This window comes from Anguilla anguilla, chromosome 11, assembly GCF_013347855.1.
Source record: "Anguilla anguilla isolate fAngAng1 chromosome 11, fAngAng1.pri, whole genome shotgun sequence".
NCBI classification, from domain to species: Eukaryota; Metazoa; Chordata; class Actinopteri; order Anguilliformes; family Anguillidae; genus Anguilla; species Anguilla anguilla.
This window is the reverse complement of record NC_049211.1, coordinates 34352635-34496497: the sequence shown is the minus strand read 5'-3', so window position 1 is coordinate 34496497 and position 143863 is coordinate 34352635. Positions and strand designations below refer to the sequence as shown.

The 143863-nt window shown below is 43.3% G+C and overlaps 5 protein-coding genes and 1 long non-coding RNA gene across 13 annotated transcripts in view; 5 read left to right on the top strand and 1 right to left on the bottom strand.

Moving 5' to 3' along the window:
• r3hdml (R3H domain containing-like) overlaps positions 1 to 801 on the top strand; it is a 5203-nt gene extending 4402 nt beyond the window's left edge. For both annotated transcript variants that reach the window (XM_035380996.1, XM_035380997.1), the window contains one exon: positions 413 to 801. In XM_035380996.1, the coding sequence (XP_035236887.1) occupies positions 413 to 548 (136 nt within the window). In that variant the 3' untranslated portion in view covers positions 549 to 801. The remainder of the gene's footprint in view (positions 1 to 412) is intronic.
• Positions 802 to 23903: 23102 nt separating this feature from the next.
• Positions 23904 to 36440, top strand: hnf4a (hepatocyte nuclear factor 4, alpha). Its single transcript, XM_035381006.1, has 10 exons — positions 23904 to 24068; positions 27034 to 27208; positions 28075 to 28169; positions 29376 to 29482; positions 30119 to 30274; positions 31541 to 31628; positions 32071 to 32223; positions 32608 to 32844; positions 34513 to 34635; positions 36044 to 36440. The coding sequence occupies exons 1-10, from the start codon at positions 23954 to 23956 to the stop codon at positions 36184 to 36186; spliced, it is 1392 nt and encodes a 463-aa protein (XP_035236897.1). The 5' UTR covers positions 23904 to 23953; the 3' UTR covers positions 36187 to 36440.
• A 2005-nt stretch (positions 36441 to 38445) lies between these two features.
• Positions 38446 to 53467, top strand: ttpal (tocopherol (alpha) transfer protein-like). 2 transcript variants are annotated; one of them, XM_035382783.1, is made up of 5 exons: positions 38446 to 38603; positions 45586 to 46044; positions 47886 to 48079; positions 49437 to 49547; positions 51468 to 53467. In XM_035382783.1, exons 2-5 carry the CDS (start codon positions 45603 to 45605, stop codon positions 51744 to 51746), a joined length of 1026 nt encoding a protein of 341 aa, XP_035238674.1. In that variant the 5' UTR covers positions 38446 to 38603; positions 45586 to 45602; the 3' UTR covers positions 51747 to 53467. The 2 variants fall into 2 exon arrangements, with proteins under 2 accessions (XP_035238674.1, XP_035238675.1); XM_035382784.1 differs by lacking the exon at positions 38446 to 38603 and adding an exon at positions 42320 to 42396.
• Positions 53468 to 57335: 3868 nt separating this feature from the next.
• On the top strand, positions 57336 to 96495 carry pkig (protein kinase (cAMP-dependent, catalytic) inhibitor gamma). 2 transcript variants are annotated; one of them, XM_035380563.1, is made up of 4 exons: positions 57336 to 57699; positions 83470 to 83636; positions 91804 to 91982; positions 95651 to 96495. In XM_035380563.1, exons 3-4 carry the CDS (start codon positions 91832 to 91834, stop codon positions 95734 to 95736), a joined length of 237 nt encoding a protein of 78 aa, XP_035236454.1. In that variant the 5' UTR covers positions 57336 to 57699; positions 83470 to 83636; positions 91804 to 91831; the 3' UTR covers positions 95737 to 96495. The 2 variants fall into 2 exon arrangements, with proteins under 2 accessions (XP_035236454.1, XP_035236453.1); XM_035380562.1 differs by lacking the exon at positions 83470 to 83636 and having other exon boundaries at positions 57348 to 57699.
• Positions 96496 to 105884: 9389 nt separating this feature from the next.
• On the bottom strand, positions 105885 to 141418 carry ada (adenosine deaminase). 3 transcript variants are annotated; one of them, XM_035380843.1, is made up of 11 exons: positions 141195 to 141415; positions 130940 to 131001; positions 129564 to 129686; positions 120630 to 120773; positions 120275 to 120390; positions 118837 to 118961; positions 110810 to 110881; positions 109615 to 109716; positions 108393 to 108460; positions 107498 to 107627; positions 105885 to 106937 (listed from the first exon to the last, which is right to left on the bottom strand). In XM_035380843.1, exons 1-11 carry the CDS (start codon positions 141243 to 141245, stop codon positions 106833 to 106835), a joined length of 1098 nt encoding a protein of 365 aa, XP_035236734.1. In that variant the 5' UTR covers positions 141246 to 141415; the 3' UTR covers positions 105885 to 106832. The 3 variants fall into 3 exon arrangements, 2 of the variants coding, with proteins under 2 accessions (XP_035236734.1, XP_035236735.1); XM_035380844.1 differs by lacking the exon at positions 141195 to 141415 and adding an exon at positions 131640 to 131698; XR_004761366.1 differs by lacking the exon at positions 105885 to 106937 and having other exon boundaries at positions 107551 to 107627; positions 108393 to 109024; positions 141195 to 141418.
• Positions 137349 to 142864, top strand: LOC118207357. 3 transcript variants are annotated; one of them, XR_004761369.1, is made up of 5 exons: positions 137510 to 138366; positions 139143 to 139175; positions 139940 to 140039; positions 140294 to 140386; positions 142832 to 142864. It is a non-coding gene; the product is annotated as an uncharacterized LOC118207357 (long non-coding RNA). The 3 variants fall into 3 exon arrangements; XR_004761368.1 differs by lacking the exons at positions 137510 to 138366; positions 142832 to 142864 and adding an exon at positions 137349 to 137413 and having other exon boundaries at positions 140294 to 140517; XR_004761367.1 differs by lacking the exon at positions 142832 to 142864 and having other exon boundaries at positions 140294 to 140517.
• Positions 142865 to 143863: the final 999 nt, after the last annotated feature.

Genomic DNA, 143863 nt, shown 5'->3' with positions numbered 1-143863 from the left:
ACGATCTGCATGCCTAAATGTGGGCTACTTTGTATCTCCTTTTCTGACTTTTCGTGTCTGCTACTTTTAAGTGGTGTTTTCCTGAACATCCAGATGTATTTGATGTGTTTTAAGCCTCATTGTTGACAGCCGTTTACTTACAGTAAGAGATGCCACCAAAAGTGAAAGTATTCTGTAATCCGATAGTTTTAATGCGTCAAAACTGCCAAAATTTCCGTATTATGGAGCATACATCTTATTTTCCAACATATATTGAATTTAGTCAGTGTAGTCTAAGTATTTTGTTTTTAGTAAACAACTTGTAAACGTTTTTATTTACGCACGACAAAAATCAGGAAGTCTTATTAGATATGTGAAATATTAGACAATTAAAAACGAACTTTTTTTAAACAACCTCTCTCTGGATTTCCAGGGGTAACTGGATAGGAGAGGCCCCTTACAGAACGGGACGTCCGTGCTCTGCCTGCCCCGCCAGCTATGGGGGCTCCTGTAGCAGAAACCTCTGCTCCTCTTCCGGCTCCAGGTCCAACAAAATAAACCGGTTCTAATCGCAGGGTCTGACTCGCGCCACAGTTCGTGGTGCTGACGTCAGATTTGAGGGGAGAGGGCGTCTGAAATAGACCATTTGAAAAAATTTGCTCCTGGCCTGTAATAATTGTCTCAGTTCAGTTCTATAATACCACTATTTGTATGACGACCATATAATGAGTATTAGCATTGTTTACAAGAATGATGAATAATTAATTAAAGTCTTTAATAGATATAATTATTAGTAATAATGAAGATTAGAATTCATGTTAATAGTGAGCGGAAGGTATTTTATTTTATATTTCTGTTGATCATTTATCTCAACTTTCAACAGAAACCATGCATACTTGGCATTATAATTTTAAACTTATGTTAATTTGTTTTCTATTTTTTTTATTTAATCCAATCCCCAGATGTTGCACTGTTTTTAAATCTGTGTTTTACCATTCTAAAATGCTTTTGACATTCAAAAAAGGAATGCACTTTTTGTAGAACAAATGTTATTTCTGATTTATGTATAGCATATACATTGCTTGTAGATTTAGATATGAGTACTATGTACTGTTGCAGCCCTATGGTAGATTATCCTATTTTTTTAGATTTTGTATTACAACATTTTTTCATGTCTTGTTGCTTGTGTGAATGTCGGTACATTTATAAAAAAATAAAATAAAGACATGATTGTTTTAGTAGTGGATGATGTATTTAATAACCAGTTTCAAATAATTGAGTCCATCTGGTTCACTGAGCTCATTGTACCAGTCCTTTCAGAAAGTAAAAACATTAGTGAATGTGTTCTTTATCAGAGCTTTCAAAAGAATGGTGGACATTCTGCCTGTCAATCATTTCTTTGCAGCAGGCTTGTTGGTTACCTTCAGTCAGATTCCAACCCCGCTTTTCATCAAATACTAAAAGAATATGCTCTTAATGTGGCAAGAAAACTGACATAAATGTGTCAATAAAAATGTGAATGGTAAAACACTATTTGCTTCATACAGCTCAATGAATTTTGGTTGTAGCTTTCCTGCCTTGTCAATATTATGCATGAGTGTTTTATTGATGAACACCACTGGCTACACATGAATTCAGCTAACTGAGGACATTCAGCACAGTGCTAACACAAACTGTCTCAAGTAAACATTCTCAGTAACATAATATATACTGTTTTTAGCTACCAGCAAAAAATACATTAAATGCAGATAGGGTCAGATATTTGTTGATTTATCAAGTTAGATGGTAAATGAGAAATGGTATCTTGGGGGTTAGCTAAGCACCAGTCTAAAAATGCTTGAGAGTAGGGTCCTCTGGTCAACAGAGGCCTGAACAACCTGAAAAGTCCTTCTGTTTAGTTCATGCGGTGTCGGTAATACAGTATTTGTGAGCAGAGCAGTTTGTATATGCGCAACAGGGGGTACGGAGTGGAAACAGTCCTGTTTTATTTATTTTTTGAATTTTCAGGTGCGGTGATCATATTTCAGAGAATGGGAGATTCTACAGGGAGTCTTGTTCAGATTCGGAGAGAGACGTGACCATACAGGTGTCCTTCTCTGAGTTGAACAGAAAACTGTTCCTCTGCAAAGATTTTTCCAGTAAGCATCTGTTGGTGTTTTGGGTTTTTTTTTTTTTGGAAATGATATAACTGCACTACTCTCTCTGGGAAATAAAATAAGAATATTTAATTAGTACCTAATAAGGTACTAATTAAAAAAACAAAAACAAGATACTGTCCAATTAGGAGGTAAGGTGCAGCAGGTATGTATGGCTTATTCGTCAAATCATCCATTTTGGCTCTTTTTATGTATTGTAAGGGCACTTTACTTTAAAGCCATGTTAATTTGATAGGAACAGTAAATAGAAGTGATGTTTATAAGCTATTCATTTAAAAAGAGTTTTGCGTTTTAACAAAAATGGTATTACTGCATGCAAAAAAAAAAAAAAAAACAGGAAACATGAAACAAACTCAGCTTGCTGCAACATCTTTAAAGGGGAACTATTGCACCATTTTTGTTTTAGATTTTTTGTTTTTCTTATTTAATTGAAAAAATAAAATGTAATCATGAATTAATGTTCAGATTAGTTTAATTGTTTATAACTTTTTTTTTTATAACATCGTGTTCCTGTCTGCCACTTTTAAGCGGTGTTTTCCTGAGCATCCAGCTGTATTTGATGTGTTTTAAGCCTCACTGTTGACAGCCGTTTACTTACAGTAAGAGATGCCACCAAAAGTGAAAGTAGTCTATAATCCGATCATTTTAATGCGTCAAAACTGCCAAAATTTCCGTATTATGGAGCATACATCTGATTTTCCAACATATATTGCATTTAGTCAGTGTAGTCTAAGTATAATTTTAAGTGGATTTATTGTGTGTTCAGTTGTATGTATTGTTCTATATTCAACATATGACTCAAGTTTTTTAAATAAACACACTAAAATGCCAGTGACAAAGATGGATTTCCTGATGCCAGAGAGCTCGATTACAAAGCTCATGCAACGCTTGCTTTGGAGCCAGTATCTTCTCAGGAGATAAAAGGGAAGAAAACACACCACAGCACAGACACCGTGTCCAGCTAAAAAAAAAAACAACAACCCCACGCCTCATTGTGCCAGGCGGGTGATTGATTCAGTATTCAGTTCAGGGAAGTTTACCTTTCTCACCTGTCTCAGGTAAGGCTTTTAGCGCCTGGATCAGCCGGCGGCTGACTAGCTCACATGTTCCGCACTCTCGGCTCCTGGGAATCTTTGACACTTTAACGCTCCGTCGGCAACTTTTCCGCTCTCACGGACGTTTTCTCCCAGAGCTCTCAGGAATATCGGTTCCACTGTCCGAGCGGTTGCACGCACCCCTCCTGAAATATTTATGAGGCTAAACTGGGAACGCTGTAGAGGCGTGGGAGGGATGTCAGTCAGCCGGAGACTCGTTGCGCACCGGTGACTCCCCTCTGCAGGTCCGAGCTCTCGAGCTAACACACGAAGTGTCTTCCATCCGACTCCTGTCTGTTTGCGCGCGACTAGTGAGCAGCGGGGTGATAATGAGAGGCAGCTGGCATCACGTTCATCAGATGGGAGCGCATGCTGGTCTGCAGTCTCCCAAAACTGATAGCGGAGACTGCAGCAGTGATCGCTGAGTTATAAGGCTGCAGTTGCCCCAACACCTCACACATCGCCGTCCAAGGTGACGAGCGGCTCACACTCTCACCATCACACGCCTCACAAGCACAGCAGAACACATTTCACTTTTTCGGGCAGCACGACTTCATACAGCCCAGTTTGATTGTTTTCGAATTTGACTACACATTTTTATTGTGTACTCATGCCGACCGCATTGATTGTAGGCTACTGATGTTTAGTGACCACTTTGCGATGCCATTTATACATCTCTCTTGTTACTCTCTTTTTCTACCTTTGTCTTTGTTTCTCTCTCTTTCCATTTCTACAATTTTCTTTTTTCCTCTTTTATTTAGTGTGGTGCATGCTCACCAAATAAAGGAAGTACCAAGCGTCAGAGTGCTATGGGAAATGAAGGAGAAAACATAACAGCTCTGTCTGTTTGAGTTCCTTCCATCTTGTTGTCAGGGTGAAAGCAGCCATATAGATTGTTCCATATAAGGGCCTGGTTACTGTTTAACCTCTGCCAAGATTAGGACAATAAATAAGATAAAAAGAGCCCAGGCCTTGCCTTACACTAACAACGCCTTCCTCAGAATAAGCCAAGCTGTACCAAACTTCTATATTTGATGTCTGAAGTATAAAGACTACGGTGAAAGAGGGAAAAAAGGTCGTTATTTCAGCAAAGCGTAGTTTAAAGGGACAGAAGAACGACATGGTCAATGTCAGCACGCCGGCCTTTATCGGTACAGATTTTCCATATGGTGAGTTTGCTCTTCTCCTGATTTCTCAGTTCTTTGGGAGCGCTGAGGCCAGCAGCCTTTGTGGGCTTCTGTTGTGACAGGCGCCATTACATTATTTTGCATTTTTTTGTGAGTCTCAATAGCGAAATCCTCACCACTGTTGCTGGGTTGGTTAATATCAGGACTATATGTTCAGCAGGTGTGACAAAGAAATTATGGTTAATAAACGATTCAGGCAGGACTTCCAGCTTCAATGCCATATCTGTGTGTGCTCTCTCAAACAATGCCTAAGAGAACAGATGGAGCGAACAGACTTTGAAGACGCCATTGATCTTAATGTTTTAAAGGCAGAGTGTTCTTTGTGATGGGGGGTTAAGCCCAACCTTTAAAGGTTGAGGACGGCTGTGTGGAAACAGTCAATTGTTATTACAAAGAAGCTAACTGATTCTGCTCTGGAGTTTCTGTGTGCCAGAGATGCAGGGCTCAAACTGAGCCACAGCATGAGCCAGGCTGAGAAAACTTTAGTGATGCTAATGCACTGCTAGCATGAGCCGGAATTAAAAAGAGTGCACTGATGCTAATGCACTGCTAGCATGCGGTGGGATCAGAAAGACTGGACTGATGCTAATCAACTGCTAGCATGTTCTGGAATCAGAAAGACTGCACTGATGCTAATGCACTGCTAGCATGTGCTGGAATCAAAAAGACTGCACTGATGCTAATGCACTGCTAGCATGTGCTGGAATCATAAAGACTGCACTGATGCTAATGCACTGCTAGCATGCAGTGGGATCAGAAAGACTGCACTGATGCTAATGCACTGCTAGCATGCGGTGGAATCAGAAAGACTACACTGATGCTAATGCACTGCTAGCATGTGCTGGAATCATAAAGACTGCACTGATGCTAATGCACTGCTAGCATGCGGTGGGATCAGAAAGACTGCACTGATGCTAATGCACTGCTAGCATGCAGTGGGATCAGAAAGACTGCACTGATGCTAATGCACTGCTAGCATGCGGTGGAATCAGAAAGACTGCACTGATGCTAATGCACTGCTAGCATGTGCTGGAATCATAAAGACTGCACTGATGCTAATGCACTGCTAGCATGCAGTGGGATCAGAAAGACTGCACTGATGCTAATGCACTGCTAGCATGCGGTGGAATCAGAAAGACTACACTGATGCTAATGCACTGCTAGCATGCGGTGGGATCATAAAGGCTGCAGCAATGCTAATGCATTGCTAGCATGCGATGGGATCAGAAAGACTGCACTGATGCTAATGCACTGCTAGGTGATGAGGCTAAAACAGGAAAAAGAGCACTACAAACCAAAATAGTAATGGAGTAAAATGGAGGTCTCAAATACTGTTGTAACAATTCTCACCATTCTATTTTTACTATCACTGTAAGCTTACAGTTTGTGGTGAATCGCACGACAGTACAGATTTCACTACAGACTGTTTTTTTCATGACTTTTTAAAAGATGTGCTTACTTGTAAGTTGCCCCGTATAAGAGAGTCTGAAGAATGTATTGATGTAAATACCAAAGCTAGTTTTATCATTTAAACCTCTACACCCTTATGTTGTGTATATAGTATGTGGTCATAACAGACAGACTTCTCTCAGATTGTTCACTCAAAGCTGTTGGTGCAATGTAATCCCAACACAAAAAGACCATTTATTAATCATTTGTGTATCTGAATAGCAGGACAAAGGCATTTCATTCGGCCCTGAGAAGTTTCTACACAATGGCTGCATTCGCTCTAAGAACCTGTTTACAGCTTCATGCTTAAAATGCTTCTCTGGCCAACAGTAAAAAGAAATTTATGTTGCAAATGCATTTCCTTGGCAACTGCTGCACCTAAGCCTCTTTCTGTCCCAGATCCCAGGAGGCTAACACACTTTAACACACTAATGTTTCTTTGTGAACACCAGGAACCCCATAAATCAGTGCTGAGGTCATTCATGGCTGGAAGTTCTGCTAGCAGCTGTTCCCCTCTGTGGCTTAAAAGGCAGGGCAGAATAGGGTGGCTGGGCAGCTCATCTTGTTAAGGCACTGTTCTCATGCATGGATGGGTCCCACAGAGTAGTATCTGTTAAGACACTATTCTAGTGCATGGATGGGCCCCACAGTCTGGTATCTGTTAAAGCACTGTTCTCATGCATGGATGGGCCCCACAGACTGGTATCTGTTAAAGCACTGTTCTCATGCATGGATGGGCCCCACATGGTCTGGTATGGAATGTGGGTCATGCCAGTGTTTACTGTGGCCAGCAGCCCTGCAGGCAGTGTTTGATTTGTCGTAGCGTTCGTTGCTTGGAGGGACATGCCTGTCTCATTACAAATAGTCAACCAAATCCAGTGACTGGCAGAAACCTGACTAACCAATCAGTACTTGCTTCAGATCAGTAAAATGTTGAAGGGAGACAGGGAAGAACAACATTTGGACAGCGACCATGAATCCTTTGAAGCCATTCCTCTGTGACCTTTGATCATACAAAGTTCTGCCAACCCGAGGCACATCTTCGCACTATCGAAGAACACAGAAGCCAATGATCTAATGTCACTAAATATGCATACGTTCAGGATGTACTTACCCCCTTAATTCCAGAAATGTTATATGTGTCAGAATTAAATTCATTAGCCTGCTCAATTTAAGCCTGTCAAATTTTGCCTGTCTGTTTTTTCCAGACATGCATTCCATGTACATTTTGTGAGTTCATAGCAATGTTAATGGATCAGTTAAACGCTGTATGCTCCTGTGATTGTGATGTGAACTGTGATTAAGATTTGACGTCAGACCATGCCAGACATACAAAGGCCTTTATTCAATCCACTGTTGTCCATAACTTTGATTTCATACAAGAAAGTTAATTACAACGTTTATTCACTGTGGCAGTCGGTCCGCCTGAGAGGCGGGTTGGTCTCGGCTGTGCCGGCTGGTGGACAGAGCACACGCACCTGGGCTGCGTTAGCTAATCAGCCCAGGTGCTTAAAGGTGTGCTGCTCTCCACAGTTCGGGGCCGAGACCGGGACTACACACCGAGAGCGCAATTATGAGTTTAATTTCGTTTTATTTTAAGCACGAAAGTCAAGAAGGAAGTAATCCTCAGCTGGGATGTTGGAGGAGCTGGACCTGGCCGGGAAGGCGGGTCAGCTACAGGCGGCGCACGGGAAAGTGGTTGCGCCGTTTTACTTTCTTTTGGCTTTGTCATTTTAGCTTGTTATTTTAGCTAATTGTTTTTGCCCGGAACCCGTGAGGGGGAAGGGTGAAGTGGTCCGTTAATTTGATTTCGTGTTTGCGTGTGTGCGCTCTCTCGCTCAATGTGGCAGAAACGGTGTTCCACGGTACTGTAGCGTCTCCCTGCCCGGAGTGTCACGCTTGGGTGTGACAGTCACAAACTCAGTTTGGCTAAAATTGGTGATCACTGAACTTGCCAAACTGTGCTTGGGCAGAAAACATTTAAATGTTTTGCTTGTAATCATTATTCAAAGTTAAGGATGAATGTTGACTGAATCCAGTCTAAAAACATTGCGTTGGGCTTGTGGTGAGAGCATTGCAAGTTCATAAACGAAATGGCTGTGCCTCAGTTCAGATGCCTGCATTGCTTTTACGAATATGCATACATAAATGAGATAGCCATGTTAGTCACCCTTGTCAATGCCACCTGCCCTGTGAAGAAGACAAAGAAGAAGAAGAAGCATATTTTCAGTGCCACACATATCACAATTAAAATAAGTTGTCAAAACGTTGGTTGCCAAAAGCAAACACCAGGAGGGCAATTGAACAGGCCTTGTGCGAGCAGCCCTGTTTGTCCAAAAAGCTTATATGGCTCTTCTGCAGAGGCCCAGTGCTTGAACCTGTCCAAATCACTGCTGCCTTTATGACACTGCTGACTTGAACAGCCACCAGTGTCAATAGGAGTGGCCACTCCCCTTGGCTAACACAAACACGCCCTCCCTCAGCCTGCCGCCTTCTTAAATGCAGAAACAGTAATGATGCTTATAGAGACCGTCCTCCAGTACTAGCAGTGTAGCAGTCTGCAGCATTAATATGGCAAGTATTCTACTACAAACTACATTTCCCACAAACCACATCAGTCTGCTCTGTAGTGAGGTCAATTCCCCTTGTTTTTGTGACAGTTTTGTCATTATTCTGACAAGTGGAAATTTTCAAAGCAGTTCTGTAACTTTTCCTGGTGTGAGCAAACTTAAATCCCAGTAAACAGAGCTTGATCACAGATTGTACCATCAGGTCCCAAACCTGGTTGCCAACCTACAGTTTGACTGAAATGGGAACTCTCTGAACACTTCTCGTAGCGTACATTATTTCATCTTGATATAATGTACAAGATGAAATAACATAGTGTGATAGGCTATGTGGTTGCACTTACTTGTGACCACATTAAGCTCAGAAAATACCAGTGCAAGGCCTTTTGAAAGTACCCCCCCTAACTTTGTCACCATGTTATGTTGCACCTAGAAATTTTAATGCTTTCAAATATTTTCCTCTTCACCAACACATTTATGACAAAAATATTTTTAGGGTCAATGCCTTATAGATAGGAATTGGCCAGAAGTTAAAGCTCTGAGTCTTCTCAGGTTTGTCTGTTTGACCAGTCATTATGGGATTATGGAATTTTAGCCCAATCCTCCATTCAAATTTGCTAATGAGCATCGGTTGTTAATACAAAGGGGAGAGTACTTGTCACTTTTCAGGTTTTTATTGTTAGTATAATTCAGAAGACATCGAAAATTCTAAATTTATTTCATTTTGACATTAGAGAGAGTTTCTTATATAGGAATAGAATATGAGAATCTTATGTAAGAATCCAATTTAAACATATTTTAATTTGACTTTGCAACACAGAAATGTGAGAAATAGTCAGTGAGGTGTGAACTTTCTGAAGATATGGTATATTTTGATTTTAACATTATTAATTCACAGTGCTCTGTGCTCTGAATAAGATATGATTGCAGTGACTGACATTTCTTTGTACCTATGATGTAATGCTGCAAGATGATTGCTCTGCTCTGGTGCTAAAGTTCTCAAGGCTTTCAATGAGTTAAAATGGTGAAAGAAATAATAATGGTCCCTTTTGATTGTCACTCGAAGCATAAGTGATTTGGATGTCATGTGTTTGTGAGCAGAGATTGAATAGAACAGCAAATCTCTGGCTCTATTACATGACTCACAGTGTTCATAGGAAAAACTGTTTTCAAATGTAAACAGCCAGTTTGTTCAAGTATTTCGTTTTACCCATCAGCCATTTGCCACATTTGTGAATGGGAACTAGTAGGAGACTGCATCTGCAGTCTCATTACAACCCAAATAACTCAGTTAATGCCCTGAACAACAGGAAATTGTGGTGTGGCAGCCAGATTTAGATTTAGACCCCAGACAAATCCTGTCTCACGTTATCAGTATTAGCTGCTTTAAGTATGTTTTGAAGCCACCTTTTTTTGCCATTTCCCCTCTCCCTTATAATGACTTAATACGCGCATATTTTATGCAAACACTCAAATAGCTTCCCGTTATCTGGCCGACTGGATGGGGATTTATACCCACTGTACACTTGACACTAGTTTATTAGACTATGCGCTCGACCCTCAAATCTCATTGTGACAGGAATTAAAGGATTATGCGCGGGCTGTGCAGGCCCTCGCGCTGAGACCTAGAGTTACTTTACGGAGCTACCGAAGCGGCCACAGCGTTGGGGAAACAGCAAACACGCGAGCGGTCGAGCAGACCGCTCGCGCTCTGGGCTGGATTTTTGGGAGGATGGTGCGTTCGCTTCTCCAGGTACAAAATACACAACCTTCACCACTCATAGGTAACTCACGAAAATTCTTCTGTTTGGGGTTGATGCTGTAGGCCCAATTCATTTTATTCTGATATTGATCGCAAAGTCTTAAAAAAAAAACATTTTATGTGTTATCTGTTTGTAAACCAATAACCCTCATGAACGTTGTGCCATTATGGCGTTATATGTATATGCTAATACAAATGTGGTGATCAACATTTATTTATTTTGGGAATGTTAGGCTACGTTTAATCTAAAACATAAACGTTTAATTATTGCATCGTCTGTTAAATATTAGGCTACCCATTTATAAAGGAAAGGGAATAACGTTAGTGTGATGTATGTTTACGTTTTTGCTGCTTATTACTTCGTTGGATCCTTTCCCATCAATAGAACTGCTACAAAAGGTGTTAACATCGAGCAACAAAGGCAAAATTTAAGAACATCAAACTGATATTGGACATTGAAGAAAGTTATTATGAAAAAGAAAAAAAGGTGAGACTGAAATAGTAAAAAGTATGTCATAGCAGGTTAATCACTCTAAATATTTATGTGCATAAGAAATAGTGTGCACATAATTGTGCTGGAGAAGTGGCAGATTTTAATACAAGAGTTTTTTTTTTTTTTTTTTTTTTTTGAGTGGAAAAGTTCCATCCTCTTGCATAACCAGGCGACAGGTCACAATTACTAGCAACCTGGTCCGAGGCAGTCTGTTGTTGTTGTAATTTAAAGGCCTTTTCTCCATTATGGGAAAAAAAATTTTAAAAACACGGATGCTTAATTTTTTGTCCTTTGCTTATTGTTTGTCCCTCAGATATGGCACTGTTTTACTCATTCAGTTTTAAAGTTGGTTTTCACACAAAAGACAGCATGATTCTTTGATGAATTGTTGTTGTTGTTGTTGTTCTTCTTCTTATTATTCTTCTTCTTCTTATGAATGAGAGTGATAATGATAACACAAGTACTATTTTAGACATCATCAGTATCAGCCGTTTAAATATTCATAGTATAATACAAATTATTATAGTAGGAGTATTAGAAGCATTTTTTTATCTGGCAAACATCCTTATTCGGTATCACTTACAGAGTGCAACGTGCTACTGTACTTTTCAACTGCTCCGAAAAAGAATTATATAGTTTAACCTCATTTTTGAAGCTTGGACTGCTTAAGGGCTTGAATCTTACATCTGCACATGCGGGTTTTACTGGCCTAAGTAATGGCATGCAGAGTGTATGGACATCATGAAACATGTAGATTTCTGAAGTACACTTGACTGCACGAATTCCTGGCAAGCATATGGGAAGTACAGATATCTGGCCATTTAGAATGATCCTTGTCTGCCTTTGGTCTAACAAGCTTCATCTCTCAGTAGGCCTACATGTCCCTTTCATCGGGTGCTATGTGCACTTTCTACATGAGGTGGCGCTGTTTGCCATTAGTTGGTTAAGTGCCTAATGTATGTATATAATATACTGAATTAAAGCAAGTGAAATAAATTGGTACAGCTGTCTGCACTCATATGAAAAGTTTTTCAGTCATTACTGAAGTACTTTCATTTGAATATTTTTTTTCCTACCTGGAAATTACATTTTAGCGTGCACACCTGTAATTTGGCATATGTGCCCTTTGTTTTCAATGGCACAACTTTTATTTAATTGTAAATTATTTCAAATGTGCAAACACTCAGATAAGCCATAATTATTTTCTGCCACCTTTCATTATCACAAAAATCTTGGTTTAATTGCTGTTCACAGGCACTATACACGGACAAGGCCAGTTTAGAAAGGTGACCCTTCACATGGACCGCATGAGACCACCTGATATTGGAGAGCAATAAATGTACAGACGATATAATGACGTTTCTGACGATACTTGGAACCACTGTGATGCTGTACAAAATTACGAAATGAGAGAGGCATCCCCGTTTCTTTCCTTCACGTTATAAACTGCATTCTGCAGTAGGCTACGTGGCGATTGTCCTAAATCTTCGGTACAAATCGAATTCCAGTACATCGTTTCCAGTTGCAGAATGTCTTGCTGACCTGTGGGCTATTTCACGCAGCAGGATTACGGAGTTAGCTGTTGAATAACTGCGCTGAGTAAAACCCGAAACAGATCTTTTTGCCTCAGTCCATGTTCCAGATTTGGGAGGGATCCAGGTCCGGTGATCCAGCTAACTCCTGCTTCGTGATACAGGGCACTTGTGCAGATACTTGCTCGAATGGAGCAACAGTCAGTTTATTTGCTGACGTGCAGGAGATTCGTGTGCAAAGGAGAGATAACTGGTCACGACAGTGCATGGAAGACGGATGCGATTGGTCCGTCGCCCAGAATGAATTCTCAGCAAAACAGCAGTTAATAATTGAAAGGGCGTTATCAGGCGCCGTGATTGATTTACGAAAAAACATTGGTCTAAATGTTTATTGATGCAATTGTTTACCTTTTAGCAAACAGTGTCCATGTTTTTTTTTAAATGGATCATGACAGAAAATAGAGATTGATGTAGAATTTTGAAGAAAGAAAAACTTCAGAACAAGTTTGTTGTAGAATATGGAAATACTACAGATGGATTTATTTTGATTATAATGCTTACATTTCTTACTTTGTATGCCACTCCTATGAGCGGTCAACAACGGAGACCTGTTGTGAACAGAAAATTGTGCTGATTGGTGTTTTGGCATACTATGGAAATATCCTCTCAGAAAACCTGCATTTTGTCAATGTGACTCAAACAGCACAAATTCAGAGTGACTTTATGAGCCATTACTAAAGTTTTAGGCACAAACGCCCAACAATGATATGTCTGTAATATTTCTGTGATTTCAGAAACAGCATTTTTAAAAACTGTGATGTGTGTCGGCTTTAAGAGGTGCTCAATCCAGAACACTCATAGCGGTTAATAGTTTGCACACACACACTGCCATGTGCCGCGAGAAAGCATCTACCTACTTATTACATAAAACGAATGTCTCACATGTACAACTATACATCACCACTTTTACACATTTTACAGGGCTTTTAAAAATGCAGGGAGTGAAGGGAGGGGGGAGAGAGAGGAGACGTGGAGGAATAGAGAGAGGGGAGAGAGGGAGAGAGAGTGAGTGACACAGAGAGAGAGAGAGAGAGAGAGAGAGAAAGAGAAAGAGATCTGTTTGCAAATGTGTTTATTGCCCAGTGATGTGGGGGGTGAGTTTAAAAGGAATACATTTTATAGAGGCTGTGCAATATTAGGCATGCATGGCTTATGATTACCCGCACCGCTAAATAGTTAGATGGGCGAGGGCAATTACACCTCGGCAGATAACCCGCTCGGTTAATCTTTAGAGAAAGGCATGTTTTTTTTATTTTATTTTGTGAGCTTCTTGAGAAAATGATGTCTTTTCTCACAGCCCTCTGACAGAATTTAAAAGATGTAAAATTGCGACAGATTCGCGGAGATCTCTCTGAACAGCCCGGAGAGGTCAGGGGTCCTGGGACCCAGGGGCTTCTCACCCAATCTTGTGATGAAATACTGTAGCACTTGGGCACACAGAATGGGTATTCAGAGCAGGTCTGACAGTTATGGAACACCTGAGTTATAATCTGGTGGAGAAAACAGTTACCGTATCTTTAAGTTGGTTGATGTACAACTCGCCCCGTGAGCTCAGTTGCAAACAAGTGGAAACGCAGTGTTGCAGATTTGGTTCTTCGGAAAAGTTTATGCTATGCTGCAGGCTTAAATGGAGCTGGAAATCTTATAACCGAAAATGTGCGTTCAGTGAACCGACTGTGGTTTACCGAAATTCACTGGTGCATTTACTATGGGAATCCACAACAGGCTCTCGCCACTACATTTGTGACACTCCATATTAAAAATGAAAAACAAGCAAAAGAACAATTACAAAACAGCACTTATGACACAGGGAAGGGATGATGGTAAAATTAAGCAGACGGAAAATATGAGACCCGAGATTAAACAAGCCCGATATTTCTCCACAGGTGTGGAGAGGGCGACGTTCCCGCAGCCAGCCAATGGTGCTCGGCCAGACTGTGCGGTCTGCAGATAGTTATCTGTTGACAAGGTCTTCGGCGTGACACTGTACTCACATATCTCCACCATCTCCACCATCTCTGCCCGCCAGAGTCCTTTTTTTTTTTTTTTTTTTTACTGGTCTCGAATATGCTGCTTCTTGCACATTGTCTCCCCGCTTTCACTGTTGTCGACATTTATACGCATCACAAAGCTTACTGTTCCCCTGCGGTCGAGATCTCATAAAAAGAAATAGGCAGTTCCCTTATATTCCACAATGTTCTGTTTTTTCTCATTGGCTTGGTGGCGGTGGTGCTTTTTCGTTTGCTTGCTTGGCTTTCCGGTTTATCCTCCCCCGTTATATTTTGGGGTTTTTTTGTGGCAGGGCTCCCTCTTCCCTCTGAGCGAACGCTCCTGGGAACTGAGTGGATTCCTTTTGTGAGAAGGCACAAATAGGTGATTCTTTGGAATGGAGTTTGGCCAGTGGTCGGAGATCCCTACTCAGAAGATAGGCAGGACTTTGTTCACAAACTGGAGTTTGAAGTTTGAAAGAGGGGAAAACAGCACCGGAGTCACATCTCTCCCCGGGCCGTGGCCCTTTGACTGTTGACTTTAGCCTCCGGGAGCAGCTCGGATGACTAATTGCACGACAGGTCTTGCTTTATGATGACCTCATGCCTTGCCTCTTGAAGAAATGTGATGCAGAGGGAGAGACTCTTGTTCAGTGTCACCAAAAAAAAGCCTCATTTGAAGTGCAGTTTTCTTGAGCTGATTATAAAGCACCCTGGCTGCAACTGGGCTGGAACTTTCTGGACGCTGTATAGTGAAATAGTATCAGGGGAACGTCAGTAGGTGTTTCAAAATGAGCGCAAGGGGAAGGTTTTTATTTTGAGGCATGGAGCGAAGGCCTAGTGAATGGTGACAGCAGGGCAGATTTGAAGCTGCTGAAGCTCTGCCTAAAGCATTCGTTCTCAGAGCGCTGGTCGGTCTGGTGCCCTCAGTCCCCTCCCATGAGGACTCTGCTGGCCGACTGTACAGTGGAGAGATTGGGTGCCATTTCAGGGGATGTGCTAGTCTCCTGGATCAACAGAGGATTGTTTATGGAAAGGGACAGCCCTCCTGCCCCCATCTCTGCCTGTTCTCTCTCCTCTGTGTATAATAAAGATCATACATGCCTTTCTAAAGCAGGGGTGGGTAATATAATTGCTTGAGGGCCGCTGTGTCTGCACATTTACACCAATTACCCTGTAACCTATTTAGGAGTGGGACTGCCAAAAATTAGGAGACAGCCTTCAGAACAGTCATCAGCACCAGCGAATGGAGCCAAAATGTCAGATCACATCAATTATTCTGAAATGAAATTTTGATGCATAACATTTTGTGAAATTCATAAAAAAAAGACAGCATTCCTTAGCCATCGCTGATCTACTCATATATATATATATTTTTTGTGACTATTTTTGTGGGAATAGTTGCAGTGTTTGTGCAGGCAGACTGCAGCGGTACTAGTAAATGGTAAATGGTCAGAGCTGCAGAGACGTTAGAGCTTCACGGTCACCTGCTGAGGACCGTGCCGACTGCGGGACACGGCTGAGTGGCGTCCGGCCCCGTCCCTCGCGCCGCGGCGATAATAATTACACGTCTGAGGCGGCTGGCTGTGGTTAACCCTGCGTGCCCCTCGCTGTCACGGTCACAGAGCGCGCCCCAGGTGCAGCGGTCAGTGCAGGTGAAGCGTTCCGAGGATCTCAGAGAGATGGAGCTGTGTCTGTGAGGCAAGAGGCCACGGGTCAGGCAGGAAGCAGGGAACCAGCACGGAGACCAGGAACTCCAGATTCCATTGAAACGCCATCGCCAGTTTAACATGACGGGGGGTAAAATGGCTCTCCTGTAGTACTGTGTGGCCTGCAGGTTGTAAATCAGTCACTGGCTCTCCTGTAGTACTATAAAGCCTCTAGGGTGCAAAATAGTCACTGGCTCTCCTGCAGTACTGTGTGGTCTGTAGAGTGAAAAATAGTCACCGACTCTCCTGTAGTACTGTGTGCCTTGTTGGGTGTAAAATAGTCAGTCGCCCTCCTGTAGTACTGATCAGGTTGTCAAGTGCAGGGCGCATACAGGTCCCCCAAGAGGCACAGCCAGTGATCCAAAATTTGGTAGAAGAGGAAAGAAATGGTGCTCCAAGGTTTCGGGGGCTGTACCTTAGTGGTTAAGGAGTCTGGCTCGGGATCTGTGAAGCTGGGTTGTTGGAGCGTGTCCTTAGACAAATCCTTTAACCTGCATGCCTTTAAATACACACCTGTATCAGTGAATAGTGTGTAATAATGTAAGCGAAATCGAAAGGTGTGTATACCTTCAAATCGGGAGTCTTGGTATTAAGGACAGAATGCATTTTGTAGTTAGATTGAATCAACCCCTAAATCACAGCCTGATGCGTCCATTCTGAGGTGGGTGTTTCTAAATAATTAAACATAGAAAGGGCGTAATAAATCCTAAATCCTAAAGCAAGACTGCAATGGAATATTACATGAGCCAAACACAGCATTGAGTCAACTCTCACAGAGCATATTTTATGCCCAGAGGATTCATATGAAAAGTTGAGCTGGACATTCTGCTGTGTGCAGATATGAACCAGCTCTGGACTCCAGCACCAAGCCCTGAAAGGCAAAGATTGTGAAAGACAGCGGCGGGCGGCTCTCTTTATCGGAACTAGGGGGACAGAACTTGTCGTGCGAGCGAGGCGGTTTAGGGGTGTTTTTTTCCCCCTCCCCGGACTGTCTGATAGCCGCTGTCCCCTGCCCTGCAGGCGGGAGCCGTGCGTGGAGGTGCGCTCCTGTCACGATGCGAAAGCAGTTATCAGCGGTCCGGGCCAGCTCCTGATAGCTCTGCCACGCTGTGCAAGGCGAGGAGGGCCTTAACCTTGGAGATTAGGGTTTATGGAGCTGTATAGCGGTGTTCTCAGGGACTTCACAGGAGAGGGAAGATGTGCGGCGCGATAAGGGGTTTAATGACCGGGCAGATAAGATATGGCCCCAGAGGGGATGACGCATTCCTGCCGTTCTTCGGGGTCCTCCGGGCCGCGGCGTGCTGCGCTCCAGGGTGAATGTGACGGCGTTTCCTGAGCGTTGAATTTTTATGAACTTTGCTCCACTGACTTACACATTCATAATTATTTAAGTCATTCATTCATTCATTCATTCATCCCGTGAAGGCCAGTAACTGGTTTGCCTATTGAAAACCCACCTAGAATTCAAGGTTAACTTTTGGAATGTGTGTGTGTGCATGCATTTATAAGTGCAAGTGCATGTATGTGTGTATGTGTGGTCTGCATCATACTGAATGGTGCTTTCGCTGGAAGGCCGCAGCATCTGCAGGTTTAACTCCAGTCCTGTAGGGCCACAGTGTCTGCAGGTTTAACTCCAGTCCTGGAGGGCCGCAGTGTCTGCAGGTTTAACTCCAGTCCTGGAGAGCTGCAGCATCTGCAGGTTTAACTCCAGTCCTGGAGGCCCTAGTGTCTGCAGGTTTAACTCCAGTCCTGGAGGCCCTAGTGTCTGCAGGTTTAACTCCAGTCCTGGGGGGCTGCAGTGTCTGCAGGTTTAACTCCAGTCCTGGACGGCAGCAGTGTCTGCAGATTTACCTCCACTACTGGAACGCTGCAGAACATGCTGGCTTTTCGTGTTACTCAAAATGTAATTGATTTGTTACACTGTGAAATCAGCTCACCTGGTTTCTTTGCTCTAAATTGGGTGGTGAATTTTATGGCTGAAACATAAATCAGCACATCTTGAGCCTCTAAAGGGCCTGGATAATCTTCCTCTTTTCTAAGCACACACTGTGATACAGAATCACTGCTTTTACAGTGATATTATGCATAATTATCCCAACATCATTGTGTCATTGTAAGGTAATAGTACTTCTATACAGCTGTGCGAGCGGAGCCGCTGCTTTTGACCAGGCATATCTTATTGGACATGTTGTCCATTTTGGATCTGCTTTACCACAGGAGTTCCTGTCAGTTGGTTTTCGCAATAGCAGTGACCTAACCAGTCTTTTTGGCCCCTATTCTACCTGGCATAAAATCAGCCACCAGCGGTTCTCTGTCGAAAGAGGACTGCGAAGCACCTGTTTAGATAAACCATTTAAACTCGCTGAGAGCCAGGACTGAGATTTCTCTCCCCGGCTTCCTTATTGGTGGTTATGGCAGGGGATAATGATTCCCCGCGCTGTCCGGGGCGTTTGCTGTTTAACCCGGTGACGGCGACGCCCGCAGAACCTCCTTTAGCGAGCGCGCGGTGAACCGGCCCTGCGCGGCCAGTCAGGCAGTTCACAGCTCTGCGGTCTGGCTGCTCCGAGGATCATTGACCTGCCGCATTGTACAGTCACTTTCTCTTCTTCAAATAAGACTGCTTTATTTGCTGTGCAAAATTTACTGACGCAGCAAGGCTAGGTACTTGCATAACTTTTTTTTTTGTTTAAAGAGCTAACGGGGAAACATTTTTAAAAAAGTTGTCCTCTGCTACCTTTAATTTCAGTTTCCGTTTCAGCAGACACTCTTAGACAGAAGGACTTGGTAAGTTTTAATTTCTACAGCTGTTTCTGCAGCTGGATATTGTACTGCAGATTCAGTTCCTTCTGTACAGCAGCAAGGAATCAAACCTCAGGAGGATCTCAGGAGGAACCCAACTATAGAGGGGGAACCCGGCTGGCCCGGTGTTAAGTAGAGGTAGAGTGGATGGTAACAGAGATAAAATAAGGGATCTATCATGGCAACTAATCAAATGGGATGATCAGGTTACAGTTGAGGTATCAAAGTAGGTAAAGTAGAAAGTCCATATGAAGGGATGTGTAATATGCAGTTCAGAAGGGCAGGGTGATGTATCTGGAGTGCCAAGTAGCGCCAAGGCGTGGGGGGGACAGGACTGGAACGGTTCACAAATTCAGGGCGAGGGAAGGGCAGAAGCTCCAGGGAAAAAGAAACAGAGAAGAAGAAGGTTAGGCAATATAGAAATGAGGAGAGTAACGGCTGCAAAATGGAGGCCAGAGTGAAACAGGGAAAGCCCCAGGGCCCTATGCTCTGACTGGGAGCATATCTAAAAGATGTGAAGAGAGGGGTGCATACAACCATGAGAGTGATGTTGTACTGACAGCACCCCGACAGAACAGCCAACCTGAGCATTTACCTGCAGTGGCAGGGAAACAGCCCTGTCAGCTCAGCTCACATAACAGCTCTATGGTCCCTCCCAGACATCTTTAACTATGAGATTGGCTAAAGAGGTGCAATTTGAGCCTACACTTAAAGACAGTGTGTGTCTGAAGCCTGAACATAGATAGGGAGATTGTTGCATAAGACAGGAGCTCTGTAAGAGAAGGCTCTCCCTCCCATTGTAATTTACATATACTTGGAATTTTCAAATAGCCAGCATCTTGTGAATGAAGTAATCTAGGAAGAGAGTAAAAAATAGGTAACTCACTAATATATTCTGGATAAAAGGGAAAAGGGCCCAAAACAGATCCCTGTGGTACTCCATAGTTTACCCTGGAATATTCAGAGGACTTTTCCATAACAAACTGGGATTTCTCAGAGAGATAAGATTTAAACCACGAGAACGTTCCCAGTGTTTTTTTTAGCCTTTGGTGGTGGTGGTCTCATATGGTGGTCTGTAGTATGAAAGGCATCACTTTGGTCAAATAGGACAAGACTAGAAATACAGCCACAATCCAGGTAGGGGAATAAATCATTCATTACTAACCAAGGGCTGCCTCAGTGCTAGGGTGCTTACTAAACCCAGACTGAAACGTCTCATACACATTGTTAGCCTGTAAAAAAAGAAGACGGTTGTTGAGCTACACATTTCTCAGAGATTTTTGATAAAAATGGGAGGCTTGAAATAGGTTTATAATTAGCCAAGTTGGTAGGATCCAAATTTGGTTTCTTGTGTTGTTGCTTAACATCTTAAAGGATGTAGAGACATAGACATTAAAACAATGGAGAATTAATCGTGTGAATAATCGGTTTGCCAAAAACAGACAATAGCTCCTTCAGTAGCTCTGTGGGTATGGGGTCTAGTAGACAGGTATGTGAACTAGGAGAAGAAAGGGAGTTTTGGAATAAAGAATTCAAGTCATTCTGTGTGTCTAGGAAGCAGGTCTATATTGTCAATGTGGTTGTCACTGACTGGTGTGGAGGCAAATATCTTTTCCCTAATTCCTATTATTCTACCACTAAAGACATTCAAGAAATCAGTACTGCTACAAGAAACTGGAATTTGAGGATTAGCTGCTGCATGATTATTAGTCAGTTCAACAACAGTTTTAAATAGAAACTGGGGATTATTCTTATTTTTTTGGATAAACTTTGAAAAATAGGGGGCCCTAGCATTGGGGCGAGAATGCCTGTAAACACCAAGAAACTCTTTCCAGGCCAAGTGAAATACTTGCAAAACATTATACTACACTGCCACCCAAGCAAAAACAGACCTCTTTGTCAAAAAAAGGCAATATATGCAGGCTTATCTTTATAAAGGAAGAGCAGTATTAGCAGCCTGAACAGCAGTACACTATCTTCTGGTACAGACATCTCACCTCTTCAGAAACTATCAGGAGGCCCTGAACCTAGACCTAGGCTCTTCTCACTCCAACCCCAAGATCAGATTATATTAGGTCAGATTTATTTATTGTCTGTTTTACACAGAGGTTTAAAAGATATGGAAAACACTGTGATAAGCAAGTGGAACTAGAAAGCCAACCACTGCTGTCTTGGTGAGAAGAAATTACAGTGGGTGAAGCACTGTACTCGTTGAACATGAAGGGCACTTTCAATTAGACAGTACAAATTCAAATACAGTGGCATGCAGTTTGGGTGTCCCTTGTCAAATTGAACATTTTGCTGATTTTCTGAATGAAAAACAGTTAACACAGCCTCTGCAGGGAAACAAAACTTGAACATTTCTAGACATTTTATTACTCTGTTTAGCAATTGCTTTTTATTTTATGAATTTAACAGATTGGTAAAAAATTTAATAGTAAATGTGGCATGTGCAAAAAGGTTGGGCACCCTGTCAGTCAGTACATAGTGATACCTTGTAATGTGGCCACTTTAAAGAATGTCTTGTAGACATCTAGCAGTCTTTATATTGTTGCTTTTTCTGCCTGGCAGAATCCTTCTATTTCAGAAATTTTGTTAAGTCTTTTGGAATCCACTGCCTGTGTTAGATCTCCCAACAGGTTTTCAATAACAGTCAAGTCTGGGGACTGTGATGGACATTCCAAACCTTAATCTTTCATTCCTTTATGTTGTTGATTTTTACATTGTTGACTTTTAGATATGTTTTAGATCATAGATGAGGTAATTGTCAACCTCTTCACTTTCTTCACTGACTGGAACATTAGCTTCTAGGGTTTGTTAATATTTAGCTGAATCCATTCTTCTTCCACCTGCACAATATTTCCTATGCCACTGACTGCCACACCACCCCAAAGCATATCAAATCCACACCCATACTTAATGGTGGGCAGGGTGTTCTTTTCTTCAACTGCTTCCCCTGTCCTTCTCCAAATGTATCTTTGGTGGTTGTGGCCAAAGAGTGCACTTTTTGTTTCATTAGATCACAGAACGTTGTTCCGAAATATCTCTGGTTTGAAGTGATGCGTTGTATACTTCAGACATTGACTTTTGTGATGAGATCGCATGAAAGGTTTCCTTCTGACAACTCTTCCCATGCTGGTCATTCTTGTGCTAGCATCGCTGCACAGTGGAGCAGTGCACTAATCTGGTGTCAGCTGAACCTTTCTGCAGGTCTTGTAAAGTGACGTGTTGATTTCACTTTCCATACCTGACCAGTTCCATCAGAGATTTTTTCTTGGTCTTCCAGATCTTGCCTTGAATTCAACAGTTCCCCTTAACTTCTTTTACTTAATGATGTTTTTGACTGTGGAAATTCCAAGCTGTAAACATTTAAATATCTTCATATAGCCCAGAGAGCTAATGCCAGAATCTAGACATCTAGAGGGATGGAAATTTAGGTTGAGAGACGTTTTGATATAAACAAACTTGGTTAAAGCGTATATAGCTCAGGTTTTACCTGGATATACTCTGGCTATGTCCGAGTCAGCTAGAAGACTTTCACTTTTCAACCAAATGTAGCCTGGTTTTCACCTGAATTTAGCATTAAAATTGAAAGAAATTTGACATGTTTAAGTTTGTAGCCTGCAGAGTTTGTGTTATCTTATTTTCTTTTAGAGATTTCAGAAAACATTTGACCAGGGGTGCCAAACCTTTTGCATACCCTTTTACATACATCATTAGGTTCAGTTAAAATATTCTGTGCAAAACGACGCAATTGCCTAATTTTGGTCAGCTATTTTAGTTGTCTGCTTATTCCGTGTACTGTAATGTATAAATTAATTTTATATTGGGGGAAATATGACCCAAGAGATATGCAAGCTCAGTTAGACCTTGGGTTCCCTGATTGCTGTCACGGCACTTTAACTTTTGGCTTCTGTTTCAGTCTGGCTGTATTTCTATTGCACACCTGTGCATTACCACATTTTATTATTGCATTGTTTTACAGGCTCACGCATTGATTGAGCAACAAGCAATATGTGTATCTATGCTCCTGCTCACGTAGCCTTGTTAAAATAACTTCCTCTAAGTCACTCTGCATGCATGAAAGTATCAGTATAAATGAACACTTGTAAATGTATTGGATTGGGACGCTAAGTAGCACGCTTGTGAAGAATTATATAGAACAGTGAGCTCTTTGACGTAAATCCATCATTTCCCCCTCCAGAGAGAGAGAGTTTGGAAAGCATTAACTCTTGTTGATTCCAGTTTGGAGGGGGCCAGAGTAAATTACTCCGGGTAATTAGGCAGGATTCCACATAAAGTCATATGAGAGATATGCTCACTCGAAGTTCGGTTTCTTCAAAATTGTTTGAAAATGCTCTGTTTTATGAGGGTCTGCTGTGCGTGCAGTTTTTGTGGGGAACTCCAGGCGTGAATCAGTCAGCCTTTCAGAATATCGTGAGAAACGGAGAACTGGCGGTGGATTTGCATGTGGATTTGCATGTCCGGCAGGGGCAGTCATAACCAGCGCAGGGATGCTGCTCCTGGTCTGAAATCAAACCCAGCCCGGTCCAGTACTGACTTGCAGGGCAGTGGAATCCATGGTTGGTTGTTTTTGAGTTTTGAAAGAGCAGTTTTAACATTGTGGAGGGGCTATTTCAGCACTTCAGAGAGCCTGTTTTAGCGCTTTGGAGGGGGAGATGAATGGAGGCGGGTCCCCTCATTATGATTGACAGCCGGTTGAAACGGCGGCGGTGCCTGATTCCGCCTGTAGATCTTGGCAGGCCATTAGGAGTTTTATGGCTCTCATTAGGGTCTTACTGATGAAGGGCCGGAGTAGAGAGACACCGTCTCTATCTGTGTGAAAAACAGCCCTGAATCACCGCCCAAGTGATCCAGTTAAAAATTAACTTTGCCCCGGTGTCTCTCCTCTCTCCGAAAACTCGGCAGAATGAGTGTCCTGTCAATCACTGTATGGCCCCACCTGGATGCATCACTCACAGGGGGTGGTCCCCTTCAGGTGGGCGGGGCATGGACAGGGGGAGGTTCCTGTGTGTTTGTGTCTGTGTGTCTGTGTGTATGTGTGTGTGTGTGTGTGTGTACATGGGGAGAAAGAGGGGGGTGGGGGGTTGGGGGGGGGGGTGGGGCAGACTGAGACTGCCAGACTAGTCGGTTCTCCCGAGCGTCAGATCTCTGAGAATGCGCTTGTCCAAATCCCTGGCTGACATGGAGATGGCAGACTACAGCGAGGCCCTGGACCCTGCGTACACCACGCTGGAGTTTGAGAACATGCAAGTGCTCGCCATGGGCACAGGTGAGCCTGTGAACTTTGAGACCTGCCACCTGTGGAGAGTGCGGTGCGGGGCTGGCAGTATGTGGGTGACACACGGGTCGCTTTGGGGTTGTGCATGCTACCGTTAGCTTGGGACTGATGTCAGAATGGAGTGACCTGAGTAGGAATTCATTTTAAAATGGAAGGACTCCTAGCGTACTGGGTCTGCTCAGGCGTGGGGGATGTATTGTCATGCTTTTTTGCAACATTATTTCCAATGTTTTCAAATATCTTTAAAATGCGTTAGTATAATAACTTCACATCTTTCTCGGAGTAGCCGATAGTACCTCAAAGCTCTTGTTGTCACGGACAAACACAGAAAAGTAGTTTTTCCTTGAGTTTTGGGACAGAGCAGTAAATCTGTATGTTGTGAAATTTGTGCTGTTTAATCTGCGATGTCCTTTGGTTGCTGGTGCCTGTTTTTCGTATTGCGTAATTGGTATTATTAGGGTAGTTATTCACGTAAAATTATAATGATATTTATAATATTATTATTATCCAGTTATTCATGTAAAATTATAATAATATTTATAATAATATCATTATTATCCCAAAGTCTGAACTAGAAATATTTTTTTCCTTATATTTATGTGACGTTTTTTTTAAGATTAATGATTACTGACTTAAGTCACACTCTCAATGTGGCCAAACAAGGGTCTTCTGTATCTGCTGATTCTATCAGGGGTAATCAGCCACTCAGCTCCTGATCAGATTTAATGCAATTAACTTTTTATTAAAGGAGTCGCCACTTTGACCCTGAAAACTTTTCACAAGATGGAGAAAAGCTTTGATTAACGATGTGTGAACTCAATGATAAGCCCTGTTATTCAAGCTTAACAATAAGATGCTTCCATTGGACAGCTGAGCTTACGTCTGTTCCACCGCTGATGCAAATAGCTTGATTTAAGTTCATAGTAACATTGCTGCGGTCATAGACATGGAATAATGAATCTCAATGGACTGTGCCTCACTGTACTTTATGGAATACGAAGTGGCCAATCACATTTCTTGGGTCTGGGAAATTCCCCAAGGAAAGTGTAATCAATCCTTGTGTGATGTTGGGGCAAAATCAGACATTTTCTGTCATGTAAGCCTGACAAGTGAAAGGCTTACAAGATGGATAGTGGGGATATGGTTTCTCTTTTGTTTTTACTTTCATCCTTTCATTTGACTTTTTTTTTGCTTTTTCAAGGTGTAGATCCACAAGTAAATAATATTTGAGTGGAAAAACTGGTCATGTTGACCTTAATAAAAATCAAACATTGTTCATTGATTTCAGCAACTGCAAACGGATAGTGTTGCTTGAGAACCTTTAAAAAAGGTAGCTACGTTGCCCACGTAGAAAATAAAGCCTGTTTGAACTATACTGGGTGCAGTCCTCATGATTCTTCTTGTACAAATAAGCTCTTTGTTTTTCCCAAGCGCTTATTTTGTTCAGTTGCGATGCGAGACGATGCTGAGGGATCGCAACTGTCACAAACACAGGGCTTTTTACCCCAGGACCTTTCGCCCATATCCACCCCTCCAGCTGCTTATCAGGAGACTGTCCTATCCATCAATACCTGCTGGGAAACAGGACAGCCAAAGCTTCTTATGGTTCAGCTGCCCAAAGAGGAAACCCATCAAGGAGATCATCAGAATTTAAATAATAATAATAATAATAATAATAATAAAGAAACAGCCTTTGTGAAAGTTATTGATTTTGGGGAGGTTAATGTTTTGTTTTTGAAAGGTAAAGAGAATCCAATAAATGACGTGGGTTATCCTACGGTGACTGTCGCGTGTCTGAGAATGTCGAAACAGGGTGGGTTGGGAAAATGTGAGGACATTTAATGATGTCACCAGGAGATATGCCTGTTTGTTTCTTAATTTTGGAGTAGACTTATTCCAGTGGAGGGCCAACGCAAGTCAAGAACTGCAAAACATTTCCAAATAAATGCGATATCGTAGGTTTTCTATGGATGGCTTGAGGAGTATGAGTATAACACACGATTGCTTGTTTCACTGTTCCAGAACACTATATGCTATCTGACAGCTTTTTATTGGCTTTTTATTACTATTCTGACTTAACATTTTGTTTAACAGGGATGTGTTACGTGCCTGTGGATGTCAACCTTTGGTTAATTTAGATACCGGGAGTCAATTTATTCATAAACTGTCATGAGCACATATTATTACTTATTTGAAATTTCATGAAGCTTACAGAGCATTGTAGGAAAATATATGTCTCTTGTGTCAGCTGTAAAACATGGTTCTCAATGTGAAAGCAGAGCTACTGATGTGATAAATTAGCCTAATGAATGTTGATGAATGATCTGAATGGAATCACAAAGTTGTATGTGGGGCTTAATATAGCAATGTGCGTAATATATCCTCATTATTCCACATCATTTTCTACATAAAGGTTGTTTTGTTAAAGTGCTGTGTCCGAAATGTCCTCTGTGCAGATGATCAGTATGAATTTTGCCTCCTTTTTCAGGGACTTAATTTAACTTTGTTCACTGAAAAAGTTTCAGTTGAAGAGGTGAAGGTGGTAGTTAGGTAATACCAGAAACTTCAGCACCCTCCATAGATACCAGGTTTCCATCCATTTGATACTAGCTAGAGTTCATTATTCCACTGGCCTTAATAATATCAGCAGCACCAGCACAGGCAGAAGCTCATAAGATAATGATCCACCACCTTATCCTGAACAAGTTAAGTCTTTAAGAGCTAACTTGGCAACTCTTATGAACTATGTTAACTTGGCTGGCAAATTGCATTGTGGGAAAACAGCAACATGGCAGGATGCTTTCCCATTGGTTCTTAAAAATGGGAGAGAGGCATCGCGGAAAGCATACCTTAATAGATAAACGGGCAGTCAGCAGCTTGTCGCCGCGGTGGGCGGAGTCTCCTCACGGCGGGGGCCTAGGTCTCACGCGCGGCTCCCCTCTGGCTCCGGTTTCAGACTCCTCGCCGGTTGAAAGCGCCAACATGAACACCGCTAACCACCTGGGGCCGGCGACGCTGTGCGCCATCTGCGGGGACCGGGCCACGGGGAAGCACTACGGCGCGTCCAGCTGCGACGGCTGCAAGGGCTTCTTCCGCCGCAGCGTCCGCAAAAACCACATGTACTCCTGCAGGTAAGGGCCCCTAAAACCACATGTACTCCTGCAGGTAAGGGCCCCTAAAACCACATGTACTCCTGCAGGTAAGGGCCCCTAAAACCACATGTACTCCTGCAGGTAAGGGCCCCTAAAACCACATGTACTCCTGCAGGTAAGGGCCCCTAAAACCACATGTACTCCTGCAGGTAAGGGCCCCTAAAACCACATGTACTCCTGCAGGTAAGGGCCCCTAAAACCACATGTACTCCTGCAGGCAAGGGCCCCTAAAACCACATGTACTCCTGCAGGCAAGGGCCCCTAAAACCACATGTACTCCTGCAGGTAAGGGCCCCTAAAACCACATGTACTCCTGCAGGTAAGGGCCCCTAAAACCACATGTACTCCTGCAGGTAAGGGCCCCTAAAACCACATGTACTCCTGCAGGTAAGGGCCCCTAAAACCACATGTACTCCTGCAGGTAAGGGCCCTTAAAACCACATGTACTCCTGCAGGTAAGGGCCCTTAAAACCACATGTACTCCTGCAGGTAAGGGCCCCTAAAACCACATGTACTCCTGCAGGTAAGGGCCCTTAAAACCACATGTACTCCTGCAGGTAAGAGCCCATCCTGTGTGTGAAGAAGCAGTATGATAATAATAAAATGTACGAGTCTAAAAGGCATCATTGTGCTCTGAAAAAGAAAAGCATGATAAAATGTTAAAAGACAGTGACCATTACAATTTTTTAAAGATCACTCATTTGAATGGATTTTTTTCTCAGTGGATCATTCTAGGTACCCATTTGAGAATGAAGAGTTTTACTCATCCACACTTGTTGTGCTTGAGCTGTCCATTGTTTATCATTTTGTTTCTTGACGCAGAATTTCACCGTGTCTCCTGACAGGTTCAACAGACAGTGCATAGTTGACAAAGACAAGCGGAATCAGTGTCGGTACTGCAGACTGAAGAAGTGCTTCCGAGCAGGCATGAAAAAAGAAGGTATTTGTTCATGTTCTCATAATAGTCTGTTAATCTGTCTCCAAATACATCATGAAATCAGCTCCTATTGACTGTTGGGGTTCATTATCTTGAAAGCCTAATTTTCCTATATTTTCTGACATTTATTATTGATTCATTCATATAATTTGAGGTTTCTGGAGATGACTGTACATTCTTAATAAATTAACTCTAAGGGAAGCGTTTATGCGTACAAACACCGAACACACAGTGGGTAAAGGCGAGGCCAACCAATCAGCTACCTTGAGCATACAGTATTCCATCTCAGATCCTCCTCACTGGGTTCAGTGCAGAGTCCTGAATGACTTCGATTCAGACAGACAGTGTCGTATGAGAGATCACGGGGAACACCCCCCATTATCAGTCAATCACGACCGGCGTGGGGGGATGGGCCAGAGGGTGGGGAAACGTGATTGGAGGAGCCCGATCAGGCTGTGTTGCAAGAAGCCAGGTAGCCCTTTGTTAATGTTCACTCCAGCGGGCATTAAAGTCTGCGGCCAGCTTCTGCTACACAAACAATCCTAAAGCATCGTAAGCCCATGTTGATAAATCCCACAGCCTTGAGAGGTCTTTGAGAGGGTCAATGCTAATGTCCCCCTTTCTCCACCATACAAATCTACAGGGATGTTTATCATCTGAAGGGGTTTAGTTTTCACCCTGTTTTTGGTAGAAAACAACATGAACTCTCTACAACCTCACTGGCTTACTTTCTGAGGTTTTTTTATGGGGCTGTATTTTAGTATTTTACAAAGCACATTAAAACTGAAAATCACAACTTCCCGTGCTCTAAAACAATAAAAGACTTTAGGCTTATGTCAGTTCCCTTAACCAATATTTTAATTTTTTGTTTTTGTTTAACCTTTATGAACTTCAACTCAGTTGCCTGTGTAGTGATGGCCTGGTGAATCATTGCAGGTTGGGAACACAACAGGTTGTGTAGCCTTTGAGTAGAGGTTGTGTAGCCATCAGATGGGATGATTAGGTGGCCCGATGAATAGGGGAATTCTCATAGGAATTTGACCAGGAATCAATTTAGACTAATTCTGTGGGTTTTATCACATTATATTACACCTATTTGGCACAGCTTGTCCTTAACACTAAGTTTTCCTTGACACTGACACATGGCCCTGTAGTGATTTACCCAAGATTTTGGGCAGGGGGGTTGATGATGCGTTTGGCTTCCCTTAGCCGTACAGAACGAGAGGGACAGAATCAGCACCAGGAGATCCAGTTATGAGGACAGCAGTTTACCCTCCATCAACGCACTCATCCAGGCAGACGTGCTGTCCAGACAAGTACGGCTCCTTCCTCCTTCTTCACAAAACCCTACGAGCCTCAGAAAGCTCCTCAGCTGCAGCTAACATCGGGCTGCGTCCCAGGGCTACGTTCCACCAGATCGCGTCGCACATTACACTTTGAAATAATAAATCTTGAGTGCTATTTTAATTTATGACTATTTTAAGTTTTCCTGTGCCCTGTACAGAGATTGCATTAGAACTCAGATTAGTCACATTTTCAGAGGTGGGTAACCCGGCTTCAAAGAGCAAAAAGACTGACCATGTATTTGCTCCACCACCATGCACTAAACCAGCTGATTCTAATTAGCATAACTCTTCAGCATGATAGGAGAACTAATTATTGTAATCAGGTGGTTTAGTGCATGTTGGTGGAGAAAATACATGGTCAGTCTTTTTACTCTTTGAAGCCGGGTTACCCACCTCACGCGGCTCTCATGTCAAATGGTTCAAACTATCTTGGCTTCTCACACAAACAGAACTAATAAGCCAGTGTATTACCAATAATTTCCTTGTGGTGATTCACACACGTGCAGTCATTACAGTGTGTACTTCCGCTGATGTGCGGAAGTTGTCGTAACCCAGTCTGGCCACTGGTTGTGACAGGTTGCTGTTGGGGTGTTTCTGGTGTTGCAGATTTCCTCCCCGCATCCCGTCCTGAACGGAGACATCAGGGCGAAGAAAATGGCCACCATTACGGATGTGTGCGAGTCCATGAAGCAGCAGCTGCTGGTGCTGGTGGAATGGGCCAAATACATCCCGGCCTTCTGTGACCTCGCCCTGGACGACCAGGTGAGACAGCCAGGCAGACAGGAAGTGGATCAGTCAGACAGGAAATGGATCAGTAAGACAGGGAGTGGATCAGGAAGACAGGAAATGGTTCCGTCGAATAGGGAATGGATCAGTAAGATAGGAAACGGGTTCGTCAAGGGGCTTTTGTTCTGAAGGTGCTCAGGGAGTGGGTATTAGGCTTTCACAGTAAATATTCTTAAAATACAATTCTGAGAGATGACTGTGAGAAAACAAAGCTTGGAGAACACTTCTGTTGAACAACCAAAGCAAAAACTGCACTTCAGTCCCGTCTCTTAACTCTCTGTCAGCTTGGTTCATCTAACAATGTACTCTTCCTCTGGGTCAGTTTCACATACCAGGTATTAAAAAGAATTATTTCAGAAAAGTAAAGTTCAAACTCATGTTACATTCAGATAAACACATTGCGATTATAGGAAGGGAAACCACTGGAGACATGCCCTTAAAAGGCATTCGTGCGGTGCTAATGAAAAGCTTGCTCGCACAGCTGTGGAGACGAGTCCCATCACAGAACTGCACACTCTCTCCTTTGAGTGCCGTCGTCAGCATCCGTCTGTCGCACGTCGACGGCAGGAAAGGCTCCTACCTGGTCTTTTGACGGTCCGATGGGCTCGAACCTTGTACAGTTAATGTGTTTTGATGTTCCTGGTTAGAATGTGATGAGCTGGTTGGTAAAAGTTACACCCTCTCGGAGTCATCCGGAATCATTAACGCCTTGATAAATGGGCTGGGTAACTGATTTGTGGGCCGCTGAATTAATGTGGAGGCACGTTACCTCACACTGGTCCGTCTCTCTGTGGGGGACCTTTAGAGTCTTCGCTCTAATCCCGTGGGGTGATTGGTTCATTCCTGTTATGGGACAGTGTGTGTCTCTGAATACTCACTTTACATACTGTAAATATCACAGTCTCTGTAGCATGTTGCCATTGTAGATCTCTGTATATCTGCCATTGGGGGACTTAGGCACTGACGGTGATCTGATAGGTGCTAGCATGCTGGATAAGAGCTACCATTGGGGGACTTGGCGATCAGAAGGCACTGACGGTGGTCTGATAGGTGCTAGCATGCCGGATAACAGCTACCATTGGGGCACCTGGCGATCAGAAGGCACTGACGGTGGTCTGATAGGTGCTAGCATGCCGGATAACAGCTACCATTGGGGCACCTGGCGATCAGAAGACACTGATGGCTGTCCAGTAGGTGCTAGCATGCTGGATACGACTTGTAAGCACATGCTCACTCTTACAGGTGGCTTTGCTGCGAGCTCACGCAGGCGAACACCTTCTTCTAGGAGCTGCCAAAAGGTCCATGCTGTACAAAGACCTGTTGCTGTTAGGTAAGCACTCCAGCCTTCACCACTGCAGCCTGTGTGTATGGGGATGGGTTCCCTAACCTTAGCATCCTGTGTGTATGGGGACGAGTTCCTCAATGACTCTTTCACCATCAGTCTCCCCTTACAAAAATGGAATATACTGCAATATATTGTTAGTATGTGGACTTCTTGGAAAATATATTGATGAATATATTTCACTGAAATGCATTGTTAAATGTATGTGTACATTGCAATATATTTTTTTAAGTGAAGCAATATCTTAATCTTGTATTATTTTTCAATATACTGAAGTTATATTCTGTTGTTGTATGAGTTTGTCTCCTAACTTTTCAGAGTCTTCTTGTCACGCTACTGTCCAATGAGATGCCTTGTTACTGACCTCATGTTTTGTCACCGATTGGCTGATGGATGTCACAGGCATGTCCTTTTTCTCTGTTTCCTCCAGGAAATGACTACGTTATTCCCCGTAACTGCCCTGAGCTGGAGGTGAGCCGGGTGGCGGTGAGGATCCTGGACGAGCTGGTGCTGCCCTTTCAGGACCTCCAGATAGATGACAATGAATATGCCTGCTTGAAGGCCATTGTGTTCTTTGACCCAGGTACCCACAGTCATATTAAAATGGTGAGCTGCCCCAGCCCTGTTCATAGAGAGCAGTAGGGCCTGCTGGGTGTCAAATATATTACAAATTACAAATCTAAAATTGTGAAGTACAGAACCAAATTAACAAAAAATTTGTCTTTGTCTCAGGAATTATGGAGAACACTGCATGTTAGCAAAAACTTTTATTATTTAGTGGTTAACAGACAAATGTGCAGTCTTTCAGTCTTTTATTACTAATTATCATATTTTTGTCATCTACACAACCTAGATATCATTACATTGTTCTTGTCAACAGCATGGTTGAATCTTTCTGCTGCGGCTAAACGTTAACACTTAGCCCTTAACGCTAACGGAGTACCCGCTCTGGCCCCGTTTTCTCCAGATGCCAAAGGCCTCAGTGACGCTGGGAAGATCAAGCGGATGCGCTACCAGGTGCAGGTGAGCCTGGAGGACTACATCAACGACCGGCAGTACGACTCGCGCGGTCGCTTCGGCGAGCTCCTCCTCCTGCTGCCCACGCTGCAGAGCATCACCTGGCAGATGATCGAGCAGATCCAGTTCGTCAAGCTCTTCGGCATGGCCAAGATCGACAACCTGCTGCAGGAGATGCTGCTGGGAGGTCAGCATCCCGCTCAGCCCTCTGTTTAACCTTTAACCTTTAACCTTTGACCTTACGCATTCAGTGTCACATTTAATAGTTTTTATTCGCAACTTGTATTTATCTTTAAGACAAACTTTAGGACAGCAGTAGATTGAATTGTGGCCAGTGTTCTTTTTCCTTGTTTCAACGACCCCTGTATGCTTAAATCTATATTGGTAATGGGAAAGGATATACAAGATAAATTTGGCACAAACAGTAAAGCTATGGCATTGAATTCCTGCCTAAACCTGCATGTTCTGGCTTGTAAAACTGAGAATTTCACAGATGCTAAAGGGATTATATTTAGTGCCTAACCCACGCTTTTCCTAAGTGATTAGAAGAGTGTGCAAATAGCAGAAATTTACATTTTCCTCATTTGGCAGGAACTCTTATCCAGGGTGCTTTGAGTTTCAGAACAGGATCATATTCAGCAAGTGAACTCTTGAGAAAAATAATTACTTTCCACACAATTTCTTTTTTTTTTTTGCAATTCGCAAATAATGATGCTAAGTCAACAGTGTCAGTGTCTTATAATGGTAAGTTCCACAGTAAGTCCAGGAGGGAGAGGGAGGCTGGTTTTTATATTAATAATAAAGCAAAAATAAATGTTCAGAGCTCAGAAGCAGTGTTAAAACAGGTGTGCTTTCGGTTTGCAGTGGAAGACAGGTGCTTGGCTGTCTTGTTGACAGTTGAAAATGTTTTAAGGTGGACACAATGTTGTAGTAAGCTCAGTAGAAAAATAATGAATCTCAGCAACAAAAAGTTAAGTTAAGCATTTGCAATTGTGCTGCGCGTTTCTGCAGACCTGTGGTTAATCTGTGTGGTGCAGTAAATCTTTACTAAAACACAACTGGGCCTCAGACAATCCTTGCTAAAAAGTGCTTTGGTACTTCCGGTGATTTTTAAGTCTCCCGTTACAGAAAATAGATGTTTTCCCACATACTGTCCGCATTAGCATACACTGAAATTTATGATAAATCCTTGCAGGCATGCTCTACTATGGTACTTCTTATCAGGCACTTGCAGCAACCGTATATTTAGATAGGTTTCATTCATACAGATATCAATAGGTTATGAGTATAGTTTGACCACAGAAAATCAACACTCCCTGGAAGGGGATAGAATATTTTGCAGAATTTTTGCTCATTCTATTTTTGTATTCCCTGCTGACTAAATCAAATGGTCTGGCTCTAGCTAACAACTCACTTCGCAGCAGATAACTGGAACAGATGGCACATTTTTCACATATGTGGCATTCAAAATTAGTTTTTTTATAGGGAGAGAATTGTAGAGTGAATTTGGATATGTAATCATTATGATAGTTTGTTTCTTGGTCTTCTGCTCTGAGATGTTCACTGTAGATGAGAAGTGGCCAGCCTGATCCTGGATGGATGCCGAGTTTCCTGGTTTTCTTTATTGTACAGCAATTAAAGGTCAATTAGAGTGGCTGATTACACAGTTATCCTTACTTCACCTTTGGTCTATATTGATTGCTGAAGAAAACAAAAGCAGAATCCAGTAAAAACCAGCTCTCTTTGGCCCCGGTCCAGCGTAGACCCAAGATTTTTACGGACATTTCCAAAGTCGGCTGGACAAAGACTTACGAATGCTGGTGTCCTGAAGTTTGGGCGCTTTGTGTTCCCGTAGGTTCTGCGAACGAGACGCCTCACGCACCCCACTCTCTGCACCCACACCTGGTCCAGGAGCACCTGAGCAACAACGTCATCGTGGCCAGCGGCATACCGGCTCCCATCCACAACGGCCAGATCTGTGAGTGCCGTGACCGCTCCGCGTTTTCCGCCTTACCGCCACGCGCGGTTACCCCAGCCGGCAGGAAGCACAGCGGCTCTGCTTCAGAGATCACACAGACTAATCCAGCTTATTTTGTGTGTGTGTGTGTGCGTGTGTGTGTACACACGTGTGTTTCTGTTTGTGTGTGTGTGCGTGTGTGTGTGTGTGCGTGTGTGTGTGTGTGTGTGTGCGTGTGCGTGTGTGTGTACACACGTGTGTTTCTGTTTGTGTGCGTGCGTGTGTGTGTGCGTGTGTGTGTGTGTGTGTGTGTGTGTGTGTGTGCGTGTGCGTGTGTGTGTACACACGTGTGTTTCTGTTTGTGTGCGTGTGTGTGTGTGCGTGTGTGTGTACAGTACACGCGCGTGTTTGTGTGCGTGTGTGTGTGTAGGTTTGTGTGTAAGTAGGTGTGTGTGCGTGTAGAGGAAAGCACCTGTTATTTTTTATTAATGTTAATAAAGCTTTTGGACATGTGACAGGGACTTGCTTTTACAGAACGTGGTCTGTGCCTTGGGGTTTGTCAGGAATGTTCTTGCTGAGTAATAGCTGGGTCTTAGCACTTCGACTGTGCATGTAATCGAACTGGGAGTGGGCAGGACCGGGTGCTCCCACAGGACTCTGGGATAGATGCAAATCCGTGGCTTATTTCAAAACAGGACTAATCCAGTACAAGCAAGTTAGACATTTAAAATTCTGAACATATTTATATAACGCATTTACCAGAAGAATTTGGCACCAAACACTTCATACTGTACTCTGGCCTAAACCCCTACAAAGCAAGCCAAAGGCAGCAGTGATAAGGAAAAACCCTTTTAATGGTTTTAGATTTTTTGATGGTTTTCCATTTGTCTATATCAGTTCAGGATTTGTTGTATGACAGAAACCTACACAACTTGTAGTGTTAGTTCTTGAGGTAACTGGTGGTATTGGATTAATAGGATTCTACAACCAGAATCATCATGCAAGGATGCTGGATGTTGGAATGAATCAAGCATCTGATCTTGTGAAGTCCCAAAATGGTTCCATGAGAGAAGGAAACCTAGGGCAAGGTTTGGTTGGAAATACAATACAAAGCATTTAACAAAGCAGTCATAGAAGAATCTATAGCTATGAGGGTGCCCTTTATACACTGACTTGAGCATTTAGCTCTAGGTTAATTTAAAAAAAAAATGTTTTAAATAAGATAGTTAGGGTTAGTTCACCTTTAAAATAGATATATATAATAAATATTATTATTATATTTGGATTATTACAATACAGTTATTATTATTTGAAAAACTGCCTTTAAGTGTGGTGAATGATCGAGGCTGTAGGATAGGTGTATTCCAATAGGCCTTTGACAACAGATGTGTGACAAAACATTGTGACGAAACTTCCTGTGTCTCTGCAGCTGCTCCTGACACCCCGATCCCATCACCGCCGGCAACCGCCAGCTCGGAACACTACAAGCTGGCCCAGGGTGTGATTGCCACGGTACCCAAACAGCCAAATGCCATCCCGCAACCTGCCATCACAAAGCAAGAAGCCATGTAACACCCTCCCATGATCCTAAGCCCCCATCCCCCCACACACACACAAAACAATTCTCCATAAAAAAATATCTCATGTCCTATGCCCCTCAATCCAGAATACCCCCCATACCTCACAAAACCACAACCCCAACAGAAACCACACCTGGTACCCTGCCTCCCCCACCACAGGGTTCAAATTACGGGGGGGATTGGCGGGGTCTGACCCCCCTAATTAAGACTTGGACCCCCCCCCCCAAAAGAGGTAAAAACAACAGGTTGGGTGTGTCCAAACATTTATATATCCTTCTTACCTGTAATCGTAAATATTACGATATATTTCCCATCAGTGGCGTCACTAGGGTTGGTGTCTAGTGATGCCACTGATGGGAAATATATTGTAATATTTATGATTACAGGTAAAAAGGGTATATAAATGTTTTGACACCCCAACCTGTTGATTTTACCTCTTCTGGGGGGTCCAAGTCTTAATTAGGGGGGTCAGACCCCCCCAATTCGAACCCTGCCCCACCCCTCGTCAACCGCAGAACACCCCCACTTTCCAAATAAACCCACAAGCCCATCGGAAACACCACTCGGCTTCTGAATTCATTACTTAACGTCCATCCTTTAGCTGAGGCAGGAAGTGTTGTGGTATGCAACTGTATACGCGTCAGAAATGCAGATCTTGTACAGGAAACAGATGGACAAGAGAGAAAGAGAGAAAAACTGAAATAGCTATATTTATAAGTTATCATTTAAATAGAATTTTTTCTTTAATGGTCCAATGTTGTTTAGGTTTTTTTGTCACAGGTCTATTTTAAAAATAAATTTTTTCTGGGTGACTGTAGAGTTCAAAGTTCGGCAGGGGCTGAGTTACTTGGCAGTGCTTATCTCTAAAATGTTGGCAGTCTAATTATCTCTCAGAGATGAGGAGGCAGCCATTAAAACTGTGTAAGCCATGTCTTCAGTGCTGGCTATCGCTCAGGAGAGCATGATATCAGACAGTAAATTCTACACGAGGTTATCAGTTTAAACACCTGACCTCATTTATGAGGAATGTGACACATTTCTTATTTTCCATTGGCATATACTGTATATTTCACTCCTTTGTTTGTGAAGACTTGCCGTCAAACTGTATCTTGCTTAATCACTTTCAAAATTGACTAGTGTTACAAGTAGAGAGAATCTTTTGTTTGAGTCCCTCTGTTTGTGTTATCGTACAGTGTTTTTGGCATTTAAATCTCCATCAAGGGTATGAAATCTTACTCATAGAATATGACAGTATTTTGTAGCCACTATAAAATATGTTGCTAAAACACACAGCATGCATTGCAAATGTCCTGTTATTTGTTCGTGCTGTTCTTAAATGACAATGATACATCTTGGTTGCCTTTTTTAAATGCACCCTAAACATTACTTTGTCCCAGAATTCATTTCTTCTCTTCTTGAGGTTTGACAAAGTGTTTTCATCCTATCCTCAAGTTTTTCTTTTTAAATCTGTGAATGTATTTACCTTAACCCACACACCATGAACATGTCAATGTAAAATGTTTTCTATCTGCAGTTATGTAATGCATTTAGTACCTAAATATAGTATGTGAAAGAAAGTTCTATATTACAAACAATAGTATATTCTGCATTGTATACTTGCAAGCAATCTTAGTGTTCTAAGAACCAACAACAGTTCAGTCAGTGAAAATTTGCTCTTCTGTGTCTCCAAACATGGGGCCTCATTCGCAAAACTTTTGTTAAATTATTCTTACTTTTGTTCTTAAAAATGTTCCTTCGAAAAACCAATATGGGATTCATGACACATATGCAGACCTTTGTTTTTATGCATTTGCCAGGTGTATGAGATGTTGAATGCTCACAATCCAGTTCAAATAAATAATCTTTTTGTTGTAAGAATAACACAATCTTACCTACAACTCATCTTAAACCAACAAAGAGTATAGCTTTAAGGTTTTTACATGTAAATGTGTTCGGGTAATGCAAAAGACAAAGTTTTTTGTTTTATTTTGTTTGTATGTAGAATATTATTGCCCATAGGTTATGACTGTTGGATGGCCTGAAAAACTGCCACACATGTTCAACACTGCCTTCACCGAAAAATTATGGATTGTTTGCAACTATCGACGTGAAACTGAATAAATATTCAGGTTTTATTTTTACATTGAATGGTGCTGTTTCTTATTTAAATAAAATAATGTGGAAAAGAACACAAGACCAAAGGCAGGTTTTTTTATTTTAGAAGAGCACCAGCCATGTTCTTCCAAAAGCAGTTTGAGCAACTGCTGTTTGCTGAGTAAATACAGGCATCCACCGAAGCCAGAGACATTTTAACTTCGATTTTAACTATGCAGAGGCTCAAAGAACAACGCTTCTGACCGGGCAGGACCATCGGTTTGGAGTTTTTGAAGGGAAGTCGAAGCACAGAAGGTAAGGGAAGTGTTGTCAGCCATAGCCTTCTACATGCTATCAACGATTAGATAATATAGGCCTTCAGAACTATAGCCCAAGTCCTAGGTCTGAAATGTCTACTCATTTGGCATGTTAGCATAAATCTTTTCAAGTTGAAGTACATATTAGCTCAGATACGCATTTTATTTTACGTATTGTAAGTCACCAAGGATGCTGAGAAGTCCTGAAAAGTGCGTCCATTTGCCAGAGGTCTGGCAACTGAAATGCACAGGATACATTTTTAAGCAAAGAAGTTTCTGCATTAATATTAATTATTTGTGGTCTTTTATGTGCTTTTTTATATCAGTGACTAATTGGTCTTTTTCAATAAGTTTGTGTGTTCTGTTAATTTCTACTGTGTTTACACTGTAATGGTAACTTCTGCAGCTTTCTGTCCACATCTACTGTCCATACAGTGATGTTTTCCTGCCTGACGGTGAAATTGCAACTTAGACTTTTTATTTAACTAACTAAAATACATTAAAACATTTTATAATGACAATAAAAATAGACAGTGAATAGAAATTTCACTGTCAGCCATTTCAATATAGTTTTAAGAGTATATGTTTTAAATAGTTTAAAATTAAAGATCAACTGTTTAATCAGCTGTCCGCATCTGGAAAAAAAGAAAAAGAAAAAAGATCATCATAAACATTTAGCGGCCTACGTGGAAGTGCACAGTCAGTTTTACTGCAACGTGGGTGTGCTTCAGTTTGATAAAAATGCCATATAACAATTGAGGGTTATGCTCAGTGAGATGAGGTCTGGGTGGCATTTTTTATGTAATTCCTGCAAAAAAAGGCAAGATATATACACTCACCGGCCACTTCATTAGGTGACAGGAGTGGCACCCGGTGTGGTCTTCTGCTGCTGTAGCCCATCTGCTTCAAGGTTTGACGTGGTGTGCATTCAGAGATGCTCTTCTGCATACCTCGGTTGTAACGAGTGGTTATTTGAGTTACTGTTGCCTTTCTATCAGCTCAAACCAGTCTGGCCATTCTCCTCTGACCTCTGCCATCAACAACGCATTTTCGCCCAGAGAACTGGCGCTCACTGGATATTTTCTCTTTTTCGGACCATTCTCTGTAAACCCTAGAGATGGTTGTGCGTGAAAATCCCAGTAGATCAGCAGTTTCTGAAATACTCAAACCAGCCCGTCTGGCACCAATGCAACCATGCTGCGTTCAAAGTCACTTAAATCACCTTTCTTCCCCATTCTGATGCTTGGTTTGAACTTCAGCAGATCGTCTTGACCATGCCTACATGCCTAAATGCATTGAGTTGCTGCCACGTGATTGGCTGATTAGATATTTGCATTAACAGGTGCAGTTTGCAGTTGAACAGGTGTACCTAATGAAGTGTCCGGTGAGTGTATATATATACCGTGAGCAAAATCAGTGCTTTCATAAGCAGAAACACAGAGTTATATTCCTGGGTTCCGGAAGGTTTTATGTTAGATGCAGTTAACCAATTAGTGAGCATGGCCTTTAAAATGTTTATAAACTACAATGTATCCTTTTCACACTGAAGCTAAGCAAGGCTGAGAGTGGATACTACTGTAATTGGATGAGAGATCACAGAGAAATTAACTTGCTCATTCTTAACCCATGTTCTCATTTTGGGTCAAATTGACCCGTTTCAGAGGAATTACACTTTTGAGAGCTATATTTCAAAACCAGGGACTAATCCAGTATAAGTTTGGTTCTTGTTTGGCTTTTCTATTTGTTGTTCATCATCCGTAATTGCTTCATTTCTTTTTGCCCATATGGTTTCTTTGAATATAATAAATAATAAGATTCATATGAGACTTAATAGAGAATGTCAGTTTAAAACAATACATATAATCTACTGCATGAAAACCTTGTTTCATTTTAATTTTTCACAGATAAACATGATTTATGTCCCATACCTTGTTATATTGGACTTTAAAAAATATAAATCACATCTTGATCACAACTGAATGATGCTTTCATTTTTAAATGTGATCTAGCAGAGGTATATGGCAACCATAAACCATACATTTTGTTTATATTGTTTTAAATTGAGATGGAGATGATATATATTTTTGCATAAATGTTATTTCTGTTGTTTTAAAATCTCAATAATGTACTGAATCTATTTCACTCAGGCTAACCGTTTCACAGGACAAACAGACAAACAGAAAACAGTAGATAAGTGTTCCTGGGTCAGTAGGGCCATATAAAGATCTAATGCCCCAGAGCAGAGATGAGGCACTGTGCCCCATAAGATGTGAGCTGAGGTTCTGATTCACCACCATTGAAGATCCTGTGGCACTGTTCAAATTAGTTAGGGGTGTAAACCCCAGTGTCCTGGTCAAATTTCCACAAAATAATCTGGAACAATCTGACCATTTTATTTACTATTTCCTTAATTCCTTTTATTGTCAAAACATTTGATTCGCCAGGTCATATTTAACCTATCCAGAGAAATAAAAGTGCGTACATAAAAAATTATTGGGCAAATACATGTGTGATTACTGGAAAAGCTGCCTGACTTCTTCAACAAGTTCATTGACTTTGACGCTCAAGAATTTGTCCACACAATATTAGTTGGGAGACAGCGACATCTACTGACATCGGATAAAAAAACGTGAGACTTCGGCTTGAAGATTGGTGAATCGTGACTTGCTTGACATTGCCGTTTTTTTAAGAACATTTCCATAACCATAGTGAAGTATTGATTCCAGGAGCGTGATGTTGAGAGACTGTTAAATTGTCCTGAATTTTCCCCTTTGTTAAAAGTTATCTAATTTGACCCACAACTGAAAAGGTGAAATTTTAGTGTCCAAGAGTGAGAAAAGTATTGTTATTACTTCAAATTCATGTACGTAAAATATGTAGGCTATTTATGTGCGGGTTTTCATGTGTAATATGGATTGCTTGCCTCTTTTGTTGTAGTTACACCTCCGTACAGTAGCCTACACCTCTGGGCCACCTGCAACCTATGTCTCCACCATTTTGAATGCAAGCTTCCATAGATGCATTTATTTTGGAGGTATTTTTGTAACAACAACATTTTTGTCTATTTGTACCCATACGTTAAAGTGGCATCATCTTCCCCCAACATAAAGGTGCATGCTTTTTACGCTCTGAGGTGGAGAGTGGTTATGACTTGGGCCTTGACTTTAAACGTGTCCGTTATTCGGGACTTGACTTGGACTTCAAATACAATAGTTGAGAATTACTTGTGGCTTGTAGAAGTGTAATTTGGTCCCATCTCTGTTAAACATCCGACCACCCATCGTTGTACTGAATGTTACATCGGAACACGCGTATTAATGTGCATAATAAAACCATTTTAATCCCAACATTACATGCATGTAAAGCCATTCCTTCATAATATTGACAAATAGAATCACAGATTGAATTAATAAGGTATTATAAAATTGTATGATTATTATTACAAAATGTATGCATCTCAAAATACATGAATGACAATGTATATTGACTATAATTTACAATTCACATTAAGTACGAAGGTAGAAAAGAGTATAGGAAGTAGCAGTTACGTCCATCTATTCACTACAAAAGTCTGCCAGTGTGTCACAAGTTGAAAGAAAAAAAAAACCCTAAATATGAAAATGTTAACAATAGTTCAGAAAAGAAACGGATAAACACAAACAGCATATGAGAATAAAATACGCGGACACACAAATAATAGCGCACGACGTGTGAAGTCACGTGCTACAGTGTAGCCATAGAGGGATTTTGGCGTCTACCGCGTACCCGGAACTGAGGACCAGCTGGGACAGGTCAGTGTATGATTGTGTTATTGAGCTTCGACAATGTTTTCTTGCAATTGTTTACCCTTTAGATGATAATTTATTGATTTGGTGTTGGCTATCGCTAATGCCACGTCAGTCTACACCCTGACAGACTGATCACAATCTCGTTTTAACCTGGCTAATAAACCAGCTTACTAGCCTGCTAACGTTAGCTACATGATAATACAAACAAGCACTGCAGTAATTTTAAAGCGCTTTGGTCCTGTGTAAATTAAATCTCAACAAAAAACGTTTTTAGCGGACAAAAATGCAAAGTTACTCGCGCATACAAAGCACTGTCTGTAAGTCATTAATTAAAACTAGCAACATCTAGGCCTGCCGTTAAAAATATTGATATCAGAACTCAGACCATACATTCATGGACTAGGCTGAACTACCTTCCTCCCTCTGTGCCATAGCCCAGGACAATGCCCTGGGCTGGGCTTATAGGCGAACGTCTTGACCTGCGGGCTTGAGACGCAATACAACTAGCATGCCTCTGAATTTAACTTCGTACACTCCATGATTTAATTTGACCATGTATCATTATATAGGACTTTAATAATTGCTAACTATAAGATTGACTAAAGAGGTAAGTTTTGAGGAGTGTGATGTTTACAATTTCTGTCCTACACTTGAAGACCGAAATCGTGTTTGAAGCCTGCACATGCATAGGGAGATCCATAAATCAGGAGCTCTATAAGATAATTGTAATTTTAGATATACTTGGAATTTTCACATAGCCAGCATCTTGAGAACAACGTAATCTTGGAGGAGAGTAAGGAATAAGTTACTCACTGAGATATTCTAGAGCTAGACCATTTAAAGCTTTATAAATTAGCAGCAGAATCATATAGTCAATTCTATATTTGACAGGCAGCCAGTGAAGAGATTTGAGTACTGGACTGATGTTACCATTTCTTAGTTCTAGTAATGACCCTATCAGCTGTGATAGTGCAACCTGTGTACATCTTATATTCAAATGTTTTTGGGATGGGTTAATTGTATTAAGTGTTATAAGAAATTGGTCAGACAGAATATGATTACGAAAGTGAATTATAGCATCACTAACTTCACCACCAAAATGTAAGACCAGGTATAAGGTATGACTGCAATAATGTGTGGGACAAAATTTTGATTAATTCTAAGATATTCATGAATGCAGAGATATTCATTTATTTTACATTGTAAAATAAATTATACTATTTTACTTATTTGGCTAAACTTTATCTGACCCACAAACATACAGTTCATTAATGGGTAACATGTCTGGTTAGGTTTGCAAGATTTATATTTAATGTGCCCAAATATTTGTCATTTTTATCCCCCTGTAATGTAAAAGATTTTTTTATTGGTATAATTGTCTCTTTGTAAATGTGAATGTTATATAATGATAGAAAAATATCTGCATGGGTATAATAAAGTATTCAATTTATCTATTTATCTATTTATCTATCTACAGCAGCGCCACACTAACTGTCTGTGGGTAGCGACCCCAGTTTCGGTCGCGGGGAGATATCTGTTGGGTCGTGAAATCATTATGAGTTACCCCAGATTTACACCAAACACGGCTTTCCTGTGGCGCTCTTGCCAGAAGCCGTTTGTTTTCAATGGAGAGGGAGGCGAACCACGCAATTCCGACTGCGCTCTGCCAAACTGCTTACAATAATTGTACTTGGTGCTCTTGCTTGGCTAGCAAGTTCTTGTTTAGGCCAGCGGTTCACAAAGTGTGTGTCGGTCAGCCAAACTTAGGTCACGGGGACATCTGTTTGGTCGTGGTATCGTGTAGCTTACAGTACAATTTCAATGCAATTAGCCCAATATGAAAAAGGTGTTAGCATTCATTAATGTTACTCTGTGTGTATACAAATAAATGCTGAATAGAAAAAATAAAACTAGTTAAAACGCATTTTTATTGTTTGCATTTGACAGTGTATTTCATTTGATCGTTTAAATGCCTGCTTTAATGTTGACGGGCAAGTCGCTACTGTACGCCAGGATATTCCACCTCATTTACTTCTTTATTGCTCGTACAATGTAAGATACCTAAATAATAGCATTAGAAACTTGTTTAATGTTCCCCTGGGAAATGGATAAGTGGCTGATACCTCCCATTAAAAAGAGACTCACTGAAGAGGGCGGTAACATTAATGAGAAGAAATGTTTTGTTTTATCCTATTTATTTCTGTTTGGCAGCTTTGAGCACTTTAATCATAATATGCTTCATTGAGAAAGCCTTAAATTTTGTTAATTTGACTGTGCTTTCTGTGATTAGTTGCCAGCTAATTTCAGTAACTTTGACCTTTCATTAACCTTTTAGGTATTAACAACATGGCTATTGTCAGCGGTTTAACAACCAATTAACAATTGATTGTTAATGATATCAGCATGGATTGATGTCTTTGGGTCTTTGCTAAAAATGTGTGCACCCCTGATCTACAGTACCTGTTTTACAATCAGTATCACAATATATTCAAAAACTTGTAATTTAGTAAAATTAACTTGACTTCAGAAGAGATGCGTCTTCAGACTGCGGCAGAAGATGGGTGATGACTGAGTGGGTTCGTATAACAGGGAGTGCAAGTCGCCCTGCTGCAGCAGAGCGGAGTGGTTGAGCTGGCATGCAGGATTGAATCATGCCCTGTCCAAGCTGGTGCTGCTTCTCAGCTATTTCACATTACCGTTTACAGACCCTAATGTTACAGGTTGCTGACTTGTATTTAGGTATGTCCACAGAAGAACTCTTTAGTGCGATTTCTGTTAGCAAAGCCCACTTGATCATGAACAGTAAGCAAAGCAGTTGGTAACTGGTAGTAAGGCTGCTAGCACAGTAAATGTAAAGAAGAACTTCATTGTAAATGGTAAATTGACTGCATTTATATAGCACTTTTATCCAAAGCACTTTACAATTGATGCCTCTCATTCACCCATTCACACACACACACACACACACCAACGGTGAAAGGCTGCCATGCAAGGTACCAATCAGCTCGTTGGGACACTTTGACACGCCCAGGGCGGGGGATCGAACCGGCAACCCTCCAACTGCCAGACAACCGCTCTTACCCTCCTGAGCCATGTCGCCCCATTGTCCGCCTGCACGAACGTCCTGAAATGTATGAAAACGCATTTGCTTTCGAGTGACACAGGATGTATCTTTTTTTTCCCCTCGACCAGCAACACACAGGCAGTCGATGGCCGATGAAAATGAGCTTCTTTGCGTCGGGCCCTCAGAGGAAGAAGCGGCGGGCGACGGGTTCCCCGCTCCCCCGCCGCCGAACTACGTATGCACGCTGACGCCGGAGCTGGTGGCCAAGGCGCGGGAGGAGCTCCAGGAGAAGCCGGAGTGGCGGCTCCGGGACGTCCAGGCGCTGCGGGACATGGTCCTGAAGGAGCAGCCCAACCTGAGGACCCGGCTGGATGACGCCTTCCTCCTGCGCTTCCTGCGCGCGCGCAAGTTCGACTACGACCGCGCCCTGCAGCTGCTGCTCAACTACCACGGCAGCCGGCGGGCGTGGCCCGAGGTCTTCAGCGACCTGCGGCCCTCCACCGTCAAGCACGTGCTGGACCTGGGCTTCCTGACGGTGCTGCCCCAGCCGGACCCCAACGGACGCTACATCCTGTGCCTGCGGCCTGGTCAGTACCACCACCCCCCCACCCCCCCCACCCCCCCCGTCGTCTCCACACGAACGCAGGCTCGCTCCGCACCCATCATTCCTGAACCTGGGCAGGCGTCAGTCTTCATTTTTTGCTGTATGCTATTCAGAAATTATATTGGTTTTCCAGTAAGGAGAAACCAGAAGTTGTAGTCTTCAGCATATAGACATATGTTACTCTTTTTTCCTTTTTATTCATTTTTAAATGATTGACTTTCCTTTAGCTTTCAGGGTCAGGATAATTTTTAGGAGTGTCCTTAAAAACTGAGGGACAACATATTTTTGTGAAAGATTAAAGCTATGAAGGGAGGTTTTTGTTATCTGAGCCCGCCCTCTGCAGGTAAGTAGTGGTATGACAACTATTTGAGGACATTTGACATGGTTGATATGATGCCCAAATGGGACTAGCACAGGGCTGCCCAACCCTTTTCCTGGAGATCTCCTGTCCTCTCGGTTTTCATTTCAACCCTAATTTGGCGCACACAACTCTACTAATTAGCAGCTCAGTGAGATCTCTAGCTGTTGAATGAGGTGTGCCGTGGCTATAGTGCAGCAAGAATGGCAGGCTGGTTCAGTCCACATCCACTGGCTGCCTTATGGTAAAGCCACACATTCTCCAATGAAATCATCTGGCATCACTCTTGACTCCCACAATCGGCTGCTTGTGGGCGTTTTCTATTTTTAAAAGTGTTTGTTGAATGTGTATTGACGTATATTCGTAAATCACCACGAAGCAATAATTAACTAGTTCTCCTTAACAGAACTATCCCTGCATTGCATTGTGGACGCAAAAAATTGGCTCCCATTGAAATGAATTATGGCAATTATGAAGTTGTTTTTGTTGGAGGATGTGTGGCTTCAGCCTTACTGTCTTTTCCGTCTCTTCTGTGCCATGCCCCCTAGTGGTGGAATGAGCTTGCCACTACTGTCAGGAGAGCTGATTTGCTGCCCACCTTCCACTGAAAACGCACCTGTTTATACTGCACCTTGGCTCACTAAATGCAGGCTGAACTCTTTAATAGCTCAACCTATTCTAAATCTAAAACGATCCCCTAACCCACAGGTGTCAATCTCCAGTTGTGGAGGGTCACAGTGTCTGCTGGTTTTCCGAGTGTTCATTCAAGTCATTGATTGGCTAAAGAATCTGCACGCGTTGTTCTCAAGGCCTGAATTGGCAGCTGAATGAAAGGAAACCCCAAAAACCTGCACAGACTGCGGCCCTCTGGGACTGTAGTTCGATACCCCTGCCCAAACTCATTTGCTTCCTAAGAGGACTACATTCTGTATTTCCCTTTTGTGCCTTCTATGGTATCAGATATTATATTGTAAGGTGCTGTACTGACTACGAGTGATTCCTCGAGCCGATATGCGGTCGCACTTGCGCAGCTGCTGTCCCCCATGCAGTCCCCCAAGGCTGTGACTGTGCAGCTCAGCTGGTGCTACGGTAGCGTGTGAATTGGTGCCAGTCTGTGCTCTGTTTCCCGGGGCGATGGAAGATGTTGCTCTTTCCTGTGTCATATAATAGGGCGTTCAGAGTCAGAGGTAAATTTAAACCCGGGATTCAAATTATTACGAAATGTGACAAGCTAAAAATAAATGAAGTGCTGTCAAGTTTCTTCATTTTACACTTGTTTACAATTTCACATTTAAGTTGGAAGTGTACAGTTGCAACCAGTTATTTTTTCCCACGTGCATTTTCATTTGCTGTTCCTGTATCTGTCCAGATACCGAGGGGTAAAACAGTCCATCCCAACTGAAAATGAATGTAGGTAATTACAGCATAATCGTTTCACTCCACTTCCCGGGTGTGTTTGCCTGTAGGAAAATGGAAGCCCAGCGATTACCCGTTCGTGGACAACATCCGGGCCATATACCTGACCCTGGAGAAGCTGATCCAGCCGGAGGAGACGCAGGTGAACGGGATCGTGATCCTGGCGGACTACAGCGGGGTGGGCCTGTCGCAGGCCTCCAGCCTGGGCCCCTTTCTCGCCAAGAAGGTCGTGGGCATCCTGCAGGTAAGGCACGTCCCGTACGCTCGCTTGCGTCCTCCAGGTAAGGCACGTCCGTTAACCCTGCTTGCATCCTCCAGGTAAGGCACGTCCGTTAACCCTGCTTGCATCCTCCAGGTAAGGCACGTCCGTTAAGCCTGCTTGCATCCTCCAGGTAAGGCACGTCCGTTAACCCTGCTTGCATCCTCCAGGTAAGGCACGTCCGTTAAGCCTGCTTGCATCCTCCAGGTAAGGCACGTCCGTTAACCCTGCTTGCATCCTCCAGGTAAGGCACGTCCGTTAACCCTGCTTGCATCCTCCAGGTAAGGCACGTCCGTTAACCCTGCTTGCATCCTCCAGGTAAGGCACGTCCGTTAACCCTGCTTGCATCCTCCAGGTAAGGCACGTCCGTTAACCCTGCTTGCATCCTCCAGGTAAGGCACGTCCGTTAACCCTGCTTGCATCCTCCAGGTAAGGCACGTCCGTTAACCCTGCTTGCATCCTCCAGGTAAGGCACGTCCGTTAACCCTGCTTGCATCCTCCAGGTAAGGCACGTCCGTTAACCCTGCTTGCATCCTCCAGGTAAGGCACGTCCGTTAACCCTGCTTGCATCCTCCAGGTAAGGCACGTCCGTTAACCCTGCTTGCATCCTCCAGGTAAGGCACGTCTGTTAAGCCTGCTTGCATCCTCCAGGTAAGGCACGTCCGTTAACCCTGCTTGCATCCTCCAGGTAAGGCACGTCTGTTAAGCCTGCTTGCATCCTCCAGGTAAGGCACGTCCGTTAAGCCTGCTTGCATCCTCCAGGTAAGGCACGTCCGTTAAGCCTGCTTGCATCCTCCAGGTAAGGCACGTCTGTTAAGCCTGCTTGCATCCTCCAGGTAAGGCACGTCCGTTAACCCTGCTTGCATCCTCCAGGTAAGGCACGTCCGTTAAGCCTGCTTGCATCCTCCAGGTAAGGCACGTCCGTTAAGCCTGCTTGCATCCTCCAGGTAAGGCACGTCTGTTAAGCCTGCTTGCATCCTCCAGGTAAGGCACGTCCGTTAAGCCTGCTTGCATCCTCCAGGTAAGGAATATCTGAAGAAAAATAAGAAAACACATTGTTTGGCCGCGTTTTTTCTTTCTTGTCACGATTTGGAAATGTGAATCATATTTGTATCTCTGTCTCTATGTCCTCCATGAATTTAGGAGGACAAATTTCAGGATTGCTTTTTCTTGTTTTGTATTTATGCATAGGCAATATCACACACATCCATAGCATCATGTTTTTGCATTCATACATGTGCTATTCTCTCGTTTATTACATTATTCTGTTTACTGGTTAAATGGTGCCCACGTGTCGGAGGGTTCCTGTTCATCTCAGTGAAGCTTTGCCTTTCTGTTTCAGGATGGGTTTCCCATTAGAATCAAGGCGGTCAACATTATAAACGAGCCTCGTATTTTCAAGGGCATATTTGCCATTATCAAGCCCTTCCTGAAGGAGAAGATGGCGGAGAGGGTGAGTGTCCTGCAGTCTCTGTCAGTTTCAGTTGACAGCTTCCTCTGCCTTGTAAAGACACAGCTGCGAAAAATGAAGTCCTTCAACTGTCAGACAGAATATTTGATTCTATCCCAGTGTTCAAGAGACATTACTCTCTTGAGTCAGATTTACTTTGTAGTTGAGGACATTACCAAGACACACTCCTTACTTGATACAAAGATGAATGCTCACATTAATGCAAACTGGCAGCCATTAGCAGTACTCTGGATACGGAGAAGAGTCACTTCCCCTTCAGAAGGGGAGACCTTCAAGCTTGAGGCAGCCAGCAGTCCCACAATGCATTGCTTCGTTGTGTTTTTGAACAAAACCCTCATCATTTAAAATGCAAATGACAAAAAAGTAAACAATTTTGAATGAGAGATATTCTAAATTTACCATCCTCTGCATTTTGAGTGGATGTTTTCCAGTTCACCTTTACATTTTTAAGTATTTTTTTAGTAATCTCAGCAAGTCACGTTGTGTTGGCAAAAGAATAAAAACAGTAACGAGCTTGATTTTTCTTGAAAAATTTGATGAAAACTATAACAAACTTGATTTGTGCCAAGGATCATGTTGGTATCAACTACACTTAATGAGTAGATTTTTAACTATTATTTTCAATATCAATAAGTGTAAAGGCTGAATTTTCAGGTCCTCTTAACAGATTTGTTTTTTCAGGTATTGACACCATTCTCGTTTTATCTTGTTTATGAAGTTGTGGCCCTTCATTCAGAATATGATTCAAGCCAATAGATCAAGTATGAGTTGTGCTACGTTCAAGACATCTCAGAACTTGGATATTTCAAATGGGGAATTGCCGACTTCTGACGTCACTGCTTTCAGGCTGTTTTACTCGGGAAAAACATGGATTCCCACAGGAAACACTGCTTTATTTTTTTTTGTTAAGGAATAGGCTATATTAAATGAGTTAATAGTGAAACCTTGAAGCAACAGGTCAGGAGGGCGGCACGGTGATGCATTGGGTAGTGGGTAGTGTAGTTTTTATATTTAAAATATGGTCAAAAAATGCAGAATATTGAACCACTTATGGCAGCCATATTTTATTCAGTTGTGTTTGAACTTTGCATACTTGTTACGGACCAGTAAAAACGGGCAAGGTACCGTTTTTCATGTCAATCGGCTTTACGGTTCATGAAAAGATTTTTAAGTATTTATTTTTTACATTTAAAATATTGAATTGCTCGGGGCGGCCATGATCCAATCATGTTCAAAATTAGTACACATCAATGTCAAACTGCATTTTGACCCACCAAGTCTGTGAACAATTGGCACAAGAATGATTGACATAGCCTCATTTGCATATTTTCTCATTTATGGTACTGATTAATTTGCAAGTAGCATGGTTTGATGTAGGAACTTTGCCTTTTGAAACTTGTTAGAGACTGGTACAAACATGCTTTATGCCAATTTTTCTGTATATTGGACTTTGGTGTTTTTCAAAAAAAAATTCATCATCTTTTATTGCTGTGAGGGTGTGGCTTTGAGTCCTCTACCTACCGGCCAACTCTCACAAAAAGCGACAATTATTTTAAAGACTTATGGCCATTCTTCTGCAAAAAGAAGGCTGAATAATAATAGAAATAACAATGAAAATAGGGCTCCAGCTCCCTTTGGGGACATGCACCCTAATAATAATAGTTACAACATTCATTCAAGTTAATACATTATTGTAATTGCAGTCATTCACATCGGCAATTGTGATATTAATAAAGTGGAGCTCCCTGTGTTTTCCCCTTTTAATACTAATTATTATCCCCATCATCATTATCATCCCAGCTTTCATAATCATAATAATGACACTTGACTATAATGATACTGATATTTGTTACCATAATTATAGTACCCGTAAAGTGAACCTCTGCCCTGTTTCCTGGGTAGTTTGTTCTTCACGGCTCGGACCTGAACTCCCTGCATCGCACCATCCCGCGCGCGGTGCTGCCGGAGGAGTACGGCGGGGTGCTGGGCTGCCTGGACGCGGCCGCCTGGTCCAAGACGCTGATGGACTCGGAGGTGGAGTTCGTGGTGGAGTTCTGCCAGCCCGACCCACTAGAGGGCGTCGTTCTCCCAGACTCCATGCTGTTCGAAGGGGAGCAGGGCGGCGCTCAGTGCGAGGATGTGTACAGGGGCCTGCGGTCGCAGCTCTACTACTGCTACTGACCCCGCCAGCTGCTGAACGCTGCCAGCAGGGAGGAGGGCCCGCCAACCGCTTCTTTCCAAACATCCGTTTTCTCGTCTCTCATTTTAAGCAGCTGGACAATTTTTGGTTTTCTTCGTTTTAAAAAGGGAAATTTAACTCTGTTTGTTGGCCGTCCTCGTCGCGCTGGGTGCTGGGTTAAAGTAGCCGAACCGTGGTAGCAGGAGAGGTCTTGCGTGGAGCAGCGTAGCTTAGCACAGTGCCGTTTCCGTGGTGGCTTCAGGGTCAATTGTGGAGAGGACTTCAATTTAACAGCACTGTGCTTTCGATTGTGGCTTAGTTTAGTTTTTCATGTTGAATGATTTCAAGCCAATTACATGCTAGATAGATGAGGTGGAGGAAGTACATTCCAAGGTGTGTGTGTGTGTGTGTTTGTGTGTGTGTGTGTGTGTTGGGGCAACCAATTCCAAAGTTGTTTTGCATTTTCAAATTGTGTGGTTTGTTTCATAGCTGTAATGCTTTTTTTATGTTAACCTTAAACATTTCTTTTGCCTTAAAAATTACAATAATGATAATCGGCCTCTCCCTCTGGCTCTACAGTATGCATGAGCTCATTTTATAGGATTTGGCGTTGAGGACATGGCAGAAGACTCAGAGGAAGATTGATGGTTGGTTACCATTACTATTAATGTTTCTGTTGAGAAATTATACGTACTTACTGCTTGGTACCATGATTGTATTAGCATTCACCCAGAACAGTGACTCTGAAGCAATATTTGTTCCTCAGGACACCATGTTCCAATGTTTTTATCTGAATTTGTTCCACGTTAAAATGCAGGGTGAAACGTTAAAAAAAATTGCCATCAGCTTGTTCATTCCATAAATATATGCTCAGATTACCCATAGTGCACCAGGTGGTGGAAATGGCCATGGTGGTTAAACTTTTCTGTTGTTTTCCTTTCATTATTGATGAAAATAATTGAAGCCCAGCCAGTCTCATGTTAAAGCTATAATCATGCTGCAAGGACTATATTGTAAAAGGGAATTGTTGTTTCTTTCTCCAGTTTTTACTTTTAAATGTGCAGAACTGTTATTATACTTGTACAGTAGCCAAAGGCCTTCCCTGAAGGAACTAGTCTTTAGATTAGCATGAGTCCACATTAAAAGAAATGATTTTCTTATATACTGGTGCCTGACTTATACCTGATACACCTTTACTGTACTACTGCAACAGACCAGCTGCTTGTATATGTATACATATGCACATTTTTAAAATGTGGGTATATGACATACACATAATGTCGTGGCATTATGATTCTAAGGGGAGATGTTATATCTGTTCTCTGACAGCTTTAGCATAAGGCTTTCCTTACGATGTTACTTAGTAGTCATGTATGGGAGTTTGAGTGTGGACATTATGATTTGATCTCGTACCACACTCTTTTTCTTGTGTCACACTTTGCCAAATATGTCTCAAAGCCATTTAGAGTTCAGATTTTGTTTTATCATATTGTGCAGATTGTGTTTATAAACGCTAAAGATTTATTTTCACTTATGTGATGGTAGATTTATTATTTCATGTTTTATTTTTTAAGACCTTAAAACATAATTTTTCAATAACATTACATATTGTATTTGTGATTGAGCCAATCGTGTATATTTTGATGATTTAGTTGTAGCTTTAAAATGGTCATAATGCAGAGGGTCTTGATCAAAAATAAAGCTTAAACCAGGTACAATTAAATATTTTGTTTATTTTTTTCTTTCAGAAGAGTGCAAACTTATTTTTTGATGAATTTCTAGAAAGCTTGGAGGGCTATTTTGGGTAATGCTTAGTTCCGTTCTCCAGTTGACCTAGAGCAGGCGGAAATCGTAGTATAGAAGTGTCTGGAGACTTCCCAAATAAAAGTATGAGCTGTTATCTTTTCCTATTCCAAGCAGCCATATTGAGTTATTGCCCTTGTTTCAAATTTGGAGAACAAATAGCAAAGGAACAGATGGCAGAAATGAATGGAACAGTTCTGAAGTACAGTATTGCCTTATTTGATGTTTGTCAATGTTACTTGCTGTGTCTGTAATTAGCACATATTCCAGAAATCTTATGAAACAGGTTTTGGTCATATATTGGCCGGACGCATTTACAGGTCAATTCAAAAACAGTCTTTAGCCAGTTTGTGACTTAAATGAATCAATTAGGTGATAAAACACACCAAAAACCAGCAGGCCCTGTGGCCCTCCATGACTGGAATCTGGCACCCCTTTTACGAATGTATAGAAATGTTAAAGCCACACATCTTCTGACGAGAAGCGACTTCACAATTGCCCCCATTTGTTTCAATGGGAGCCGATCTTTCATGCTTACAAGACATGCTGGGATAACTGGTGATGCGTGGCAAGCCGGTGACGTGGCTGGAGGGATGGGGAACATGGTGCAATAACCAATCAGATTAAAGTGAAAACTGTCTCCAGTTTCAAATGTAAATTTCCCCATTCCACACACACTATATGACCAAAAGTATGTGGACACCCCTTGGTCTGGGGCTGTTACTGGCAACTCACTACTGGCTGGTCTGCCAGCATCCGCCATCAGACCCCTGCAGCTCATCCAGAATGCTGCAGCACGTCTGGTCTACAACCTCCCCAGACATTCCCATGTCACCCCCCTGCTCACTGACCTCCACTGGCTGCCTGTTATGGCTCGCATCAAATTTAAGACCTTGGTGCTTGCATACCAGGCAGCTAAGGGGTCAGCACCAGGGTACATTCAGAGGATCATCAGACCCTACACACCAGCCAGACCTCTCCGTTCTGCCACCTCTGGACGCTTGGCACCTCCCCCTCTTCGCGTCTGTACTTCCCGCTCCCGTCTGCTGTCTGTCCTGGCCCCTCGCTGGTGGAATGACCTCCCCGTGACGGTCAGAACAGCAGAGAATCTCACCACCTTCAAACGCAGACTGAAGACTCATCTCTTCAGGCTGCACCTCTCCCCACCCCTCCCTAGCCTATAGTTTAGCTCACTGTACCTAGTTAGGATAATATGATTATGTTAGTGTATCTGGCAGGATTGTTTTTGTCTGATTAGGTGTGATTAGATGTGATTCCAGTGCTAGTTTGTACTTGGTAGGATTCTTGCTTGCTGAACAAGCTTACTCTACAGGGTTGGAGTCCTGATCGATGTGGTCACTTCTGGCACTACGATCCTTACTTCACTCTAGTGTTTCTTTTGCACCTCTACATCATGAACCAATGCACTTGTTGTACGTCGCTCTGGATAAGAGCATCTGCTAAATGCCTATAATGTAATGTAATGTAATGTTTTTCATGGTTTGGGCTAGTTCCCTTAGTTCCAGTGAAGGCAAATCTTAATGCATTAATATTCTGGATGATTCTGTGCTTCCAACTTCGTGGCAACTGGCTGATCTCATTGGAGGATGAGTGACTTCAGCCGAGTGAAATTTTAAAATGGCTAAGCGTTGGCCCTTCTCTGGATGCAGAGAAAGCAATACGTTTTTTCTTTTCCCAAAAATGAAGAGACTCGCAAGAAAGGGGATTTATTTCTGGAGCCCACAGGCACTGCAATACTGCAACAACCCTTACAGTTATTTTCAGTGCCCATTTTCGCCCGGAACTTGTCGCAGAACAGTGTGGTGGATCGGTAAGCCCTACCATTAGCTAGCGATAATTAAATAGCTTTCAAGCTTACACGTGGAATCAAAAGCGTTCTATAAACGGGTGTAATGTCCAGTTTCACACTGCTGTAGAGTCTAATGTTAGTGAACAACAGCTCAGTGTTACGATGTTATTACACTGTATGATGGTAAAGCCTCATTCATGTTGCTTTCTTTTGTCTTGTCTGGTAGTGTAATGTTACTGCATGGAAAAATCTGCTCTGGCCAGCTCTAGTCTAGCAACGAGAAATTGCTTAGATATGGTGTATCATACGGATAGGAATGTTAATGAGCACAGGATACATGCCCACACTGTCCTTGTCAGCTGAAGAGGTCACGATAATCTAAGTGTGTCTATTACAATTTAATGGTTATAACTAGGTTAAAAACTTGAAAAAAAGAAGAAGGCCATCTATTCTGGGGTATACAACCATAATTTGAATCCAGTTTCCTGGACCTTTGCATTTTCCCTTAAACATATTAACACAGTGCAGGTTTGGCATGTTGTCATTTGCTTCGTCTTTGAATTCTCCGTTATCTTCCAGGTGGTTAGTTTTGGTGATCAGGTGTCCACACTTTCACCAATTAGTAGCCTATTGATTCACCTCAGTCGTTATTTGATCAGTTAAAAATAATTAACCTCTTCATATGCAATTGTTTTCAATGTACCACAAGAAGCACAATTTGAGCATGGGAATTTATTCTTCATGACATTACTGACATAATGTGGTTTAAGAAGGTAAATAATCCCTCTAAGCATTAAAAGTACCTCATTAAGAAAAATTAACAGCTTTTTAAAATTTTGGGATTGCAATTGCGGTTGGAATGAAAACCAGCACCCACAGGGGACCCCAGGACTGAGTTTAAAAATCACTGCAATTGACCAGTGATGTTGAGTCTTACCCAAAAAGGGCCAATGTGGGTGCAGGTTTTTGTTTTAACCCAGCACTAGGACACCTGCTTCAACTAATCAACTAAGCATGGTCCTCAATCAAGACATTAATAAGTAGAAGCAGGGCCCTGTTAAACAAAGCAGGATTACTGAGTTCGCTGGATAACTCTACCGAGTAAAACCCAGAACCTTTCCAAATCTGGAACATGGACTGAAATAAAAAGAGCTGTTCCAGGTTTACTCAGAGCTATTATGCAGCTAACTCAGTAGGCTAATCCTGCTTTATGAAATACTCCCAGGTTTTAAAGTGCTGGCCTTTAAAAATGAATACACACAGGTTTATGTAAGATTTGAAACCTCTGGCATAGAGGTTAAATGTGATGTGTTAGGGCGGCCTATAGTTCTACCAAAGGTATGAAAATACGGAAACTTACCTGACGTCACGCCTAAAATAAAGTAGCTTAATTTATGTGAAGAAAACGATGTGTCTAAAATTGAGTGCCACTGAGTTTGATCTAATAAAAAATGTTTTGCAAAGACGAATATTTTAATGTTTAGATACCTTCATATTTCGACATTTCATATTTATATCTTAATATTTAGATTGTTTTTAGTGGTGTGTAGCAGCACAATTACACAATCTGACTGTCCACAATGATGTAGGCTAGTAGCCTATGTGCACTTCGCGTGTAGGTGTAACTGGGCGATCTGTAGGACATTGGATGCAGGCTACTGATCGTATCCTCGCGTAGACATAGTATATGTTACTGTAGGCGGTTACTACAGCCACCCCCGAAGTATGTCTGTAAAATTCCTAAACGCCTTCTTAATGGCTTTGAGTTTGTGCAAAGGGCTGGAAAACAAATTCGACTTACGTCACGCGGGCAGTTTAAGGAAAAATCTTATAGTTTGTCTTGGACCAGTAAAAATTAAAGCGCGACAGCAGTCCAATTGTACACTACACCAGAAATATCATCCCTGCGCGATAAATGTTCCACTTCAATGACTCAATATAGAATATCCGCATTCGGTCGTGCTTGCCTGCCTCAGATGATAGATCTCGCGTAGCCTAGATCCCGTGCAGAACTGATCTCCGTGAATTTCCTTTGAAGTCGTATAAGAGTCAGGAAAAGGGGTGCGACTGGCCGTGGAGTGGTGCTGGCTAACTCCATTTTGGAAACAGCTGTTCCGAGACCAACCCCCGCCGTCCCCTCCCCTTTATTGTTTATCGGGGTTGTCAGAGAAACACACTCCGCCTATGAAGGATGGTTTCCAATATCCAGTCTGAGTTGCGGTTGAAACGAAGCGGATCCCTCCCAGATGTTGCCAGGAAAACGGGCAACTTCTCGACCGTCGCTTCTCTGAGAAGCAGCTCTCGTTGAAACTAGTGGATATAAGAAACTCCTGCAAACCAAGGTCAGTCGGTTTTTACAAAAAACGATGTTTCGACTCAAGTTTTTGTGGAACTTGGAACAATGCATTACATATTTTCTAGCTTGACTGCTACTTGCAACAAAAGCAGCGTCCTCCATTTGAGGCGATGCGAGAAAGTAGCAAATTTCGGATAGTTAGAGCACTTAACATTGTTAGGAGAAGATACAACGTAAAATGTAGCCAATCGCCAATATAAGAAACCCTCGTCGTAACCAAATCAGTGTTTAAATAGCGAGTAGCTAAATGTAGCAACGTTCATGTCAAGTTCAATGCATTTTCTTATTGTGGTCTCTTCCCTGTTAAACAATTTTACATGCGAGCGATCACCGCCCGCGTACCGCCAACGCTTTGGATGACCTAGCTAGTTTTCTCCTTTTCTTAGAAGCAGTTAAGACATTTTGGTCCATTCGTGTCTGAATTTGGAAGGATGGCGTGAGGCGTAGAAGTACCCGATGTAGAGCCCTTTAGGGCTTCTATTTCATTTCGCAAGCAAGCCTCTCGTTTTTAAATAGCTATGATTTGCACGGGCTTTCCGTTAAATGCCATCCTTTAATGTCTGCTTTACACGAATGCCGTGGTTTTGGAAAAATGACCAAAACACACATGTGCAATGATGTGCGTTCCATAGAATCTAAAATATATTTTCGTCTCCTATGTTGCAAAGACTGTGCCTGGTGTCGTCGACACAAAAGACTAATAGTTTATATTTTGGGCAAACACTGTCAAATTTAATCGGCCAAACTATGACTGACGTTTATTGGGTTATGCAGACCTGTTTATAATACGGGTGCCTGTATATGGCTTCGTTGACTTTTAGTATGAATTTAATATTTCAGAGCAGCACCACGCACGCACGCTCGCACTCCCACAGGGTGAATTGCAAACTGTTCCTCTGCAGTTTTTGAAACGCAATCGAAGCTACAGTTAGCGTACTGTAAACCATATGCTACGTTTTTCGCTGTCAGTACGTTATGGGCGAATTGGAACGACCTTCATGGGGGGTTAAACCTCGAGTTAGGACATTTCGACCACTGCTCTCGATTACGATGGGACCGGCTGATCTCAACCTGTAAGATTTAAGAGACGTTCCAGTTCAGTACTCTCTTGGTCTGAATTCGAGGTTTTCCGCCCCCGCTAAGGTCATTGCATTTGGCCAAACATTATAAAGACCTAATGAGGACTATCATTTACGCTGAAATCTCCATGTCGTCCTCTGCGACTTTCATGTGGAGAAGCGCTACAGCGCAACGATGTGAAAGAAAGGGCTCACGTGAGCACGGGGCTACATCAGCGATGGAGTGATACGTGAGAGGGCGCTGGAGTACCCTTAGGCGAAAGAAATAACCATACAAGCTATATGGACGTGCATTTGAAATTCAATAATTGTGTGTTATGGCGGAAAATTGTAATCCTTCAGTTTTTCATACAATTCAATCTCACAACCAGTTGCAAATCCGGACACACCATTCTTGTTTATATGGTGAAATATTCGGCAATTTTTTCTCACCAGAGAAATGTAACTAACAAATTTCTGGTATGAGGGGGATGCTTAAATTAGCTAAAGTAAGTTAAGGACCAAATAATAAAAGGCCGGAAGCACCCAGTATTTCTGTAACTGATGGGAGGTTGAGGAATCGGCTCCATGTTGGATATTATCTGTGCTCAGTGCTCCAGGGAGTTAGTGTTTCAGTGCAGAGTGTGTCATAATAAGATCATGTCCACATTGCTTCCCTTGGCATGTGTATCAAGCCTTGGCTTCAGTATTGAAAATAACTGGTTAGAGACTGAGACTATTACCTTCATATAGCAATTGATGCTGAGAGTGCTGGAGATCTTATTGAAGTTGTAATGCTCACATAAAATGTGTCTCCCTTGGGGACTGGCTTGCAGGCTTTCACCCGATTGGCATGGAAAAATGATCAGAATGGACATTTTCTTTGTTTCAGTCATTTTTGAAGTGTGAAATTATTTTAAATGAATCTTTTTCCATAACCTCCCCCCGCCATCCTGTGAAGGTATTTTTGAATACTGGACCTTAAGGTGAAACTTCAGTATTCATGTGAACAACAGCGCAAAGGGGAATATTAACACTCTGGCCCATCATAGACTAAACGTCGGTGTGTTTTCACTGTTGTACGGTGTTCAGTAGACTGAGGCGGAGGAGCTTGGAGAAGCAGGTCAGGCCCTTCTGGTTGGTAGCTCATTTCCCTGCGCGTTTTCGCAGTGACCTCTCGCCCCGTTCCCGGCTATGTGTGTGTGTGCCAGACAGCGACTCGTCTGTTATTAGCTCCCTTATTCGCTAATGAGGACTTAGAGGCTGACACATGCTTATGGTCAGCTGTGCCACAGGAGCAGCGGGCAGAATTCAACAGAGCCGTCACAGCTCAGAGCCTGAGCAGGGGCTGCTGATCTGGGGTCAGTTCCCGTCTGTTCGTATGCTGACCTTAATCAATATCAGCTAGACGGCGAAACTGATCCCAGATGGGCACTCCTGAGGCATTGCAACTAGATTTGCAGAAATTACTCTCTAGTACTGTGAGGCAGAGTTGTCTGCCTCTCTGCTTTAACCTCAGGTTTGCTGACAGTCCTGTAAATGTTTTCTTTTTTAATGGTGACTTCGGAGTGTGCTTATGTTTCAGATGATGGCTGGTTTCTTCCTTGCAGTTTAGCACAGAGATCTTTCTCAGATGGTTTTTTCACGCCCATACAAAGCTGGCTTCGGTTGACCGATGAATTCTTTGCATACGAGACTCCCATGAGATAAGTGGCTGTTGAGAACCAAATATATTGCTCGCAGAACCATTGGCAGGCGTTCAGAGATTCAAACAAACCTGATCTAAAAAAGAAATTACTCGCACAAGTTATTTGGTCTTCGTCCACATGCTTTAGATGTGTGGGCCACAAAGTTATGTTATAGTTAATTATTTAATGTCATACTGTAGTTAATTATTTGGGCTTGGTAGTTATTCAGTGAGATGGACTATAGTATGCGTGTCTTAGTCTGCAGTTTTGTACATGGCTTTGACCCTTGACCTTTGACCTTAAACAGTCCAGTGAAACCCTGCCTTGTAAATGGGTAAAAGAGAAGTAATGACAAGATTTCAAAAGCCGATAGTAAGTAATAAACCACAGATTAAAAATTATGCATGCTGATTGAAATCTGAAAGAGTTGTGGAAGATTAATCCCCCTGCTGAGTTGATATAATGTGCACGGAAGTTCTTTGACATGTTATTGGTCAGTTGGTGTGTTTGGCATAAGGCTGTAACACCATATATGGAAACATATATTGGGCCCATGCTTAGGTAGTGAATGAATGTGTACGTGTGTGTTTGGTGTGTGTGTGCGCTATTGAGTTTTAGAATAGCGTGCAGGTGCTTCCCTTCCTTCTTGGGGTGAGGAATGGTGACAGTACATTTCTGGCTGCAGTTTTATGTTTCACATGGAAGCTCAAATGAGCCTTGAGCTGCCAGTCCAAGGCTCATTTTGCCTGATTTAGAATTGTGGAGATGGCTCCACACAATGTCCATTCAGCTGAATGAGTAGATTTTTTTTTTCCCAGTTGTTCCTGGTGGATCTTTTTTTTTTTTTTTACTATTGTCTGCTCAGTCTAGTGAATTCTAGAGTTATGGCAGTGCTGGAGTAGCTAGTGAGGTTGGCAGCTATGTAAATAAACCTAGAACGGGTGGCGGGGGCCGGAATTCGATTACTGGAGGGCGGTTGAGAGTGCAGGTTTTTGTTTACACCAGTTGCCGTGGCTTAATTAGCTGATGAAGTCTGCCCAACAATGGTGGTTCTAGTGTAATTTAGCCTCAACCATAGAGTACTATTTCTCAGGACAAAAGAAGCTGTCATTCTGGAATGTGTCAGGTAGCGTAGTTCATATTTCAGATCACATAAATGCTAATTAATGAAATAATATAGAGCGGGATGAAATCCAGAAACGGATACAGCCCTTCCTCACCCGCCCCATCCTGAGCGCTGGTTCTGGGTTTCATCCATCAACCTGATATTCAGTGCGGAGAGCCAAATGTCCTGGCACACCCCCAACTTACTCATTTCCAACTTTCTCATGGGGCTTACACCACTGGCCCGAAGTGACATTTCATGATACGAGCATGAAATTTCAGCGATCATTTTTTGCAGAGTAGTTTTCAATCAGGAAGAATGCGGAATCACTGTGGAGATGGGTAGAAAGAGGTTTGGGGGGGGATGGGGGGATGATCTTAGCATCTATATTGGTATTGGCTGATGTTACTCAAAAGTTTCATCATCAGTATAGGTCAGATGAAGTGGATGCAACTGATAATTATTGTTAATAAGTCATAAGTCATATTCATAAGTCTAGTCACTCATTCTTGCACAGGGCTGGAAATAACATAAGGCTACAACAACATAAAGAAAAAGGCCTACAGTTCAAATGCCATGGCCTGCAAAGAGACAAATTTACTATTAATTATATACTATTATTAGTATAATTAATGGTAATAACGACCATAAAACAATTTTTGGCCCGACTGTATGTAAGTACAGCATCAGTGCTTTCATTCAGAGATGCTTGGAAAAACGTAAATATTTATGCTGTTAATGGCTGATATCAATATTGAATAGCAGGGCTATTTAGCAAGTCAATAACCAAACAAATAAATAGGCCTTATTTAATCAAAACAAATAGGCCTATTTAGCAAAAACCAAACAAAGTAAATTACAAAGTTCTGAGAGCATTCTGCCTGCCAACATGGGCCTACAAATACTTAAACATTAACTTTTGAATAGGCTAACACAATCATAGCCATTGCACCTTTGAATGTTCAGGAGTTTTAACTGGAATCTAAATAAAATCTAGGTGATTTTAACTGAACGTATAAAACTAAAATTATTTACAAATATCCTAACCTATAAAAACAAATGGTGTTGATGCTTCAAAATGCTGGTTTTTCTCATTTAGTGTAAGCGACAAATTGCCTCATTAACAAACATAAAAACCAAAATATGCTGTTAATGTAGCCCAAGGCGTTTTAAACTCCTTCATTTGAAATTGTAGGCCATTAGCACAGCGCAGGCATGTTAATAAACAATTAGCATTTTATTTTAGCCCATGGCAATTTAAATTGAGTTAAATATAGCTGGATAGGTTAACATTAGCAATGCCTTATAGATTCAACCTATTGCTGTAGCGATCTGCTAATGGGACTGCCTAGCTCCTCTGCTAAGGGTAAATTCATCTATACACGGTGGTTAGCACGGCCGCCGCTCACCCTGGAGACGCGAGCTCGAGCCTCGCCAGATCCTTGCCTGTTACACTGGTGTCAGAGTGGGATTGTGGAGGCGGAGTCTCAGTGGACAGGGCGGTGCCTCATAGGGGCAGTAAAACTGCTCCTTCATGTTGTTTGGCTTAGTCTCAGTACGGTTTCTTGCAAGGTTTGTGTATTGGCCTGATCCAAATGTTGGGAGATGGATATTTTTCCCTTGTGATGTTTCGATGCCTCATTTACAGTATGGCCAACTCTAGATTGCGATATGAACATTTCTTACACAGACCAAATTAAGTGCCATAAATTTTGTGTAATTATCAGTGATTGGTTATGAGAGGGCAATGATTATCATTTGATGCGTATTGGCAATCGTATTATTAAAATTTTGCTATCTCTACATGCCTTATGTCAAACTTTCTGTGGATTAAAAAAAAAAGAAATTTTGTGATTATTAAAGGGAGCAGATTTCCCCTTTCCCATATTTTTTTCTCTCTTTGGACAACAGTTTAATAACATTTTCTGGGAAGTTTTCAGCAGGGAGAAATGATCAGCCATAATTTCAGTACGGTGCAGCATGTCACTCAGGGATGCACATGTGTGGGAGGTGGGGGGTGAGGAGTGCAGGGGGGGGGGAGGGGGGGTGACGTGCCGTGTGAGTGTGGTAATTTAAGCAAACATCTGCGATCCCCCCCCCCACACACACACACATTACTTCTGTTAAATACCGATGCCACAGCACTGGCATTAGCGGCTCTCACTGCTCCTAATCTACAATTACGGCTGAGTCCTGACCTGGCTCGTGTGGAGCCGTCCTCAGGCTGTGTTGTCACTGCGGAGATGAGCGAGCGCAGGGGCTGGAACGGCGTTCCCTCGTCCAATCGGCGCCCTCGGGAACTGGATTCGTTTCGCTTCCCACTCACGCCGTCTCTCACCCTCGCTCGCATCGTTTATGTTGCAGACGTACCGTTAAATGCAAAAGCACTGGGCCTTTTGCACGATTTCTGTTGTTCTAGCTCCGTGCTGCAGCACACTGGATTTGAAATAAAACGACGAATACGTCGAGGTTAAAGCGCGGAATTTAATTTGAGGGAATTTACATCCGTGTTGGGTGATCCGTGTGGGAATTTTCAGGGCTTTTCCTGGCTCAAAACGAGGATTAGGCGGTGACTTTGTGTGACGGCGACTGGGGGCGGTTCTGCTTCGCCGCCACCGTCGCCTGGACGTGTCGCCTCCCTGTATTTAGCTACATTCAGAATGCAGTTCTGGTCTTCAAGATATCACCATGATGCATTGAGATGTTGGCTATAAAAACTGTGGAAAAAAATACAAAAGTGGAACAATTTAAATATTGATTGAAGGGTTATACACTGTAAGTGCCAGAATTATGGGGGATTAAAAACATGTGCATGTGTTTATGTGTGTGTGTGTGTGTTTGTATGTATGTGTCTGTTGGTATGTGTTTATATGTGCGTGTGTTGGTATGTGTGTGTTTGTATGTACGTGTGTTTATATGTGCCTGGGTGTTTTTATATGTGTGTGCATGTGTGCGTGTGCTTGTGTGTGTTTATATGTGCGTGTGTGTGTTTGTGTTGGTGTGTGTGTGTGTTTGTTTATATGTGCGTGCGTGTGCGTATGTGTGTGCAGCTGCAGGATATGAATGCTATTCCCTGAGGCTCCAGCGGGTTGATGATGCTGTTTGCAGCTGTAGTGTGAGTCTTGACCCGCCCTTGGCCTGAGGAGTTGGACTGTTGACTCTGCCACGGGAGTTTGCTGACCTGGTCCCGTCAAGCGTTTAAAAAGGCTGGTCTGCCATAGGCTGGGTGGGGGTGTCCAAGGGAGTTTGTAGGAAAAAAAAAGAGTTAGGAGTAACATAAGGAGTTCAAAAACATTAAACACCCCCAAAGGACCAGGCGATTCTCTGTGCTCTTCACTGTTTTTTGATATGCTCGGTGCTTCCTGTGGGGTGGGTGGTGCTCGGCCCAGCCGGGGGGTGGGGGGTGGGGAGGGGTGGTGGTGGTGAAGTTCCCGCACGCCCACGTCCTCCTGGCTCTGCCCGGTGGAGGTGTGAACTGTGAAGCCATTCGGGGCCGAGCGGCGACCTGAGCGTGACTCGCGCTCTCCTGCCTGTGTGGGGCCGAGGAAGAGGAGGAGCAAGAGCGGTGCTGTACGAGTCCCTCTCTGTTTTTGGCACTGGGAATTGAGGTGCGGATCGAAGGCCCGACTCGCGCCTCAGTGTGTCTGTCTGTGCGTGGGCGCGTGCACGTATCAAAAACCAACACTCAAGCCATTCAAAATGGGTCATTAACAGTCTAACACCACTTCTTTTGTTAGATTTTTAAATTAATATCACTTTTATTTGCAGCCGGCATGACTAAATTTACATTTGCTTAGTGTGTGTATTATGTAATGTTAAATAAGGGTCATGATCCACATCCTGCAAAGAGTCAAACTATGCTGTTAAATCTTTCTCAGGGTTCTGACTGCTTTTTTTTTTTTGTAAATCGTTTATCGAGAGATAGTATTTGGACTTAGTAAGAAGGGCACAGTCATCAATTCCATTAAAACCGCAAGGTAGATATGGAGAGAGTGATATACTATAGGAGAAAGGTACGGGGAGAGTGATATACTGTCGGAGATAGATATAGTGATATACTGTAGCAGGAAAATTCGAAGCGAGTGATATACAGGAGGAAGAAGATAGGAGGAGAGTGATATGAATAACAATTCATTTGATTAGTACGTGGGATTCTGCATGTTAAAGAGCTTCATTGTTTCTTGTCTGTACGTATTTGGCTTCTTTCGACCTGGACTTTGTCCGGTGGGTCTTTCTCTGTCTGTCTGTTCTTTCTTTTACTCTTTAATCCGAATTGAGAAAATTCAAACATAATCTGATTAGGAAAAACACGGCTCCCTTCTTTAACAGTTGTTATTTTCAGTGAATACCTGAACGTTATTATAGACAATGTTATATAACCCTTTGAAAAACCCACTGGGCTGAAGATTTACTTGGAAAAACAGATTTTTTCACCTCCTTCTGTAGCTCTGAGGATCAAAGTTAAGTAGGACCTTCAAAGGAGAGGTTGGCGCAGATGGAATTCAAACTCGACGGAACGTTACGTAAACCTCTGGAAGCTGAGGCAGGTTCTGCCATTCTGCTGGCGTGCCCTATCGAGGCAATCAGCCGCCCGAATGCGTCTGACTCTTAGCCTAATTATCATGAATATTCTCCTCAGTTCTTAGCCTGTACTGGACTGATCTCAAACTCTCATCAGAGATTCTTTTCCCATGCTGAGGCTGATGCTAAGCCCATTCCAAGCTGAGAATTAGATCCTGGATCTTACGCACTGCCAAGCCTGAGGTGGTGGAATTTTGTCTGTCATTTCTTGCGTGTGAAAATGAACGGGCAAAAAAACGCTCTTTCGAGGATGCCATTGCGAAGCGGTGTTTTCGTGTTGCTCTCTGTTTGGGGCCCTGTCCGTCCTCTCCTGCTGGTGTGCTTTGTTGGTGATGCTGGGGAGAGGAATGTAAACATAGCTGGCAGCCGCTTCCTGTTGAGTTGTGACGCTGCTTCCTGTGGGAACGAAAACAGACTGGGGCGGGAGGTTGCTGTGGGCGGGAAAACCTCCTCAATACACATAAACACACACACACACATGTTCTCGCACACATTCTCTCACACGCAGGTGCACAAACACACACACACACACACACACACACACACTTCATTGTGTGTATAGTAGATTGGCTCCCCTCTCCAAATTATCTGCCATGTGTGTAGGAACCAACTTTCTGTGCTGGGCTAAACTTTGCTGTGCTGAGCACCATCTGGCTTCGATGCCCACCCCCCACATTCTCACAATGTGCAAATGGTCACCTTCTCCTTTTTAGGCCATTATAAGGAATCTTAAAGATTTCCATCTTAGTACTGGGAAGATATATCGCTCAGAAAAAGACTGTGGCACTAAATTATTATTTTAACTGGAGGCACGTCTTGCCATAACGGGTCATTTTTCAACTCGTGCAGTATTCAAGGGAGGGGAGCAACAGTGTTTTCAGTGATTGCCATTATGGGATTATTCTGAACGTGGGTGCCAGAAATGTAGGCAGGGCTATTTTGTACTAAACCCTGGGTTTTCAGCAGGGGGGGGATCTTCAAGGTACTGTTGGGGGTCCCTGGCCAAACGTGATATGCAGTGATGCCTTTGAGCTTATGGCTTTTCCCCTGAATCAGGAAAGCTTGAAAAACCCCTGCACTGCACTGTGTTATGTTTTATGATGTGCGCTGTAACAGTTTGGCCAAGGCTGGCTCATTGGGAAGAGGTTGTCTCAGGGGGACTCACCCCTGTATATAAAGGATAAGCGAACTGTCGCTAAATTACCGGCACAGAACCGATTCCAGTTGCAAACGAGGGCGGGGGCGGCCAGTCGGCCCTATCGGAGCAAAGCTAATTCCGGTCAAGCGCTCTCTGGTTATTTCAGGAAGCACTTCAGAGCAGGCGCCGCACCGATCGGCCTGTTGTTGATGATGGCCGCTGTGTTTCGTGAACAAGCAGCACTAATTAAAATGGCGAGAGAGTGCGGAGAGCCCGTCTCAAGAGCCTATTTTACAGGGTCCCGCCTCACATTTTAAAAAAACATTTTCAGAAATGCGTTGTGACCGACTGCTCGCCAGAGCTTAGCCGGGTCACATGGTCCGGTGTCGACCCCAGACCGTGCCGGCGTTGATTGTGTGTCCCCGCACGGCGACACGCTATTGGCTGTAGGGTTCGCCCAGGTGGGAGGGTTTCCATTGGCCGGAATGACGGCATCTTATTGTGCACCAGTGCGTGATGCATCTTCCTCCGACTCCCATCCGCGTGTCTGAACGAGCCGGACCTTTAAATCATAAGTTGTGATAACATTACATTACAGGCATTTAGCAGCTTGCTCTTATCCAGAGCGACTTACACATATTTTACATAGCATTTACATTGCATCCATTTATACAGCTGGATATATACTGAAGCAATGCAGGTTTAGTACCTTGCTCAAGGGTACAAGAGCAGTGTCCTACTCGGGAATTGAATCTGATAAGATAAGAAGCACAGCTCACATATTTGCACTCTCCTAAATCGACATCGGCGAGTGTGAGTGTGATTGGGCATTCCAAATTGGGGGGGAAAAGAGGTGAAAAAGCATCAAACTAAAAAGTTGTCATGAAGGGAATGCACTTTATCCTTTTGCTATACAGTGCACCAAGCACCTAAAATGACTTTTCAACCAGTTGCATTATATTATCTTCAGGCATTAAGCAGAAACTTTCATCCAGAGCAACTTGCATTTCTCACATTTTTAGATATAAACCATTTATACTGCTGGTTATGCGCTGAAGCACTGCTGCTTAAGTACCTCACTCAAGGGTTGATCAAAGACAGCGTCCCACCTTGGAATCGAACTCACAGTAAGACCTCTGATCTACTAGCCCGGTTCCCTATTTGATATGCTGTACTGCTAATGACTATATTAATTCTGCACATTACCATTACAGTGCAATGGGACTTGAACATTCTGAATCAGTGTTTCTCAGCCCTGATCGTGGGAATGCACTGCATATGCTGGTTTTTGTCGAAGCCAATCTCTTGATCAGTTAAAGTTGCTAAAAATGCGTTGTACCATAATAGTGCGGTCACACTTACTTGAACACAGTGGCGGTTTGGCTTGTTGCCATTTGCTCTCAGTAAACTCCAGTCATTTACACAGCTGATGTCTGGTTTCCACACTCTCAGCAAAAGGATGACAACTGATTTCTGTTCGCAATTCATTTGAAATGATTTGCCATGTGGTGCATGAAGCATAGTAAATTAAACCATAAGTTGGTCTGAACGATTTGAAATTCTTGGGATGTGAATTATAGGACTTTTAATTTTTAGGGCATATGTAGCTAGTTCTGGCATAATGGGGGTTTAAGATGGTAAATTGTCCTTCAATAGGCATAAAAAGTAATTCAGAACAAATAGTGTCTAATTAAGAACAATTAGCGGCTCATTACAATGCTGAGCTTTTCACTATGGTTGGAACTGAAAGCAGCATACACAGTGGGTCCCCAGGACTAGGTTTCAGAAATGCTGTTCTAAAGCTTGCTATGATACTTCATGCTGCTTGCATGCACAGTCTCTTTTTCATGGGTGCACTCTCATTGGCTTGGGAGGCACGTATGGGGTACCCCTGACCTTATTCTGAAGCCCTTGTGCTGGCTGTGAGCACTGTGATTGGCTGACAGGCAGACACACACACACAGAAAACTTCTCCGTATTCAAACTTGAATTAGATGTGGAATGACTAAACTGAAAGTTACCACTTCCAGAGAATAGGCCATTTAAAAATAGTCTGTGCCCTTTTTAAAAACATTTGTGTGGAATAAATGAATTGAAACTGTTGTCTATAGTCATTTACTGTTGACTCAGTCTTTCTAAAAGATTTCCTATTTTTTTCCCCCCATGTCTTTTGTTTTCAACTATTTAATCATGGAAAAATACAGTTCTGTGTCAATACAGACAGTGAAATGTTCCTGTAAGTAAGGGCGCAGTGTTTTGTTTTATATTTAATGACACGTGTGACTCACGTCTTTTGCCTCATGTTTTCCTGGTGGCCGCATTGTGAAGGAAACGTTGAGGTTCTGCTCATTTGGTTGACGCCCTTGTCAGGGAAGTCTCGGATGTGGGTTTAGCGTGCGATGTGGCCCGCTCGTGTGTCGCGCTCGCGAGGTTCCTGCTCACTGCGATGCGCAAACAGATTGATTTACCACCACGTTTACCGCCAGATTAAATTTACCACCTGCTCCGGTTTGCAGAGAGAGAGGTCTGTTTGTAGACAGTAAATAACCAACATGAAAACTATTTACATTTTTACCCAAAGTGTACCCAAGATGAAGTGAACATACACACACACACACAATTTTAGATTTGTAATCAAACAATTCACATGTGGTTAAAGTTCAGATTCTCAGCTTTTAAAGGGTATGTACCTTTTGATTTTACCATGTCAATATTTTTATAAATAGCCCCCATCCGTAACATTTGGGACATATTCATGTTATGTGAATAAAAGAAGTTGGGTTTAGTCACATATCCTTTGCATGCAGTGACTGCTTGAAGTTTGTGACCCATAGACATTAGCAGGTCCTGAGTATCTTCTCTGGTGATGCCCCACCAGGCCTGTACTGCAGCCGTCTTCAACTTCTTCATGTCTCAGGGGCTAGTTACCTGAAGTTTTCCCTTCAACATATGAAACGCGTGTTCACTTAGCTTCAGATAAGGTGAATGACTGAGCCAGTCAAGAATTTTCCAGTTTTTGGCTTTGGAAAAACTTGTTGGTTTCTTTGGCAGCAGAATGTTTGGGATCATTGTTTTGCTGTAGGATGATGCACCATCCAAATAGTTTGGAGGCATGTGCTTGAATGCAGCTAAAATGCTTCTGTACACTTCAGAATTCATTGTGCTGCTATCAGCAGCTACATCATCAATAATACCTGTGGCAGCCATACCTGCCCACACCATAACACCCCCACCACTCCCGTGTTTCACAGATGAGGTGGTATGCTTTGCATTTTGGGCACCTTTTGGCTTCCTCACATTGCTCTCGCCATCACTCTGCTAGAAGTGAATCTTGGTCTCATCTGTCCACTAGACCTTTTTCCAGTACACTGCAGCTCCCCAGTGCTCTCTTTCTTCCTAATGATGTTCCAAACAGCTGAAAGTTTGGTTAGCTGAAAGTTTGGCCTATGCCTCTGACTGTTTTTTTCTTCTTATTTCTCAGCCTCATAATGGCTTCCTTGACTTTCATTGGCACAACTCTGGTCCTCATGTTGACAAATGCAAATAACAGACTCCAAAGGCAATCAGAAGCCAAGAGTCAAGACTAGATACTGAAAACTCTCTTATACCTGGACTAAGGAAGCAATTGAACACATCTGAGTTATCGAAACACCTGTGAAGCTATTTGTCCCAAATATTAGGGTGCCCTGAAATAGGGGGACTATGTATAAAAGGTTCTGTAATTTCTACACGTCGAAAGCAAAATGTGTAAAAATACCGGTTCATGAAAGCTGAGAACTTTAACCACATGTGAATGGTTTGATTTTAAAATCTAAAATTGTGGAGTACAAAGCCAAATAAAAAAATAAAAAAAGTCTTTGTCCCAAACATTATGGAGGGCACTGTAAGTAAGGACATAATGTTCACATCATTTGTTGTATGCTGCTGCCAAAAACACCTCTGTGTGTACAGAGGTATCACACCTTTGCACACTGTATTTAAACCTCACTAACCAGCCTGACCCTCGGGGCGTCTGGCTGCCCCCCTCCCTGCCTGGTCACTTGTCGCTGTCATAATGACCGTCTGTACCCCCCCCCCCCCCACCCCTGTGGAATGAACTTCCCAGGGAGGTAAGAACCGCAGAATCAGAAGGGCCATTTTCTGATGCCGATTTAAGGGCAACAACTGTAGCCGGCATCCTTCTCCCTTCCTGTTCCCACGCAGAGAGCTTCTCTAATGGATTAGTGTAGGATTTATGCTTGTTAATGACATGCAATTGCATGCTGTTCTATAGGTGTCGGCTATATGAATCTCATTTATGATTCTAGGCTGGCATGAGTTAATTTGGATTTAGTGCTTTATTGATGTTGCACTTGCACTCGCTGGTCTGGGAATGGTATTAGGCAGGCACTTGTGCTATTTTTCATTGTAATTCAGTCTGGAAAAGAGTGTCTGCTAAATTAATGTAATTTAAGGTGTGTGATTTATGGCACCTTTGCCAGGGAGACCGGCATAATGTAGGCCACGGGGGTTCCCAAAATTATTCCAGTCTTACACTGGTCCCAGACATGCCGTGAGAGAGCGAATGCCCAACGATATCGCTGTGGAAAGTATCACAGTTACAAAATGGGAACCAATCATCTTGCAGAGTGGGTGTTCACTTCGTTTACACTCATTCCCCTGTCTTTCCCATCTTTTCCAGATGAAAATGAGTGACCTACATCATATTGCAGAAGTTATTAAGCTTAAAAATTATTATCATTGTCTGATCTGTTTTGATCAGACAATGACAATAGTCTGATATCATTTCTGAGAACAGTACCCATTTATTTGGTGACATGGACCAAACCATCTCCAGCCATGCAATTCCTTTTTATGCCTCTGCGACGGCACAGCCGTGGCCGGAGGCATTATGTTTTCGGATTGTCCGTCCGTCCATCTGTCCGTCCGTCAGTCCATCCGTCCGTCCCGATTCTCATGAACGCGATATCTCAGGAACGCCTTGAGCGAATCTTTCTTCAAATTTGGCGGAAACGTCCTCTTTGACTCAAGGATGAACTGATTAGATTTTGGTGGTCAAAGGTCAAGGTCACTGTGACCTCACGTCTGTCCCATTCTCTCGTGAACGCGATATATCAGGAACGGCTTGAGGGAATTTCTTCAAATTAGGCACAAACGCCCACTTGGACTCAAGGATGAACTGATTAGATTTTGGTGGAGGCATACAACCGCGAGGCGGTATTTCTAGTTTGTTTAGGTACTTATATAAAGTACTAGAGACGTCATAGAGGAGCAGATGATTCCCTATTCCACGTATTAGCCTCTGTTCGTCCATGTTCACGATGTCTTTGAATGAAATGCGGAAGTTAAAATGCAGTTCCACCAATAGCAACACTTTGGAGGCACGGCTGACCAGCGGAATGTCGTTGAAATCGATACAAAGCGAGCAATGAGACAGCTGAACACTGTATGTTCATTTGTGACAATGACGACAACGCAGTGGAAAGTTATGTTTTCTATTAACTTTTGCTCTGTTGCATCATGGTATATAAAGAATGGGTGTTAAGGCCCTTACAAAATGGCAGCCCTGTGACTGTGGACGCCACCTCATTTCAAATGCTAGAATGAAGGGGTTATTTGAAATCACGATTTTATTATGTTGCTGCTCAATATAGACATAGCTGTTTGGTGCCATATAAATATTTACAGTTATCCCACAGATGTGTCGATCAGACATGGTTGGCTTCACCTGAAAGACTAAAATAATGTAATTTATGACATCTGGGCATGTATATGCAAAAACCCCTGACTCCTTCATGGACCGCTGTTTGAAAACACTGGTTTATATTCAGAGCTTGTATCCATCTGCACAGTTGCACATTGCAGTGGACAAGTTTATGTTCAGCGCAATACTTAAAGGCAGCACAGCTGCTCTGCTTCTTCCAGGATTTGAACCTGTGACCTCCTGGTCACTAGCCCACAGGCTCAGTTTCTTAAGTGCACCAGACCATGATTTCCCAAACTAGGGTCCTGGGGACCAGGCTTTTCCCAGCAAGCTGCAAAAGATTTTGCTTTTCAGGATGTTGTGTTTGCATTTCCACAATTCATAAATTACTTTTGGTTTATTTCATCTGAGAGTCTAAATTGTCTTGTTTACTGAACATTGGTAATATTGTGATAATTTTAGATTTTAAGTGTTTCTATTTGACCAAATAACATATCTGAAATGGATTACATACTGACTTTGTGTAATCCGGGTCACCCGGGCCTAAGTCGGTGCGCTTTGGGGTCGGAGGAAACGGAGAGGGGCTGGTAACGGGTCACGTCGTTTAGAGCGCAGAACCTTCTGGACTGGAGCCCCGCCCCAGCGCTTCCTCAGTCCTCCATGTAATTATAGACACCACACGTCGTGTGCTGTCCCTTTAGTGAAGGATGCTCATCTGATTGTTTGAATATATTGATTGCGTTAGCTGATTATATTAAACTCTACGAGCGAATTTAGCGCTCATTGGATAAACTGCTACTGATTTTGCTCCTTTCTGTAGTATTATTGGTCATTTTAATGTGCTTTGTTTTTTTAAAGATACGGGTAAGAGCGTTGTTTAATGTGATGTAGTGCTTATACTTCTATAGTGGGATATTGTACGAGTGTAGTAGAGTCTAGCACACTTGCTGCCTTCACCGATAGCGCCATTCCACTGTTCCACTTCGCCGAAGCCAACTGCGACCGCGGCGTGCCAGCATTCTGCCGGACGGGTGGACTTTCCCAGCCTGGTCTCACAGCAGATGGCTTTCAGTGGGAATGGCACGTTGAGAGAATGCACTTCTAGCTTCTTTGTGGAGCGGCATTGGCCAGCGCGGGCGTATGCGTGCCAACACGGGATCCCTCTCTTCCATTTTCAAAAGCAGCCTTGACGAGAGCGGTGCTCCGGACGAAGGCGCTTCAGCTGGTGACGCTCAGCATTTTGTGTTTGTGGTTTTCGTTTTCCCACCATATTTTATTTATTTCCACATTCTTGTGATTTCTCAAAGATGTGCCTCTGCAAAAAATGTTGATGGGGGGAGGGGAGGGGTGTTCATGTTTGAGAAATGCGTATTGCACGGGGTGGCCAGAGATTTAGTGCAATACAGAGTTAAGGGGACTTCCCAGAACCTTGCCAGTTTGGATCCTGGGTGTGCTACAGCTGTTGTTTTTTTTAATAAAGCACTTGACTGGAATAGCTTCAATAAATATTTGCACGTACAAAGTGACTGTGCAAAACTAAAAGTTAGGATACTTTCATCACTAAAGAGAAGTGTCACTCCCTGGCAAAAGAAAAATAAGGCAGGGTGAGCATATAGGATGATATACTGCTATAGCAACGTTTTTTTTTTTTTTTTTTTTTTTACCTAATTAAGGTTGAGTGCATGAATTGCAGTTTTTGCTTAGAGTTTTCGTAGACATTTAAGCGTGTAGCTCTTGCGTACGTCATTCCAGCAGCACAGCAGCGCCGCTGACTGGCAGGGGCGTCCGGTCCGCCGTCGTTCTGGTCTTGGGCTGCCCCTGCCGCTCCAGAGCGGGTGTGACGGTCACGCTTCGCGGTCCCTCCGGGAAGCTGATGGGATTGCAGCTGTGTGGGGCTAAGCAGCCCCCCCCCTCCCCTCCCACTCCCCCTCCCCCGTCACCTCGATAAATAAAGCTCGGGAAAAGACAGCGGCGCTTTTTCGGGTCAGCAGAACGTCCGTCTTGGCAGGTGTTGCCGTTATGTGCAGGGGCCTGGCCTACGCGCGGTTTGGCGCGCACGCGCGTGAGAAATGGGGCGCTGACACCTAAACTGTGCCTTTGGGGGGGAGGGGGGGGGAGGGAAGAGGAAGGATACCAAGGGCACGGACTAACGAAGCTCTTCCACGGGCGCTTTGTTATTTACTTACGCAGGGCAAGGCCGGGGCACGGCTAACAATGCAGGTCGACCCCGGCGGGGGAAATCAAAAGGCCCGCTGTCGAAACGGCGCGACGGGCACCTGCTGAGGGGCCGCGATGGAACGGCGGCCCGCCGACCGACAGAAAAACCCCTGACAGGGGTCGCTTCTGATCCGTCCATTTTTTTTTTTAGTTTTTTTTTTAGAAGGCCTCCTTCGGGGCGACCGTACGTAAATCTGTCGTAGGGGTTTCGCCGCGTCCGTTTGCGCATGCCGAGCGCCGTGGCAACCGAACTCACGCGAGAAGCTTTTTTACGAACCGGTTTGTACTACGCACTGACTGACTCGTATCTTCCCTCTTCCCCGGGTTAACTAAGACCTGCTTCGTCAGTCGGATTCATTGTGATACGACAAGTTTGGAAAAGTTTTTTTGAGACTGCAAGGTCTGCACACAATTAGATTCGTCATGCCGTATGGAGTGAATTTGAAATTCGTTGAGTTTAAATTCGCCCTCTGGCCCAACACGACTGAAGTTTCCACTCTCCTATATGTTATATTATTTTATGGTCTTCGGTATGCAGGGATTGCACGTCAGTTTGGATAAGAGCTTCTGCCAAATAAATGCAATGTAATATCATTTAACTATGGAGGTGTAATTTTCTGCCCACCTCAAAGCCTTGTTTATTCCTGTAACTAAAATGATATATATTTTTTTGCCTCTGGTAGGTTTTTTTTTTTCAGTGTCCTGTTTCCATGGTACCTGCATTAAAAAAAATAAGATTTCTTGTGGTTTTGCTGCCTTGGTCCCAATTCGGCAGCTTTCTGTTAAGTTAACCCCTCACGTACCTCCAAATGAATTCACAATGCTTCCTAACTGTTTTTAGCTTTAACCATGGGTAAAGAAGTGAGCATCTATCGTCACTCTGTGTTTTTCCACGGAGTGGTCGAAGCATTAGGCATACTTCCTGCAAAAATCGTAAAAGATTACCGTACTCGTGCGCCTTGATCGAAGTTCAGGGCGAGGGGCCGGTACTCCTTCCGCGAGTTCCGAAGGAGTCAGGGTCGCTGTGTAAAGAGAGACGCCTCGGCTTCTACGCGGTTGTCATAACCGCGCAGTTCGAACGGTACGAACGCCGCGGCCGACCCCACCACCCCCTGCTTAAAGCAATAAAGAGCGCCGCCAGTGATGTCAGGCTTGCCTCTAATTGAGCGCTGAGTGGAGGACTGAGAGCGTAATTACTCGTTGCCAAGGGAGAGCTCTGGGAGTCGAGCACGCAGAAGTTCTCTCTCTCGCTTCTCTCTCTCTCTCCCGATGGGTGCGGCGTGCGGTGAAGTCAGGCATTGTGCTTCGGAGTCTGGCTGCGGGAGTTTTAATGGACTTTGAAGATGACATGGAAACCGTGCTTTGTCCTTGCTAGTGTAGATAATGTGTGTTTATTACACTTGGGAAGGGGCATAAAAAGCGTGGTGGGACCTAATTTAGCACCCCCACATCCCCTCCCCACCCCCCACCCCCCCCCCGCCCTCCCTGAGGGCACGTTCAAAAGAAATCTGTCGATTCATATTGCAGCCGTGATGTGGCTCATTTTTTTTCTGCCGCGCTGGTCCTGTTGCATTCCGCGTGGGAATGCACGCATTAAAATATAATCTGAACCCACTCACCATTTTGGCCTGTAATACAGTACATACGGCCCATTTCGTTCAAAAGCTAAAAGCTGTTAACAGCCCGGCACACAGTAAATATCTCCGTTCTTTGAATTTGGATTGTTGTCATTTTTTGAACAAAGATGAAAGAAAATCTTTTCTTGTCTTGACCGTGAGGAAATGGCATAATTACTCCTCTTGATCAGTGTAGAGACGAAGATGTCCTTCAGGTACGTGCCACCATTCCAGATGGCCTACTTTTCCATTCTTAGGAAAACTTTTGCAATTCCAACTAAAACTATTCTAGTTTTTTTTCTTTTTCTTCTTTGCCGTCGCTGTTTTTCCTTTGACATTCTCAGCTGGCACAGTAATGGCTGTAATGGTTTCATGGTGATTTCTGTCAGTGGAGAGCCTCAGTTCTTAGTCAAACGGTGGGCGGTGTTATGTGAAAATAAACATCTTTTTCTATGCTTGCTGAGGTTGTATTCAATTCCAGATTGGTTCCATTGGTTTTCCAGGAATCTCCTTTAGATTAGCTTCCAGCTAATACCTGGTAGTCTGTGAGCCCACAGTCTGTTGCCTCGGTAGTGTTGAAGCATGTCTAATTTTAACATGGCTTCTTGTTTTAAACATTAACAGATTATTAATGAAAAGCAAGAACACTGCATTCTTTCAGATTGTCTTACTCCTGTTTTCATGGAGGGCTGTGCTTTTCCTTTATGTGGCTCTGGGGAGTAGGGGGATGCATGCCAGTCATAGTACCGTGACTGGAGTTAATTGGTTATGTGGAATTATACACAGAAAAAGTCAGGAGGCCTCATGCCAAGGCCTGAAACTACGGAGACTTCAGCGTGGAGCTCAAGGAAAGGTTAACCCCAAATACCACCGGATAAGATCAGTTACAGCTTCAGGAATGTCTGGATAACTGCGGTTTAAGAGTTTCTGCCAAATTAGTATGTTACTCGCTCCCAGTCTACATCTGATTGGCTGGAGGAAAGTCGATATGCTGTCTTAATGGAGCTGGAACTGACTTGCTGACTTCCACAGTTTTTAAAACTCACAATTTATATTAATTCAAAGTGGAGACTTCGATTCAGACCTGGACCCCTGCTGACTCAACCGCAGATGTGGTATGTGGTAGTTCTTCACGGAAGGCGTCAATTCAGAAAATCAGATGTGTTGCATATTTGAATGAAGAGCTCAACCTTGTTGGCTTTGCGCTAGAGTGTTTCTATTTTACTGTGTGAGTGTGTCCATGCTGAAGGCCATGGTTAATGAGAGTCTGTATGGGCTGTTGCAACTGAATATTCTGACAGGCTGAAGAACTGCCCTTCAAGCCAGATTCTCCTGATGAGGGCTTCTGTAGAGAAACTGAAGGGAAATTTGGAAAACTGGGGCCTGCTTTGCGTCACAGGAGAGGGCTGCGTCTTTGTTTTGGTGTTTGTTGGTTACCGTGTAACTTTAACAGTGGTATCATTAACTTTGTATGCATTCATTTGCTTATGGCAGTGTGGTAAAATAATCATTAGCTGTCTGACTGACTGGGTCCGGTGGGAAACATTTGGCTTCATCTTCTAAAATAGTTGCTGGTTCTCCTGTAGTATTGTGTGTCTCCTGTAAGGTGTAAAATATTCACTGGTTCTCCTGTAGTACTGCGTGTTCTGGCAGGTGAAAAATAGTCACTGGTTCTCCTGTAGTACTGTGTGTCTCCTGTAAGGTGTAAAATGTTCATTGGTTCTCCTGTAGTACTGCGTGTTCTGGCAGGTGAAAAATAGTCGCTGGTTCTTCTGTAGTACTGTGTGTCTCCTGTAAGGTGTAAAATATTCACTGGTTCTCCTGTAGTACTGCGTGTTCTGACAGGTGAAAAATAGTCACTGGTTCTCCTGTAGTACTGTGTGTGGCCTGTAGGTTGTAAAATAGTCACTGGTTCTCCTGTAGTACTGTGTATGGCCTGCGGGGTGTAAAATAGTCTCTTGTTCTTCTGTAGTATTGTGGCAGTCACTGGCTAGGGCTGAGTGATATGGCTAAAAAAAATCTCTCTTCTTAAGCTATTTTGGCGATAACGATATGTATCTCTATAGTAATGCATTCTCTGAAATAGCATAACAGAGTGATTTTCAATCAGAATCATATACTCAATGTAAACAGCCTGTATTTAGTGCAGTCAGATGTGCACAACTTGGAGCTGACTCAATAAAACAATAATAGTGCTCAGACAATTCTGACAAAACTATGCTTGTGATAAATATTGTTCCAAATGGGAAAAAACCTGTGAGAAAAACAAGTCACATCAAATGCAACATAAAAACGAACGCATAACTATCAAATGAAGCAAAACAAAAATGCTCCCCTGTACACAATAGTTTTTGCAATAGATCCAAAATATTGAGTGGGGACTGTTGGATACACAGACAGAAATAGTGCACACTGAATGAGCACAAAACTCACACAAAACAAAACGTAAATGAACTGAAAAAATGGCTTCTTTAAGCACAATTTTTGTGCTTAAAGAAGCCATTAATGTTGGTGTGCATAGGTCCTGACTCTTGTGTAAGGCAAGCTTCTCAGCTACTCAGCTGCTCTTACAAGGTTTTGGCCAGGAACACAGGTCTATCTAGTTTCTGGCTTGAGTGATGCTTGGCGGCGTGACAGAATGTTGCCACTGGAACTAAATGGCTTCCGGGGCAGAATGACTTGCTGACAGGGTTCGTTCGAGTCAACCTTGAAACTTCATTTCTTCGACGGCGACAGCTATTGAAAAGCGGAGATTCAGAAAAAGAGTATAAAACACATATAAAACAGAACACGGAGGTGAGTTGGCGAGGTCGAGGACTGGCGCCACTTTGATTGTACACACAGGACCACAGCAAAACTGAAATTGCTGCAGTAAATAAAATATCCTCAAGAGAAATAGTTGTTTATAGCCTTGTAAGTCAGAGACTTAGAAAAAGCGCTTAACTGTTTCAAAAAGGCTAGCAGCACATGCTGTGTTAATATTACAAATTAACAAGACTTGAAAAATGGAACATTGTGATGTTAACCAAAGTTTCATTAAAACAATGTGGATGGATTGTTAAGCATGTTTCGAAAGGCAGTTTGTGTGCGCCCCGGAAGAATCCGCTGGTGGACTATGTGTAGAAGAGGACTTCTGGTGTTAACTGACATGCTGCACCTGGCACACTTTAGTACCGCTGCTTGTACGCTCCGGTTCTGGTAGAATTCCAGAAGGCTAGCTCATTGCTCCTCCATGTCTGGCAAACAGATAAATAGTCATTGGCTCTCCTGTAGTAGTAGTGTGTGGCCTGTAGGGTGTAAATAGTCATTGGCTCTCCTGTAGTAGTGTGTGGCCTGTAGGGTGTAAATAGTCATTGGCTCTCCTGCAGTACTGCATGGCCTGTAAGGTGTAAAATAGTCATTGGATCTCCTGTAGTACTTTGTGGCCTCTAGGGTGTAAAACAGTCATTGGCTCTCCTGTAGTACTGTGTGGCCTGCAGGGTGTAAAATAATAATTGATTCCTGTAGTATGATGTGTGGCCTGTAGGGTGTAAAATAGTCACTGGCTCTCCTGTAGTACTGTGTGGCCTGTAGGGTGTAAAATAGCCACTGGTTCTCCTGTAGTACTGTGTGGCCTCTAGGGTGTAAAATAGTCACTGGCTCTCCTGTAGTACTGTGTGGCCTCTAGGGTGTAAAATAGTCACTGGCTCTCCTGTAGTACTGTGTGGCCTCTAGGGTGTAAAATAGTCACTGGCTCTCCTGTAGTACTGTGTGGCCTGTAGGGTGTAAAATAGCCACTGGTTCTACTGCTTATTATCAGCTACAACATTGACTACCGTGCTTCTTGTGCAGTGAATGAAGTAAAATCTGTTTTCTTCTGGAAACGGCAGGTGACAAACAGGACGTTCAGGCCGAAGCGCGCGGCTCCTTTGAACGTCTCCCCATTGTTTATGGAACTTCTGGCCGTGAGGTGACCCTGGGATCAGAGCGCGGCGCAGAGCCGGCCGCTGGCATGAACGCCCCGTGCGGTTATTTAGGGCCGCAGTCACGCCCGGGTCACACGATACGAGTTTTTTTAGGTGCCCGTTGGGGCCGCGACAGCATTCTCGCTCCGGGCGGCCAAAACCCCAGGGCTGGCCTTGGCATGGCGCAATCGCGAGAGAGCCTATCTGCAGGCTCCATGTAAACAGAGTCTGTTTATGCTTCCCTTCAGAACCCTGTGGAAATTGGGGTTGATGAGCGAGGCGGTGATTTGACTTCCCTGCTTAGTCATCAGGCAGTAATTTAGTATGACTTATCTGATGTCATAACAATGAACATTATTGGGATATTACATAATAATCATAATACAGGATATGCAGTATTATCATTTAAATAATATTGACAGCATTTAATTGTTAACACTACTACTACTACAAATAATAATAATAACAATTATACTGATTATTGTTATTAATACTACTACTACTAATAATACTAATAATATTTGTTGTTATTGTTATTATTGCTGTGTTGATGATAAAAATGCAGGGTGCAGGAACGTTCTGTTATAACTTCACACGCAGGGTGTGTTGTTTTTCCTCTCTGATCTTTGCAGGTGTTCCCTATTGGATGGGAAACACCCCCCTGGGGGGGTGGTGCTTCCCATCCAATTGCTTGACATAAGCAACAGCAGACACTTAGCTTCCTCAAGGGAGCAAAAGCAGTGTCACACCCTAGGATTCATACCTGAAACATCGCCACTAATATTTTTACGCTGAATTTATTATTCCGTTTTGTGAAACTACATTCAAGCGAAAGTGACTGTTCTTATGTTACTGCCATCAACAGTCTGCACTTACTCAGGAATTAGTCTTTCTTTGGATCTAAAGTATTCACAGGCCTGGCTTCCATCTACATTAGCCGCTAAATATGACATAAAAATAAACCCAACTATGTTTTTCCTCAAATTGCCATTAATTTTGCTGACTGCTGTGCTCACCAAACTGTGCTTTGCTATGTTAAAACTAAAATATTAAATTGCCGTTAAAATGCAGGTCAAAGTTGAGGACAGATTCTGATGAAATCCAGGCTGTGGTCACACAAAGCAGTTTTGACTAAAGGGGTACAGACAGGCTGTGGGGTCCCTGCTACTTGTTGGCCCTGTACAGTGGCACAGTCCCCTGGCTGGCTGGCGCCTGCCTCTCGTGATCTCACTCCTTTTTGTTTGTTCCATTGTTGATCAGACTGGAGGAGAAGCCTAATTAATGTGTGAGATTTCACATTTAATAAGCACCTACAATGTGTTTACTGCAAGGAGAAAAACACAAGGGCACCTGGAGCACCACTTACAGGCTGCGGGCCCTTAAAGGGACAGCGCTCCTTTTTTCACTTATGGGTTTGGCCAAGATGGGAGCTCCAGTCAGGGGATTGAACATGCCAAGCGGAGAACTCAATCCATTTGCTTTGGCATCTTGGCCGGAACTCAAGAGTTGTAGATTTGAAAGTTTTTTTTTTTTTTAAGCCATATTTTTTTTTCTCTTTAATTTGTTCATTAAGCACAAAGGTCTGAATTCAGTCCACTCTTATGTATGACTGACAAATAAACATTCCTCCCACAAATGGCTCCACAAACCCATGAACATTGAGTACATTTAGGTGATTGCTAAACTAGAATTTGTAATTCAATGTTATCTCAAAGAATGTTTCTGAAAAACAAACACTGACACTTGCTTGTGAGTCGCCAAGGACAAATATTGATTAATCCTGGATAAAGTATTATTGATGAGATTGAATGTTTCTTAAAAATACACTGGTCAGAAGAACCTTGTACAATCTGTTCAAACCTTTTGATGGCAACGCCGGTTCTAGTGTGGTGATGGGATGGGGTGGGGGGTGGGGGGGGTTGGGGTAGCAACCGTGTGTGCCATACAGTTTACACTCCTTTTTCAGTTGTTTGTATGCTACAGTGTAGTCCATAAGTATTTTGACTATGACAGTTTTCGTTGTTTTAGCTCTGCACTCCAGCTCATTGGATTTGAAATGAAACCATGAATATGAGGTTAAAGTGACTTGATTGACGGTTTTTTTGGTGATCCATATTGGAATTACAGCCTTTTATTTTATACACATGCTCAGTTATGTTAATGTGGTCAGAAGTTTATTATCAGACTGTTATTGGTCTTTTTCTTTGTGATTTTCCCCACCTCCTCCTCTATTTGGTCATTATTGTTAAGGGTGCGTATACTGCACATCTTTAACTACATCATATCCAAATTATTTACTACTGTACAGCATGCAACTGCATACAGGGTTTCCTGCTAAACAAGGTATCACTTTGATTATCTGCTTATAACATAACAAATTTCTAGTAATTTTGTGCTCTCAGAACGATAAATCATAACATGAAACCATAGAACACAACTTCATATTACTGGTAAATAATAACAAAATTTGACAACTCCAAGTATGTTTGTGGCAGTTTCCCCGTTTGTCACAGTGAGAGCGTAGCAGCAGGAAGCAGCCCAAATAAGCTGGACACTCTCTTGTTGTTCAAAGTATAATAAAGTAACAGTATTTTTCTCTAATGCCATCCTCTACTCTCAAAAGAATAACTAGAATCATTGAACACACCTTCATATTAATAATAACACAATTTAATATTTACACGTATTTCTCCATATGTTCAAAGACTCTAAAGCATGGCCTGATGTATGCAAGATGGCGGCACAGTGGACTGGCCGTCCATAAAAGGGACTGGATATGCATCACTGTCAGTCATTGAAAGCTACTACACTACTACACTGAATCTCTCTACTGCTTTATCCATTAAAAGAAGAAAGCACTTTACAAACCAAGGTAATGCCTATGTTTTTTGTATGCATTTCCTTGTATCTGATTGTATCTTGTTAAATTATTCTATTCGCTATTTTGAACAGAGCACTTTGACTGGCTAAGCCTCCTGAGCAGAGAAAGAGTAAGAAATAAAGTGACCAATAAAAAAAAAAAACTTGAATAATTGTAGCATTTTTTCAAACGGTGGATCAAAATAATTGATTCTTTAAAGTGAATGGTTTGGGAGGGGGCAGAGCAAAAGTTTGGGAGGGTGGGCATTGCCCCCCTGCCCCCGCCTCCAAGCCTTGTTTGATAGTCTCAAGATTGCAAGTTCTTCTTATAAGGTCATTTAATGCCACTTATATTGAAATCACATTCTGATTCTTAGTGGTTTCTGCTGAGTGGTGTTTCCGGTCCATGCTTGGTTCTGCGAATGCCATCCTTGTGTTTCTGTGAAGAACTGTCCACTGCATTGCGCCATCTTGTCAGAATAAGGCAGGGGTCTCAAATTCCAGTCCTGTAGGCCCGTGGTGTCTGCTGGTTTTCCTTTCAACCAGTAGCCAATTTAGGCCTTGGAAACAAGGTGTGCAGACTCCTTAACTAATCAGTGACTTTGATTAAGCACTTAAGTGCAGGAACACATCAAAAACCAGCAGGTACAGCAGCCATCCAAGGATTTGAATGTTTGATTTGAAATGAGTGAGTTTTGTGACAAACTTACTTTTATGAATGCTACAGTATGTAATGTGTAGACATCAGGAATCCTGCTGGCTTGTTTCAAACTGTAATGCAGAATTATCTATGTATTACACTGTCATCTTTATCCATAACATTATATGTATTTACCTGTAATCCACCTCCACTGTTAAGTGTGATATATAATATATAATTAAATGTGAAAAGCAGAGCTGTAGATTATAAGTAGACGAGGAACAGGAATGATTAGGAGAATGGATACATATCCATGGCAAAATTAAAATACACATCGGCGATTGCATTTCATTTTCATTTGATGTACGCAAAAACCATGACATAATTCAAATGAAAATGCAAAAGCTTGCTTTGTGCTTTCATTTTCAAGTTCACGTATCTGACAATTAAATTTTTTTAATGCAAAGTCCATTTCATATGCAATTTATCTCGCCCTCTACGACACAACCCTGCCATTATGTGCCCTTACGTGCTTTTAAAAAGTAAGTTGCTAACAATTTACTACGTTGAAACAACAACAACTGAAGCACTCTGGCAACCCCTACAAGTTTCCATACTGTTCTGCCTGCACGCGACAATCCTTGTAGTTTCAATATAGCAACTTGTTATAAAATTACTTTTTTAAAGCACGTAACGGCTTCTAAATTCATGGTTGAGATATATACGGGCGTAATTTATCACCTAAAACAAAACACGATACTCCCTTTGGCTTACGTTAACCACAGACCTTATTTTCGGTAGAAAACGAAATCCCTGTGGGGGGAAAATGCATTGGAAATCTGCCGAGGGAACCCATGGCGGAAGAAACTTCAGTTGGCCTAGAAAAAGACATCATTACTGTAACACTTTATTATGTCTTGGGTTTTGTCAAGGTTAATTGCCGATTTGCATTTTAATTTTGGAGCGGACATGCTTTCATACAGGGGTAGGACTACACTTTGAAGGTTTCAAGGCTGAGACGAGACAAAAGTTCCCCCTCTGGTGCAGGCGGATTTATTCGGAACCACGGAAGGATAGCAAAGAACCATAAAAACAGACGCATTAAAAACGCGAATAAAATAAAACGGTTTGCGGTAAACATCTCTGAAACCACGAGAAGCAGCTCTGTAGCTGCAGTGCACGTGCGACGTCAATTAGAAATAAAAGCCCCTTCTCCGGTTCCAGCTCTCCTCGCACTTAAGTTTTCTGAAATAAATGCGCACCGCTAATGCACTACATTTACAAGCACTCAGTGTGCAAGAGGTGAGAAAAACACGCGAAAAAGAGAACAGCACTTCAGGAGCCGGGCGGAAGTTCCGACGTCTTTCCAGAAAAAAGATTTCCCATAACAGCGGCCTCCTGGAGTCCTGTCAGTTGGTTCTTCTCTTCAACACGTGACAGCTGACACATAACTGACTTGGGTCGAGAAGCCAACTGGCGCTTCCGCTGAGGACGAGGCCACAGTTTGTTTTATCGGTTATTCTACTATGACAGGACTACCCGATAAATAAAATCAGTTTTCAGATGTTTGTGCTTTTTCAATTCATGTAAAATGCAGGAACCTATGCAATATTATTTCCCCCATGACTTGTATTTAAAGATGGTCAAAGAGCACTGAATGAAATTAAACATGCAGTAGGCTATGGTTTAACTTTCACGGCTATTGGCACTGAGTCATTATTAACAGAGAAAGAGATTAGAGCTTGGTTTGTTTACCTGTAACGTTTTATGTTGGGGCGCTTAGAATATTCTAAGATCTGAAGGTCTGGAAATGCACACCCCAAGACACTGGCCCATTCTTCTTTTAATTAATGCCTTTATATTTCTTTATTTATTTGATCTGTGACGACAAGTTTGAAAACAAAACTCAAAAAGAGGAGGTGGACACCTTTGCCATTCAGATCACATACAAGAATATCTGCTTTTATCAAACATTGAGACCTTTAGATGTAATATACAGTGAAGGACAAATACAAATTTGGCAGTTCTACTAAGGTACATGGATAAAGTACCTAGAACTGGATGTAAGAATTTCCACCACCCTTGGAGAGACATTGAAGCAGAAAGGGTTTTTTGACAATGCACTTTTTTTTATTTTTTTTAGCACTTACATTTTTCTCCCAAGAGTGGGTGGAATTCTTATATCCACAGAAACGGAGGTGATAAGGAAGATGGTGGGGAGTGGGAGAGAGCGAGAGAGCGAGAGCGCCTCTTGGCAAAGCATTTTTTTGCTATCAACATTAGATCATAATTTATAGCGCCTTCCAGCTGAGATGGTGCTAATAGGGTAATAATGGTGCATTTCCTTTAGAGGCTGCCTAACGCATGCTACTTCAGCATGCTGCACTGCAGCAGTGTAGCTAGAAACGTTCCTATAGTTGGGCTGCATATAACTAGGTGCGCCAGAACTACCTAAGTGGGCATTCACTATTGGGTGAGGCGGTCCAGCCAAGATAAATGGGCGGGGCAGAATACTATTTAGATGGGCGTGGCCCGCTCAGGGCCCACCCGCCCCTGTGCAGCCATTGCCCTGAGGTAGAAAACATGGGCTGTATGCATATTGCGAAACCTCCTGTCTCTTGCTGCCTGGATCCTTGTTTATCACTTTACAAAACGATGCATTGCCATGCCAAACATTGGTTTGACTTGGCAATAGAGTTCTACATTAAAAACCATATATTTACGTCTTGCTGATGTTAATACCGCTTACCATTATGCACTCAGATTCCTGGTCTTACCACGGGAGTATTCACAGTGCCCATGTGGAGACATGGATATTGGAATTCTGTATAATGGCACAGATTGTTGTCTGGCAATATGGCTACTGCTGTTGCTTCATTTCAGTGAGTGGAAGGAGACGGTCCGACAATCATTTCCTCATGTCACGTTCACAAACAATTTCACCATTTCTATCAGGGGCAATTATTCTCCTAAAAGAATCGACACTGACAGTACCCATGTTTTGTTTTTGTTTCTTGCACAGTAGATTAAAACCATAATGTTTTTTTTTTTTTAAGAAAATCTAAGCAAGGGCTCTCGTTCAGTTTGCAAATCTGGAGCCTGCCTGGTCAAGCATGTATTCCCCCGTGACTTGTAACTTGACACTGGTAGCAAATATCTGTGCGGCTTTAGCTTTTGAACTCAAGCTGCGTTCCTGCCGACCTCTCTTTCTCTGCTGTTGTAAATCGATAAGCACCTTTCTCGAAAAACGCAACGCGCCCACGTGACTGCCAATGACCAAACGCACATCGCTCCCCGACATGCAATTCTCCAATCCGCCTCCACTGATGTGCTTCTTGCAGAACACTACTAGCCATTGCATTAGCGTGCACAGTGGTATTATCATTGTTTATTCATGAACTTTCTTTCTTGGTGTTGCTTCAGAGAATCGTTTTCCTCAAAAACCGACGAGCGTTGGCGCGCGCGCTCGTGCCGGCTGGCCCGTTTGTGCGATCGTCCCGGCCTCGGACACGTGACGAGTCGTCCCCGGGTTTGGTATTCAAATGTTTTTTTTTCTCATTTAAATGTCAAGCTCCGATTGAGATATCCAAAGTGAATGATAAATTGTGCGGTGAACTCCCGCGAAAGTGCTTCATTCTCAGCGCAAGCTTACATGGGTAGCTTTTAAATGTGATCGAGGGCCTCACACACCTGTGTCCTGTCAGTGCTGCAGCTGAGAGGAAATGATGACTCTGCTAAACCGCTGGGTTTTTTTTTTTTAACACGGGGGAAAAACTAAATTGTATACATTACATTTTTTCTGCACATTTGAACACCCGATCCTGTAGCCCTGTGTCATTGCCGATTTGGGAAAGGGGCCTGGTAGTGCCTGCGTCCTCTCAAACCCGTGTGGCCAGCTGTCTGCGTTTTTACCGTGCTGTAGTCCGCCAGTCCGCCGCCGCTGCTGCAGGTGCTCGATCGACCAGGTCGGTCGACGTTGGGTCACCTGGGACGGGCACAGGCCGTGTTGGGCACCAATGTTCAGCGCTTGGGGGCCTTTCTAAATATTTTCCCGGGGTACAGAAACCTCTCAAAGTTGGGGGTGTATTCTCACTGTGCCACACTGTACTGGACTGTTGGACTACATTGTTTTAGTCTGTCTTTGCACTCTCATCCAGAGCGACTTACACAGCTTTTGCATTTTTATTTACATAGTATTCATCCATACAAATCAGGTTAAAATGCCTTGATCAAGGGCACAATGGCACTGCCCTGCCTGTGGTCCGAACCTGCAGCCTTTATGTTATAAGCCTCTCTAACCACTATTCTACGCTGCCACGCTAGCATTTCCCCAGCAGCTTCGGCTTAGACCTCACCGTTACCCCAGCGATCCTTTCCATTTGTAATGGTCTTAATCAAAAGGAAATGGTCCAGGAAGGGTCACGCGATGTGAAGGGAATGTTAAAGGAGTGTGTCTGGGAACCGGCAGGTCTGTGTGTCGGTGGGAAAGGAAGGCTGCCAGTTCCTCTAAAAAAGAAAAAAAGAAGAACTTAGGCCTCAAGGAGCCGCACTTGGAAATTGGACTGAAATGAGCTCGCTTCGCTGATCGCCGGAGCTCTTATCCTCTGCGGGGAACCGCACCATCACTGTGCATTACGGATGCATTACGAGCATGGCTCCCAGCTGTGGGTCTGTTTGTGCCTGCGTTGCTTCTCCGTTTCATTCCCAAAGCCGTCGCCACAAACGAGAATCGGGTTGTCAGCTGAGCCACCAATCACAGCCGTTTTAACTGGTTAGAAATGGCTGCGTTTGCTGAGTTTCCGATCAAATGTAATTTGTTAAACAGTAAATGATAATCAGCATGCACAAGTACACCAGATAAAATGAAGCAGGGCAAATGATTCTTGGAAAAGTGACCATGGCTGTGTATTTACTATGGGTGGATATCAAGAATGGTCCTGCAAAGTATAAACTAATCACTCTCCCCATTCAAAAGCCCATTTATCACTGTCATGCTAATGCTCAGACAAAATGGCTATCTGAAACATTAATGTCCAAGATGTAAACAAAGGTTTGTGAGACGCTACCTGACATAATTTGCTTTCCAAACCGACGTACAGAATATTTCAAGAGACTCTTGTGGCCAGAATTCTTTAGAAAAAATAGACAACTCCAGTATTTAGAGGACTTCTGGAAAGGCCAGTGACAAACAGCTATTTCTGTGGTCTTGGTAGAGCTGACTTTGTCGTGCTGATGGGTAACGTAGGTGATCCAGATTGTGGTGCTGATGGGTAATGTAGGCAATCTGGATTGTGATACTCTCTGTACTACCTCACAACTGACTGCATTACCAGTGCGACGTCATCCCTTTTAGCAGCACAGCCGAGAGGGCGGACTTATTCAACTTTCTGTGCTAGGCCTTCTCTTCTCTTTTTCTTTTTTTCTTTTGCTGGAACCAGCAGCTGTGCTGATTGACATTGCTGGCAGGTTTTTGTGACCCATTTAAATGCTGGCTCTTCAGTGGAGGAGGAAAGGAGGGATGAATAAGAAATGTGGATGGGAGATTTCTTCCTGCGGTGTCTGTTTCTCCACCACTTGAAAATGTACGAGTAGTGTATTTGTTGTGAGTTTAAACATGTTGTTTAAAAGACTTAAAGACAGACAGGGCTGTTTTGTGAATAAATTGACAAATTGAGGCACTATCTATTTCACAAAATCGCACGTTTATAAGTTCACGGATATATAGTTTGAGATCTCTCCTCATGCATTGCTGTGACTTCTCTGAGGTAAAGAAAAATACCAAATTTGTGATCATAATATATATTTCCAACTTTCGAGACTGGACTGGAAGTAACAACGGATTTGTAAAACATTAAAACATCTTTAAAATGATGCATTTTGTAGTGTGGTCTTTCACTAGGTAAAAGCATTCCGCTATTAAAAACTATTCTGCTCTGTAAATGTGCAAGACTTACACTCTCTTGAGCTACAAGAATGAACACTGTCCTTCTGTCTGTAGGATGTACAATAGTTACTGGCACTTCTGTAATACTGTATAGACTGTAGGGTGTAAATTATCATTGGCTCTCCAGTAGCTCTGTGTGGACTGTAGGGTGTAAAATTGTCATTGGCTGTCTTGTAGCACTGTGTAGCCTGTTGGGTGCTTGGGAGAATGTGGTCTGTTGGGTGTTTGGGAGTATACAGTCTGTTGGGTGTTTGGGAGTATACAGTCTGTTGGGTGTTTGGGAGTATACAGTCTGTTGGGTGTTTGGGAGAGTAGTGGTCTGTTGGCTGTTTGGGAGTGTGTAGCCTGTTGGGTGTTTGGGAGAGTGTAGTCTGTTGGCTGTTTGGGAGAGTTTGGTCTGTTGGGTGTTTGGGAGTATACAGTCTGCTGGGTGTTTGGGAGAGTGTAGCCTGTTGGGTGTTTGGGAAGTGGTGCTCTTAGGCAGCTGAGTCTCTGTATGGGTTTGGGCAGCAAAGTTTAATGATTCCAAAAAAGGTAGAACAGGGGGATAAGATGGATAGGAGGATGGATGGATGAATAAGTAAATACATTAATGCTTTGTAAATCCTACAAAATTCCTTCCTGTACTCTCGCACAGAATGTTTCTGTGCCCTTACAAGGAGATGTTCTCTTGTACCTGTTAATCATGCTCTTATTTTTAGGATCTGGGCTCCATCTGCAGTGTCTGTTTAAATATATCTCGGGTCAAACATAATGAAATTGGAAAATGGGGGGTGGGCAAGGCGCTGAGAGTGGTCGGAGTCCCAGATTATTGCGCTCGTATTTTGACAGTGATTAGCCGGGCGGTCTTTTCCAGTGGAGTCGCAGGTGGCCGCTTCCCCCGCCGCCCCGTCCCTCTGGGTCCTCGGCGCCGTTCGCGGACGCGGCTCTGAAAATGGCGGTTCGCCGTGTGCGCGCCGCGGCGAGGAGAGAGCGGAGACGGGCGCGTGCGGAATGGAAACGTCTAATTTGCGCTCCCCTGCCCTCGCTGCTCCAGAGATCCTGGCAGCCTAATTGCAGTGCTTTGCTGTCGCATGCGCCCGACAATGCCTTAAAAAGCCTGTTAGAAATAAGGGCCGTGAGAGAGGCAGTGGACCCTCTTCTGGCAGAAATGGCCCAGAATTGACCTCAGAGTACAAAGGAATTCTGGGAGACTAATGAGGGAGATGGATAGATAGATTTCCTTGGAACTAAACGGAGCACAGGGCTGTTTCTAAACCCCAGTACCATATTTGGAAAGGCACAGGTAATGCACTGTGTATGGACATTTTTACCAAGGATATTCTGATGATATTCTGAAGACGAGAAAATAACAGAAAAACTGAGAATGTAATGGGGGGGGGCTTACATGCATTCTTGATATATTGACAGATTCATATGAAATAACAGCGCAAGATGATGTTAAACTCTAATGTGTCAGGTGTGATGTAAGCAACAGGGACTACCTACAGTATCTCACTCTCTTCCCCCCTCTCTCTCTCTCTCTCTCTCCCTCTCTCCCTCTCCCTCCCTCCCTCCCTCCCTCTCTGTCTCTCTCTCTCTCTCTCTCTCTCTCAGGTGTAATGAGCGTGCTGGGCATGGGCAGATGATGGATGTGGAGACGTCGTACTCTGAGTTCATCACCTGCGATCGCACAGGTCGCAGGAACGCCGTGCCGGACATTAAGGAGGAGGGGACAGTCGTGGGCACCAGTGAACTGACCAAAGACATGGCCCAGATGAACCTGGAGACTGCCGGTAAGCGCTGGCCGTCGGCACTGCAGGGGATGGGAGCGGTGCTCCTACTCCTGCTGAGCCGCTCCGGGTCTTACTGCAAGCAGGCTGTGTGCTGAGTGGAACTCTGCCAGTCACAGTGCTCACCTGCATCTAGTAAAACCTGGAATGGCTCCAAGTGCTATTCATTAGGTGTGCTATCTATATCCGTGCTGTGCATTGTGGGTAAGCTGATGTGATGCTTATAAATATATAAGACCGGGGAGGGCTCCTAATTGGCTTAGTCAGCGAAGGTGGTTGGTTGCAAGTTATTAAATGCTATGACTTGTCCGCAGCAGTCGGGTACGTTTGGCTTTCTCCTGTTACGGGCAAGGTGGGTTTACACGGCTAATGTGGTTCAGAAGCAAAAGCGAAAGAGAGTTATTTGTCCTGTTAGAAATAATCATAGTATGTTAAAAAACCAGAGTTATGTGTAAAGTGCCGGTATCTTGTAAGGCTAATTTAAAGTCCTCTAAGATGTGAGAGCCTTTTTCCAATTCCAAAAGGCTACTTGCTGCCAAGCTGACTTACGTCCAGCTCATATTTTTTGTCAGATTCGTGACGTGCTCCTGGACACTCGAGTGTGAAAGTTTTTGTTTATAATAGCCTTGTGTCGAGTTGAACAATCGGAGAACAATTGGTCCTTGTTAGCCCTTCCTCTTCTCGCGTGATTAATTTTTGTTTTGTTGAAGGGGGTCCCCCGGGGTCAAATGTGATTTCGGGTACTCCGTGTATGTTATCAGCTGGTCTGTTGGCTCCTGCTTCCTAAGAACTTTTCATTTGCATGGGAATGGCCCTGTCTGTTCCACAAGAGGAATCGCTTGAAGGAAAACTCCACATCTGCACACGACTAACCGTTCTTTTATTTAATATTTTTACAGGAAAGGTATTGTTTATGTGAGACTTTTATGGGAAAATATCCTATGATGTCATTTTTCCTATGATGTCATTTTTCTTCTGAGCTGGTTGGAAATGCAGACTGGCCTTTTGTTATGTAAATTCCCTGGAACTGAAAGGAATGTTTGTGATCTCTCCGCTCCGTAGAACTTTAAACAATAGGACCTTTTGCATCACGGAATCTGTGAAGCATTTTCCCACATTCCCTAGTTCACTGAACTATGACCACAAATGAGAATCTATAGAACTGCAGTTAACTGATTTCCAAAATTTTATAGCCCACGGCCGACTTTATAATAATAATAATGATAACAATAATAACATAACTTTGTTTATATAGCACCTTTCATACAAAAAATGTGGCCGAAAGTGCTTCATATTCAGGACTGAAAAGTTTGAGCAACTGCATTTTCTGTAACCTGCCTCTTAAACAGTAGCTTAACGTACATTCATGTATGAAATGCAAATGTTTTTAAAGGGGCAGTTCATCCAGAAATGAAAGTATGTTTCCACTTACCCCAGGGTACTATCTATCCATTCTGATTTTCGCTGAGATTCTGTTATTTTTGAGAGTTTTCTGGATGCAGTTCACCCTGATGCAGTGGACCTCTATTGACCCCTATTTTTACAGCTCTCAGTGCGCTGAAAATTTACATTTTAAAAACTCAACAGCGACTTTTCCATATATAATGCCATGGTGACTCACAAACATCCACAGAACTTAATTTGTGCAGTATCATCGAGAACTACTACTTCTATCGACGTATATCCACTGTGTTCTAGACTTTATATACTTACTTTATTAAAGCACTTAACTGCTTCGAAATTCATGGAGGAGGTATTAATGGGTGTAATTTTGGTCGTAGAATACAACATAAATTACACCTGTTAATATCTCAACCGTGAATTTCGAAGCCGGTGTGCTTTAATAAAGTTGCCTAAGTCGCTAACAAGTTGCTATATGGAAACCACAACAAACGAGACTTTTTTCGGATATACACAGTTGGCGTACTTCGGCAGAAGTCATTCTCGATGAAACCGTGCACGGATCGAGTTCCGTGGATGTTTGTGAGTGACCGTTATATTTTGGAAAGTTGTTGTTGTTGTTGAATTTTTAAAATGTTCATTTTCGGTGCATCGAGAGCCACAGAATCACGGGTCAGTAGAGGACTGTTGTGTCGAGGTGAACTGCACCTGCATCAATTTTTGGGTGAACTGCCTCTTAACGTGTGCCAGAAGAAATGCATGTAGTCTGTGACAGGTGCAGTGTGTGTAACTGTTGCGATACTGGACTGGTATGATCGTTTATGGAAAGTGTATGATACGATATTGCAACACATCCCCTCTCACCACCCGCACACAGTCCTGGAAATGCTGCTCGAATCACCGCGCTCACTGGCTCCCAAGTTCTCTCCATCTTTCAATATTTTTCTGTTGGATTTTCTTTGTATAGCGCTTTTTACAAAGGGGTCATCGCAAAGCAGGTTTACGGGGGTCCGGGGGTGAACCTTAAGGTTTGTCTCTGAGGTTTGTCGTTTTGGCTTGGAGGTTGCCGTTGGTGACGGTAGTTTCTGGTGCTGCGCTACAGAATAGAACATCTGTTGCCTCCATACCGAAGCTTGGTCACACCTCAGTAAATATTCAATCAATACAAATTCATGAAATTCTTCCGAACACTTGACACCTCCTCGTTTTGCAGAGAAAAGGCTGCGCTGTCGTGACACAGACTCAGTTGTGCGGTGATGCGATTTTGGTGTCGCGACACAATCCCAAGCATGTGGTAATGCAGTTTCCATATGAGAACACAAAATCAGGCGTGTGGTGACAAAGTTTTCCATGTCACGACACAATGTCAAGCGTGTGGTGACAACACAGACTCAACACCGTTTTCATATCGCGTGGTTTGTTAACCCCTTGAAATTCAGTGCAGTCTAATGTTTGCATTATATGCGTCTCTCGGAATCATTTGCATCTTACAATTTGTTTAGCTCTGCAGCCCTGGGTGGTTAAAATCACTGAGCTAAGCTAAGCTAAGCTAAGCTGGAGCCTAATATCTGAATCACGTATTAGCTGCCCCAAGGTGTGTCTTTTGCCAAGCAAGGCTTGAAAAACTATGAACCAAATTGTATGTTCAGATTTGTTGTGTTTTTCACCGGTAAAAAAAAGCATTCTTCTCTATTTCGTAATTTCTCAGAACACACTAAATACAGGAGACCTAATAACAGTGTAAAGCGTGGGTATTCATTTCACTCATTTCATTTCTCTGAATATCGGTAAGGCCAAGCCAGCTCGCTTGCCCACTTTGCTACAGTGAGTATGCTTGTTCCCTGCCTGTTCCCTGCTAATCAGGACATAGCTTATCTATTCATGTTGCTGCTCTGTTTCCTGAAATAGGTCTGAGAACCCATCATTACCATTACTCTTGTCACATGAGGATGCTCTCCAAAAAGGGGCAGAGGCTTTCTGTAAAACAAACTTGTACAAATGTACCGTGCATATAATTGGATTTTGCAATTCGCTGTCATTTCTCGGGGAAGATGAAGAGGGAGAAATCAGTGCGTCCTTGTGTACTGATTCCAAGGGAACATATGTACGGTATAACATGCAGTATAAGCTGCTTGAAAGCCAGTAGCTCTTAGCGGGCACATCCAACCGAGCACTTTCTCAGGGGTTCATTTACTTATCCTGGCTCCTTGGTGCCGTTTTTTAAAGGGTTGCGGTAGAGTCACCGAGCTCTGATTGGCTGTGTCTTTCAGAGGGGGAGGGATCCGCGGCGTCGCCGCCCCCGGAGGACGACGGGTCCGGGAGCCAGGAGGCCGAAGCAGGCGGGGGCCCCTCCTAAACCGCGCCCGCCCGCCCCGGGGAGGCCTGCCACGTCCCGAGTCATCCCCCAACACACCCCCTTCTCCCCCCCCCCCCCCTCCTCCTCCCCTCGACGCAGCCCGTCCAGATGGGCGTGGGGAGACGCAGTACCACACACACAGACTGGGGCCGGTGTGGCTGGATTATATTTTCTATTTCGGTAACCGCCAGGGGACGGTCCCCGGACAACACCGCAGAACTGAAAAAAAAAAAACAGACGAGGTTTGACAAAAAAGAGAAAGAGAAATGTCATAAACGCTCCGCGGCGAATCCTGTTTTTCCTTGTGGTTTTGGCGCCCTTGCCCGGGTGCTTTTTCTGTCTCCGCCACCTGCTGCTTAGCGTCAGTGTTTTCCCCCCACAGGACGGCGGCCATCTTGGATTCAGCACTCGCGGGGCCTTCCTCCACTCCGCACCGTTACAGAGGGCAGCCCTAATCTGATCACACGCAATCAAGCACAGGAATACCAAAACGAATGAAGACCAGATGAAGTCCTAATTTTGTATATACGCCATATATATATATACACATACACTTCTGTTTGTTTTTAGGTCCGATCTGGATGCAGTTTTTTTTTTTTTTTGGATCTGCTTTCTACTATCGGATACGTTTGGTTGGCATTTAAATGTGATGTATGGGATGGTATTTATTTTGTTTTTTTTCCCTCAGAGATGTTTGTATTAGGAATTTTGAATAAGTAATAAAAATACATATATGTGTGTCCAGAGAAATGTACAGTATTGGTTGGTGTCATTTTGTTTTATTTATTTTTTTTGCGTGAAGTCTTTTTCATCTTTGTGATTCTCACTAGTGAAAGCTTTCATGGCAGGTTCATGTGCATTCACGATATGGATGCCCTGGGAATTCATTCATCCATATTCCAAAGGGGCGTGGTTGAAGACAGCATATCCATGGCTTGCAATCCAAACAGAACTGCAACCTGATGATTGCAACCAAAAGTAGAGTGGATGAAAGGAGCACTAGAGCTGAATATCTGGTTAGTATTTGGGATACCTGTGGTGTTCCTGGGTAGTAATTCTGGGTTCAGATGACCTTCTGTGCTACCTGATTATTTTACGTTGCTGTGTATCATAACAGGATGGCAAAAATTGGCACTTCAGTCTTAAAAGTAGCATGCAGCAGATTGAACAGCTGACAAAATGGAATCCTACGTGTAGTGCGCGTAGATCTATTAGTAGAACATCTCTTGCGGCCAACTTTGGGCACACCGCAGGCCTTCCGGATTATTCCGTGAGTAACACAACCCTGTTGCGTGCTGCGGAAGTCCGATGAGGGACGGGGGAACAGCCTGTCGCAGGCTCTCCTCTGAAACCCACACCAGCGGCGTCACAGAAACCGCATTCTCCGGGAAACGTGTCGATTTTCATGGCTTGGAGCCGAGCAGATATGGAGCTCTCCTTTGACCAAGCCTCCGGTAACGCGGCCAGAAACGAGCGAGCGAAGCCGGGTCTGTCTCAGGTGGCCGAGCAGCGCGAGAGGAAACCTGAGCGGGTGTGGTCAAGGGGGGCGGGGCCGGTGTGAGCGTGAGTGCTCTGCACAGTGGTCCTGTCATTCCACAGGTGCGCTCAGGTAATACCACACCACCCCCTGCCCGTGATCTCAGGAAGTGTAAACACATTGTTTAACTCCTGTGACATAATGCACCAGGTGTCACATGATTGACTTCTATTTGAATTTGAATTTGAATGTGAATAGTCCACCACAGGCCATGTTTATGCTACCGCTAGGAGGCACTCTACTGTCCATCCTGGTCTCCCACCTGATGTTTGCCCACTGTCTTAACAAACTGTGGTTCACAAGGACTTTTATTTATTTTTTCTCCCCATAAAATAATTCACTTTTCTGAAGATTATTGTTATTTTTTATAGGTTATAGTTTAAATCAGTTAAATCTTCTTCTAAGCAGATGATCAACTGTGCAATTAACATTTTCATGCATCTTATGAATATTCATGAAGGAGAGTAACAACTGACACTTCCATATCAGGACCTGGCCATCTGGTTACTATAAAGAATTTGTGACTTTGGCCTCAGTGTTTGCGGCCTGCCATTTTGCAGGCAGTGGCCATCCACGATTGGTCGATAGTTGGCCTCTTGCATAAAGTCCACCCCTTCGTGCTCCTTGGCCACTCCTCCACAGTGGCAGGTGGCTTGTAGTGGTGGGGGAAATTTCACTTTTCTTCACAGGCGTAAAAATGCTTGCGACAGTTTTCAGGTAAAATGGAGGTGAAATGCAGTCTTATTTGCTCAAACCTTTTGTATGTAGGCTCCAGGGTATAAAATCTTTCTATTCCTCACTCCTCCTCCTCCCCCCTCCACTACTGCCCCCTCCCCATCCACCCATGTACAGTCTGTGGAAATGTCAAACTAAATGCTCTTCTTTTCTTTAAACGGACTGAAACAGAAACTGTTTTGCGTCTGAAGGGAGAACAATGGATTATTAGTGCCAGGCGAGATCTGAGATCAAACGCTCCTCTAAACTACAAATTACTTTCTAATTTAGTGGCTTTTGTGTTGATGCCGAACAAAGGACCGTTGATCTTGGTTAGACCTCAGCAAGAAAATGTCTGTACCTCCGATTTCATTTTGTTTACTGCTGTTAACAGCTAAGCATATAGAACCTTGAACAAAAGGAGGTTGATTCATATGGCATAGGTAGACAATTGCCTGTAGCCTTGTGGATCAAAGGGCCTTGGGAAATTATTATTCTTTTAAAAAAAATGTGGCTTTCTCTACCATTGTCAGTCGTGTTGTCCCCAAAACATATTGTTTCATACAGGACTGAAAAGAGGAGATTCCGAGCTCCCCCAACCTACAGAAACATTAAAAAGCGAACTGTAGTCACTTTTGCTTCCAGACATTCAGTTGCAAACATGGCATGAGAAATGTTGAATAACTTAAAGGGATATTTCACTTTGGTATAATACGAGTATTTTTGTGGAGCATAACCCATTGTATTTGCATGGCATGAATACATGACACAGCTCAGGAGGTAAGACCGATCGTCTGGCAGTCGGAGGGTTGCCGGTTCAAACCCCGCCCTGGGTGTGTCAAAGTGTCCTTGAGCAAGACACCTAACCCTTAAACTGCTCTGGCGAATGAGAGGCATCAATTGTAAAGCGCTTTGGATAAAAGCGCTATATGAATGCAGTCCATTTACATGCATACGCGCAACGTCAGCTGTCCCTGCTGACCATTGACAGCATTGCTGTTTCGCCCAGTTGTCCGGCTCCCAAATCGCTCTCATTCATTTTCAGGACCTTGCCGAAATGAATAGTTGTAAAGCGCAAACTAACGAAGGATGATTATTAATAGATTGAAAAAGGATCATACAAGTGTCAAAGGTTCTCTGTTTTTTGAAAAAAATATCAGATGTATTTTCAATGTTTTAGTGCCCTGTACAAAAACACATTATGCACATGGGCACGTGCATTTGAAAAAATCTAACTACGGCTTGCTCTATTTCCATGCAGTAGCCAATCTGAAAATTGTTCCTCCATTTATAGCACACCGAAACCAGAAAACATTTCGGCTAAAAAAAAAACAGAACTTTTGACATTAGTACGCTCTTTTAGTGATCTGTTATCCTCCATAGTTTGTGCTTTATTAATTTCGGCAAGGTCTCAAAAATAAAAAATAAATGGGAGTAAATTGGGAGCTGGACAACTGGGAGGAACTGTAAGGGTCAGCAGGGTCAGCTGATGTTGCTAGTATACAAGCTATGCTAAAACAATAGAGTAAGCTTCACAACATTACTGGCGTTACACAAAAGTACAAAATGTTCCTTTAATATTCAAGCTGGCATGTGTAGTCTATTGGGGCGGCAGGTATGCCATCCTGCCAAGTTACGGCTTGGTGGGTCGGCATGATCCATTCAGAGTTTGGCAGTTTTACAGGGTTTCCGACAGATATAACCACAATAATCGCAGACTCTTCTGTGCTTTCTGACCTCATGTCAACAGACAACTCACAAACAGCTTCACATGTTCACACATTAAAACTCCAAACTTAGAGGGAATTCTGCATTTTTTCCTTCTTCTATTTCCTGATGATTACATCATCACGAATGCTCCAGGCCCACAAAGAATACTACATTTCACTACATCAGCCAATAAAAAACATTGTATACACATGCAAATTTGACATATAGAGAAGTACACACGTTTAGAAAAATAAATAAATAAATCGCAGCCCCCACTGCTAGGTTGCTAGTAGCTCACTGGTAATGCGATTGCCTATAAGATCTTCAGACGAGCGAGAGGCACGGGTTCAAATCCCGCCTCGGACTCAGGTGACTCTCTTATCTGATGAAAAACACGTTTTCAGCGTACAAAAAAATGACAAGTTACTCACACATAAAGGACTGTCCATAAGTCATTCATTCAATCTGCAAAATCTAGGCATACCATTAAAAGTATTGATATCAAAACTTCACCAGATTACTGTATATGAAGCAATATTGGCTATCTTACCTCACACAAATTTAACAAGCTGTATTCCAAAGCAATGCTACCCAATGTTTCCTAAATTGTTTCAATTAACTTGGCCCTGTGTTTGTTAAAAGTAGTTATCAGTATAGGTATGGGGAATGCCACCCCACCAAGCCATAACTTGGCGGGATGGCATGCCTGCCATCCCAATTACTCGTTACACTGGCTTACTTGCTAACTAATAATTGCCTAAAATTTTTAACCATTGCCTTTGAAATCCATTCTCTGTCATTTTGACACTCTTTAAACCTACCGTCTTTAAAAGAACGAGCAAATGACAAAATTAAAGAACATCCAGTTTTTTTCGGTTTCGGCATTTTGACCGAGTTTAACATTAACTACCTTGGTAACGAGTTGACAGTGAGTGTATAACGTCAGTATACCCCCCCCCAACTCCCCCCCCCCACCCCCACACACAAGCACTTGTGGACTTTGGACTCCCCCCCACAGAGAATAGAGGAGTGTTTGGGATTGAAATAAATAACACTATAGTTACAAACTATTTCTTGCCTTGATTTCACTAGCCATGACTGTGTTAAGCAAAGTGAAAAAGGGCCTCACTTTTGTCTTTGCCCCTGGCTTGATTTGATAATATAATGTTGTGTAATATTACTAAGATATATTTTAAATGATCATTCTCTTAATTTTATATATAAATCTATGGCCTGTGTTAATGTGACTAGAAAGAAAAAGACAACGTTTTTTGAGAAGCAAAAGGGTTTTATATTAAAAGAATTAATCGAAGTACAGTACTCTCATTGTTCAGTGATTTTCAGTTTGGAGGCACTCCAAACTGTTTCCCAGACATCACATCATTAAAAAAATTTTTAAACTTTATTTAAAAAGACACAATTTCCAAATTAGTCAAAAGCAACACAATGAAAATCAAAACATCTGAATATAAAAGGTATTTTGTATATGGAATCTATTTCAAAGAATTCTTTAAGACCACATAAATTGGCATATGCATGTTATAAGCCCAGGTACGTTTTGTCACATGTCAAGTTGTGACATGTCAAGTGACAAGTTTGCCACCTAATGTGCACTTAAGGTAGTACAACAACAAGGATGATAACAGTTTTGGTGTAGTACAAGTTTTCCTGATATGTCATTTAAGTTTGACAAAAGTTTAAAAAAACAATGGCAGTCCCTTGGGATTTATAGATCTTGACCCATGATGCTGTTTCCTCACTGGCTGCAAACATGATTTTAGGACATTCACTGTATTCTATCAATACAACCCAAATAAGACCAAGAGTAGGATGAAGTCCAGTAATGACAATGGAGGATAATTCAAATCATAACATTGATCATATTCATAAAATCAAATATTATCAGATAGCTCCTTCATGATTCAAGAATTTAATACATTCTTATTTCAAAATTTCTCATTCTTTTGTTGTTCATTCCATGCTTTCACTAAAATCAACCACTCTTAATTAAAAAGAAGTAAACCCAACCCTGTTCTGTTTTTTTTTTTGTTTTTTTTTTGTGGTGCCTTTCAGCACTGAAGTGATTAATCTGTGTTGATTACACACACCTGCTTCCAAGGTGTAAACTGGCTGCCACAGCCCCCCAGGACTGGAACGAGCCTCAGATTTGTCATGTGGTTGCTGAAGTCAGTGATAATTCCCACGTGTCTAACTGCAAATCTAAACAAAACTGAGAAAATGACGAATTCATTGCTTAATTAGATTAGGACAATTTGTCTGTAGCTCTAGTGTAATATGGCATAAGGCAGGGGCCACCAGCTCTGGTCCTTGAGATCAGCAGAGTCTGTTGGTGTTTGTTTATATGAAGAAAGCAGATGAGATTTTGCTGAGTAATCGGTTGTTTTAATTCATTATGTGCTGAGAGACAAAGAGTCCAGCTGACCTTGTGGGAGCCATGGGGACATAAATGTGTCTGTGTGTGCGTGTGTGTGTGTGCGTGTGTGTGTGTGTGTGTGCGTGTGTGTGTGCGCGTGTGTGTGTGTGTGTGTGCGTGTGTGTGTGCGCGTGTGTGTGTGTGTGTCTGCATGTGTGTGTGTGTGCGCGTGTGTGTGTGTGTGTGTGCGTGTGTGTGTGTGCGTGTGTGTGTGCGCGTGTGTGCATGTGCGGTTCTGTGGACAGGAGCTCCTTCCTCAGTCCTTATAAAGTGAGGTTATGTGTTGTTCACAAAGCAGCGGTCCAGCCATTAAAAAGGAGGCAGGGCTTTAAAGGGATAAAGCAGCTCATTTTAGCCTAAAGTTATGGGAGCAGTGAGCTGGATTCATACACAGTAAAAAGCACCACTCTGGGTACTAGGGGTCGAGCTTGAGGTGGGGTCTAGATCTCTGAAACTCGAAATCAATTCACTACATCATGGACCTGTTACTACTGAACCTTCCAGACTTTCCCACCCCCCCCCCCCCCCCCCCCCCCGCCAAAATGAGCCCAGTTTTAACAGCTTTCAAAAGCTTTCTTATTAAAAAATATAACTCAGTCTGCTGGCACAGAGCCTGAGTCCTCCCAGTCATTCTTAAAAAAACAATTTTTCATAACCTAGATTACCAGGATACCATTTTCTTTTTGTCTTTTTTTTTCTTTTTAAAGGCTTTCTGGAAAATGTCCACTGTGAAGCACAATGTGACGCTGGCTGTAAATGTCACGGTACTAAATAAAGTTTGACTAGGAGGACTTTATCTGCACTGGAGAAGCTCAGCATTGTTGTTGTTAAGTCTTATTCATCGAGGGTAAATGCGTTGGAAGAAGCTGTTAACAAGTTAAGGTGAATAAGTGAATCGGCCTATAAGCATGTATATGTGCCTTAAAATAAGACAACATACTTTATAAGAACATGCACTATGGAAAGCAGAGCAATGGTAATATAAGAAAGGTTTTTGAAAAGGTGCATTCACACTTTATACAATGCGTTACTATGGCAACTACTCGCAATCGGTTTGAAGTACATCTTATACATGTTTAATGCCACTGTCATACAAAGAAATTTCACAGAAATTACTGGAAATGAATGCCTGGAGAATGAGAACTAACCTGACGAAATGTTTTGAGAGATTTTTAGGATTTTTAAAAATACATAAACAAATGGTGGACATATAAACTCATCAAATGAAAAAAATAACAAAATCCAATGATTCAATTAATTTGCACGAGAATGTACTACGTAATACTCATTTAGTTTAAATATCGTAACACCACTAATGCAGTGGTATTAATACAGGAATTAAATATGACAACAATTATTAGATAAAAATCAAAATGGAAGTTCTTGATATTTGCAATTTAATAATAATTTAATATGTTGTCATATTTAATTCCTGTATTAATACCACTGCATTAGTGGTGTTACGATATTTAAACTAAATGAGTATTACGTAGTACATTCTCGTGCAAATTAATTGAATCATTGGATTTTGTTATTTTTTTCATTTGATGAGTTTATATGTCCACCATTTGTTTATGTATTTTTAAAAATCCTAAAAATCTCTCAAAACATTTCGTCAGGTTAGTTCTCATTCTCCAGGCATTCATTTCCAGTAATTTCTGTGAAATTTGCCTTCAGGAAAAAAGTTTCAAATCAGAGCACAGGAAATGAAAAGAAGAGGGAAAGGGGGGGGGGGGGGGCTGACATTACAACAATGAGGAAGAGCAAAAGAATCAGGTGGAGTGCAGGACCCCATCTGGATTGAGAAGGGGTCTGGAAATTATGCAAACAAGGTGTGTGGAATGTATGGATGAACGGTAAACAAAGATGGCTGCCAATTAAAATGCAACTGCATGCTTGATTCAGTTAATTTGCACAAGGATGTACTGCTTCATGTCTGGAAAATGGTGGCATAACTCTATATTGACATTCATTATGAGCCCTGTATGAATTGTATCTCGACATGTTTTATTGTTATTGCTGTGGATATACTTGCATATATGCATATATGGATATATATTGTGGCAGACGGCAGGGAGAGGTGAGGGGAGTGGTAATAGAGGGCAGATACGTTGCAGACAGCCGGGGCGTAGGCATCTGACCCAGATTTACCATGTGAATTTGTTGAAAAAATGGAATGCACGTGAGGTACTCTACTCTATTCCCCCGAGGAAGGCTACTACAGAGACCAAGCCTGTGGAGGTGCCACTGGGGGAGCAGCTGAGCCAAGCACAGAAGCAGGAGCTGAGGGAGTTGGTCGGCCAGAACCAGGATGTGTTCTCCAGTGATCTGGTACAGCACTGCATCATCACTGAACCTGGGAAAAAGGTGAAATTGAGACCCTACCGCATACCAGAAGCGAGGAGAGACGCCATAAGAGACAAGGTAAAAATGATGTTGGAAGCAGGAATCATCGAAGAGTCGAATAGTGAGTGGTGCAGCCCCATAATGTTGGTGCCGAAACCAGACGGCACCATTCGCTTCTGTAATGATTTTAGAAAATTGAATGAAATTTCAAAGTTCGATGCCTACCCGATGCCCCGAATTGATGAACTAATTGAATGGCTGGGGACCGCCCGGTTTATCAGCACACTTGACCTGACAAAGGGTTATTGGCAGGTGTCCTTAGCTCCCGAGGCGCGGGAGAAAACTGCTTTTGCCACCCCTGACGGGCTGTTCCACTACAGGAAGCTGCCCTTTGGATTGCACGGGGCCCCACCCACCTTACAGAGGTTGATGGACCAGGTTCTCCGTCCCCATCGTGAGTATGCCGCGGCCTACCTTGACGATATTGTAATCCATGGGAACGAGTGGGAGATCCACCTAAACCAGGTGAATGCAGTTTTACAGGCCTTAAGGGGGGCGGGGCTAACAGCTAACCCAAAAAAATGTTGACTCGGCCTACGGGAGGCTGAGTACCTGGGGTACACGATCGGGAGGGGATGTGTAAAACCCCAGGTGAAGAAAGTGGAGGCGATCCGGGACTGACCACGCCCCCTCACCAAGAAGCAAGTATGCACGTTTGTGGGGTTGACGAGCTACTACCGAAGATTTGTTCCCAACTTTGCCTCCCGAGCCAGCCCCCTGACAGACCTGACCAGGAGCCATCTGCCCACCCAGGTGATATGGACCGAGGAGGCGGAGAAAGCCTTCCAGGACTTAAAGGGAGCACTGTGTTCTGGACCCGTGCTGGTGACCCCAAACTTCTCCAAACCACTGGTGGTGCAGACCGATGCGTCCGAAACAGGGGTGGGGGCCATCCTATCACAGCTACAAGAAGGTGAGGAACACTCTGTCGTATACATTAGCCGGAAGCTGTTACCGCGGGAGCAAAGATATTCCACGGTGGAGAAAGAATGTCTAGCGATCAAGTGGGCCCTGGAAACGCTGAAATATGACTTATTGGGACGGCACTTCACCCTCGTAACGGACCATGCACCACTGGTTTGGATGTCACGTAATAGGGACAGTAACGCCCGGGTCACCCGCTGGTTCCTATCCTTACAGCCCTTTGCGTTCTCTGTCATCCACAGATCAGGTGCAGCCCATGGAAATGCCGATGCCCTCTCCAGGAAGGATGCTCTAGGGAGCTGGACCGCCCCTCCCTCCCGGTCGGAGCTGAGGGGGGGGGGTGTGTGGCAGACGGCAGAGAGAGGTGAGGGGAGTGGTAATAGAGGGCAGATACGTTGCAGCCAGCTGGCTCCACCCCCGAGCCTTATATGGACTTCCTGCCCCAACGAGGCAATCCTGGACTTAATTAAGTCATTAAGTGCAGAGGGATAAAAGGGGAAGCGGAGTGCACAAACGGTGCAAAGTACCGTGAGGGAAACGCGTGTTGTGGAGAGTGAGTAAGAGCTAAAAATATCTGTGTGATTACCTGTTGTGACCCGGACTGTTTGACAAACCCCGCTGTGTACCGAACTGTTTCGGCTGAGGACCTGGTTTTTTTGGATATCCCTGGATTACGGAAAAGGACAACGAGAACGGATTGTGGACTTTGGATTGGTTGCTGAATTTCCCCTTCCCCTCCTTGTGTAACTTTTCCCTAAATAAATCCCCCTATTTCACTCCAGTCGTGTTTCGTGTGATTGTTTAGTTATCGAATTGGTGACGTGGAAACCCCACACCCGTGAGCCTGCCACAATATGCATATCCACAACAACAGATGACCATTGTAATAACTGTGTTTCAACTTTGGATTAGTTAATGGTTTGCAGTCCAGACTAATCAATGACTGATTCAATGGTTTACAACTAACTCTCATTGGCTTATACAATTCTTAAAAAAAAATTAAAATCAGTTAGGCCAGATTAAATGGAATTCTGTATAGTCCATTCAGATGCTTCTGTGTACAAGTCAAGCAGAATTTAACCAGAGATTTGTATTTGTATTTGCAGGAATGTTGGCAGTGGTTGGCACTGACCAACCATGTATGATGTATGTGTATGCTGACAGATTTGGTTGGTTGTAAATTTTTCCTTCACATCATTATGTATGAAGAAAACTTCTTGTGTCTCTCAGGCAGTCAGCCAGTAACGTTCTGTCTGGGAGGAGGGTGCGGAGGGCACAGTGGGATTCTGGGAAATGTAGTTTTCCACAAACAGGGGTTTGTTGCATATTCATTAAAAGTGTGGGGTATCTGTGCTGTTTTCAGCATCTCCTTCAGAATTTGGTATTCTCTAACATCCCGTAGGCCTCGTACAAAATGTTAAGAAGGTCCTTTTTCTCCTTCTCAGGCAAGAAGCTGGACCTTGCTGAATTTATGTTCTAAAAGAAAACAAAGCAACAGTCCCTTATCAATGCAAGATAATATAATTTCAGAATTACACTGTTACACTATACAGACTCACCAAGGAAATATACTAAATTAGGCATAAAAATGTGCAATACTGAAGCAGTTCTGGTTGACTAGCTTGCTCATGAGTAGAACAGCAAAGCTACAATTGGAAATAGATTCATCTTTCGAGCAAATGCAAATGGGTGCCAATCGGCCCACCCCCAGCCCCAGCTGTTGATCCGCCCACGTTTTAACAAATCAGCACTATATCGGTCCACGAGTGGCAAGGCTGCTCCCCAGCTAAGGTATTCTATGCATTCTATCACAGGCTGACAACTGAAGAACAGGTTTGCAACGAGCTGGAGGCCCGACGGTGGGCCGCTATGGGGCAGCGAGTGGCCGCCGCATTTCCTGGCTGGGTAGCCATGAGGTAATTTCCTGTAACCCTATGCTGCACTGATGCTCACATTTCAGATGGTGTTCAACACACGAGTTATAGCATGAGAGGAGATGGGAAAGGTGCATTGTGGGAAATTCTTTTTTTTTTTACCAGTCTTTTGAACTCCTCTTCAGTGAAGCCCATGTACTTCTTTGCTGTCCAGTAGTCCGTATGCAGTGTTGAGTTAAATATCATAGGGTCATCTGTGTTCAGGGAATAGTTGGCCTTATCCTCTCTAAACCTAGAAGAGCACAACACTTACTTTACTTCAGACATAATTATAATAATAGCCCTACTTTTATTTTATTTATATTATTTTTATTTATCCGTTATTTAACCAAGTTATTCTGACCAAACTTTAAAATCTCTTCTTTAAGAGTGACCTACGTAACTCAAACATAAAATGTATGAATTGACAAAAACATTGTTAAAGTTAAAAACCAAACAAAATGTTGTTTGTTAGGTTATCCTGATTTTTAATGGCCGTTTGTGCCTGCCTGGTGAAACCACACTGTGGTGCTCCTGAGAGATACGCTGATGTTCTCCACTTCTGTAAGTCACTTTGGATAAGAGCATCTGCTAAGTGACAGTTTTAATGTTACATAATGCAATGTAAAACACGAAATGGTTGAAATGTCAGTTTATTCACTGAGTATGGAAGTGCAGAACCTCGGGTGGTTACAGGTCATAAAGCAATCAAGAAGCACAAAGACAGTCCTGATGACAGGAACGATAATATACATTTTAAAAGGACCATAAGGGATGTGTTTTCCCTGCTTTGAGGTCGAAGTGCTAATGTTAACAGGTAGGGTCTGACTGAACATCTTCAAGGACAGTGAAATGGAGTTTATGAGCTGGGCTGGGAGTGTGTATGTGTGTGTGTGTGTGCGTGCGTGCGTGTGGGTGCATGTGTGTGCGCACGTGTGACAATGTGTGTGCGTACATATGGTTGCGGTTAAGTACTGTAATTAATGGTAGCTGAGTGCTGTCGAAGTTGAACACACACCTGATGAGAGGATGTTTAGTGAAATCTGGGTCGCATGCTCCTGTCAGTTTGCTAGAAATTGGACAAATCTGAAATCGCAAACACACTGTAAATGCACATAATACGCCACCTATCTCTTCGAGGCCTACCCAGGTGAAAATTAGCCTGTGACAAACCCTAGTGAATTATTGTGTATGAAACAAACATCTGTTATAAACTATAAATTGTCCCTATGGAATGCATGACTGACTGAGTGAAGGCAGTGATTAAATGAATTAAATTATACCTAAGGCAGAAAGCATAAAACCAAATCATTATCCCAACATAGTGGTTGTCATAAATGAGCTAAACAAGGAGGTTGCTGGTTTGAATCTGTTAGTTAAAATGTTTTCATTTTAACGTGAGAGACAAGACCTACTGCTGATAGTCTGGCTGCTATGTCCAGGGCTCCTGCAACTAACTGACAATGTTTCATTTATGTATTTATTTATTTATTAGAACAGAGAGCATTACATAGGTCTGGCCACCAGAGGGAGCTGTGCACCAGACTATCTCCCCCCCTTGTAATCAATATGGTGCACACGCCACATTAACAATCCAGGATCCAGTGCAGTTTCTTCACTGTAACTTGATGAGGCCTGTGCTGACGGCATCTACAGAACAGCGGGTGTCTCAGTTTTAGCGCAGGAGCCGTTATAGTTATGACACAGCGTATAAACATGCCTGGCTCTACGGCTGCTGGGGCGAAGGGCATTACCGCGCCTCCGCTGGTCACTGAGGTCAGGCCTCCTTCACAAACTGGTGACCTTTGACCCATGAGAAATTCCAGCCCTCCGTAAAAGATTCCTAGCAGAACTCTATCTGTCTTTTTTTTTTAACCCACAAACCCTCTGTGCACTGGAGCTTTCACAACTCAGTTTCTCGCTTTTCTAAAATATTAATGAAAAGAAATGCATATAAACTAGCCAGACCAGGGTCAAATACGCATTTGTTTTGGATTCAAATACTTTTCTACACTTTACTGATCTTGTCTGGTGTATTGGAACCAATGGAATACTCTCAAAAAGTGCAAACCCTGCCTTCTGGTCATATTGGCTGGCTCAATTACACCAGGCAAGATCAACAGAGCACAGAAAAGTATTTGAATCCAAAACGAACACGTATTTGACCCAGGTCTGCAACTAGCCACATTTTGTGTGAACAGAAGCAAAGAAGAACCATAGAGCGTTTCGTAAATACTTGCTTCAAAATGCATGTTGTCTTCAAGCAGCTGTTTGTAGAGTGCGTCATCCTCTATGGTGTGATAGCCGTGTCCGATCCTTTCCGCCTTTAGAACCTCCACTGCCTGGACACAAGCCACAGACGAGTCACATGTCTTTTCAGAGATACGACAAACGAATCCAGCTCACTGGGCAGTCAGTTTTTGTTGACTCGCATGTATGAGAGACATTCTTCATGTTATAATCATAAGCCACAGTAGCAGCTAAACCATAAAACGCAGAACTGCATTGCAGGAGACTGCAGGAGACTGCATTATTCACTGTGGAATAGATTATTTTCACAAGGATGCACTTTGAATGAGTTATTATATAATGACTATTTATATAATTGTAAATAGTCAATTGTCATGAGCCCAGGTCTTTCTTTATAAAGTGGTTGTGTTCCCCGGGGCTGCTGGTTGGCTCATTCGGTTAAGGCACCACACTGTAGTGTAGTGCCTGGTTGAGTCCAGTAGTCTAGGATCAAATCCGGTCTGTGCCAGTGCTGACTGTGGCCAGTAGCTCCAGAGGGAGATTTGCAGCTGGCAGTGGCAGTTGACAGTTAGTGACAGTTAGGGGTCCGCGTTTCATTGCTCTCTAGCGACTCCCACTGGTCCATCGGTCACATGCCAAAGTCACATATAAGACATGTGGCGGATGCCTACACTCTCCCAACAGCAGTGACGATCGTGCATGAACGAGGCTACAAATTGCCAAGTGGAAACTTCAAATGCGGGTGTGAATCGGACATGTTCAACCCCACACTTGAAGCCAGTTTTATTTAAACATGGTTGTGTTCCCAAGATTATAGCTACTTTTGTTGTGCTAACTCCACTAAATTTTATCCAAGGCAAAATATTAACATTTACAGTAATGACTCTAAAACTGAATGAGAAAAACTATGCTTACTCAAGGATCCCACACCTGCTTAGCTTGTTCAAGGGCTCTCCTTGTGATGTGGTATGAAAAGCCTATTGGCAAATTATTTGTAGTTGACACTTTTTTCTGTCTGTTCTGAGCAGCAATAAAGTGCGTTTGAACTCCTCAATATCAGTGTGAGTACTGTTGCCGTGCCACAGTGTGAGAAGCAGGAAGCTATCCAGCTCTCATTAAGACTGATTAGCTGATTAGTCCGTTGTTACCCGGGTAAAGGAAATCCTGTCAGAAGGAGCAGCTCACCTCTCTCACCACACAGGCCTGTCCCACCTCTCCAGCGTGCACAGTTCTGTGGATTCCACTTCTGACGGCTTCCTGTCAACGACATCACCCATCAAGCCAGCCAATCGGACAACAGGCTGTCGGTGCAATAACAACATCTGTGAAACGAGATGACTGGATTCCGGCATTACAAACTGCCGCCTAGTACCGCAAGCCTGTGTGTGTGAGTATGTGTGTGTGTATGTGACTATGTCTGCATGTGTGTGTTTGTGTGTGTGTGTGTGTGTGTGTGTGTGTGTTTGCGTTTGTGGTTTTGTGGACAGGAGCTCCTTCCTCAGTCCTTATAAAGTGAGGTTATGTGTTGTTCACAAAGCAGCGGTTCAGACATTAAAAAGGAGGCAAGGCTTTAAAGGGTTAAAGCAGCTAATTTATAGTATGTGTATGGGAGTACGTCTGCATGAGTGCATATGTGTGTATGTGTGCATGCATGCATATGTGTGTATATGAGTACGTCTGCATGCGTGCATATGTGTGTATGTGAGTATGTGTGCATGCATGCACATGTGTGTGTGAGTATGTGTACATGCGTTATTATTGTTACTTTTTTTGGTTCTCATGCAAAGTGTTTGTACACAAATTTTAGTATATATTTCTGTACTTTTTCTAATTTTACTTTCCATAAAACTATGCTTAGACCTTGTCATGTGATCGTTTGGGAGGAGTCGTGGAGGAGTCCATTCTACCTGCCATGTAAAATTGAGAGCATAATTGGCTGAATCTATCAGTTGTGAAATGGAACAGGCTATTGGCTGAATCTACCTCTCATGTGAAATTGTACAGACTTTTGGCTGCCTTGCCTTATTTTTGGAACACTATGATCCTCCGTCCGAATGCAGCAATAGCCAACTTGTGGATCTGCCAGCTATGCAGGGGATGTTGCTGCATGTTCAGAATTAGTTTGGTTTGTAACTTAAACGCTCACATCTTTATTGACAACAACTGAAAACAGATGTTCTAATCAGATGCAAAAAATACAGCTCATTCTTGGTAAGTTTGTGTACTTGTCAGTGTTCCTAGATGTTTTCTACTAAGAGAGATTTTGAGTCTCTCTTGAAGGTTCCACACCAATGTAGTGTAATACTCAAAAAGGAGAACTCAGAGAACAAAGAAGCGACGCAACACATTAACTGTGTGTTCCCACGTATGGAATACGTCAGTATATGGGTTTTTTTCTCACCTAAAATATTATTTTTTTGAGTGGATTCAGGTGGGCATAGAAACATAATGGTGCCACAGTCGCAGTGCTGGATAAATCCTCGTTCAAATTTGATGAAATTAACCCCCAAAATGAGTATTCGGCATTGTTTCATCAAAGCTACGTCTAGGCAGGTTTCAAATGTTATTATGGGTCTTTAGAGGTGTTCAAATATGATATATTGAGTAGTATATGCTTGTGGAAGAAAACAGTCTCCCTCCCCCTTCCCTCCCTCTCTACATCCTCTCCTTGCTCTCCCCTTGCCACTTCTGGCAGTAGCAGGTCGAAAAGATTGTAGGAAAAATTGTACAGTTTACTAATTCATTGATTGAAGTCCATTGATTGAATTTTAGTGAAATACTCCACCCCCTCCTCCAAAATATTCACTCAGACAACTTTTTTTCTTCCAAGGCATCCAAATGCTGAATCTTCTGGTTAGGTAATCCAAAATAAATTATTGTTGTAAAACAATTCAGTTCAGTATAAAGTCTCAAGAACTTTTTTCTGGTGTGTAACATACCCAGAGTTATGATTCGTTTACACAGATGAAACAATGCCTGTCCTTTTATGCAAGCCTAACAAGCTAGGCACCATTAGAAACTGGCTATTGGCTAAAATGCTTCTGAGTCATCACTATAACCACTTGCCACTGGCTGGCTATGTAATGGGGAGAATTTATGCTGCCCATGTCGAGTCATTACTTGCGCCTGGTGGGTCCCATTGACTATACTGAGGGACTGCTTGGCCAGTACTGTTCAGCAAACCTTGTAGGTGGGCTCATCTTGTTGCAGAAAGTCTAGCTGTACTCAGCTGGACCGTTTGTCCTAGGAGTATTGTTTGCGTTAGGCTACTTCCTTTTTTATTTTTCTTTCGTTTTGCGTCTGCGGTTCCAGGAGATTTCCCATGGGACCTTTCTGTTGAGTTTGCTCTCCATGCCTCAGTCTTCCTAGACCTTGTGGCCAGCTCACCTGTGTGAGTAGCTTTTAGTTCCCTATTCGGTCGCATCTGGTTCTCCGATATCCCGCGCCCTCACAATTAGAAAGAAACATTACATTACATTACATTACAGGCATTTGGCAGACGCTCTTATCCAGAGCGACGTACAACAAAGTGTATAACCATAACCAGGAACAAGTATGACGAAAACCCTAGAGAGAAGTACCGGTCCAAGTACAGGGAACAACCGCATAGTTCAACTTGGACCCTGATGGTTAAACTGATTAACACTAACAATGAGAACGGCAACAACGCAATCTATGGAAAAATAAAAATAAATAAAAATACAGGTAGTCGTTAAGACAGGCGCATCAGCTAAGTCACCTATGAAACAGCTGCCTAGTTACAACCCTAAGTTTAGTCATTTACAGGGGGGAAGGGAGGGATGGGGAGAGGTGCAGCCTGAAGAGGTGGGTCTTCAGTCGTCGTTTGAAATGGGTCACAGTCTCAGCTGTTCTGACCTCCACAGGGAGGTCATTTCACCATCGTGGGGCCAGAACAGACAGGAGACGTGTTCTGGAAGTGCAGGTGCGAAGAGGGGGAGGTGCTAGGCGTCCTGAGGTAGCAGAACGGAGGGATCTGGCTGGCATGTAGGGTTTGAATATCTTGTGGAGGTATGCTGGGGCTGATCCCTTGACTGCCTGGTATGCTAGGACCAATGTTTTAAATTTGATGCGAGCTATAACAGGCAGCCAGTGGAGGGTAGTGAGCAGTGGAGTTACGTGGGAGTGTCTGGGGAGGTTGAAGACCAGACGAGCCGCAGCATTCTGAATGAGCTGCAGGGGTCTGGTGGCAGATGCCGGTAGTCCAGCCAGAAGAGAGTTGCAGTAGTCCAGGCGGGATAGAACCATTGCTTGGACCAGGAGCTGGGTTGAGTAGGTGGTGAGAAAGGGGCGGATTCTGCGGATGTTGTATAGGAAAAATCTGCATGCCCGGGTTACTGCTGCAATGTTGTTGGAGAGGGACAGCCTGTTGTCCATCATCACTCCGAGATTCTTGGCGCAGGGTGATGATGTCACTATGGTGTCCCCTAAGGAAATGGAAAAGTCGAGGAGGGGAGAGGTTAGAGCAGGAATAAAGATTAGCTCCGTCTTTCCCGGGTTGAGCTTCAGGTGGTGATTGTCCATCCAGCTCTGTATGTCCCTCAGGCAAGCGGAGATGCGGGCAGGGACCTGTGTGTCCGATGGGGAGAAGGAGAGAAAGAGTTGCGTGTCGTCGGCATAGGAATGATAGGACAAGCCATGGGCAGATATTACAGGGCCAAGGGATCTGGTGTACATGGAGAAGAGAAGGGGACCAAGGACTGAGCCCTGGGGAACTCCGGTGGTGAGGGGACGGGGTGGTGATACCTTACCCGCCCAGGCAACCTGGAAGGAGCGGTCAGAGAGGTAGGACTCAATCCAGTCAAGGACTGTGCCGCGGATCCCTGTTGCTACCAGGGAGGACAGGAGGGTAGAGTGGTCCACAGTGTCAAATGCAGCGGAGAGGTCTAGAAGAATCAGGACAAAGGAGAGGGAGGCTGCTCGTGCGGCATGGAGTGACTCACTGACCGAGAGGAGTCCAGTCTCAGTCGAGTGGCCAGGCCTGAAGCCAGACTGGTGGGGATCAAGCAGGTTGTTCTCAGAGAAGAAAGCAGAGAGCTGGTTAGATGCAGCACGTTCAAGTGTTTTGGATAGGAAAGGGAGGAGAGATACCAGGCGTAGTTCTGAATGACTGAAGGATCTAGTGTGGGTTTCTTCAGCAGCGGGGTGATGTGGGCCTTCTTGAAGGATGAGGGGAAACATCCAGAAGATAGGGATGAGTTCACAAGGGTTTTACATTTATTGGTTTGGCTGATACCCAGGGAACCGATGGACCCTACGTTCTTACGCATTAACCACTTAAGCTAGATAATTACCGAAACATTCCTTAGAGAGCACAAACAGAGCAACCAGCATATCGCCTGCACCTGCAATCTGCAGCCACCCGGTTACCCGGAAGCATACACTCCACTTCATAGTGCTATCTCAACAAGAACCATACACTCCACTTCATAGTGCTATCTCAACAAGAACCATACACTCCACTTCATAGTGCTATCTCGACCAGAACCATACACTCCACTTCATAGTGCTATCTCTGCAAGAACCAAGCACACCACTCCGCAATGCTAAGTCTGCAAGAACCACACGCACCCCTCCATACTACTAACTCTGAAAGAACCACACACACCACTCCACAGTGCTAACTCTGAAAGAATCACACACACCACTCCACACTGCTAACTCTGAAAGAACCACACACACCACTCCACAGTGCTAACTCTGAAAGTACCACGCACACCACTCCACACTGCTAACTCTGCAAGAACCACACACACCACTCCACACTACTAATTCTGCAAGAACCACACACACCAGTCCACAGTGCTAACTCCTCAAGAACCCTACAGACCACTCAACACTGGTAACCCCTCATCGAGAAGATGAAAACAAGAAAAGAACTAATCTTTTCCTGGTGGTGAAATGTCAAAAGGGCTGCTGTACTGCTCAGTCCTATACCTGACATTCCAGGCTAGTTTTGCAATAATGCTAAATGCTAATAAAGATTATCTCAGCTTTATCTGGAGACATAGTAGAGCAAAGGGAAGTCCCCTCCCCCCTACATGTATCTGCAATTGAACGGGGTCAGTGGAACTGGGGGGATGGGGAGTATCTGCTCATCATGCTCTGATATGTGTAGAGAATTGCATTAGCAAACAGTCTGATTTACTCTATGCAGAAAATTTACAGTATTCCATTTTATTGCCACTAATCTAATTTCATAAATAGTTAGCACATTTTTTGAGTTATCTTTGGAAAGAAGAAAATCAATATATGGCAGTTCAGGCTTGGATACAGCCCTAAAGACAATAACAAGCCTACATCTAAACCAACATAAACAGTTTGAATAAAGTTCACACAGACAAACACACTATGCTATTGCAAGAAATGGTATTTCACATTTTTCTAGGAATTGTTTCTTCATCTCCATGTACTTGTTGTCTTTTTTGTTTTTATTTTTGTTTTATATTAGCAAAGTAGTCAGTTGTATTGATAATTTCATGACTCACCCTGTGCCGAAGAAGGAGGAGAGCTTCTGGTTGGGGCATGTCAGTCAACATTGGGCAGCGCATTGCAATTTTAGTGCAGCTCACTGCAATTTTTGTCTGTCTAGTTTGGGACTGGCACCTTCGTGCCCCCTTGCTCAGACCAGGTCTATGTTGCAAATCGCAGCATGGCGTATGGCAGAACGCTAATTTTAGGACTTTCCCAAATTGATCATAGCCCACTCAACAGCCAATCACTGGTTTTAGTGGATCATATGCTGTCATATTTTACTTTGACATAATTCTCAAAAGCAGTAAAAATGTATTTACTTTATTGTTCATTGTCTTTTTAAAATCATATTTGAAATTCCCATATTTATTAGTATTTTTAATTGTTCCTGGCTGTTCTTACACTGCATTATGGTCCTTGGGGTTGTCACGGTACGGGTGCTGGGACCCAGGCGCAGAGTGGGAAAAAAACACGAAACTCAAAAAGGGGAAAATTAACAAAGACTTTACTAACAACAGGCAAACAAACAGGGAACAAACAAGGCCACAATGGGCAAAAACACAAAATCGAAATAAAACAGAAAACAAGAGGAACTCCCAAACACGGGCAGGGCAGAACACGGACAGGGCAGAACACGGGAGGGCAGAGAACAAGGAAAGGTCAAACAAAACACAGGCAGGTAGATATGGTAGAAACAAACAGATGTTGGGAACACACACAAGCAGGCAGGTACATGTTAGTCAGGAAACAAACACAAGCAGGTAGGTACATGTAAGTCAGGAAACAAACACAAGCAGGCAGGTACATGTAAGTCAGGAAACAAACACAAGGAACCAGCACCCGAGTCAAGGGGACAAAGAACTTAAATAGACAAGGGGTAACAAGACACAGGTGAACTCAAAAAACAATCAAACCAGAAGGAGGGGATAACAAGACAATTGAAAACAATCATACAATTAACAGGGGGGGAGCAGGACACAAAACAGAAGTGCCGCCATCTGGCGGCCCAACAGGGAAAACGCAGACAGGAACACCGGAACATGACAGGGGTAGTGTATTTAATTATTTGTCTTACACTGGTATGTAATGAGAAGAATGACAATAAACGCAATGATCTTTTAATTTTAATTGGCTGTAGTTTGAATGATAGCTACAGTACTGGTACGAATTACGGACGGACTCCATTTATAAACAGCATTGGCGATTAATGCAATATAAGCAATACACGTCAAAACCTGTGTTGATTTGGAACCAGGAAATAAATTATCAGAATAAGTGTAATTAAAACATGATGAAACAGAAACTCATCCAATCCCATTCAGCTCAGTTAAGCCATGCCATTGTTGTGAATTAATGATGGGCTCGTGTCTTATAATTTTTTTCTTTCATTTGAGCGATACCAAGCCATTTTACTGTAATGAATGGGATCACTGGCAGTGTATATTCCTCCCTGGTTTAACAAAACTTCACGATACTATTGTCATTATTTCTTACTTATAGCATAGCAGGTTTAAGCTATTTAGCTACAGGTTTAAGGGGAAATTAAAACTGGCCCATACTAAACATTTAGGCCATGTTCTATTTTATTTCTGACAGAAGAAAATTCAAACAAATTGAACAAATTTATTTTATTTTGATATTCGTTCGAACTCAAAAGAACGTCTTGTGAGAAACATCCTATTAGTATATCCTTATCCTCTTCTTCCATTGCAGCTGTAGACTACAGAAATGGGAATTGAGCCCTGTGCACCTGCACGGCTCTTAAGGGGGATGAAAACAAAGGATTGTGTAGGGTTGTTAATAAACAATCCTACACAACTTAATCGATTTGGCTCAATTTTCAAAAGGTTCCTGGGCTGGTTGAACAGGGAAAAGAGAGACCATTACAGCACAGTGTGGTGTTGGTGGGCCAGTATATGGTGCTCCTTCCTCTGGTCCAAGCGGAAAAACTCCTGCACCTCCACTGTGTGGAGTGATACTGTGCTGTAGGAAGTGGCATCTTTCAGCCAACAGGTCAAACCATGGTGCTGACATACCACGTTCCTTTAGAATCCCATCGTCCTTACAGCAGAGTGCTGTTAAAATGTGGTCTTTATAACCAGGTCATCTCACCATTTCCCCAGTCACACTGGCTAAACATACCCTCCCTCTCAGATCTAGGGCATGTGTGGTGACAGTCACAGACATCCAATCTCCGCCCCCTCTTCCCCACACGACACGTGGCAATGCCTGCCCAAGCACAGCCATGCCAGGCCACACCCTCGCCCTTCCACATGTCTGAACACACTCCCTGGACAGAGACTTCATCCACGCTGTGGTCAGAGTTTGGAACCGTCACCTGGAGCATGTTGCTGATAATATTATTGACACCGGGCCTTCAGGCCTTCAAATGCCAAGTGCATGGGCACCACCTGACCTCTCTACTCTACTGAGCAGAGCCACGTGGGCCATAGTCTACCCTGAGCTACATTGAGCCATATGATTGGCAAGTTGGATTTGATATTGTTCACAACCGTACTCAATCTAAAATGGCGCAAAATGGCTGCCATACATCCCCCAGATGTGAGACATATTGACAGTAGCTGAGGCGAGCAGTAAAGCCCTCGAACACTACTAAGTGCTTTGAGCCCCTTAAAAGTGTGAAAGGAGCTATAGAAATCGGTTTAGATATAACTATTGTTGGCTGTTCCCAGGTCAGTAGTCGAGCGAGTGGCTCTTACCTCGTAGGCCTTCTTGTGCCCGGAGTCAGCTTTGCAGTTGAGCGACTCGTCCCCCGCCAGGTCGATTGCGACCACCCCGTCGTCACGGTACTTCTTGCACAGGTCCACGATATCCATGGACCAGGCTGCAAACAAGACCGCAAACGAGGCCATCAGGTGAACCGGGGAACGGTCAAACATTCGGTTCCGAAGTCCCAGTCTGTTTTCAGAATTCTGATAAGTGTGTTTGAGCGCACAGAGACCCATATTTCTATAACAGAGCTGTAGTATTTTCCATTTTTTCAGAAGTACTCAATTTGTCTTAAAAAATTAAACCAAGGTAAGATTTTTGGTTGTTCCAAGAACACACACTTATGTTCATATATAGCCATTCACACACCCACACTAACACGTATGGAGCTAACTAAACTGACCTGGGCTTGAAGTATTTTTGAAAACAAAACTGATCGAGGAAACCCAAGTGTAATGCAAAATCTGTGTGAGAACTCATTTTGCCTCATTGAAAGCTAATGCTTTTTGTCAATAAAAACATGTCATATTTCACACCAAAACAAACTGTTTTTCCAGATGAGCTTGGAGTTCCCCCCCATTTTCATTTCCCACCAATCTTTGGACAAGGGTGCACAACAATCTGGAAACAATCTCTGGCTGACAGAACATATTTCATTCTCTAGGTCCTTCCCAGGAAATGTTGATTTTAGTGGGTAAATGCCAATGCTCTATGAGAGCTAACGCCCTTAGAGATTTTGAGTATGTGGAGCTAAAGTTCAGAAGGCTAGCTAAATTTATGGATTATAGCTGTGTGAACAGTGTGTGTGTGTGTCTCTGTGTGTGTGCATGTGTGTGTGTGTACATGAGTGTGAGTGTGTGTGTATGTGTGTGTGCATGTGTGTGTGAGTGCTTGTGTGAGTAGGTGAGTGTGTCTGTGTGTGTGAGTGCTTGTGTGAGTAGGTGAGTGTGTGTGTGTGTGTGAGTGCTTGTGTGAGTAGGTGAGTGTGTCTGTGTGTGTGAGTGCTTGTGTGAGTAGGTGAGTGTGTCTGTGTGTGTGAGTGCTTGTGTGAGTAGGTGAGTGTGTCTGTGTGTGTGAGTGCTTGTGTGAGTAGGTGAGTGTGTGTGTGTGTGAGTGCTTGTGTGAGTAGGTGAGTGTGTCTGTGTGTGTGAGTGCTTGTGTGAGTAGGTGAGTGTGTCTGTGTGTGTGAGTGCTTGTGTGAGTAGGTGAGTGTGTGTGTGTGAGTGCTTGTGTGAGTAGGTGAGTGTGTGTGTGTGTGTGTGTGTGAGTGCTTGTGTGAGTAGGTGAGTGTGAGTGTGTGTGTGTGTGTGTGAGTGCTTGTGTGAGTAGGTGAGTGTGTGTGTGTGTGTGTGTGTGTGTGTGAGTGCTTGTGTGAGTAGGTGAGTGTGTGTGTGTGTGTGCGTGTGTACGAAGGGAACAGTGCATTACTTGGCATGTGACGCATGCAGCAGAGAATGGACCTGGCTTTGATGTTGAAGTCTCTCTCCCCGTCCTTCAGGCCCTCGTTGACCAGGCTGACCACATCATCGGGGGTAAGGTCACCCCTGGAGCACCACAGTCCCCGTTCATATCCCCTCATATAGTCATAACATTCCGCTTCCTCGTAAAACAGACAAACTGCTACTCTAACATGTGCATCCCATTAGTATAGCAAGTACGCAGAAAATCATGTTACCGCCCCCAGGTCCATAAAAACAAGGCCATAAAAGGCCATAAAAAACAAGCATGCCTGCACTTTGCGTTTGGAAGTCTGCTGAAAAAAGATGACGTTATAAATACTCACTTTTTTTGGTTCCAGGGGATGGGGTCGACGCTGCAGTTAGCTAGAAAGTGTGGGCTATACCTCACTTCCACATAGACCACCCCTTCTTTGGATTTGGTCTCCACAAACTCGTAGGCGATCCTTTTAATGGCATCCCGGTCGCCCCTGCAGGAGTGAGAGAAGGATGAGGAGATTTTGACTGAGTCTGACACACTGCAAACTGGGCAAACCGATCCCGGCCTGTTTGGTGGAGGCCTTAAGACTCAACTCAGAGTTTAAAAAAACTAGAACTAGAACTAGAAAACCGGTACTTGTCCTCAACGGGTGGTGTAATTCGACTTTATCTCCAAAGAGTGTGTATGGAACCATTTTTGTAGTTCTCCTGCCTCAAGCTCACATTGAAGTCTATGAGATGATGGTGAAATGCATGGTGGTAAATGTATTAAAATGTCAAATTGGAGGACCAGTTTTTCTGAGCCCACCAGGGTGATTTGGTGATTTGATTTTAAGCGTATACATACTAAAAAGTAATGAAGCCACATTTGGTTTCAACAATCATAGGTAACAACACACATTACACAACTGTGGTGATTTCTTTCTTTAAAGTTTTAAAGGAATTGTCACAGGAACTATTGACAAGCAATGCTAAGCTTAGTTTTTCACATGAGTAAGGACAGCTATCCCCTTAAAACTATGCAGACTAGCCATAGTATACAAAACATGTGCACTGAGCAGAACCGGGAAGCGGTTTGACAGGAAGCGGTTTATTTTTGGTTAGAGCAAACAAAAAAATATGATGCATGCACATTTACCGATTTCTGTACATCTAATATGCAATGTACAGTATAGATCATGTAATAGACTCTCATGTATCCAGATTTGTGTACATTTGTAATGAATGTTGGATGAATGATGGAACTGAATATAGACCTTTTTTAATGAATTGTCTACACGAGGGGCCTCATTCACAGAGCATGTGTACAATCACATTTGATCGTAAACTGTGTGTAAGAATGTTTCCACGAACAATTTGGCATTCATCATTTTTCTCTTATCTGTATGTGTTCATGGCTGTTTCCTTATGCTAATCACATGAACAGGATTGTGCATAAAATTTACACAGTCAGCGTTCATCATCTCGTACACCTGGGATATGCACAAAAACAAAGGTCTGCACATGTGTCATGAATCCCATATTGGTTTCTCGTTTGAACATTTTTAAGAAAGAAAACTTTTGTGAGATCAAAGAAGACGATCTGATAGCAGCAGTGGGGAAGAGGAAGAGAGAGGAAGGAAAGGAACCTCAGACAGAATGCGGTTACGGTCAGCATAAAAGTACTCAGCCTTTGAATTTGAGGATGTTACCAGCACATGATGCATGCGTGTTATTGGTCATGTGTCGCTTACCAGCCCCCCCCCCTCCCCCCTTCCCCCAAACACACCCTGCCCCTTCAATCTAGTACTGTATCAGACTTTCAGCCCGTTCCTAGCCTGTCAGCTCTTAGTAAAACCACAAGCACGCTTTCGTAAGCCTCTAGGGGGGGGGGGGGGGAGGGGAGAAAAGAAAACGGCGCATGCCGACAGGAAGCACTCTGGCTCTGACAAGCTGGTACATTGTTATTCATTCGGTGTCGTCTTGGCCAACAGTCAAAGACTTTTACTGAATGGTTGGGTAATCTGACAAAGATATTCAGCGCAGTTACAGCCACAGTGCTGCAGAGTGCTCCTGTTGACCTGCTCTTGGCATGAATCAGGCATTACACGGCACTGCAGTCACTTAGCGGACACTCTTAAGTGACCAACAGTAATGGACAAATGCCCTCCACTGCTGTTGGTCGCATAAGAGCGTCTGCTAAGTGTGACTCTCAGAAATACAAATGTGTGGCATTACCGATAATGCATGGAGGCCCATTTATAATCACCAAGTATAATATTCACCTTTTTATTTCTTTTTCTTTTTTTTTTTTTTTAGCAGACCCTCAGAACCATGGTAGGCAAGACGCCACGGCTCAGCTCTACTTTGGACCCCAACGAAATTCCTATCAGACTGAAGATCAGAGCCAGCCCTTGAGTTTTAGTGGCCCTAAACAATGTGGTTTTGGCCCCTCAGCATATAATAAAAAAACAACTGATTACGCAGCAAACATATCAGCTTTTTATACAGTTTATATACATATATATATATATATATATATATATATATATACAGCTAAATGCAGAATTATTGCAATAGTGACACAATCTGTGCTGTTCTGGCTCTGTACAGCACTCTCCAGCACATTGGATTTGAAATGAAACAATGAATATGAGGTTCAAGTGCAGACTGAACTTCAAGAAGGTACTGGGTTCGAATCTCGGCTTGGGGCCTTTCTCAATGGAGTTTGCATGTTCTCTCCGTATCCGCGTGGGTTTCCTCCGGCTACTCCGGTTTCCTCCCACAGTCCAAAGACATGCAGGTAGGCAAATTGGAGACTCTACATTGTTCATAGGTATGAGTGTGTGAGTGAATGGTATGTGTGCCCTGCGATAGATAAGCGAGTATAGATAATGGATGGAGGGATGAATTAAAGTCATTATATTTAGTTCTTGGCTGCAAATCCTTTGCATTTGATGGCTTCATGAAGTCTGCGAACATGTACATCGCCAGATGCTGGGAAAGTGGACTTCCGCGGTCGTTTGCTATTGCTGAGCTCACCAATGTGTGCTTGCCTCTTAACAATGTATCAAACAGTTCATTTTACACATCCAATGTGTTGGTTATGTCTCTGATCAGTTTATTCAGATTTTTCAGCCTTGTGACAGCCAGTTTTACTGAGATTTACATTTATTTGGTCCTCATGTTGAGAAACAGCAGCAACAGACTCATTACAAATACAAATCCCTCACCTAGAATCAACTCTAGGCCTTTGTTAGCTTTCTTTTCATGCACTAATGATTCAAAGACACACAGCCAGCCAAGAAACAGCCGAGTAGCCAGTTGTCCCTTTACTTTTTCTTCCCTAAAATGTAGGGCTGCAATTCCTACACAGATCACCCAATATGGATTTAAATACCCTCAAATTGAAACTGACAGTCTGCACGTAAAGCTCATATTCATTGTTTTATTTCAAAGCAACTGAGCTGGAGTGCAGAGCCAACATGAACAGTGTCACTGCTCTAGTAATTTTGCATTTAACCATATATATAACTGTATAAAAAAGCAGATGAGAGTTTGCTGAGTAATCGGTTGTTTTAATTCATTATGTGCAGAGAAACAAAAAGTCCAGCAGACCCTGTGGCTCTCCCGGACCAGGGTGGGAGACCCCCAGGCATAAAGGTGTGTGTGTGTGTGTGTGTGTGTGTGCGCGTGCCAGTGCGTGTGTATTTGGGTGAGCGTGTGTGTTTGTGCGTGCGTGTAAAAGGATTTACCACACTCAAAAATGTTTTCTTACTGCAGGCTCCCTAAGTCGACCTTGATTTAAGGGCCCTTGCCACCATAATGTGTGTTCCAGGGAGCAGCGGTGTCCAGGGACCTTGCCAGTTCTATTCCGTGTATGAGAAGGCAACGGCAGCATTTCCAGTTCTGCCTTTTCGCCCACATGTCAGCGTCAGTGCTGCGCAGGAGGTTTTTCGTTCTGTTATTTTGTTTTCCTTTTGCTGCCTCTGACCTCAAAAAGGCAGTTATTTCCGAGTCTTTCATTTTGGCGGCGCTGAAAGGAAACCTTGCGGCGTGCAGAAATGAATGGGTGCAGTGGGGCTGCCGGGCTCACCGCGGCTAGCAGTTTCCCCGCGGTGTGGTGGGGGGAGGCGGCTCTGTATAACAGGGGCTTTCAATGGCCTCCATAAAGAACCGTTCATTCAGCAGTACTGTAGCCCTGCCGCCACATAATTGTTTCATTATTGTTGTTATTGTTCCCGTGAAGGGGGAGGGGAATACACCACAAAAAAAAAACATGTTTTGGAGGGGGGCTGGTAGTGCAGCCTTTTCAGATTTTTCAGAAGCGAAACTCGCGCTTCCTCAGTCAGTACAAAAATACCAAAAAAAAAGACCCATTTCGAAACTTTAAAAAGCCATAGCGACCTGCTACAACTTCGTTGCCACGGTGACACTGTTACTGAATGCGAAACTGTTGCGTCGTCATCTTTTTTTCTTGCGCACGCCAGCGTCCAACACCCGAATTCAAAAATGGTAAGAGCGAATCCGTGCCAAAGGCTGTTAAGGCTGCACTCAAAAGCAGCACCCCGCGGACGAGAGTGCATTGTCCTGACTCGAAACGGTGAATAGTGGCTCTACTGTTAGCCCACTGTGTCTTGGGCTGAAAAGAAGATGACACCGATTTGAGACGGAGTAGGACGGAGTGTGGCACAGTGGGTAAGGAACTGCGCTTGTAACCGAAAGGTCGCAGGTTCGATTCCCGGGTAAGGACACTGCCGTTGTACCCTTGAGCAAGGTACTTAACCTGCATTGCTTCAGTATATATATCCAGCTGTATAAATGGATACAATGTAAAGTGCTATGTAAAAACTTGTGTAAGTCGCTCTGGATAAGAGCGTCTGCTAAATGCCTGTAATGTAATGTAATGAGACTAACAGTGTTCCGCCACGGAACTGCCAGAGACGGAAAAGCCTCGTAAAATGATGAAATGCTATCTCTTGCGAAGTTATGTGCAATTTCTGTATTCTGAAACTATGCCAGTGGTGACCTCCATGGTGTCAAAATGCAGACATGCATATTTAATGAGACGGGGCAGCATGCCCTCAGCCAAATTGAGCCATGAAGCCCCAGAAGTAAGCTTATACTGTGCATTTTAAACTGAAAACATTGAAGACACTGGGGAGTATCAGACTTCTATCCATCCATTATCTATACCTGCTTATTCCCGGTCAGGGTCACGGAGGGTTCTGGAGCCTATCCCAGCTTGCATTGGGCAAGAGGCAGAAATACACACTGGGCAGGCCCCCGGTCATAGCAGGGCCCACACACACCATTCACTCACACATTCATACATTACATTACATTACATTACATTCATTTAGCAGACGCTTTTATCCAAAGCGACGTACAAAAAGTGCATTTTCATGATCGTAGACAACTGCTGAACACGGGTTCAGTAAGGTACAATTACTTATTTTGTAAAGCTATTTCTAGCCGAGAACAAAGAACACTATCCTGGTCTAACATCTGCAAAGCCAAACTAGGCAGAAGAATAAGCTACAGTATTAGGACGAATACAATTTACCAAGAAGTGCAGGGAAGGGGCAACATGTAACAAGTGATAGGAAAAAGGGTTTTTTTTATTTTTATATATAATATATACAGCGTGGTGGTGGTTATTGTAGGTATAGTCTGAAGAGATGAGTCTTCAGGCTACGGCGGAAGATGGATAGTGAGGGGGAGGTTCGGAGAGGGACGGGGAGTTCGTTCCACCACTGGGGAGCTAGGGTGGAGAAGCTCTGTGATCCCTTTGGGCGGGTGGTAGGGGTTGCAAGACGCCCTGCTGCCGCAGAGCGGAGTGGTCGAGCAGGCACATAGAATTGAGTCATGTCCTGCAAGTAGATGGGGGCTGTCCTGTTGGCGGCAGTGTAGGCAAGGGTCAGGGCTTTGAATCGGATCCTGGCAGCAACCGGTAGCCAGTGAAGTGATCGCAGCAGAGGAGTGACATGGGAGAATTTGGGGAGGTTGTAGATGAGTCGGGCAGCGGCATTCTGAATCATCTGTAGTGGCTGTATGGCACAAGCTGGCAGGTTTGCAAGGAGAGAGTTGCAGTAATCAAGGCGAGAGGTCACCGTAGCCTGGACGAGCAGCTGGGTGGAGTGCGTCGTCAGGTATGGTCGAATCCTCCTGATGTTGTATAGGAGGAATCTGCAGGACCGTGATGTTGCCTTGATGTGCTCCTTGAGGTCCAGCTGGTCATCCAGGACCACCCCCAGGCTCTTTGCAGAGTGAGAGGCAGTCACTGTGGTGCCATCAACCGTGATTGAGAGTTCACGAAGCAAGGAGGTCTTGTACGGGAAGAAGAGCAGCTCAGTTTTGTTGAGGTTGAGCTTCAGATGGTGGCTGGCCATCCAAGTGGAGATGTCAGCCAGGCAGGAAGAGATCTTATCATTGATCTGTGTGGCCGAGGGGGGGAAAGAAAAGAAGAGTTGTGTGTCATCTGCATAACAATGATAGGAAAAACCATGTGAATGAATGACTGAACCAAGAGATCTGGTGTATAAGGAGAACAGCAGAGGACCCAGTACAGATCCCTGCGGCACTCCCGTAACAAGTGGATGAGAGGCAGAGGCAGACCCCTTCCAGGTGACCTGGTAGGTCCTATCTGCAAGATAGGAAGAGAACCAAGACAGGGCAGTCCCGGCAATTCCCATCCCAGCCAAGGTGGAGAGGAGTATTTTATGGTTGACCGTGTCAAAAGCTGCAGACAGGTCAAGAAGGATCAGGACAGAGGAAAGGCGTGAGGCTCTTGCAGTGGCAAGTGCCTCCGTCACAGCTAGTAGTGCAGTCTCTGTTGAGTGCCCGGATCGGAAGCCAGACTGGTGAGGGTCTAGCAGGTTGTTCTGATGGAGAAAAGAGGTTAATTGTTAAAGAACTGCTCGTTCAAGGGTTTTGGACAGAAAGGGTAGAAGGGATACGGGTCGATAATTTGCTACATCGGAGGGGTCTAAGGTGGGTTTTTTGAGTAGTGGGGTAACACGAGCCATCTTAAAAACAGAGGGAACATGACCAGAGGAGAGAGAGGAATTAACAATGGAAGACAGATAGGGAAGGAGCTCGCTGGAGATAGATTGGAGAACATACCTAGGGGAAATTTAGACTCTCCAGTTAACCTAACCTGCATATCTTTGGACTGTGGGAGGAAACCCACGCAGACATGGAGGTGAACTCCACACAGAAAGGCCCCTTCGAACCAAGAACCTTCTTGCTGTGAGGCAACAGTGCTACCCACTGCACCACCGTGCCGCCCCAACTGAAGGCAAAACAAAACTTTTCCGATGGCATTTTGAAAAAGACTATAAAGGTAATTTGGCTTCAGATTGGCTTCAGACTACATTGTATGGGGTTACTATGGCATGTATTAAGCATCAACGGCAGTACAAGAAATCAGTTGCATTGCAATACCAAATTATATCAGTCTAAACATTTCCATCAGTTGCTATGTGTGGATTGAATGGGTGGAGTTCAATATATTACCGAGCTCTGAGCTATTGGGTCCTCCATGACATCATGAAGGACCTGACATAATGGCCAATAAATGTTTTAGTCTCACTGTATGTCTCCTCCCATAGTTTGAGGCAAATAAAAGTATTATCTCCCGCTAAAACAGCCTCTCCTGAGCGAAACACTCCTGAAACATTCCTTTGCCATATAGAATCGTTGTCCACGTTATCAATCTATAGATAAAGTACTGCTCTCATCACAGGTTAATTTGTATGAATTAGCAGATAACCCCAACCCCAATAAAGTTCCTGGGCTTGTAAAATGAAGTTCAGGTACTTTACTGGCAAAATACTTTCTAGTGAAACTGCACAGAAATAACAGGAATAAAGTTTTTTACGAACTTGCATTGTTTGTTTATTTATTCGTATATCTACGCTTACAACAATATATATTGGAATTAGCATATTATTACTAGCATTCATGAAGACTAACAAGAGATTGTAAGAATGATACATCTTCTAATTCCTCTACATTAATACGCATTAAACAACGGATAATTATTTTGTTAAATTTAACAATCAACTTATTAATCATACTACTAACTGCCATATATCTCTCAATGAAGAAAGAAAAGCAGAGACATCAACATCAATCGTCTTCAATCATCTTAAAAATGAAACTATTTAATGGTCTGATCACCAGTCTTGGCAACAATGAAACTATGTAATGTTATCATCAAGCATCTTTCGTAACTTTAGGCTATAGACTAAAACAGCCTATATACTAATGTTAACTACAAGAGGGGGCCAGCTGTCTATGAATAGTGCAGAACATTCACCCTGAAGGTTTATTTGTGCCAAAGCACACGCTGGAAAATATTGTCTAATATTGAGAAGTATATTATATGATATGATATGATATGATAATCATTTTCCTCTATGAGGTAGGCTACAGTAGGCTATATGTGTGGGCTCATATTTTCCGTTTTGCAGAAATCGCAGACAGAATCACAGAATATGGGTTAAAAGGTGGAATTTACATATAAACTGGAATGCCACAGAATTGTGAGATCTTCGAGTAAATTTTGGTGCATTTGCATTTGGTGCTGTGGAGCATTGGGGATGTTATGCCTGATTTGAACCAAGTGTTACTGCAGTTACTGACATTACTTTGAATAGATATTTGGTCGATCTGTAGTAGACACATCCCTCTGCGTTAACAATAGTCTTTCAACTATTTTCAACCACAATCACTTTAAACTCGATGAACGATTGTTACATTTCATATTGAAAGCAGAATGTGAAAATATTGTAATGTAATTCTGCAGGCAAATGTACAGTAAATCTTATCAGACAAATTCTGGACCGAAGCGACCATTGTTTCACAAACTGCTTCACATAATGAAATTTATGATATAAAAAATGGACGCTTGAGGTTTTCTTTGGTTGTTAAATCACCTTGGTTTTGTATATTGAATTCAATGGGCAGCCAGCTCTTTTGCCCTCAGGCATGCACAGTAGAGGCCGTTTCCTATTACTTCCTAGACTTCACCGTCTAGCCCCTCCTACCCTCTCCAGTTACTATGTATGCTCTATGGCTCATTAATGTTCATATGGTAGAACTGAGAACGCTGAAAATAGTAATAACCTTATCTGTCTTTCTGCCGACAAATATTTATGGATAGAAAAATGAACAGTCGATAGACAAGAAGGTATTTCAATGGAAAGGGGCTTGTAAAATGGTGGGATGGCAGTAAGATATGTAGGTGGCTGGAGCCTGTGTTGGAAGCAGGGCCTGAGAGAGAGAGATGGACTCACGCAATGACGTGCATGTACTGCTCAAACTTGCAGAGGAACTCGGTCAGGGTGGCGGGCTTCTCCACAGTGCACAGTGACTTCATTTCCTGTACCGTCTGCGCCGGCAGCTGGATCCCGCGCTTCCTGCAACGCAGAGCACCGAGAGGAGCGCGTTACATCAGCCTCCGTTACCTCCACCAACTTTTGCCTTTTTTTTTCTTTAAGTGTCCCCAAGTGTTTAAGTGTTCTTTCCCCCCCGTTTGGAACCCAGTCACGTTTCCGTTGCTTTGCTGCAACGCCGCCCCCCGTCAGGCCGCAAGGGAGCTCGCGCTCGTCCCCGAAGCACACGCTCGCTTCCAGAAACGCACGCAGCTGGCGGCTAGCTGACCTTCGGAGGCCGAGGAGTACCGAGGGATGAGCCAAAGATCCCTTGGAACGAGGCAGACAGCCCCGCAGGCCAAAACCGTCCTTCCCTGGGAGGTTTCGAGCTGAGCACGGTCCTCACAAAACCTCAAGGCTAAAATAACACCGTGTTGCCCTGCAATTATCTGTCGTACTGCACACACCACGAGTCCCTCCTGCATAATTAACCCCCAAGGGTGTGGCTGTGTTGATCGGCATGGCTGCGCTCTTCTTTGCTAGAAGGAATTTTCTGCCTGATTTATTAAACCAGCCTTTTCTGACAAATCCAAGGACAGAACTTTTTTGAATGTTTGGATTAGTTATAAGGAGATTCTTTAGAAAAGTCACTTAGTTTAATTTATTTATTGAAAAGAATATCTCACAGCGCAGGGAGCGGTGAAATGGTACTCGAGACAGCAATGCAAAACTCAAAAAGACATTAAGCAGATGTACCCACTTAGATTCCCTTTGTAGGATAAACATCTACTTAAAATCTACTTAATACCATCCCACCCAATGTATTAATGGCCTTAACAAAGAATTTCATTTGTCATGTATTCTGTGGCTATGTGTAGGGCTTCACATATCTTTTACATATGAACTCCTCTATATGGCTGTAATATATTTCTGCACTTGTACATTGTTTGCTATGTTTTTGTCCTTGGGCTCATGGAATGTGTCTCAGCCAATCACAATGCACGATTGGAACTAACTGTTGTATAAGAGTTTGTATATATAATATTAAAAGTACACCTTCAGAATATACGAATGTAAAACTACTTCTTTGGCTGTATTCAATAATTTACTCAACTTCCGTTCTTAACTTTGGCTAAAAAGCAAACATTTCAATGCAGACACTATTGTGTTCACGTGTTGAAAATGGCTAAACTCAATAACTGCGTGTGAAATAGATCCATTAACCACTTTCTTTTAGCATGCTGGTGACAGTGAAGGACAAACAAGGAGCATTTTAGGGGGAAGTCATTTTCACTTACTTTGCAACATCCAGGATCGTCTCCAATCGTATGGCTCCATCTAGGTGCACATGCAGCTCAACCTGAAGGGCACAAATGCAAAGAATAACAATTTCCTAAATTTTCTACCACTGTATTACTCTTTTCTATTTCATTGTCACTGTTTTTTAAATCTGTTTTACTTCTTTTACCTCATTTTTAGAATTCTGTCTCTTTTTTAGCATTGTGTATCTCACCTAACGGTTAGTTTTCGATTTAATTTCTTTATACATTTCAGTGGCATTTAATTGTCTAATTGTCTGCTTTTCTAGAAAGTTTTTGAGAACACTGTAAAACTTTCACATCAGCATGGTCTGCATGTGCAGTCCAGACAAACCCGACTGGCCCCCAGCATATGAACCGATGTTAAATCTGGAGGAGAGTGTTTATCAACACGCTGCACGTGAGCTTGATTTAAACCTCGCTCCTTGCGAAAGCGAGTGGAGCAACATGAGACATTGCCAAGGGCAAGCTGGGAGCCCAGCAGGCAGAATCTGGGTGGCTGCGGGGTTGTGCAACCCGTTGGCTGGTCCACATCTAAAATGCGGAACACATGACTGGATACTGGACACTGAAAAGGGCTGGGATGCCAGGGATGATCACTGAACTGAACTGTGCGTGCCCCCCGCCCCCACACCGAGAGGCCTGGCGTATACTAGTAGACGGCAGTTGTAAATCTCACCCGCTACCCAGATGCCTGTTCATGGTGCCCGTCCAAATCTCAAGTGCAATCAATTCAAAGCAGGGGATTCAGAGCTGGAGATTCAGAGCACGAAATTCCGATCAGGTGAGGCAGGGCAGGAGATTCAGAGCACGACATTCCGATCAGGTGAGGCAGGGCAGGAGATTCAGAGCACGACATTCCGATCAGGTGAGGCAGGGCAGGAGATTCAGAGTATGAGAATTACAGCAGGAGATTCAGAGCAGGAAATTCAGAAGGCTCATTCCACTCGCTTGAGCAAGGAAACACGAGTGCATCCTTTGCAGTATTTTTTCAGAACGCGAGATGTATAAATGATCTACCTGTGGATTTACCTCTCCCCATCTGCCACGTCTGTACTTCAAGTGGCTTCAAACTAACGCTTGAAAGAGCAGGGATACATACAGGCATTGACTTATAAGGACATACCACTCACATGCACACATAAATCTAACACTGAACAGCAGAACACCGCATTAGAGCTACCACACTGAACAGCAGAACACTGTGTTAGAGCTACCACACTGAACAGCAGAACACTGTGTTAGAGCTACCACACTGAACAGCACAACACTGCGTTAGAGCTACCACACTGAACAGCACAACACTGTGTTAGAGCTACCACACTGAACAGCACAACACTGTGTTAGAGCTACCACACTGAACAGCAGAACACCGTGTTAGAGCTACCACACTGAACAGCAGAACACTGTGTTAGAGCTACCACACTGAACAGCAGAACACTGTGTTAGAGCTACCACACTGAACAGCACAACACTGCGTTAGAGCTACCACACTGAACAGTACAACACTGCGTTAAAGCTAGCACACTGAACAGCACAACACTGCGTTAAAGCTACCACACTGAACAGCACAACACTGTGTTAGAGCTACCACACTGAACAGCACAACACTGCGTTAAAGCTACCACACTGAACAGCACAACACTGCGTTAAAGCTAGCACACTGAACAGCACAACACTGTGTCAGAGCTACCACACTGAACAGCAGAACACTGTGTTAGAGTTACCACACTGAACAGCACAACACTGTGTTAGAGTTACCACACTGAACAGCAGAACACTGTGTTAGAGTTACCACACTGAACAGCAGAACACTGTGTTAGAGTTACCACACTGAACAGCACAACACTGTGTTAGAGCTACCACACTGAACAGCAGAACACTGTGTTAGAGCTACCACACTGAACAGCACAACACTCTGTTAGAGCTACCACACTGAATAGCACAACACTGCGTTAAAGCTACCACACTGAACAGCACAACTCTGCATTAAAGCTAGCACACTGAACAGCACAACACTGCGTTAAAGCTACCACACTGAACAGCACAACTCTGCATTAAAGCTAGCACACTGAACAGCACAACACTGCGTTGGCTCAGCTCAGGGGGGACACAGAGCTTTGCAAAGGCCAGCACAGAGGGAATTAAATTATGTGGGGAGGTGGCTCACGTCTGGAGCAGATAATCAGGGTCTGTTCCCAGCTCAGGGCTAACGAGGCCTCCCTTTGTTGCATGCTGTCGTGACCAAGAATCGCAAGAATTCCCCGCGGCGTGCTTAACATGCATTGCCCAACAGGACGCTGGGAGCTAAAGCACCGACAACACCATTAACGGGCTTAACAGATGTACAGCGTGCGAAACGAGTACTCTAGTCACACTGCACGAGTGGTCTTGAGAGCATCTTGTAACTGCACAAGCGTGTGTTTGGACACCGTGCGTGTGTAGCTCTTTCAGGTCACTGGAAGTCACGATGACTGGCACATAACTGAGCTTAATGGTGCTCTGATTAGTCATTGGGGGTGTGGGGGTTGGTGGACAGGCTGAAATCATAAGTACTTCCCAAGAATGGAATTCTCCTCAATAATTCAGTTAGTAAATATAATAATTTTGTGGAAAACTCACATCTGTTCCTCATTTTTCCTTATCTATTATTTTGACTTTCAAACCAAACTAACAGCGAATCGATGTTTTAAGCCATCAAAAGTAAAAAAATCTGGCTGCAGGGTGGCTCATTCAGGTAAGGCACCACACTCTGAAGCATTGATGAGCCCTGCAGTCTACGCATTAGGCTACAGATATTGAACACTGACGGTTGTTAAACTAAGGTGTTCATTCTGGAAAAGTTGTACTTTAAGTACAATTACCATCTTTCCATCATCACTGTAAAACTAGACTAGACTTTATATTTTATTATTTTTTCATTTTTATACAAAGAAGTGATTTATTTATATTTTATTTGTAATGCTCAGTAAATGTAAAAACTGGGGTTAAGGGTTGTTTTGTTTTGCAAACACACTGAATCGTCGGAATGAATAATTGAAAATCCTGTATTGGGACACAAATTTTATTGTAGAATGAGTGTGTTGCCTTGTGCCTGATTGGGTCCCCTCCAATTCTGGACAGCAAGCAATGGGACGCCAGCAGCCTAAAGGGTCCAGATGTTGAAGCTGTCGTGCTAAAGCTCATTTCCCCCAAATAACAGCGACTGCATTACCGATTTAAAATGCTACGGTTTCACATTAAAAAGTCAGATCAATTCTTAGCTAAAAGTGATTAGGAATAATTAAATTTTCACACAATGGATAAGAAGAAATTATATTAAAGCATGCTGCCCATTAGAAATGATTGATGCATTTAATCCTGGGCTAGGAATCCAGAGTTGGGGTCACAACTGGCTATAGAATGACGCCCCCCTGGACATCAATGTCAGGAGACAAATTAAAATAAACACAGAATAAAACATGAAGTTGAGCTGGAGACAGGGAGGTGGTGGAATTGCTGGAACCAGCTGACACAAAAGAAGCATTTAGTCATTAGGACAAGGCAGGCTTAAATATGCCACTGGATAAAGTAGGCCACATACCTTACTATTCAAACTAGGTTGCTAACCTGGCCATTGGTTGAGGTTGTAGACATTTAGTATAACATTTAAATAATTTGAAGATGCCTTATTGCTTAGATGATGTTGCAGACTTGTTTGTATGAGTTTGCAGATCTGGTTGTTGGATGTTGTTTCAAATCTCTAGAACTGCATTTAAAAAAATTGCAGATCATTGTTTCAAAGAGGTCGTTGACCTGGCTAACGGATGTGGTTGCTGTTTGCAACCACATCCATTTAGGTTTCAGAGCTGAGCACTGGCAGTGCAATTTAGAAAGTGCATTTAGAATGAAGCAAGGTGCAATAACGATAGTGAGCGTTCCAGTCTTCAGACCAGCCGCTCGAGGGTGGTAGCCTGTAAGCATGCTGATAATAGATTTGAAGGGGATGCCAGGATAGAGGCACTGAGGTGGAACAGCAGAGAGAAAAACATGGCTGGGAGCCAGGGCACGAGACATCAGGGCACCCTTTTCAGGGAGGCCACCGGCACGTCCAGAGAAGGTCACTGACACAGATGGGATGGACAAAGACATGACAAGGTGATGGGTGAAAACCACAAGTGTTGGCCCTAGGAAACAGCAAAGTCTTCCAGACGTAGCAGTGGGAGTAACGTCAACAGAGAGGTTTCTTTGGGAGGAGGCCATTCTGGCAGTTCCAAGAAGTTCTAAGTTCAAAACAAACAGCCAAAATTTATTACTGCAACTTCTACTTTGTCATGGACTGCAAACGTTATCTGAATATCATTCATGACAACTTTGGTGTGTATTGGATGTAAGGGTACATCTGCAATGATGATTTTAACATTACATTACATTACCGGCATTTAGCAGATGCTCTTGTCCAGAGCGACTTACTCATTTTTTTTTACATTGCATCCATTTATACAGCTGGATGTACCCTGGAGCCGTGCAGGTTAAGTGCCTTGTTCAAACCTCGAAATCAAACCTGTGACCTTTATGGTTACAAGACCAGCTCTTTGCTTATTATACTACACTGCCACCACATTACAATTACAATTTTTGCATTTTCATATTAAATTATCTTTAAGCTTCAAGGACAGAGGGGGACATATGTCTCAGGATTGTAGGAAGGAAGCTTTCTGAGGGTTCTGGACATGTTTCACACAACATGGCTGCCAAATGCTAACTTTGGGGCATGTCATTAGATTAGGGCATTGGGCAAAATGCAATGAAAACAACAAAAACAGGTGAATTTCAGACTGCACTTATATTCCAGAAACTTTGATCCAACCTATGCCTTGTGCCCTAAGGCTAATACGTTTTTTTATATTGAATTTTATGGCTGCTCTATAAAATGCACACTATTTATTTCCATTCATAGAATAGCCAAATTAATCATTAACTGTTCCTCTGAGACTGCCACATGTCACAGTTCCATAGGGGTGCAAGTTTCAGTTGCTCCGTGCATCGAGAGATAACACATACCGTAACTTTTCTGCAGACTAAACAGAACTTATTATCAGGACTTGCCACCGGCTTTTATTAGGCAGGAAGTGGCTCGAGCGCAATGAAACTCCTGATGTGAGTAAACCTCCCGGGTTTTAACGGGCTAGCCGCATCACACGTGACACCGCGCTCCTCCAATCGGCACAGCGCGATAAGGGGGATGGAGCGAGGCTCGCTCGTGGGCGGCGAACTCTGCGGTAAAACGTGTTCTTATCAGCTCTCGCTTCTCTCCCAGAGCCTCTCTTCGGCTGCTGAGTCAGAGTCTGATAGGTCCAAAGAGCACCTCCGTGTTCAGTTTGGGTGGAACTTCTACCAGTGGTGGTGGAGGCCACCCATATTTTAATTTACTCCGACAGATCCAAGAGCAAATTCTTCCTGCAACCAGGACAACCTAGCTCAGTCAGAAGGTGTGGAGAAAAGTTCAAACATCTACTAAGACAGGGGGGTCAACCCCAGTCTTGGAATGCTCCACCCCAGGGCTCTGCTCTTATATTTTCACTTTAAAATCATCTGCATGTTCAGTCCCAATAAATCAGGGGGGTATTTCACAAAGGCAGGGTCCTGCTTCACAAAGCAGGATAACTGAGTTAGCTGGATAACTGTGCTGAGTAAAACCTGGAACCCTCCAAAATCTGGAACATGGTCTGAAGTAAAAAGAGCTGTTCTGGGTTTTAGTCCACACGGTAATCCAGCTAACTCAGTAATCCTGCTTTGTGAAACATCCCCAGGATTACCGAGTTAGCAGGATAACTGCACTAAGGAAAACCTGGAACAGCTCTTTTTACTTCAGTCCATGTTACCAATTTTTGGAGAGTTCTGGGCTTAACTCAGTGTAATTATCCAACTCAGTAATCCTGCTTTGTGAAACAAGGCCCAGGTGTGGTCAGTTAACTGTGTAATCAGCTGTTTAATTGGTCAATTAAGTGCTGAGTAATGAAACCAATCCACCCTGCGGCTCTCAGGGACCCAGGATGTAGATCCCAGTTCTGTGAAATGGACTTCTATTGATCAAGCACATATCCTCTGCAAAGCCGGGGAGCAGGTGTCAGCCCTGTTACTGCAGAGCTAAGGGGTGAGCTGGTCTACGCTGTTACTCAGTTCCTAATTGACAAATTAAAGCAACTCATTGTTGAATTAAAGCAGCCAGTTACACAATGGGGCGTACCTGTGCTGTACAAAAAAGGGATTAGGCTACATGTGGGATAAATTCAGGGCTGAGATCAGTAGGGCAGAGCATGATTTGACCACAGACACGTGTGGACTGTGACGTTCGGCAGCAAACTGATTCAACTGGATTCCTCGCACCAGTACAGCTCAAGTGACACAGTCAGCTCAAACGTGATCGCGGCCATCGCGCGGATATTGTGGACATCACGCAAATGTGCAAAGGTAATTGGCGGACGAGGTCAGAAAAGGCAGTATATAATTGGAGTGGCGCTATTCAGAGTAAATCGTCTTATCTGGTTGAAGCTTTGGTTGAATGTGGAAAACATGACAGATGACAGAATGCACAAATAGCCACACTGATTACTTTCAACTTTTGCAAAGCGTTTTAGTGGATTATTTTGATCACTGTTGAGTTAATACAAAATTACATGTAGCCTACTGTGAATGGCTATCATTTCTGTCACACTACCTATAGCTCAATAGACCGCTCACTTAATTGGGGTGATTACTGTGTTGTACTGTTGGTACTTCTGTGGATCTTTATCGATGTTTTGAGAGGATTTTTGCTGGAGTAGGGCTACAAGTAATCATAACTGAATCCATCACGTAAGAAAAAACGGATTTGGAATTTTGGGGCGACATCCCATTTTGCTTGAAGCGATAAGTGACTTCTCAGCGGAGCGGTGGAGGGGGCGGACGCCACGGTCTGTCGAGCAAGGAGCGGGATTTAATATCGCTTAGTTCCGCTCGTGCACTCGGATTGTACATGTTTTGTTATTTCATGGTATAATGTTTTTGTGACCAGGTAGGAACCTTATTCATCATTAGCGTTCCCAGAGGGACCGTAAATTCGGTTGGTACAGGTACACGTATAGGTGTTGTTTATAGACACGCCCCAGACACGCCCCAAACACACAGGTCTTCGTTCCCACCGGGCTGGTTCACACCGATGGCGCCTTTGTGATTTAAAAAAAAAAAAAAAAAAAAAAAAAAAACTATTGGTAAGTAAGTGCAGTGTTTTAAATTCACTTGTAAATTTTACGTGGTAAAAAGCATTCGTTTTTTTCGCCCTAGACGGCGATGCTTTGCTGCAGTAGCAGGGGAAAAGGCATTCCAGGGGTTACCGGGTGCAGACTAAACAAAAACAAAACAAAAAACAAAACAGATCCGATAAGGTACAGCACTGACTTTGTGACAGTTATTCATAGCCATGAGCACATTAAGTCCAGTTCACACCGAAAACATTACTCTGACCTAACCTATGCTAAGTCAAACGAGGAGGCATGACAAGCTACAACATCAAAATAATGATACAAAGTACAACATGAGTGCTGGAGGGAGGTAGGCTACATGTAACATGAAAGTGGCACAGGAGGTACTGTGTAGCATGAAATGGGGGGTTTTAAGTGATAAAAAAGATCCCAGATCGGGAGTGCCCCGCACAGTGGTGATAGTTAGTCCAGGTATAGTCAGAAAAGATGAGTCTTCAGACCACGGCGGAAGATGGGCAATGAGGGAGTGGTTCGTAGAGGAACAAGGAGTTTGTTCTACTGCTGGAATGCCGGTTGTGAAGTTAGACCTGTTTACATTGCTGCAGAGAGTTCTATGATAGGAGACGATTATTTGCGTATGCTTCATGCTATATGAGAGAATTGTTGTAATGCCTTTGCCACAGAATGCGGAAACCTGTGTGCCCGCCTGAAAGTGGTAGCCTACAGGCAGGGTGTGCGAGTCATGCAGCTTTGTGGTTTTGTGCATGTTCTCAGTTATAACAAAAACGTGTTCTTAATATAACTAATAATGATGAAACCATGATTTATGTAACTATTAAACAGTAATGTATTTATTGTTCAGTATGACAGTGTGCATGTAACCTAGTAATACCTGTGATGTTAAATGGTGAATCGCATTGATGCCAGGCTAATTGGTAATGTTTGTTTGTCGCTTATAGAGATTGTTCCTGCTGTCTACAACTCTGCAGCAGGTTTGTCACCGTTTTGGTCATTTTATAATTATTGTTTAATTGCGTCCTCCAGTGTAAGCTCTGTAGCACTTTTCCTTACGATCCTGCAGCCCAGTCATCTTCGGTATCTCTCTTGCACAGCCCACAGGCCTAACGTTTGCATGTTGCACATCACCAATAGTCCCTATTACAGCCCATGGGCGTGATGTGAGGGTATTTTGCACATTACCAATTGTGACTGAACTGGCAGGCCTTCTGCAGCAGAGGCCTGATATTATTGCACCTTTACGGCCATTTCCCACCTTAACAGCCTGGGGATTGACGAGGTGCCATACGTGATGTGCCCTGTTTTTGTTTTCATTTTGTTGGTTATTCATTGTGCCTGCTTGCTCCTACAAGCTTTTAATTAAGAGAAGAAAGAAAAATACTTAAGCTAAATAAAATATTATGATTTTCTATTTCTGTCTGAGATGCTGTTTTCTCTGTAAATGAGACCCAGGCCTGCTGCTGCCCTATTTCATAAATGTTTGGCGTTGAAACAGCTGTGTAGAAGCCTGTAGGTTGGGCTACAGTGCAATTAGTTACGATTAGTTGACCAAAACAATGGCAAATCTGCATAGACCTGGAGGATTGGAGGGCATCTGAAGCAAAGCGGCAAGACTAAAGTTCACACACACTCTCCCCTTGCCCCCACCAACATTGCTGTAGTTTTTTTTTGGTTGTTGCTGTTGTTGTTTGTTTTGTGTTTGCTTTTCCTCTCTTAGATTTTGTTTTGTGTTTTGAAGGACATCAGCAGCAGAGTTTCAAGAGGAGCTCCAGACTCTTAAAGCGAGGCTGCAGATGGAGAAGGATCAGAGGATCAAAGCTTAAAGATGAAAATGAGAGGTTGATGAATCACCTTAATGCACCTGCCCCCTGCTTGCTCCTACATGCATTTAATTAAGAAAGAAGAAAAAAAAAATACTTATAAATAAAACATTTGAATTTTCTACTTCTGTCAGAGATGCTGTTTTCTCTATAAATGGGACCCATTCCTGCTACTGTCCTATTTTATAAATGTTACATTTTGTTTCCCTTTTCTTAGATTGTTTTTATGTACTGCCACTTGTACTGTGCTTGTTAATTGTGTTATCTTACAGTAGCCTCGCATTAAATTGAGCTACATGGCCACGGAAGGGTGTCACCTGTTGGCATCGGAAGGAAGCCTGTGAATGAGGATCTGTGTTCCTGAGGTTTGTACAGCCGCCGACGTTGCAGAATAGACTGTTCTGCTACGACGTTATTTTGTGGTTGGGGTACTTTCAGCATCCTCTTTCTTCGTTGTTACTGCGTCCATCATATATATGCTCTCGCGGCCCAGGGACAACTTTAACAAACCGTAACAAAACTAAACTCGTGTGCAATCTCACACATCAATTTCAGTTGTGTTCAATTATGTATTATACAAAAAATGTGTTAGCCATATCTCAATTCAATGCGTAAACCTTTATCTCTATGATTAAAATATTAGTAACTGCTGCAGTTCGCTGTTGGACAACCAAGTTTCTGGAACCAGTCCGGAGCCCCCGTATTATATTGATCGGTATGAAAACAGATACTACTGCAGAAACATTTGCCTCCCTGTATGTTAAAAGGAAGCTTAACCAGTGAAGGACAGCTTCACCTATACCGCGAATAAAACGGTAAGACTAATACAGTTTCAAAAGTCGTAAATAATGTATCTGCAAAAATCCAACTTCATCATATTTTCATTGTGACAGTCATACACGTTAACATTTTATCATGTTTTAATTTCAAAACTATTAAAAACACGACATTTTAATCTAATATTTATCTTATGATACTGTTAAACTAGCTTTTACTGTTCAAAACGCAAAACCTCATTTTAAAGTGTAAAGTGAAGTTATTGGCATGTGTACAATGCGTAATTGGAAGTATGCTGTTTACTGTTGTCGGCGAGTTGGAGCAAATGCAGTGTAGCCTATGTATGACGGTGGCAGGCAATACCGCTCGTAGACCTTCTTTAAATAAGTTTCTTACCTTGGGCTTGTCAAATGTTACTTCATGACTGTCGGAGCAGTTTTCTGCCATTGTAGAGATTCTGTGGCCAAAGGTAAAATTTACTGGACCTCTAATTTGGACTCCAAGTCTTTCGGCTTCTCCCTGTCACAGCTCGTAGCCACAAGCCCTGTTTCAATTTCAATACTGTTATATACATTACAAGCGAAGAACGACGTCACTCCTCGTCACTGCCCGTCGACGTCTGCGCCCTTCGGAGAAAAGGAGAACTAACTAAAGCGGAATGGTTTTTCTATGTTTCACTGCGATATTTCCCCTCCGACACTGCTTGTGAGAAGGCTTACAGCGAGCAACATCGTCGACAGTCCTGTCTGCGCACCAGCTTGTGCAAAAAGGTTTTTATCTTAAGCTTATTAGTCTCTTTCTAGGGACAAGGCAACGTTGCGAGGCTCAGAAACTAATCCCTACAGAGAATGGGAACTTGTTGCACGTGACGTACAATTTTAACTTCGCCTTTTACTCAGTTTGTATGCATCGCACGCATTGCACATACGGTTCCTACACAGATAAAGTGTAAGTGTAGCTGTTTGCATTCACATATTATTGTGTTTATGAAACAGAAATGACTTGCTTGGCCGATCAGGTACTTCTTTTTTATTATTAATGGGGGGGGGGGGGGGGGGGGGAAGCAATCGCACACTTCGTTCCTTCCTGCCTATTCAGCACCAATTTTGGACAGCGGTCTCAAGAATTTACCCCCTTTGTTCTGAAGAGATGTTCCTATTAAAAGCCGAGGAGGTATTCATGAAACATGCGCAGACTTCGATTTTGTACGTGTCCAGGTATCAGAGAATGAATGTCAGTTATTCGTATGTTCCTCTCCATGTTGATTTACAGAAGGAAACACACTAACAATGCATTACATTACATTACAGGCATTTAGCAGACGCTCTTATCCAGAGCGACTTGCACAACTTTTTACATAGCACTTTACATTGTATCCATTTATACAGCTGGATATATACTGAAGCAATGCAGGTTAAGTACCTTGCTCAAGGGTACAACAGCAGTGTCTTTACCCGGGAATCGAACCTGCGACCTTTCGGTTACAAGCGCAGTTCCTTACCCACTGTGCCACACTCCGTCCATTGCCTTAAACATCAGCCATATGTCGCTTTCCGCCAGTCAGTATATCTGCGCCTCGTACCACGGTCTCTCTCCAAGGCCGGATTAGCCAATTTTGAGGTCATTCAGATTGCGTAGATTTGAGGTTATTCTTAATGTAGTTAACATCAAGAGCATATATAATATTATATAAAAAGTGTCTTGATAAACGCTTGTTAACATGAGGTCGGTCACATTTGTTAGTAAACTGTGCGTAAGAACGTTTCCAGGGACATTTCAGCATCCATCTTTGTTTTCTTTTTTGTATTTGTTCATGGCTTTTTCCTAATGCTAATCACATGGACAGGATTGTGCATAAAATTGACCAACAGTCACCATTCATAATCTCATACATCTGGGATATGCACAAAACAAAGGTCTGTACATGCATCATGAATCCCATATTTGTTTCACTTCACTCCCCACTCTTGAATCCTTCTCCAACCTTCCCATTGACTCTGCATCCTCCACTCTGTCTTCCTCGCTCTCCTCAGCACTTGACTCTCTCTGTCCTCTAGTCTCCAGGCAGGCACGCTCGTCCCCTCCCAGTCCGTGGATGTCTGACCCCCTCCGAACCAGCCGGGCCAGCCTACGTGCGGCGGAGAGGGAGTGGAGGAAATCCATAGCTCAATCCGACCTGTCTGCCTACCAGTCTATGCTAGCTACATTTTCTACCGCTGTAACCTCTGCCAAAATTAATTATTATCAAACAAAAATTCAGAAATCTGCCTCTAACCCTCATCAGCTGTTCTCCATTTTCTCCTCTCTCCTCAGCACTCCTTCCCCACCTCAGTCCTCCCTCGCTGCAGATGATGTTTCCCAGCTCCTACTCTCCCACCGCCCTACCACCTGTGCTCTTGACCCCATCCCTTCCTCTCTCCTCCAGACCATCACACCTGACATCCTCCCATATGTCACCTCCCTTGTGAACTCCTCCTTGTCTTCTGGATGTTTCCCCTCTTCTTTCAAGCTGGCCCACGTCACCCCACTGCTGAAAAAGCCCACTCTGGATCCCTCTGTCATCCAGAACTACCGTCCTGTCTCCCTTCTCCCCTTCCTATCCAAAACAATTGAACGAGCTGCTTCTAATCAACTCTCCTCTTTTCTCTCCCTGAACAACCTCCTAGACCCCTACCAGTCTGGCTTCAGACCTGGCCACTCGACAGAGACCGCACTCCTCTCGGTCAATGAGTCGCTTCACGCCGCACAAGCAGCCTCCCATTCATCTGTCCTGATCCTCCTAGACCTTTCTGCTGCCTTTGACACCATCAACCACCTCATCCTCCTATCCTCCCTGGCAGCTATGGGGATCTGTGGCACAGCACTAGACTGGATTGAGTCCTACCTCTCCGGTCGCTCCTTCCAAGTCGCCTGGGCTGGTGCAGTATCAGCACCTCGCCACAGGAGTTCCCCAGGGCTCTGTCCTTGGTCCCCTCCTATTCTCCCTGTACACCCAATCTCTTGGTCCTGTAATCTCTGCCCATGGGTTGTCCTATCATTGTTATGCCGATGACACCCAACTCTTT

Coding starts and splice junctions, on each gene's coding strand:
- hnf4a (XM_035381006.1), top strand. CDS start 23,954: ATGCGCTTGTCCAAATCCCTGGCTGACATGGAGATGGCAGACTACAGC. Junction 29,483..30,118: donor CAGACGTGCTGTCCAGACAA/GTACGGCTCCTT, acceptor CTGGTGTTGCAG/ATTTCCTCCCCGCATCCCGT. Junction 31,629..32,070: donor CAAAGACCTGTTGCTGTTAG/GTAAGCACTCCA, acceptor TGTTTCCTCCAG/GAAATGACTACGTTATTCCC.
- ttpal (XM_035382783.1), top strand. CDS start 45,603: ATGGCCGATGAAAATGAGCTTCTTTGCGTCGGGCCCTCAGAGGAAGAA. Junction 46,045..47,885: donor CATCCTGTGCCTGCGGCCTG/GTCAGTACCACC, acceptor GTTTGCCTGTAG/GAAAATGGAAGCCCAGCGAT. Junction 49,548..51,467: donor AGGAGAAGATGGCGGAGAGG/GTGAGTGTCCTG, acceptor TTTCCTGGGTAG/TTTGTTCTTCACGGCTCGGA.
- pkig (XM_035380563.1), top strand. CDS start 91,832: ATGATGGATGTGGAGACGTCGTACTCTGAGTTCATCACCTGCGATCGC. Junction 91,983..95,650: donor GATGAACCTGGAGACTGCCG/GTAAGCGCTGGC, acceptor TGTGTCTTTCAG/AGGGGGAGGGATCCGCGGCG.
- ada (XM_035380843.1), bottom strand. CDS start 141,245: ATGGCAGAAAACTGCTCCGACAGTCATGAAGTAACATTTGACAAGCCC. Junction 120,774..129,563: donor CAGTACATGCACGTCATTGC/GTGAGTCCATCT, acceptor TCACTCCTGCAG/GGGCGACCGGGATGCCATTA. Junction 120,391..120,629: donor ATCCCCTGGAACCAAAAAAA/GTGAGTATTTAT, acceptor GTGGTGCTCCAG/GGGTGACCTTACCCCCGATG.